The sequence below is a fragment of the Lagopus muta genome, chromosome 2, assembly GCF_023343835.1.
Source record: "Lagopus muta isolate bLagMut1 chromosome 2, bLagMut1 primary, whole genome shotgun sequence".
Classification (NCBI taxonomy): Eukaryota; Metazoa; Chordata; class Aves; order Galliformes; family Phasianidae; genus Lagopus; species Lagopus muta.
Window position 1 is genome coordinate 62,114,156 of NC_064434.1, and position 131,883 is coordinate 62,246,038.

Below are 131,883 nucleotides of genomic sequence, written 5' to 3' on the forward strand. Positions count from 1 at the left end.
ACCGCAGCATGTGACAGAGCATGAACACAGCATCAACCAAATTCTTTCCACTTCAAAAACCACCATTCTGCCAATAAGCATTTAGAAAGACAGTGTAAAGGGTCCTCTGGGAAAGCAAGTTACAATATTTATCTCAATCAAGTCCTTTTATACAAAATTTTGCTTTGGCATTCATCTGAAGGTCCACATGCCGATATCCAGGGAGAAAGTGAGTAAATCAAGTTTGAGAGGTAGTATTTGTATGCAAGCATTACAAATCATTCAAAGCCACTTAGTTACATTTGCTTCCTGCATACAAGCATGCATCCGTTCCCATGACTACTTTTCCCTTTTGTGCTTCTCCTTTCTTTTCCATAGTTTGCAGTGTCCGTTCATAGTATCTTGGCGCTGGTTAGCTATGAACAATTTGGCATCCACCGCCCAGCACCTGGCAGACTGCTCTTCAGCAGTGACAGAAGTTTGCAGTACTGTAACCCTAGAGATAACTGGTGAAATATTGCTACATTTACTCAGATGTAACTCAGAAATACAACCTGAAAGCACAACAGCATTTAAATATTCCCTTTCTTGTTCTCCTTTCCCTTAATCAGCATGAAGAAAGAGGCTTGGGTGAAGAACACTTAATCTAACCCCAAGAACTAACTATGCTCTTTACTCTCCATCAAAGCAGGGTGAAGTTGTTCTCAGTCCAAACGATCACTTGCTACCATTTGTAATGTGACTTTGCTGCTGTTATATTTGACTCCCAAACAAGTCTATTTTGGCAAAGAAACTGCAGATCTTCCAGACCTCAGATTTTAAGAAAAGTTAGTGTCATCCAGGTATTCATAAATAATTCATAATGCAGCTTCATCTTTAGCACCATATTAAAGTCAGCCTATTAATTTGCAAATCTGTATTTGCATTATTCATTTTGTTCTAATTGCAGAAATTCTCAAATAAAGCTGAGAAATGCTGCAGCTCTAGGAGTTGTTAGAAGTTAGCAACAAGAATTTTTACCTAGAACCAAGGCTCAGTTTCCTGTCTGATACCTTTGAGCTCTTGGCTAAATGCAGCTTGACACCTTAGCCCAATTTTTTGTAGAAACACAGCTGGTGCAATCATGTTTTGTGTATATGTCCTAGGGAGTTCATAAACCCACAGGCCAAACTAAACTAAAATCTGGCAAAAGAGCGAAATACCCCTAAGCAGACTCAGTAAATTTCAGCTACTTCAAGTTGCTTGAAAATAAATAGCCACACAGAAAAGAGGCATCTTATGTGCCTTAGCCAAATATACATCTCATTAGAAATCAGGGACGCCATATGGAAGGGAACTAAAAAAATGCCCTACTTAGAAGAAAACCTCAGTCAGCTATCTTCTCAATTTCAGAGACTACTGCACAGATAATAGAAGAACATGTTAGCAAGCATCAACTTTGAAATATATTTGCATACTGGCCAAATATTTTGCTTTGTGCTACCATACATCCACATTTTCTGGAATAAGGCAAGATAAAATACATAAAGCTAAAGCTCATGAGAGATGTTTACCCTACAGAAACCCCTAGGGCCTTTGGACCCCTAGGTCCAAAACTCTCAGAGAGGAAACAGAGAGGGAGAAACTGGTCTCTGCCTCTTGGTAATCAATGACCAAACATGGGGAAACAGCACAAAGCTGCACCAGAGGATGTTCAGACTAGACATTAGGAAAAATGTATTTACTGCAAGCATAGTGAAACACTGGAACATGCTTCCTACAGCAATGGTTGATACCCCAATCCTGTCAGCGTACAAGAAGTTTCTGACCTCAAAAATACGCTTTAACTTTTGGTAATCTCTCAATGGTCAGGCAGTTGGACTCTATCACCTCTGTAGGGTCCTTCCAACTGAACTGTTGTAAATCATGCACATGCACCTCTTTGCCATATTTTGTATCACCAGCACCTGAAATGAACATAACCACATATCTACTTAAACAAGAAGAAGAAATAGTGAACTTCTCCTTTTCCACCTGGTGCTCCTCTCAGTGTTTGTCTGGCACAACAGGCACTTGTGGAGGTACCCAGGATAAGGTCCCCCACCTCACCACCAAAAGAGCTTCAGGGCTCTACAGCTTTCCTGACACGGAAGACATAGGCCAGTCTGCAGTTCTTACTTCTGCCTAAGTTTCAATTTGAGGCCTTTATGAAAGCCAGAGCAAGGAACACCCAGCCACCAAAAAGAAATTTCTGACCTAATCAATGTCTGACCATTGAGCCAAGACAGCCAAAAAAGTAACAGAATCCTTCATGAGAAGCTCCACCATGATATCCTTCAGATGGAAATACCTTCTGGGAGACAGTTGTATTGGAGGGGTCTCTTTGTTTGTAGCAGAGCCCTGCCCTCTGATTCTATCTCAAAGTATTTCTGTTTCACAGAGACCCGTCAGGCAGTTCATGTCATTGCTCCAACAACCTGACCTGCTAAAGCTGGATGTTTCAGGTAAACGCTGCTGAAGAGAAAGTCAGGAGGGTCACTGACTCCTCATAGATGATCAGCAAGAGTGACCTATCTTAAACTTAGATAACATAATTTATTTTGATGGTAAACAAACAAACAATAAATAAATAAATAAAAGTGCAGTTTGCAACAAAAACAGTGCTTCTAGCGCAAAATGTTTTGTGAGAACACATCTCTCTCACAGCACTACCTTAAACCATGTGGAGATTTTCTGGGACCTGCAACAACAACAACAACAACAAAAAGAAAAGAAAAAAAAGACCCCAAGAAGCTGCGCTACAAAAACTCCTCATGCAATGTCCTGGGAAGTCTTGGGGAATGCAAGGCATCACACTCAGGTGGGTGCACATACAACATGTGACCATTACTTATTTAGCAGCATCTCAGAAGAGATGATTTGGGCAGCCATTCAGAGTTACCAGAAAAAAAAAAAAAAAAAAAAAGTATAAATGTACACACACCAGCTACAAAAACTTGTTGAGGCACAATTTATATCTGACAAAACAAAGAAAAGAAAAAAAGGGGGGGAGGGGGGGGGGGGTCAGCAGTTTTGGGTGACACAAAGTTACACCTCAGCCCAGCATCTTTGTCCCCACTGACATCAACTGGAAGATTGCTGTGAACCTGAACAGGGTTTTGTTTTGGGCTGTTTTCCAGGTTTCCTTGTCACATACTGGGGTCAAACTCAAACTAGCCCTAGCCTGTGACATGAAGCATGTTAAGACCAAAACAGACATGGTTTATACAGATTTTGCATAACATGCTAGTAGTTAACATTCTGGCTTTTCTTTCAATTGTTTCTATACAGAATAAATATCATGTAAGAAAAATCTATAATAGTGCTGAAAATATACATCTGTATGGATTGTTGACATCTAATAAGTGATGCATTACTAGGGAACCTTACCCTCTACATCTCAGACTTGAAGAAATATTTAGGCTGAGAGAACTCTGGAAGGTAAGGGAGCAGCTAATGATACAGTGATTCCACAGCTGCAAGAGCACAGGGCAGATAATTCACTTTTTATTTCCTTCTGGCAGGCTGGAGCAAAGAAATTACAAAGAAATAACACTAAGTGTTCATAATCCCAGGCTAAACTCTGGCTCTCTGCAGTGTGGTCTCTTCCAGTTAAATCTCTCTCTGTTTTCCCTCCCAAAAGAATACCAAGTTCACACTTCGAGAAAGCATTTGGAAGAAGATAAATGCAGTTCCAGCAGTACGATTTGGAGGGCTAGCCATCACATTTTTTTTTAGAAAACGACTGTTAAAATTGATTGCCTCCCTCACTCTGCACAGCTCCTACAGAAGGGCATTAAACTTGAAGAGACATATCTGAGGATGTTGTTAAAGCAGAGCCGAAAACCCAGGTTTGGGACTTGAACTACTAGGCAGTACCAAGGCCACAACTGTTGGCATTTTCAAATAAAATTCTCCAGGATCTGCTTCAAATTCAAGGCATATCATAGACTGTCCTGCTTCTCTCTCCTCACCAGCATCAATAGGAATATCAAGATCCAGGAACAGCCAGCTTAAGGAACATTGCCCCCGAAAATGGCTCATTTTGAGGGCATCCAGGACATAGCTTGTACACATACACGAGAATAACTGGGTCACCACTAGTCCTTCCACATTTTTTCTTCTGCAGATGCTCTGCAGCATGAGGTAAAACCCCGCAACAAGACCAGCAGGAGAGCAGTATTAGAAAACCCATCAATAGATCAAGTGCCCAGGGACACAGAGGTCTGAAACACATTGTGTGAGCCCTTTCTTACTCAGTAATTCCCCATTCATCTTATCTACAGTTCAGTGAAGCAACGTATTCAATCAGAATTAATTCTTACTACATATAAATGAAAGACAGTACATTTAGAAAATCCTAGTGGAAATTTGTATCAATAACAGAGGCAAGAAACAGGAAGCATCTCTGCATTAGATGCAATAAATAAATAAAATTAGATTATTTTAGATGATTTGCTTTAAAAAAAAAAAAAAAAAATTATCATAGTCCAGATTTGGGCAAAGCCAGGGTCATAAAGGAATTTGTGACTCAGAATATGCTGAATTACTACCCACACTGGGAAAACACCCACTGAGAGCATCACTTGTCCTGCCACAAAGAGGGACAGAGGGAGTATTTCTTCAAGATACTAGTGCTTTGGGATGACTTTCTTCAGAAATGAAAATTCCCCATGCTGAACTGCAGATGCAAACTTTCTCCAAAAGAGAGGGAAAAGAGAACCGTGTATAACACAAGGCTGATTTGAGTTAGCTATTGCAAAAGTTTTCATTTTTATTAGCAGAAAACAAGATGCAGAGTCTGGATTATGTTCAGTTTGCATAAATAGAGCAAGCATAAAGCCCAAAGCCTCAGTTTCTCTGCACTTTCTCAAATACTGGGATGTCCTAGGTTGGACCGTTGCAGAAGATGACACTACATTGTGCTTCAGTGGCCACGGCCACAGCATTAACACCACAACCTCAACTGCCAAGACCTTCCAGAAATATAGTTAGGTTGAGTACAGGGTTTTCCAGTTAGAAACCATCCCTTCTGGCCCCCTGTCCTTTTCAGCTCTCCATATTTTTATCCATTCGGCCCACATCAACTACCCATGCCTTTGCTCCACGTATTCTTAATAAACCACTGATCATTCTCTCCTTGTAGATGCAGCCTCTGTCGTCTTTGGTGGGAGTAGGAGGCAGATCCTGTAAGTCAGTGGTTACAACAAAGCTTGAGTGCGTTCCTGTACAGAGGAAAAACCAAATCCACACTTTGTACATCGTAGAAGACTATCATCACCCCAGGGGTTCCACAATGAGAGGGCTACAGCTTTACCTTTCACAACTGTTCTACATCTCAGAAAGCAACCAGGCGCTCCCCATGCCAAAGGCAGAACAAGGCTGCCTTCCCCCATTCTAATGAGCTTGGGCTGTGGGGTGGTCTGATTCCCACTGATACTTCATTATTCTTCGTTCTCTGTGCAGCCTGGCCTACAAGGCCTTGCACTCAGCAAGTGCTGAGCTAGCTAATGGCATTTCACTTTTCTTTCTTGGTTGTCTCAGTTAGCCTGTGGAGGAGAACGCACTTGTGTTGGCATAGCCATCCCTATCTGACACAACAGACAGAAGAAGACAGGATAAAGGTGAGAGGCTCCAGGAGATATAAAAACACTCCTAACACCTAAATGCCAACTCAGTAAAGGTCAGCAGGAAGAAAACTAATGAAGAACTGAAACAGATAAAGCTGACTTATTTTCCAGTTGACTGGAAAAGAACCATGTTCCAAATCATATTTTTCAATACAAATACTTTATTAGAAAAAAATGAAGAGGAAAAAAAAACCATTTTTCATACAAATTTCACTTACTCTTCTTTGGTGCACGTGTGATTTCTGGGAGGGAGACAAGGATTTTTCAGTTGCATAAGTAGCGTTTATTGAATATAGACCAGAAGCCCAAGAACCGAGAAATCCTCAGGACAAGTGGAATTCTAAGAGCTGCCTTCTCCACTCCCTCCACACACACTAAGCCTTTCTCGTGTTCAGAAAAATCAGTGCCAGGATCCTGAACAATGGTGACAGTGACAACAGAGAGTTGCACTGTGCTTTGTGGCAGCACATCATGGCCCGTGTCACCAAAGGTGGATGTTGGCCATACAGCAAAAATATTCCATTACATTTTGTTGCCATGTGACAGACGGCAGTAGAGGGGCAGCCTTACAACAATGCATCTGACATGGAAGTGAGAATGAAAGAAGAGTGTGGAACTGTATTTCTCCATGTGGAAAAAATAGCACCCACTGACATTAATGGATGCTTGCTGAACATTTGGAGATCAAACAGTGGGTGTGAGCACAGTGAGGTGTTTCAGCAGTGGTGACAGTGGGTCACCTCCAGTGGTACAGATATTTGTGAGCACAGCATGCAGACTCTCATTCTTTGCTGGAAAAATTGCACAGCAAATGGCTGTGACTATGTAGAAGAACAGCTTTTTTGCATCTGAGGATTTGTTCTATGAAATAGCATTACTGGGCTTCTTGTAACTACTGCTGTTTCCATGGACATAAATTGAAGGCATTACTTTCAGAGAAAACCACATATAAACATTTTATATATGTATTTATAGATACAATATTAAAAAAAAAAAACACAACAACAACAAAAAACCAACCAGAACCTAGGAAGAAAATCTTATGTGCTGATCAAAACCAGCAATTTCACTCTTAAAAGATGCTATAATATTGAGTTGGAAGGAACATTTAAAGGCCATCTAGTCCAACTCCCCTGCAAATAACAGGGACACCTACAACTAGATCAGACTGCTCAAAGCCTTATCCAGTCCAACCTTGAATGTCTCCAGGGATAGGGCACCCAACATTTCTCTGGGCAACATGTTCCAGTTCCTCACCACCCTTACTGTAAAAAATTTCATCCTTAAATCCAGTTTAAATATCCCCTCTTTTAGCTTGAAACCATACTCCATCATCCTGCTAAGGAGTTCTCTCTTCCTTCTTAATAGCCCTCTTTAGATACTGAAGGGTCGTAATCAGGTCTCCCTGGAGCCTTCTCTTCTCGAGGCTGGACAGCCCCATCTCTCTCAGCCTGTCCCCATAGAAGAGGCGTTCCATCCTATGAATAATTTTTGTGGCCCTCTTTTGGATGCGCTCCAACAAGTCTATGCCTCTCTTGTATTGAGGACTCCCCATCTGGACACAGTGCTCCAGGTGAGGCCTCATCAGTGCAGAGCAGAGGGGCAGGATCATCACCCTCATTCTGCTGGCCATGCTTATTTTGATGCAGCCCAGAATAGAATTGGCTTTCTGGTCTGCAAAGGCACATTGTTGGCTTGTATCCAGCTTACCATTCATCACTCCCCCAAATTCTTTTCAGCACGGCTGTGCTCCATCCTTACATCCCGCAGCTCATACTGATAGTGGAGGTTGCCAGGACCCAGTGCAAGATCTTGCACTTGGATTTGTTGAACCACATGAACCTGGGCTCAAGCCTATCTAGGTCTCCCTGGAGGGTATCTTGTCCCTCAGGTTTGTTGACCCCACCACACAAGTTTGGAGTCACCCATAAATTTGCTGAAGGTGGACTCAATCCCATTGTCAATGTCACCGATGAAAATAGTGAAGAGCAATGGTGCCAGTACCGACCCAAAGGGACTCCATTTATCACTAATTTCAATTTGTACATTGATCCATTGATCACCACCTTCTTTGTACAATCTTGCAATCAATTCCATTAAACAGTCCACCCACCAAATCCATGTATTTTCAGTTTGGAGAGAAGGATGTTATGGGGGAACATGTCCAAGGCCTCACTGAAGTCTAGATAGATAACATGGGTGGCAATTGTCCACTGATGCTGATATGCCATCATGAAAAGCAACAAGCGGGGTTGGACTCGATGATCTCTGGAGGTCCCTTCCAACCCCTACAATTCTGTGAAGTTTGGTCAGGCAGGACCCATTCTTGGTGGATCATGCTGGTTACTCCATGTCACCTCCCTAAATCTCTATCACCTGCAACATCTACTGAAAAAATTTAATTCATTTCAGAGCCTGAACTGCTGCCTGTTGCCATACAGTGAGTTTCCTTGTGTAATACTATACACTGAAGGGATGTAGCAAGAATCTGTTTTTGCCTAGCTTCTGAACAAAAAAAAAAAAGCCATTAAAGTCTGAATATGTTTGAAAAGGTGAAAGATATTTAATAGTGCACTGCTTTCTGTTTAAGATTTGTTTATGATGGGAGGAATTTTCTTAAAACAATGTTTGAAGAGACTCAGTTGGCTAGATCTCTTTGAAACTTAGAAAGATTTGCTACTGTATCCTGAAAATGCCAGTCATGGCTAACAAAATACTTACAAAATGAATATATCTCATTTGAAACTGAGATAAAATATGATTTTACATACAAACTCCTCTACTATATGCTACACAGTATATGAAAACAAAAACAGCACAGTTTTTTACAGTGGCAGTCAGCCTCTGATGTGCTGAAAGCAAGAGCAACACTCAACATACTTGCTAATTACAAGCTGTTCACACAACAGTCCCCACATGCATCCATTCTTCAGAAACCTAGATGTTCAATGCATAACATGCAAACAACATTTGAAGTGACTTCATATTGTGTTGGCAGAAAGCACCAAATTTTCTCCTATTAGCAGTCCCCATGGTAACCAATCTAAGCAGGGGAAGGAGAAACCCAAACTGGGAGTGCAAAAGGAATCCAGTGTTTTCACATAAAAGAGCAGAAAGAGTGAGGATAAGACAAAGACAAATAACTTTCAGTCTATGAGCAATCTGGGATCTCCTGCACTCCGTGCCTTACAGAGTCCCTATATCGTACCCCATGCCAGAGCACCCTATACTGTTCCACGTTTGCCACACTTGAGCATTGCTTCAACTAAAGTTGTGAAATGCAATAGATGGCTTTATGCAAGGAGAATTTGAAAACTGATGACAAGTGCCTTAGAACGTAGATCCTTGCGTAACATGCTCTCATTGCTGATTGTACTGAGAAAGAGTGTTGCTGCTCGTGGCTTTCCAGTACAGCCTGGTTACTCCTGCCAGAAACAAATTTGCCTCAGGTCCTTAAAAGTGTCAAGGAAAGGGATAGTGCAGAAGACAACAGAGGATGACCAGAATGCAGCTGAAATACAGGAGACAGTGAATCCCCAGGCAAACCACATGTCCGTGAAGCAGCCTCATGCTCAGTTTGAATGGGCACATTTTTCATTAACCCACAGAGATCAAAACCTATCTTTTGGAAGTTTTCCTTCCTTCTCTCATTCACAAAAAGACAACAGAAGCAGAGCAGCCACACAAGCTGGGTGATGGGGCACCTTGGAGCATCCTGCCAGAGCACTGCAGTGCAGATTGCACTGAGCTTAGAGGCTCCTGTCAGTGCTCATTCCAGGCGTCAGAGCAAAACACTCACACAGAAACCTATAGAAAAGGCACCAGAGCCATGCTTTGCCACAGGTATTCTCCTGCCTTTCTCCACTGATTTCAAGAACTGGAGAAAGATAGAAAGGCCTGTCACACAGACATCACAATCCAGAAGAAAAAACTTTTCTTTTTCTAAAAAGAAGCCCACTAGCATAATTAAGTCACCAGCCCATTGTTCTAATGATGCTGTTCTCTATTACATGTATGCTGCAGAGTTCAGCCTGAAGCCAGACAGACAGTCATACAGAATTTGGAATAACTCACTGTGAGGGAAAGCGTAGCCTCAATTATTTAGCAGTCATCAACTTAATATATAACTCACATGGCTTCAGGGTAGATATTTTAGTATAAAAAAAACTGCTCTTGTTATGATGAAAGATGCATTGAGCTAGCCAAAACTTGGTTGGGAAGTGCAGTGCCACATTTAGTGTAGAAGTAATCAAGATACAGGAACTTGAACAGGAGATGCTAAAGGCCACTAACAAGATGATGCAAGCTTTGCAGATCTAGTTGAGCCACAAAGGACAACGTCTCCATCAGGAGGAGTAGTGCCTGGATTTGCAGTGGATCACCCGGAAGGGAGCATCACAAAGCATCAGCCCAGTAGTTTTATGAATGCAACCTGCAGTTCCCTGACTTCTTGCTTTTTCCAAGGCATGCTGTAAATCACTGCCATCTAGTTCAGTGCACATGCTGAATGAAAAGGTCCATTTCTTTCTTCCAGCACTGCTTCAAAAGCATTAGTCTTGAAGGCTGGAGGAAGACAATGCATTCATAAATAGAAGTATTGTAATGGCTGCTAATCAAAGCAAAAGCACAGAATGAGAGCACTTGCTTGCCTGAAACCATTGAATGAGCATCTTGTTATGATGCATGAGCAATGTGGGGTATTTCCCCTCTTAAAAAAGGGGGGGGAGGGCGGAGAGAGACAGAGAGACAGAGACAGAGAGAGAAACAGGAGGCTTCAGTACTGAAGAGTCCACAGAATGGTTTCCCAAGTTGACTTAAATCCTATTAAATAATGAATCTTAGAGGGGAAAATGCCTTGACGAGTCTCTTGCATAGCAAATTTCAGATATCATCTATAAAAGAAGAGGCACTCATCAAGCAGTAAGGCTGGGTAGAGAGAAATACATTAAAAGTTACGCTCAAATGTGGGGAAAGACCTTGCCTATTTTCAAAATGCAAGGAAGTAAATTCCCTTTTGCGAAGAGCTAAATGACACAGAAATAATTCTTGTTTGCCTAAGAAGTTTTGATGCCAGCTGTGCTGTAAGGATTTGAGGCTCACATCAGATTCTTCTACACTATCCCAGGATATAATGATTTAATCTCCACCGCCTCTGATTGCAACCCTTCCCAGAGCCCAAATGGCCAGAAGAGAAGTGTGAAGTGCTCAGACATCCTTCTCCCTCCAGAGTGGGTCATGGCAACCTGGCTTCTGTGCTCCCAGTCTTGCTAGCACCATCCCTGTCCCAAGCCCCCATGAGCACAGTCCCAGTGTTCTGGCTTTCTCTGTGACCAGTTTTCTGCATACCCCAGGGCGCAAAGCCCTCCCCCTTGAGTAGCTGGTCTGTTGGTTTGCCTTTGGGTGAGGAAAAAACTGATCTGCATTTATTAGGGAAACCAAACATCACTGCCCATCAAGCTTTATTCATACTTCTCTCTGCTACAGTAGAACATAAATATGGAAGCACTGATTCTTCCTTTATCACTGAAATCATTGACCAAATGAAGAAGGAGGGCATCGACATTAACACTCTCTCCAAGACAACAGCATCCTCTGAGCCAGTTCACACTCCCTGATGAATATTACCACTGCAGCATGAAGACTAAGCAGATGCAGCCACACATTTGCACCAGAGCCCTTTCTCCATTCTGAGCCACTCTGCTAGATCTTCTCCCCTGTCTTCTTTGTAACTGCTCAACAAATAGACTGAATATAGAATAAAGCCCCCTTCTAGCCCACATACACTTTTCAAAAGTCATACTCTCTTCTTACAGCAGTGGAGTCAAAATGTTGCTCATTGCAACCTTAAAGAAAGGATTCTTCTGGTGATCATGCAACTTTCTTGTGAATTCCCATTCAGGACAGAGACTAGTTTTTATATAACCTTCAGACCATGAATTGCTACTGGTTGCACCGCCCAGCTGTCTTCTCATCCTTCCCTGGATCTGGTGTCTCTGTGCTGGAGATTGCAGCGATCATGAGTAGATTTAACCATTGCAGCACTTGTTCACCCTTGCAAACAAGCTATGCCAAACCTCATAGGGAGTTCTGGCTTGCTTAAAGAGGTGAGAAATCCCAGTGAAAGGGCAAACCGCTCGGGACTATCAGCAATTTTCCTGCTCTAGTGAGTTTTAGCCAAGTTGTTCCATCTTCATTGGCACTGGAGTCAGTCAGCCCTGGAGCTGCTGAACTAACCAGGTATAGCAATGTCTCAGTTTTTCTTGCCCAAGCTCTGCACTGTCTGCAGAAACCATCCAGGCACATGGCTGCAGTGCAGATATGCTTTGCCACCTGTTTTAGGAAACATACCTGTGTTCTCCACTTTCATGCATCAGCCCTATTCATTTGTCACCATTTAAGCAATAAGACAAAGTCTAAGAAGTGATGCATCCTTCTACAGCTTTTTGAGAGCCTGTTTGAAACTTTAACACAACTTACTGAGTCTTATGGTTGGAAATTTTTTCATAAGTCCCAGCAGAATCAAACAGCTGAACAGGTTTGCACAACTATTTCTGGAAAAAAATCTAGCTGATGGTAGTGAGAAAAAGCTACAGACACTCCACCACAATCTCATAACAGGAAGACTTGTGAGAAGCTCAGCACTTGCCTGCAGAAGATGAAAATATTGACTGGCTGCTCTGTCAGATCCTCAAAAGAAGGGCAGGGAGAGCAGGTAGGCATATGCCACTCAGCAAAGGAAAAATATTTCCTTGAGAATAATTGATATATACCAGAGACCAGACAGCAGCCATTATCCATTTAACTTTCCTTCTGTTCAAACATAACTACGGCAAACATATAAGAGACAATTCCAGACATGAGTAATTTCATATTGTCACCGTTTATTCAGATAGGGTCATTCCACTGCTCAACCTGGGCTGTACTGAGTGCAGCAGCATGCCTGCAGGAACAAAACATGACAACACAAGTACAGGAACTGAGACACACCTCATCAATAAGCTTACTAGCTTTAGAGACGAGGATTTAAGAGTAAATAGTAGGAGCAAGGAACCAATTGCATAGCATCTAGAGTCCCAAGAACACCAAGTGCTATTAAGAAAACTAATTGAAAATTATTCCTGTTCCTCAACTATTTGCTGAACTATTCATCAAGGTAGTTGTGCTCCCCAGTGATTACTTCGCCAAATATCAGATTGCCTTCACAGACTAGGAATACAAGTATTAAATAGAAAAAAAATAATTAAGACATTGCAATTAGGTGAAACAGATGAGCTGAGAAACATCAGTGCCACTATTTAAAGAAAGTATCACGTCAAAGAGAATACAAAATGGAGCACAAAAACAAGGAGAAACAGTTCAGAAAACATTTTAAATTTAAGTATACTGAATTAGAACAACTCATGACAGGAAGAATGTGTAACCTCAAGGTTACCTGAGCAGGATCCCACAGCAGGATGGACCTGTACCTCCATCTCTTCAAGGACAGATTTATCCAACCCATCTCAAACACTTCCAATGACAAAGCTGCAGCAACACTGCCATTCTAAAATCTACCCTAGGCAGATCTTCCTAATACCTTGATTGAGCCATCCCTACTGCACTATCAGTACAAGAAAACATACTACCATCTGCCCCCGCCTCTATAATTATGGAAATATTTTGTTCTCTTCTCCCTTACAGTCCTTCCACACATTCAAACTCATACTTTAAGCGCTTCAGAGAGACTGACCTCTTTCTGCTGAGCATGTAGGTGATAGTTTCTAGCCCTCCAATCATTCTGTTTCTTCACATTTACCCTCCCAGGTGCACCTCATTTTTATTTAAGCTTTCTGCCTTAAAGGAAGTGCAAACAAACAAACAATTGACATCACCTGATGGGTGCTCAATAAGTTTTTCTCCTTCACTACAACACTTTAATTTTGACAAATTTTCCCTAGCTTACTTATAACAGTATGTCAGATAATGTCAAATGTCAACTCCCGCTGATTCTTTCCTACGTGTAATATGTTACCATTTTGTAAAAAGAATTTAGATTGACTTAATACAGTTTGTTCTTGACAAATTCATAATGGATGTTACAAACTTTCTTGTTTCCTCAGGGCTGTCCACAAAAATCTGTTTAACTATTTGTTTCAGACATTTGCAGAGAACAGAAGCTAAGTGACTGATTAGAAATAATTCTCCAGTTCCCCCCTCTCCCTCCTTTTTTTTAAAATTATAAATTAAAAAACACACCTGTCATTTTCTACCCCCTGGACCCTGCCTGACTCTTCTGTCACCAGAACTGTTTTGTCTCCCAGAGGACAGTGAGCTGTATCATTCTGTGATCACCATTACATAAATTGCCCTCCAAAACGAAATCCTCAGCTCTCCATACTAGCTAGAAATAAATGTTAAGGACTTACCCTCCAAGTTGCTTTCACTAGCTTTGTATCAAAACTATCCACCAGCACAATAAAACCTGGATGAACCATCTGTGACCTGTCATCTTTTGTTTTCAACAAATGCTTGGTAATTAAACTCTCATTAACACCACATCCTGCTCTGAATGATTCCGTGAGTTCAGTTTTGCTGGGACATCTCTGCCGATCTTCTAGCAGCAGGCAAATTACATTTGGTGATTTGTCAGCCTGAGGGAATGAGCTGTACAGTTTCAGGGAAGAAATCTCCTACTATCATTAGAAAACACAGAAAGGGAGAGAGCAAAAATAAACATTTACCTGTATTATGAAGTAGATGCTAAAAGAAGACACACTGCAGCATCATATTACCAACACACAGGTTCTTTGTTGCGCTCTGACTCAATTTAGTTCTACTAGCAAAGGCCATGCAAAGGGAAAGAATAGGTTCACAGAATACCCTGACTTAGAAAGAACCCACAAGGTTAAAGTCTAACTCCTTCAATCAATAAGAATTTAGACTTTGTGTATGAAAGCACAGGAAATGCATTATTGGATCAGAACTGTGGTGAAACCTAGGTAAGCACAATGAATATGTCAGTTGGATTCCCCAGTTCATGTCGTTTGATAAATATATAAAATTTGAAGAGAAGAGCAAGGCAGGATGTCGTTGCAGAGATGAAGACTTTCCAAGATAATTGTGTTTATCATCTTCGCTTTCAGTGATTTTGCTCTTTCTTACAATGCCTGGTCAGGTGTAGAAATCAAACTCATTGCTCTGTACATTCCTGGATCCTTTATTGCCCTATTTTATAGGTAGGAATTACATTAGTAATTCTACTGTTCTTGGCCACATCCAGCAGTGGGTTGGATAGGCAGAATTTCACCATGGAGTTACTTCTGTAGCCCAAGCTGCATGCTTTCTAGTCCCAGGGACTTATTAATGTACCTGACTGGTCTAGCCCAATCTGGCTCCTCAATCCTTCCTGCTGAAGGAATCCTGAAAAAAGCATTGGGCATAGGAATCTCCTCAGCAGAAGAGAAGACCAATGCAAATAAATTGAGCTCATGGAGCCCAGTGGAGCTCACAGAAATACTGAGAGAACTTTTCATCTTTAGTTAGCAAGTGATCTTACCAATTCCATGTCCAGCTTCCTGCCTCTGACACATCTGAACTCTTTATTAGCACCTCAGGCATCTTTTCCAAGGCTACCTTTGAGTCATTTGTATGGGGGAGTTTTTTGTCTTCCTACTTGCCTGTTTACATTTGACCTGCCATATAGGCAGGTCACGAGGGCCCCTCATTTGGACAATTTTTCCATTTTTTAATACCGAATCTCTTCTTGTGATAGCCCTGACTTTTCTTCTATAAAGGCATTTTACTGGACTTACATTTTGTTTTCTTAAAAAGTTACCTAAGTTTATAATACATCATTTTTTTTTTAGAAGCCTCTGGTTTTCTCACTTTCTAGTCTACTGCTTTCAAGGTTGTTTTATTCTGTTACTGCCTTTTTTTACAAGATATTTCATTTATACTGAGTTGCCTTTCTTGAAATTCAATATTCACGTTCTGTTAATTTGTCTTGCTCTCACTAAAATTTGGATAGGTAGAGACAGATGTTACAGAGCCTACGGATGCCTCTTGAAGCAGGCACCACGCATACTTGGAACCGGTGACAGGTCAGTGTCTTCTCTTACAGCTTGCTCTAGGAAACAACCACATAACATGTCAAAATTTGTTACCTCTGCACCTTGCCCTAGCACTGCGTCAGTCCAGTCTATAGAGGGAGGTTACAACTACACACTTTACTGCTGTCTTAAAACTGCAGTTCCTTTCATTTCATGGAACATTCCATGGAACATTTCCTGGTCATGTCATGATTATTGGTCTTCAACCTGAGAAGGAGATCATCGGTATGATCCTATTACAAAACCTCATTATTTGGTATTCCATAGCAATCTTTTTTCCTTGGAGCGTTTTTGTGCTGTTACATTCATGTTACCCTCCAAATACAGTGGCACTTCCCAGCCACTATAGCCTGTTTTATCATGCCTGCAAGATTGGTAACCTGGCAACACTATATCCCACTCCTTAACCTCCTCCCACCATGCCTTGTGATGGCTGCTCCATTAGGGCAGCCATTTGAGCCCTACCATTCTTTTGCCCCCTTCCTTTTTAGGCAAAAGGAACTGCTGTAAAACCACATGCACGCTTTGCCTGAACTTTGTTGCTCAGCACTGCTGGTCAAGGGAGACCACAACAAATCTAATTTTCCTTGTTTATTACAATTTAACTCACCCTTTTTTTCCTCCCCAGTCTTTTCAGAGGTATACAGCTTGGCCTCAAGCCATTGCACAGCCTTACAGGCTGCACAGCTCCATCTTGTTCCAGGAACTTCCTCATTTCCCAACATGCTTTAATACTGTCCCTCTGCTCCTTTGCTTCCTCCGTGCACTGGGGTTCTTTGCTTGCTTCCTAAGCCCTGTTTATGGCCCTGATAATATTTTAGACAGCACAGGATCCCAGTCTGCTGCCTCATAGAACATTGCTTTATTGGCATCAGCAGTGACTACAACCGCTAGCTTCTTGTGGCGCACTTAACAGACCTCTCATGTGGTCCACTGCCTCTATGCATGACAGGCAGGTTACAATGCACTTCACACATCCACCTGTCCACTTGCCTGTTCCAGGGAGCTATCACTCACAGCACAGCTTGTACAATTTTGCCGGGGACTCACCACTCTCCTTCTGCCCTTCTTTTCAATGTTCAGCTTAAGTTTCTCTTGGTTTTGAAACATTCTGGCACTCAAATGGCATTAGATGGCTGTTGTTTAGGCAACAGAATTGAGATCCTTAGAAATGTGAGGTTTGGCACAGAACAGTAGAGAAAGGATCCCAAGCTAGAAACACAGAGATGCTTTTGGCACAGCTAGCTACAAAATACAATAGATGCTACTTCCGCTGCGTAAAATAAGGATGAATAAAAGAGAGTTAAAAATCCTTTTTTGAGAGCAGAGTGATTTTTCTTGATCAATTTGATACAAAGGCAGCTGCTAAAAAATATTTTACGGTAGCAAGAAAAATGGAAATGGCAACAAAAAAGCAGCCAAAGGCTCTGTGCCTGGTGCATTCTTCCAGGCTGCCACTAGTACACAACTCCTAGCAGGAATCAACTTTTGTTAGCCATACCAAAAAAAGGTAAAAAAAACATAATAAAAAAAAATTAAAAAAAGTAAAAAAAGAATCCTAGAATGCTGGTTTTGAAATCAGAATTTTGATTATTCCTTTCCAGCAGGTTTTATAACCCTGTCACATTATTGTTACACACTACACACTTTGTTATAAGCCCCATTTAGCTATTAGTCTCTTTTGAATTTGTACATTGATTTAGTCATGAATGATAGGATCTCAGACAGAACATCTGTTGTGGTTTAATCCAGCAGCAGCTGAGCATCACACAGTCAATCACTTACTCCCAATCCTTCCCAACCCCCCTGGGATGGGGGAAGAGAATCAGAAAAAAAAATACAAACTAACAAAGCAGAACTTGTGGATTGAGATAAAAAATATTTACTAAGACAGGAAAGGAAGATGAAAGGAGAATAATAACAATAAAGATATAATACATATACACACAAAACAAGTGGTGCACAAAACAATTGCTGACCGATGCTCAGCCAATCCCCAAGCAGCAGCTGCTTGCCTGACAAACTCCCCACCTTTTTCTTGTTTTGTTTTTACATTTTTTCACATGAGGTCACATGATATGTAATATTCCTTTGGCGAGTTTAGGTCAGTTGTCCTGGTTCTGTCCCATCCTAGCTCTTTGTGACCCCTCAGTTCTCTTTACTGGCAGTTGAAGAAGTTGACACGTCTTTGGATCTGTGCAGTGCTGCTCAGCAGCAACTAAAACGTTGCTGCATTATTGACATTGCTTTTCTCCCATATCCAAAACATAGCATCATATCAGGAACCATAAGGAGGAAAAGAAAAAAAAAGTCACTGCTGAAACCAGGACAATATTATAGATAATTATTTCCAACCTTATAACTATAAAGGCAAATAAAAATGCCATTAAAGCTTTTATTTCCAGTATACAGTCACAAAGGTCTTCATGAGGTAGCGTCTGTGCTTTTGAAGGCATTTAACATCTACACAAAAATATCAAAAGGAGACAATCTCTCTGAAGAACACATAATCAAACTGCTTTGCTTCTTCATACAGCTGCAGGTTCTGCACGTTCTTTCCAAATACAATACAGATTTGAAAATGCATCAGTTTTCTATACAAAAATGCTCTTCCACATGGCCAAGGACATAGCATAGTGCCACAGCGCATTGTACCGTACACTCACATACTGTGTCATTCATTCTCCATTAAACCTTTGTATTTTTGTGTTTTGTATTGGTTCTGTTTTTGCAGTCTGGCTCCAAGGCCAGTGAGAGCTGTGGAAAGGTCTTCCTGGGATTTCTCACAGAATTTCACAGACCATGCACTTTACATTTATGGCACTTTGTTAATTTATGCCTTTTGTGGGTGTGCCTGTACAAAGAAGCATGTACTTAGAATTTGTGAAATAGCTCCATTTTGGAATATGCAGAGCTACACATTGCAAAATATAGGACAGCCAAAAGGAAAAGATGTTCTTTAAATGATGTAATCTGACAGGGCACAGGGCAATCCATACTTAATGCAGATTAATAAAAGTGGACTTAGTATGAACTTAATAAGTACTTCCGATTTGGGCATGACAGTGATCACAGGTTCTCTGGGGACAAAATATAAATTGCACAGCCAACTCTGGAAAGTTTGTGGAGCTAAGAGGCATTACACACTGGACATAATACTGACTCAGATTATAGTCTCAGCTTTCCAGAAGGCATTTTATAATTAATACAGCAATGTGCAAGGGGACTAAGTCCTCTTTTGAACTGTTTTGCAGTGTCAGTCTTTAACTTCTGTGAAATTCTTCCTAATCAACAATTAAATAGGAACCTGGCTGAGGTTGAGGCCTGTATTATATAAGAAAAAAGTACCAGAGAAGAATTTCAACAGACAACCAAAGCCTCAGTAGGAGGCTACAGCACAAATTTGCCAATTCTAACAACACGTATTCAGGCACCAAACAGAATTAAGCTCTAAATAAAGAAGTCAAGGAAATACCATTTTTGCCCCAAGGCAGCACCCAGAGAAGTGGTTCAATATTTTTTTCCATCAGTCTTTCATTTCACAAACATTTTTCTTTACCAAAGATGAAGAAATCTTAGGCATTGCAGTGATACAAAAAAAGGTGCCACTGGATCAGCAGTGCCCATCTTTCTGCATCTGTGCTGAACTCAAACCACAGAGTAGATCTCTTGTTCATTGTCCTCAGTGCTGACAGAAGTTAACCCTCACGTCTTGGGAAAACTACACAGTGAGTTGTTAGCATTCTGCCCACACAAGTCCTTCCTGCCACTGTGCTGGGGCATTGTGCTCCTGGCACTGCATCCCACAAACCACTCTATAATGCTGCAGCACTGCGTTGGGTGCCAGCCACATATCTCCCAAAACTATTTGATTTCATTGGTAGATGTAACAAGTATTTAATGTAAAACTTCAGAACAAAAATGTATATCTTACCTTTCAGAAGTAAAGATGCATGGGATAGCAGTAATGAAATGCAAAGTTGGTGGGCTGAAACTCAGAGGGCTGAGTCTGTATCTTACTTTCTGTTAGACAAACAAACAAAAAAAACCCTATTTTAACACATAGGAACAATTCCTTATTTCTAAATGCTGAATAGCCTTGTTTCCCATCCAAAACCTAAATAAATCCAAATTTCAACCTGATGAGAATTTTTTTTTTTTTTAAATCAAAAACAGGAAGGAAAAAAAGAGTCACAAGTTTATTCTCAAAGTGATGTGAAATGTGGTAACCAGAAGCTGCACAATGTGAGATTAGAAAACCATACAAAAATGGTGAAAGTGTGTATATCAAACTTGATTTTTCACAGCTCTACCAAGCATAAAAGTGCTACTTCAGTGAAAGATATTATTAGAATTTGTAATGCTCTTGCCATGGAAATAGCTATCATGTCACCCACCAGGATTATGGCTGAGTGGACAAATAAGAAAAGCAGATGATACATGAAAGCAGTAGAGATGGGAGCATTTTTCAGAATTAGACAGCAATGACAAGGGAAATGAAAATGACATGTAAGGTCTAATTGGAATTCCTTTAGTCATTTGCAAAGGATATTAAAAAACCTTTTTTCAAAAGCACTCTTATCAACATTTTCTTCAGGAATTAGAGTACAGCATAATTTGGTCAGAACATAAGCATATTAATTTTGCATTCCGGGAGCAGGTGGCAGCAAGCTTGCAGATACTGACGCCAGCCCATGAGCCGTTGGCCCAGTCACAGCTTATCAAAGCCAGGAGCAGAGGGCAAAGGTCTGGACACACAAGATCCACAGCTATAACCCTGTAGCATATACTTGCCAGCATGCTAGTGTTTACAATTAGAAGACCAGAGCACCAAGCTTCTGGAGCTGGCTCATGTTCACTCTCACAGAAATGGTTTCCAGATTTATAGTCCCTGTAGTTCTGACACTATCAGGCAGAGAAAGTCAGATCCAGTATTTTCAATTTCCCCCTGCTCTTATGGAGCATTGAACTGTAAATGTCAAGTGCTTCTTCAGGTGCAACAAGAAAGGACCAGCAAGTGCACTCAGCATGCAGATCGGGTACAGCAAGAAAGTGCTCACCAGCAGAGGCTCCACAGTGGGGAGACAAGCATCATCACAAGGATACATGGACTTCATTGTGATTCTTCATCCTGCTTAACAAACTGCGCAGAAAGCAGCCAAAAGATGTATTTAAGGTAGAATCTTGTGTCTGCTTTTGTTGAATACCCACTCAATCCTCCTCATACGTATGCTATCCCTCACAAGACAAACCACCTTTTGGAAGTAGTCACCGCCACAACAGCAATGGAGCAATGGGTGTTCATAATAGGTGATTCAAAGGGGGCAAAATCTGGCCTTTCCAATCTAGTAAGAAGTGTGACATACCATTCATGTTCTTAGCATATTCTAATGGAGACAGGAAGTGTCAGAAGTTACTTCTGCTGGGGAAGACAGTTTCAAAGCAGAGGAGAAAAGCTGTTCAAGTCAATCCATCTGGATGCAATCAGAATCATCACTTCACCCAATGGATGAGCAATAATCAAAACTCTCATGGACAGGATAGACTGTTAATTTTCCCTGACTCTTCACAGAGTACTTGAAATCAGTCTTACCCAAATCATTTCTCAGAGGGGACAGGCCCAAATACTTAGACCACAGCATTTATTCTTCATTGATTCCTGCATCACAGACAGGCAGTACAACTGCCCTTTTCTTTCTCCCACTGCTTTGCATGAGTTGCCAAAATCACAGCCACTGTGTAATATGAGTAAACATGAGGAAAAAAAAAAAAATCTAACCTTGCAGCATTCATGATTTCTTCACAACAAAGACTAAGACAGTGATCATTGCATTGGGATTTGCCAGGGCTAAGCCTGGAAAGAAAAATTGCACAAGGCAGTTGATGAATGACAAATAGGCCCTGTGAAACCCGACTTAACTTTAAAGTTCACTCTGCTTTCAGCAGGCAGTTGAATTAACTGACCTCCAAATACTCCTTCCAGTACAACTACTTTTAAGTCAGTTGTTCTGATACATCCTTATTACACTCAACCATTTCTAGTTGTCCCACACGAGCAGTATGCCCAGCAAAATCTTAGTGAAGTCTCTTATTGTCTTCTAAGAACACCCTGATCTATATTCTCAGTTCTTGCTGGACTGTTCTTACTACAACCATCAGGAATACTGAGAGTCTTTGGAAAAAAAATGAACTAAAGTAGGGGCTGCAGAGTTCCCCTTTACAGTGCTTACTGAAGGGCTCATGTTATTCTTTTGCACAGAGAAAAATTTATCTCTTTGGCAGAAGAACATACTGTTCTCCGTACTAGAGAAAAACTGACAGGACATACCAGAGAAAAAAAACCCTTCTTTACTAGCCCTCCCCATCCTTACTGCCAAACAAGGAAATGACACAAGGGCTATGAGCATTCATCATCCAGAGTACAAGCAAAAGCCTGGGAAAACAGATCCTAGTGAAGGCCAGAGGGGAAAGTGCTGTTTAACCAAGAGCAGTATTTGCAGTAAAAGCACCATATTTGCTGCCTACATAACACAGGAACAAGGGTTATTGATTCATCATTAAATGAGTTTTGGGAAGATACATGTTTTTAAGAAAATTAGGAACATTTAGACCTAAATATAACATTTCAAAATAGCAATTTAAAACATAATTTAAAATGTTTAGTATAATTTTTCAACCATTTTATCATTTTGATTGAGACAGCCATATACTCCACAGAGACAAGAAGTTCTAATAGGCCTACAGTCCTGCCCCTTGAATTGGGATCAGACACTGCTACCTGGCCCAGGAACTCCTCTCCAAGCAGTCACTGTAACCAAGTACCTAAGGAAAAGCAGAAATAAGACTAGCTTCTACAATTCTTCTCCCTAAGACAGTCCCACCTGTTCAATAGTACCAGCTGGGGTTTGTCCTGAATCAGAGTGCTACAAGGGGGGCTTTTTGGTACTTTTTGTTTGTTTGGGGTTTTTTTTTTTTTTTTTTTTTTTAAACACACAAATGAGGAAGTCTCTCTCCATTGAGCTTCATTCTCTATTGAGCTTTCAGCACCCACAACATCCTGTGATAGACTTCAAGTCAGCTACCTGCAGCGCAGGGAGCCTCACATTTCCTTTGGTCTGAAACTGGATTGATTACCATCATCTGATGTCTCAGTTTTTGTATTAGTTGAGTTCTGATCCTCTCTACTTTCCTCACGATTTTGTAAGCTTTTGTCTTATCCACCTTTATACCCCTATTTTCTTCTCTGTTATCACCTTCTCACCCGTACAGAAGGCTTACCACACCTTGGATCATCCTTGCTATCCATTTTCTGAATCTTCTCGAGATCTACCACAACCTGTTAGAGGCAAAAGGATCAGAACTGCACAGAAAATTCAAGATGATAAATGTACACAAGAGCATTCAGTTCACTTCCTTCTCCAACACATTAATAACTCCTTGTTTTGGATATGCTTTTTTGACCGTCACAGTACCAGACAGTACCCATGTTTTCAGGAACTCATTACAACTCTAAATTAAGCTCCTGAAATATAGTGTCCAGCCCTCTCAGATCCCTCTTCTAATCTCTGGGTTATTATTTTATATGTGGATTTGGAGTTGTTTAGTTTCTCATAAGCATCACTTAACATCAACCACACTGCATTTCATTTGTCTCTTTTTTTGTCACTTATTTGCTCTCAGTCTTGTGAGGTCCTTCCTTCACATATCCTCCTTACTAATTTGAAGGCTATCACCACGTTTTGTCAGCTCAAAACTGACCACCTATTTCAGGTCAGGTATAGTTCTGCTGAACTGCACAGATCCCCAGGAACTCCCCTGGTGATCTTGCTGTACTGTGAGAACTCCACAATTTCTCCTACAGTGGTTCCTGACTTTAAACCATATAAGGATTTTCTTCCTCTGGGGTAGACACAGATGACATTCTGGGAGGTACCAAGTCTGTATCCCCTACCCTGTGCTAGGCTCCAAGTCTGGAGCTTGTTCTGCTGGGCTCAGCATCTCTCACACTGTATTCAGAGCCATATCTCTGAATTTCAGTGAGTGCGTCACCAACATTGCTGCCCCACAAAGAAAACACACAAAGATACAGTGTGTGCCTGCACCCATTCCTTACATACCAGCTGCCTGCTAAATTTAAAGATGGGCTACAAATATACCAGTACAGTGTTAGCAAGATGCTCTCCTGGTGCCAAGGGCAAAGGAGAGACTGTTCTGAAAGGAGCAGCAGCACAGCCCCTTCCTGCTCAGATTTGCTTGCCCCACACTGAGCACAGCATGAAACAGGGGAGAAAATACTGGGGAAAAATACAAGTAAATCTCTTCTGGCAGTTGGTCTCATTTACTGTATGGTCTTTGTGACGCACCCATGTCCACATCTTTTTCCCCCCCCAAAGAACTCTTCGTTTACTGAATGGAGGAACTGGGTTTCACTTAGCAGTTACTCACTATTTTGCTTTTCTTTATTGAGCACAATTTAATCTGTGCTCTGAAGGAAGAATTAGTCATTTCCTCCAATGTTTTCAAGGCTGTCACTCCTATCAGGTCTCTGGGCACATCAGAAACATTCAGATGTCAAAGGGGAAAAACGCGTGCAAACTCTGCCGGGGTTCAGATGTGCAGCTGACTGCTACCACTCCAAAAAGAAGCACAATCAAGAGCTGAACCTGGTTTGTTTCTTTCATCACCTGCAGCACCAGGGAAGATGGGACATTTTGCCCGAGGCTTTCACATGTGCCTTCTGACTGGGGGGAAACATAAGAAGAACCTTAGGTTTTCATTGTATTCTATGGAGTAAAGGTTGCTTTGATAGATAGCACTTTGGATAGATGAGCTCTGCTCATGATCCTGCACTTACACTCCTTCACCTCTCAAAGAGAAAATACAGAAGCACTAAAGCTTCTCAAATCAGAAAGTCACTTCAAAAAGCAATTTCAAAAAGTAACTGGACCTTTTTTCAGCACAGTCTCAGTAATACTTCCCACTGCAGGACTGCAGATCCAAAGAGCTGCCAGCAGGAAAGGAGCTGCTCTCCTAGCACAGCAGGGTCCCCAGCAAAGCCAGCTCAGGACACCCACAGCTTTGCCTGACTCAGTCTCAAAAATTTCCAGTGCTCTTCTAGCACTTATCCTGTGCTGCATCCCTCTCTGCTTCCTCGGGTCCCACCAAGCATCCCATGGTGCAGTCTGGGAGCACTACCCCTTGACACATGGGCCAGCACTAACAAGAAGGATCCAGATCCATCACCTTTATGACTCTTCTAGTATTTGCGCACCTCAGCCTGTTCTGTGTTATCTGTGGCTAGATGGCCTCCCTCAATTCTGAGTTGATCTATATTTACCCTGAATTTCTTTCAGAAGCCGGCATACTTGCAGGATTCCTTCTTGCCGCCCTTAAAGTTTGCCTCAGGTCTTTGCTCCAGCTGGGCTTTCATCCTCCAGATTTTGTCCTTTAGCATGCAGGCAATACCTTTAGGTCCTTCTTCTATCACATGTCCCTGCTTCCATCTTCTGCAAGCTCCTAATCTTGTCCCAGTCTTCTTGAAGTGCTGTTTGTCAGAGTCAGCCTGAGGCAGACAGCTGATATGGAAAATTACAGCCCATCATAGTTTCTCAGCTATAAGTAACTGAAACCAGCATCTTACAATGAGCAGGGTCGGGAAATTCTAATCATTGGTAACTCTACCCTTCCCACCTATGATTATTTATTGTCACATATTGCAGCCATGCACTGTGCTCTGGCCAGACCTATGCAATCCTTTTAAGCAACCTTAACATGCATTTGTGTTACCCATGTGAATATAGCATTGATGTATCCTAGTAAATACCCAAACTTTCTCTGTATAATGTATTACCTTCATTCTTCCTAATACGCAGCCTTAGCAATTTTTACTTTATTTCCATGGTTTTAATCTTCTTCTTCCCCTAGTTAGAACTTATTTTATGCTTTCCAGCTCCTGCTGAGTTCTTTTATTTGGACTTTTATTACATCTAATATTACTTGTCTGTATTCTGTTCCACTTTTCTTCACCTGACCTTAAGCTGTTCCCTGTCTCCCAAGCTCATCCTTCTCCTTCTCTCCCTCATATACATGCTGCTTCCTTGCCTCTCCTTTTCACAGGTAGTCAGTTCTCATCCTCATTCCTCCTCTCAGAGGTCCCTCTTCTGGCTGGGCCCATCTCTTGCTGACACATCTTGTTTCAGCAATGGGGATGTTTTCAGCTTTCTTTGCCACGGAGAGAGTAGGTTTCCTGTCTGCTCTCTTTGGCAACATCCACTCACACAGAAGGAACACTGTCACTCTGTCAGAGAGCTGGCTCCAATCTGCAAGGACATCCCACAGTGAGATTTGCCCACAGTGAATGCATATCTAGAAAGGAAGGAGGGGGGAAGTGCCCAGCTCCATGGTGGCTGGCAGAGATGGCAGCCCCCAGCCCACACCACTGTTGAACCAGCAGCACCAGGCAGGAGCCGGCCTGGAGCCCTGCACAGTCCCAGAGCAGCCAGATGGGCTCCTGTCATGGTGTGGATCACTGATTTGTTTTTAACTGTTTAAAAATTAAGTGCATCCTCACCCTTTTAGTTACTCATGTTTGTTTGCTTTGCTCTGCTAGTTAAGTACTAAATATTTTAAATGGGCTTGCAAGGTACTGCTTAACAGCAAGTGTGGTCACTGCTGTGCATTAATAATTTAAAAGCCCTGGAATAAAAATAAAACCTACAGCAATGTATTGTTTAACCTTGCTATCCTGCCTCTGCACAGGCACATGGAGGTGATAGGAGCTGACTCCTGAGGCAGTACATGAGGACAGCCCTCCTTCTCTCTCCCCCCTCCTGCTTCTCCAGACATCTATCAGACAAGCACCTGCAATACAGACAGCGGGCTGCCTTGCTCCCCCAACATTTTCACTCTGCACAGAGGGTGGCCTGCTCCTCACCGCAATGGGAGGCAGGTGGTCATACCAACTCTGCAGCAGCCATGACTTATCAAGGGCCAGGCCATTCTTTCTCATTTAGAGGAATTCTCACCAACGTTTCAGTTTTTACTGCAAGTAATGGCTACGTTTGCCTCTTCAGCAACTCTCCTTGCAGATGCATACTCACATTTGCTAGTGTGCATCACAAGGCCCTCACTCAGGACATAGCAGTAGGAGAGAGCAAATGCCTGTGGGGGATGAGAGCAGGCTTGTAAAGGGGAGCCGAGTGCCTGACATCACATCACCTACCAGCCCACCCAGTGGGGCTGGCACATGGAAGCAGATGAGGAAGGTACCAAGCCATCAAGCCATTTTGTGCACCCACAGCTGAGGGAGGGTGTCCCATGCCTTTGCAAGTACAATGTGGAATATCTGAGTCAGACAACAAAAGCTTTGCCAAAATAAGTTTCCCATCCATAGGATTATTTGTTGTTATTATTTTAAGTACAAAAGCATGCTTGTACTTAGATACAAGGAAAGAAGCGGGAGGGGAAAGAAGCAAGCAAAATACAAAAAAACGTTACAGAATCCTAAATGGAAACCCAGCATTGCCTCAGGTAACCTGGCCTGGAGAGGCACTGCTGGGTAACAATGATACAAACAATGCAGGCAGAATTTTAAAAATAGTAGCATGGGCAATTATTAGCACACACATTTGCTATTCCCCTCCAGCTCTGTAACCCGAGAGAGCTCTGTTTCTGCCAAGCAAAATGTAAGGCATGTACTGTAGGTAGCATTAGCCTTGTAAGTACAGCCCTTCCCATACTGTTAAAAATAACTTCTCCTTCCTCTGCACACCAGACCTCAGGGCTGTTTTTTTTTCTCCATGTTAAAACATTGGCACTGTTTTGAGGCTGAGAATGTTATGTGGCCCATTTGCCATACATAAGACATTCACAACATAAGACAGCCAGGTGCCACCATGGTGCTCTCCTGCCTCAACCCATTGATTCTGGCAGCACCCTCAGCACGAAGTCAGCCCTGTGTATAGCTAGGAGGGACTTGAGGCACAGAAGGTGCTCTGCAAAGCCACACCTGGACCTATGAGCTCAGCAGCAAGCTGAAAGCTTGGTGTGTGGAGCTGGTGTGATCCCTCTGCCAGCTGTGATTTCCTTCCTTCAGCCACTCCACTTGTAGGAAGGCTTCAGCTGGCCTGTCTCCCAAGCTGGACCAAGCCTTGGCAACATCTGACTGGACATGCGCCAAAGCACCCTAATGTATCCAGCTTTAAAACAGAGCAATAAACAAGACTAAAACTAGAATAAGCACACAAGAAATCCTGCACATACTACTTCCTTCCCAGAGCAGATGCAGCATTTGCACTGTGCCTTTCAGGCTGCCCACTGGGCTGGAAACCTCACAGAAGAGCACGCGCTCAGGCATCTCCTTCCTCCTGGCTGGGTCAGGACACCCTGCAGTGCTCTGTACCTCCCAGCAAAGCTTAGAAACCCCTCACAGCACTCACACCTCACTTCTTTTTTACACACGCATTACCACCCACTCACACAGAAAGGTCAACATCTACCAAGCCCTGGTGGCAGCTCTGCTGCAAAGCCTGCTATAAAAATCAGATGTGCCTTCAGAAAGCAGTAGTTTATGTAACCATGAAACTTGTTTTTTTAATTATTATTATTTATTTACCTTTCACGGCACTCGGCAGTCACAGCTACTGCCAAAACAGATTCCCACTGTTAATTCATGATATTATTATCAACGGGCAGCAAGTGAGTTTGGGAGCCTTACCCTCACTGTGCTCTGGATGCAAAACATTGTGAAGATAGAGTTACAGTATTTCTTTTAAAAATTAAATTAAATTGTCCATGCAGGAACACCAAGCAATCAAAGCCCTTCAAATGAGTAGTTATCACTGACCTTAATGACAGTGCAGCAGAACAAGCAGTACATGTATGAGGACATCCTTAGTTAGGCTGCACTGTTTAGACTGCAGCAGCTTGCATTTGCTCATATAGCTTTTCCCTGTGCTACTTCTAATTCTCTGGACAGATGAAGATTATTTTCCCATTATTAATCATCAAATACCTTATTCTCATCTAAGCCTTTGAACTCTACCCAAACAACAGTGGTCCCTCAGCAGGGTTCCATTTACTTCACCTGCCGTAGCTATTCCTAACTAGCGATCTCATGCTATATAGTTCACATTGATTTTCATTTTTCAAAGGTATTTTAAGAAAATTATCAGGCTATTTATGACATACATCAGTGAACAACTAAGAGGTAATGGAGGAGAGGAAGAGAGCAGCAGAGACACTAGCAAGGCACCTCAGCAGCCATCAGGTGCACACCTTAAGCAGTGAGAGCACCAACCCTCAGGATCAGGAGGAGTCAGCATACCGTCCATGCTGGGATGCATGAGGCTAAGGTGGATCCTGCTGCCAGAAGGCTGGCCCAGCCCAGTGGGAGGTGTTGGAAAGCCACTGAGCCAGCAGCAGGATCCCTCCAGCTCTGCTTTCTCTCTGCCAGGTGCTGCCAGCTTCCTGCAGTCTCCTTCTGGATATGTTTGACATGGCAGCTGCTGAAAGGACCAAAACTACTACTCTAGGAAAACAGAAAAAGGGATGAAGAATGCTGATACACTGTTAGATACTTCCAGAATTGTGTGCAGGAAACTGCTGTCCTGACAAGCCTTGCTGCCTGAGCTGTGAAGTGTGCTGGGGGTTGAGCTCAAGGCTCCTCTTTTCCTCTCCAGAGAGAATCACCACAATCTGTTTAGACAACATGGCCTAATATTGGATGCAGGAGAGTGTGAGGGGTAATGCTCACAGTTCCCTCCAGGCAACAGCTTGTGCAGCACACAAAACCTTCATTCCTTCCACCATGATGACCTCCTCAGCAGGAGGTGCAGTGCTGGGCCTCATCTTGCCATGGCTGCTGGTCAAGCACCAATGGCACAGCCCTCCAAGAAGCAGAACCTTGTCTGGGTTTGGGACCCTGGGACCTGCTGGCGCTACATGCAGTGCATGAGGCTCCATATTTTTCATCTGGGCCCTTGGAGCCCTTTCAATGCTCTTTGAGAGGGAATTCTAATCAGCAGGAAAACAACGCATTGCTCATTTCAAACCTGCTCTTGGGGCAGTCACACACATGTTCTATAAGATAATCCATAATCAAAGCTCTGAACAGAAAGCAAACCCTGGTTGCCTATTTCATCCTTCTGCAGCACACAGAACCAGTCAAACTATGAACAACTGTGATTATTTTTCCTTGTCTAAATGTGGCATTCCTTAAAGCAGAGAGAGAAGGATTTTGCATGACTAAAGGGAAAAGTATGCATGTATGGAAAAACACACAGCTAACTGAACCATGCACCCACCTGCCACTTGCAGAAAAAGGTTACCATGATGTGTTGTCATCTTAGTTTACTCCCTCGGCCTACAGATGTGTGGATCCATCTCCCAAATGCTTTCCTGTGGCTCTGAAATCTCCTGCCAAGATTCTGACTGTCAGCTACCACTGATTTATGAGAGTTGTTTGCTTGCAATGACTCTTAACAACAGACAGGCCAGCATTTGACAGCTTTTTCCTGTCCCCAAAAGGCAAAATTTGGAAGTATAGTTGGTTGGGGCGTTAGCTAGGCTCCACTGCAACACACTTTCGATCTAAACGCATTGTTCAAACTAGGTTGCTTCAATAATTTGTATCTTAAAAAAAAAACATAAAAAAAACAAGTTGCTTGTTTCCAGCATCCACCCAAGAATCATTTTGTCCAAAGTCCCAATGGAGTCCAGCAATGCACAGAAGTGAAATATGAATGCCATCAATCACTAATCAAACTTAAAGAACAGATACTATCTAGTGAATTAAACCAGTAGCTTGCATTTAGCATGGTACAGAGTAAACTACATCAACTCTAAACTCACCCAATGCCAGCATATTCCCATATTATCTAGCATGCCTACCTCATGAGTTTTCATGCTCATGCAGACTTGGAGTCATACCAGTGCAGGGGAAACTTCCACGGGCTATGTGGAGTGCACAAAGAAAGGCACCTTTAACTACAGATGTGCTTTCTTGATTGCTCCCAACCTGAATGTTATTATCACAAGCACAACATCCTTACTAGGATTCCTGTTCCTGAAATTGCTGGAGACAGGGAAGCCTTGGTCCTCATTTAAAAGGAAGCTTCAGGCCCTCATCTGCAGACCAAAAGATTTACAAGCAGCCCCTGAGGAAGCATCTCAAGAAACAATGACAAATCAACATACATTGCAAAAGACTCAGTACCTCAGAGTGTCTGACTCACTTAACTCATGATTTTTTGAGCATTTGAGATGGGTAAGGTTCAAACAGGGAATAAACTTTCCAAGAAGTGGAAGTTGAGCATATTCCTGTGTTGTACCTGCTATGTGATCTGGGCTCCCAGTCCCAATGCCTAATTGACAGCTGCTCTTCAATCTCTAATTAGCAAGAGTCAGTGGTCAGATAGAAAGGTTCTGGCCTCTTAACATTATTTTTTTCTAAAAGCCAGCCTCATTCACGAGCCTAATCTTAGATTCTGAACCAACTCACTGCTTTTTCAGATGTTTCCTGACTAAATGAACCCATACTCCTATGGAAGATTTTGGTTTTGTAGAAAAGATCTGAAACTCATAGCTGTGGCTGGGCATGATAGCCTAGCTTTCTTAAACAAAGAAAACAATGGAATAGCATAGGATTGACTGGCTTATTTGACCTCTCTTAAGTCCTTCTCTAGTTAACTTTACTGTTGCTGCAGAGGTGATAGAATTTTGAAACACTTTAATTACTGCTGCAAAAGGCACGAGAACAACAGAAAGCATTCTGAGGGAAAAAAATTTAGATCAGAACCAACTGTAGCCAAGAAATAAAAGCTATAAGAAATAAAGTATTAAAAGAAGGAAGCATCTAACAAGATCAAGCTGAAAAAGTCATACTAATTTCAGAAAGCACTCAGATTTTCAGATTAGAGAGGTAACCAGAGGGAAAATGATAGACAATTATCACTTCACTCAACCCTAGCAGTAAAACTCTTGCTTATATTTCATGAGCTGACATATTTTTAAACACTTTGTCCTTGTAACAAGGATAGAAAATTTAGCTTTGGAGTGATTAAGTGGTGAGCTCAGTGTGCAGCTACACAGACAAAAAAATAATCAATACAATATGCTAAGTGGTAGCACTTGACTAAGGCACATGGGAGAACAAAAAAGAGAGCAGGCATTTGAGGTAGACCATGAAAATCGCAAGGATATTATACAACATGCACTACTGAGGTACACTGTTGATATGGAAACAAAAACACATTTGATAAAGAGGAGACTCTTAACAATAAGTTATAGTGTGCATAGCCTTTTTCCAACATATGACCATTTGGTGCTTGATTTAAGTCTAGCCCAGTACCAGAAAAAATTCTCCAAAGTAATACATTAAAGCCTTTCTGATAACTGAGAAAGCTGTATTAAAAGGACAGCTGGAGTGTAGGAGGCAAAAACTGTACAAGTCTAGACAAAAGAACATTAAACTTCTTCATTTCCTCTCAAAATCCAGAATCTGGATCAAAATCGGGTCAGTTCATAATAGCATAAGTACAGCTAAATCTGTGTTCAAGAGACATGGTTTTTCGATTCACATATCAAAACACCCGAGTTGGCAACAAACTCTTGACCCTCACAGATGAAGGACCTATTTCTTTTTTCCTAATATCAAGGCTGAAAAGCTGTAATATTTCTTACTGGTTGGGACAGCAGAGACTGCACGCACCACAACCACTGCAGGGTGGAAGAGGGTGATACAGCCTTCCAGTGCTCTGCCTGACACACGGCCTTATTAGCAGGCCAAGCATTGCATTCAGAGTTGAGCAGATTAGCTAGGATTTGATTACAGAAGTGTACTTCTATCTGCATTACACCCCAAGCATTTGCACTCAACACTCTGCTGAGCCTGCTGCCTGGACCCAGCACAAGTTCAATGGAGTATGGTGGGAGGACATTTATCTTCTTTCAAAGTGTTAAGCTCAGGAGGAATGAACAGCTTTTCTCCAAAGGGTACAAAGACAGTCTACACTTGGCAAGTTTGTGCTCCTGCCACTGGTTATTTCTTGTCTTTTGTGTTTCTTGATTTTTGGTTTCTATGTTCTGCTTCACCCTCAGGCTTCCAAAGAGGACCATTTCTGTGGCCTCATGCAGCTGGTACTAGAGCATCTCCCAGATATTGGGGGAAGAAAACTCTACAAGCCTCAGTAATCTTCTTTTTCCCCAGAATGTACAAGAAATCACTCAAACAGCTCCAAGACCATTGTTCTCTCCTTACTCTATGTGGCTGAGTTACATTTACACACTGAAGACTTAATTGGGAAAGTGACATAAAGAAATAAGGGAGAAAGTGAATATGTTTCATTAGCATGCAACTATAATTCAGAAGACGCTTACATTTACAGCAGCCTTTCAAGGCTTTCAGATTGATCGGCACAGGCAGCACAGCCTCCATGGCAAAAATAGCATCAGATCACACATTTCCCACTTTCACTGAATAGTAAAAGGCACTTAGGAGAAATAAGCTACTAAACTTAAAGGAATAGGGAATATTGATGCAGGTTATAAAGAAATGCATCATGACAGTACTGGAGGTAATGTGTGCTAACACTGATCTAGTAACTATTGTTTCGGTAGGCTTGGATTTAAGGCTAGAGAAACAAGAGAAGACATGCAGTACATTGAAGATCATTAGTTGCAAGAACAAGGCAAGAAACTGCTTGAGGGCTCACTCTAGTACAGGCTAGGTCCAACTCCACTTCTCGTTTAGTATTGCAGTCAAACCAGAAGACATGGGATCCTTTGCATTTCCATTGTTAAGGCAATACATCATCACACTCCACTCACAGAAGGTTTTTCCAGGTACTACCAAATAAAATCTGTTACCTGCACTTCCAAAGTTACTTTCAGTCTTAAATACATATTTTAAAAGCTTAGTTTCTTTCATTTTAAAGAGGAATTTTCAGTTTCTGTTGGAAGACAGAAAAGCCTGTAAGAAGCATAAGTTAATACCTGAGCAAATTTTATCACTATACCAAAAAGATTAAGCAGAAAAAAAAAAAATCCCACCAACAGTATGTAAGGTTATAACTAGCAACATCAAAACTTCATAAACACTCTGTATTTATACTGATGGCAGAGTTCACCAGTGACAAAAACAGATTCTGCAAATCTAGGTGCTTTCTAAGCACATTTTCTTTGCTTCAATTTGTCTCTACCCTTTGATTGCAGCATTAATTACACACCTGCACCTGTTACCATCAAGAAAAAGGAAAGAGAAGTAACACAATTCTGAAAAATATTTGAAGGAAACGTCTAGAGTTTTAAGGTCTTTGACCGTTGTTACAATCACGGTAGAAGGGCAATACAGGAGCATAACAACAATAAGACTAGCACAGATTGAACAGTGTTACAAAGGAAAAGGGAAAAACACTCACCCTTCTCCAAAGAAATAGGCTTGCAGGAAAGACTCCACAAAGGAGGGATCTCCAACTAGAGACCTTTCCCCAGTGGCAGTCAGCCCTTAAATGAGGTCTAAGAAAGGTGCAGTCAGGCTCCACCCCTTCAGGTCACACAGCTGAATTGCCTTCATCTGTGCTCCCAGGGCTGACCGAGTCCTTTTCCCAGGTGCTCAATCAGTGGTTCAAGCCCTGACTCAACAGTTACTATACAACCATCTCAATTGAACTGAAGAAGAACTTATTTATAAAAGCATCCAATTTCAACTTGAGGATACCAACAAATGATGATACCATTTATCCATACAGTATCAGGCTCAGTGCTTTTCACTCTCACTACCAAATCAGTCCATTTCCATCTACTCACAAATTTCCCTTTCTTAATCTTCCAAGCCTTCCTCTTCATTATGCTTTTCTCCAATAAATGATTATATATTCCTCATTTTCTCTCCAAATTGAAATACAAATGCTGCTCTAAAATTAATGCTTCCTATTTTATTATGTCAGCCCATGACGTCAGAGGTGGATGTTGGTGGTATGGCAGTAGAGGTTGAACCTTTCCACCAGTATTGCATTACATGTTGCTGCCATGCAACAGACAGCAGCAGAGAGACAGTCTGACAGAATGGTGTCTGACATGGAAGCACATATAAACAAAAAATGTGCTGCTGAATTCTTCAATGAGTGAAAAATTGCACCTAGTGATATTAATTGATGTTTACTGAATGTTTATAGAAACCAAACAGAGGAGGGTGGTGCATTTCAGCAGTGCAGACAGTGACTGTGGATCATCACCATTGGGGCAGATATTTACGAACGTGGTATTCAGACTCTTGTTGGTAAAAATGCATAGCTACTGGCAGTGACTGCATTGAAAAACAGTGTAGCTGAGAATTTGCTCTATTGTTGTCTATTGTGCTCTTTGTACCTGTTATAGTTTCTATGGAAATAAAAAGGATTCATTACTTTTGGAGTGATGCAAGACTCTTGTCAGTCTTCTTACTAGCGGAACATGTAACGGGACAAATTTCTTACTGATTTTTTGAGACTTCCAAGTACTTCAACTACTTTCTGGCTCCTCAAAATCTCAACATCCTTTATAAATCACAGAATCATTGCATGCACTTATTCAGTACCTGTTTAGCATCTGTGGAAGATGCTGGTGATGGCAAATCCTGTGCAGAATCAATTAATCCTTGTGTTATAGCACTTCACCAAGAGTTCAAGTACAACTCTTTGTTCAGAACTAGGCCTGTATCCTCTTTCAGTTTCCATGCAACAGGTGCACTGTTCATATGGCCCTCATGCTTTTTTCCCCTGGAGCATATTTACATTAAGGCTTATATATGTTAAGGCCTTAATACAGCAAATTCACTTCAGAGTTGCCAAGTAATTCAATTTCCACACATATTGCCGGAGAAAAGCGCTAAAGACTCTTCAAATGCTCACAGTGTCCAAGAGATCAAAGCACACAAGAAGAACATATTTTGAAGAAAATATTTTGCTCCCACCTTTCTTGGTTATATTCTCCAAGAATAGAGAAAGTTAAGATCCTCACTATCCTCTGTGTTCCCCCAGATGATCCCTGCACAAACTTTAGGAGTAAAACCCACCACAGGAATAATTGCAGTAAAGGGTAAAAATCAAGGTTGGAAGTAGAAGGCTCATCTTATTTCTTATGTCCTAAAGGAATACACCATCCTGTCACGCCACAAGGCATGCTGATTACAAGCACTTTCTCCTTCTAAGTCAACTAGAAGACATCATCACACTGTCAGCTCCTGCTGAAAAACATGCAAAGGCTAATTACGCCACAAGGCATACCCTAGGAACACACGCTCTCACAGGCAACTTTGTATACTGGACAGGCATTTCAATGCCAAAGCAAAAAAACTCAGCTTTGCTACATATTTATTTCAGGGCACATCAGTTCCTTTCATTATACCATTTAAAACCCCACAGAAGCACTCACTGCAGACTTGGCCCACATAAGGAAAGTGGCCCAGCCACAGCAGTGAAGAGTTTCAGCTAAGATTTAACTTCACATTGTTTCAGCAACAGTGTGCTATTGATATGCCCCTTGAATATTTCCCAAAGCCAAGAACACCCACACAGTATAAAGACATAAATCTCAAAGAAATCTTCGTGAATGGCTTGGTTCTTCCCCACAGCCACTAAAGCCAAGAGCATCTCTGCTCAGTAAAAAGCAATGAAAAGGAAACCCTGTAAGTCTCTAGTAAAATCATGCCAGCTGCAAACTATAGTTACTTAGTTTTTGGTCACTGACACTTGTAAGATAGCAACACGTAGAGCTGGAGGAGAGGAAGCCTCTCACAAAAGTAAATGTCCCACCCACATATGGCAGAAGACAGTGTAGGCTATCCCAGCGTTTGTTGTTTCCAAGTCTACCACTGATCTCCCCCAACTGCTTTCAAAAAAGTAGGCTGCTATTTTCCACAACTGCAATGCAAGAAAAAGACAACAAAAAATGTAAACAGGCAACACATACGGGCATTTTTAGCTGAGTAAGGTGAGGAAAAATTATTTACAGAGTGTCATTTTGCTACAGGATAAAAGAGATAACAGGCATAGTTGCCATTACACAACAAGATATATTACACTAGAAGAAAAAAATGTACATATTTGAAATTGTAAGTGGAATCATACACTGCATCTCTGAATGTAGAAATGACCCTAATCTTTCTGTTCTGACTGGGGGTTGTTTCTAAATATCACCTGCAATATGTAGACAGCTGTAACTGCCTCAGATCCTCAACAAGGAGCACAGACCAAGGAGAGAATCTCCTTGTGATGAGAGGTCATCTACCATGGGCCTCTTTCTGAAGACTTCCCATTGATAACACTGACAGCAACTGCGAGAAACAGCAACATAAAAACAGCAGCAATCACAAACCGCCCCTGCTGAAATTCCCAGAGCTCATTTCACATGTCATAAAAAATAAATAAATAAATAAATAAATAAAAATTACAAGTCTCCATTAGAAACCAGTGTAGAATCGCAGCTTCACCAAGGTACAAGATTTAAACTTGACTTGCTGCAAGGCAAAACAACCAAGTCTTTTCTCAGGGCTGCTAAAATTCCTTAAGGCAAATTAAGAGAGGTATGGAAGAGAAGAAAGGTGGACAGCCCTGCTGCCAGACTTTCAATAGAGAACTGAGTGTCACCCACTGGTAAGCCCTCCTCACCTAACCTCTAGGGGAAGGCAAAAAAGGAAGCAGCAGTACTTATCTGAAAACATTTCCAAGATTTCTCTTCGTTTTAATTCTTCAGGGCACAGGGAAAGCATGCCTCAGCTGTAGACTTTCAAAAGTGAGGCTATCCACCAGGTCACAGAAATTTGGCTGGGTGATACTGAGCTGAGTCTTTTGTTGTACATTAAAAGCCAGTTGGGATCTACGCAGCTGGATTCCCACGTACTTACCACCTGCCAGGCTTCTCGTTCTGGTAAGAAAGTCCATTTACCAACCTATTCAGCAACAGTAAAGTGTACGTGTAACAAGTCACAAGTTGTTCCATTTATTTGAGTAAATATCTGGTAAATAAAATCATCGGTAAACATTACAAAATTAAATACATTAAAAAAGCTTGCCAGTATACATAAAATTCACAAACATGTACTTCTTTTGAAAAATAAAATATGTTCAGAGCACCCTTGATATAAAATGCCTGACTAGTGTCACCTACCAGCATATGGTAGCTTATTGAACATTTCAGATAGGACATTTTCCAGGAGGGAGCAGGGATCTCTCTTCTGTTCTCGCTTTTACAAGAGATCCACATTATAAAGTCTCCCCAGGTTCTCAGAGCAGAGCCACAAACAAAGACTATAATAACCTTTGTCTACTTGAACAGGAGAGGAATCTTGATTAAGACCACATCACTAAATGCAAGACAGTGCTTTAAAGTCATTTTGGCAGCATTGCCTTTTCCTCCATTGTGAAGCAGCTTTTAAGTGGTGATGGACATTTCTCTAGATATGACTGCAGGCCCTTTTTCAGCATAGGTTTGCACAGTTCCAAGACACCGTGAGGTGGAGAGGAAATGATCTGGCAAAGCATCAAAGTTAAAATAACATTAAATCTACAAATTAAGCCCTTAGAATTCCCAATTCTCATATGCTGCAGTCTAAATAAGGAGATATGATGAAATTTTTCACTGGGCTGCTTTAAGGGTACTTAGAAAAATGGCAGCACTCATTTTAGTAATCTAAATCGGTATGTTGTGGTAGCATATTTGCAATAACCACCATTTAAATAATTTACTGTAACAAACTTTTCCTTCCATCCATGTGAAACAGTATTCACAACCCACTTTATAATTTATATACAGACAAGCACAAGAAATTTGACATCCATGAGTTAAATGTACAACCAACTTAAAAAACATTATCCAACTAGTCACAAGGAGAAGTCTCCTAGCTCTGTAAATGTACAAGATCTTCTGGTTTACCACGTAGGCTTTGCTGCCTTTCATCACTAACTCTTGGATTCTTCACTTGCTTCTGTAATCCTCAAGCGAAAGTTGAGCAGCATCCAAAATGTTGATATTCTTGATTTAAAAAAAAATAAAAATAAAAATTGACACTTAAAAAAGAACCCTTAAAACACACAAAAGAAATTCCTTGAGTCAAAACTGAATGAAATCAAAAAAGTTGTGGAGAAAGACAGGTATTTTAATAAAGGTCTTGTATTCAAAGTCCCATTTCCCTTGCCATGTCTTTTACAGAGTGCTACTACTTCGAGTTATTTATATACTCTTCTTTTGAGGGGGACTGAGTTTTCTCATTCCTCTTATCCGAGTTAGCAGCTCTTTGATAAATTCCTAGGAAAAAAAGATTAGAAAATATGAGTAATCTTTATGATCCCGTAATACCACGATTTTGAGTTTTAAAAAAATTCAAAGCAAACTGTACATTTTGCTTTAAGCTTTTACTGCTAAGCTGAAATTTCTTTAGCCTGATATCCGGGAATCTTATATGCATACTCTTGTCACATAGTGAAGGTGTGAATTAGTGATTTTTTCTCTGTGTGAGCATGCTGCTTTAGTTGCTAGTCATCTCCCAGCCTTTTATTAGCCTTCTACCAACTGTTGAATGAGATAAAATCTACGATGGGATACCATGCAAACAGCCAAAGGAGAATGTCACAGTTTCAGCCTGCACAGAAATCAAACAAAAGAGGTGTTTCACCATTCTCCAGCCTGGCACAAGCATTTTGGCTGGCTGCTCATTCAGCTGGAAAAGAAAGCTAGTCTGGCTGAAAAATCAACTGTTTTCCTGTTGCCCTGTTAACTTCCAAACTGGTTCACCCTCTGACCAGACTCACCACTCGGCTCCGCACCAACTAGTGCCAGTCTGAGGCAATGCAGGGGCAAGGGGCTAGAGGTAGCACCACTGGCTTATTCTGAGTGAAAGACTGGGGTAACACTGGGCAAAACGCTGGGCAAAACTTGTGATGGAGCTCAGTGATCAACATTATTGTGAAACAAAAGACATTAATGGGCCAGATCTTTGTTTACACTGATAACTTCCTCAGCTTCAGTGGATTTCCTTTTTAAAAAAAAAAAAAATTGTGAAAGAGCAGAAGCTTAAAGAATTATACCATTATACACCAAAAGAATTTCAGATAATAACTGCAGGCCTGCTAAAAGCTATATCACCCCTTACTGTCACACTGGGAGAACAATGTTTATCTATGGTACTATGTATACACTCACAAAAGGGTTCTTATCTAGAAATCATTTAGCTATGAACATGGAATGTAATTATGGATTTAGTCAGTTGGGTTGATGTGAAAGGTCAAAAAAGCATGACTTCCTAGCCAAGTGCTTGAGGCTAAACATGCCAGTGAGCAAGGTCACCACCTAAATGACAACACAGTACCTTTCCAAAAAGAGTCACACTGAAACACACATTATACAGGTGCTGAAGTGTGCATACAGAAAGTCTCCGTAAATGGGTATTTGAGAGGGGCAAGTGCTTTTTTTCTGGCACACTTACTGCACTGCATATACTGTCTTATCATTACTTAAATACCCACACCAGCTGTGGTTTCAAGTATCAACAGCAAAGGCAAAGCAACAGCTATCTCAGTGTGGGTTATAAAAGCTCACAAGGAACATTATGTATCATAGTGTGGTACTCACAAACCAGCTAGATCAATACCAGTACATGAATACACTTGTGCATATCAACAGCATACATCCCCTATGAATAGGCATATAGCTTGAAGGGATGATTGGAAAAGTGCATTGTTAAGATCCCAAATTCTCCCTCTCTATCGCTTAAAAGCTGTATTTTTTCAATATGTGCACAGGTCACTGCAACAGTATCCACTCAGATTTGTTAGAATACAACGCTTAACCATTGAGAAGTCAAAAAAGGAGGAAGACAGTTTTTCCTTGAAAATCCACAGCATTTATTGCACTGTGCATTGATCCTGTGTTACTCTTTCATCATCCTGAAGGCCTGTAAACAACACAAAGCTAACACAGCATGATGCTGTTTGAAAGAAGAAGTTCTTCACTCAGAGGGCAGTGAGGCACTGGCAAAGGCTGCCCAGAGAAGCCGTGGATGCCCCATCCCTGGATGAGTTCAAGGCCAGGTTGGATGGGATGGCATCTGCAGAGCTGACAGAGAAATCTACAGGCTGAACTCAGCTGTTTGGGAACTACCTCTTTCATTCCTTTGTCCACTTTCTCCCTAGCTCAGAAAAATTGTTTCTCAGTACATTACAGCGAAACTCTTGTTATTGTTGTAGCACCCCAAGCTCTTCTTTTGCAAAGGAACATATTTGATTAAAGTTTTCCATCTTATAGGCACCTAGAAACTCCTCAGTACCACCAACAGAGCATGAAAATAAACCAGGCTGAGTGGGAGTAACCTAATCAGATGGGAGGTAAATGAGGCCTTATTCTCTGGAAGGGGAAGGAAGCCATGTTCACTTGAAGAAGAACATATAATGATTACAAAAGCTTACCCCTCTGGAATTATTCTTCTTGAATAAAGGGACTAAGCACAGAATAGTGAAACCCAACAAGAACATTTTGTACACAGCAAGCATTTCACACAGTGCTGCAGTGCAGTAGTGCAGTCCCACAGGTGTCAAGCCAGAGTACCAGTTCAGTATGTTTCTGGTTTGCTCTAAGTATCATTTTGCATTGATACTTGCACTGAGCCTGCAGTTTTTGTACGTTTGTGTTCTGGTGTTTGTGCCTTTTTGCAGCACTACATCAGGGTAAGGCAGCACTGTAGAGCAGATGCACATTTTCCCTCTTGGAGGCATAAAAGGCAGCTTTGCAGCATTTTAATAAGCCTTCACTTTACAGCTAACTGACTCAGCTTTATGACACACAGTAATACCCATTTATTTTCTTTAAACATCACTCAAAAATTGCAGTTTTATTCCTTGTGGACATTTGAGTTGAAGCTTAATGGAAGGCTTAATATCCACATCTATCTCAACCTCATACACAAAAAATCATTTTACATGGAGCATTTTTGTGAAATCCCTTCTAAGAGTTGGGCTGACGTTTAGCATCGAGCATTTAAAAGCTAACCATATAGCAAGATAAGGAAAAAGTAGTTCTGCAACACACGTTGAATTATCTACTTATTAATACTTCTTTAATTCTCATAGTTGAAAAACACTTAAAAATAACTCAGTTAGAGATTCAAGAACTTACAAATTATTCCTTTGAGGACTACAGCCAGAAGCACGGAGGGCATATCTGTACTTTTAATAGAACAAAAAATCCAGTACTAACAGTTTGGTCCTTCATTAACAGGGGAAAAAAAAGAAAAAGAGAAAAAAAAAAAAAGGAAAAAAAAATAAAAAAAAAAAGAAAAAATGTATATAAATGTAGTTTAAGTTCTTTCTATGGATTTTCTTCAAGGAGATCACCTGTATATATAGCTCTGTCACAAGCATGAAGAGTCTTGTAATTTATAATACAAAATTGCTGTTTCCAGAAGACACATCTTTCTAATTCTGAAGTAAAATTCAAATGAGAGTTGGACAGAGATGAAATCTATAGTTCATTTGAACTCTTTAATTGTCAGCCCTAGGCAGTTGCCTTCTCCTTTCTCTAATGCTTTCCCTAGAATCAAAGGCATTTAGTTCAGCAAAAACATTCATCTAATGCAGAATAAAAAAAAGAAAAATAAAGAAACAAAGGTAAAATGATAATTCAGCAAATGGGAGGAAATCACCTCTCTGCTTTGGAGGTGCGAATCACTGTTTTAATGAGGTCATTTGACAGGCAATGAATTCTGGGCTTCCTGTTCAAGTCATCCAATTAATTCTAGACACTAATTAGACTTTTTCTCTCCAGTTTTCTCTCCCACAAACAGAACACATGTAATAGGACTAGGTCTTAAGCCAAAATGAAGGGTGTCTCATGCTTCTGCTTCACCAGAGCATGAAATGAATCCTCAGTCAGCTTTGCTCCACAGCTTTACTTCCCTGCAGCCAAGTCAAAAATCAAGATTTCCTCAATTGTTTGCCTGAGGCTATCTCCCAGAGAAAGAGCCTGATCAGTTGAATCAAAAAGTAAATCCAGCCTGGAGAGTGCTCTATGTAACTCTGTGAGGAAGAAATTCAAATATGCCATCTGAATGGGGGAGAAAAAAGAAGAAGAGAGAACCCTATTTCCAAACCCCTTCCTTTCCCCACAGGCTCAAACCTTAAGGTGACTGCACATGAAGAAGGGAAATGATGAGTCCCAGATGTTTCAGGAAAATGGGGCCAGAAGCTGTCTTCTGATAGCAAGAATCGGTGCAGCACCTCTGCAGCCTCTCTGCACAATCTGAAGGGACCAGTGAGGCCACAGCACTATCAATGCCCAGAGAAGGACAGTACACAACAGTTCAGCTTCTTGGTGAGCCCTGTAGAAGGCACTGACTAAATACCACAACACTTAGCTGCGGATAAGATATACACTCTGGTTGTTCTCCAGTTCAGCAGCATGTAAATGAGCACAATTTATTCTTGTCATTTGCTCCTTCATCCTTCAATACTGTGATATTTGTAAGGTGTGTTCATGAGTACTTGCAGAAATGACAGCATGCAAGTTTAATTCTCTCCAACACTGTAGTACAATGTAGGGCAGACCTCAGCAGGCATATAAACCATTTAAGCTCACTGAATTCAAAGTGGTCAAACTAGATGACCTGTAAGGCCCCTTTCAACACAAACCATTCTATGATTCTAAACGGATCAACCAGAAATCATATTTTTTTGAAATACCTCTGTCTGCATTGTTTTAAATATGCATGTTTCTTAACATTTTTCCTTTACAAAATGATTTGCTACTCAGTAACATGGACATGTAATATAGTTATAGTGACTTAATTTATCACCCATTACCTGAACTACCATGACTGAGCTTCTAAGCTGTCTGAGGTACAAGGCAGTATACAGCACTGAGGTTTTAGGACACATCTTCAGTTACTATTGCTTAGAATGGGTATCTTCTGTATTGCTGCCTTGTGATTACATTAAAAACAATCAGAAACCAGTAACACAAGCACAAAGTAATTCGTAACACAGGAGGACCAAAAAACAAATGATCTTTCAAAAGTTGACAAATACCATTTCAAAAGAGTTGAGCTTTCAGTTCATGTCTGTATACTAAATGCATACATTATGTAAAGACATACCTGAATTAGTTCTAGAAAACACACTGCTTGGACCACTCTTGAAGCTGCCATTGGCTCCAACTAAACTTGAGGAAATGCACAATTAAGCAAATGCCCTTCTCTACCTTCTCAAACTTGTTAAAAGCTGCTGAAATAGTCCAGACATTTAAGTAACCCTGAATAGTCAATGGCTTAAATCACTGCCTATATTATCCAGAAAGTATGCATGGTAAACATTGAAAACTGTTACTAATTCGAAGTTCTCAACAAAATAACTTTATCATGCTATTTCATTTACTTTTTCTCTCATTTTGCACTGAGTGAAGATTTATACTAAGAAGATGGCTGGTAGATTTAAATCTGCCTTCCTGAGTAGAAGAGATCTTTAAACCATTAGCCCTAAGTTTTACATGTTCCTTTGAAAAAAACAACACAGAACTTACTTAACTAGGTTCTCTTCAAAGATTACTTTTTTTGCAGACATTATGTAGTTCGACCACGCCTTTCAGAGTCAGTATACACACAGATTGCTCACTCATTCAATTTCTCTTTCATAAAAGTTCACAAGTCTCCTCATTTCGCCTTACATCACTTTGGCAGCTCCACCTACATAAGCTTTAATTCACATCTGTGACAAATACTTCAGACGATCTCCAGAGCAGAGACTAAACAGGTGATCTTGCAATTTAGCCAGCCTCCTTTAAAGTATACTTCATTTATTTCACGTCCACAACACTCTTCCTATTCTAAATGAGCCTACTGTCAAACATCAAAACCTTATCGTCAAAGCTACGGGTCACATTTCTTTGTTACATTATTCACTGCTAACATGAAACTCAAAGTTCACTGTGACCTATGTTAAGACCCTCTATTGCACAGAACTGAGACAGCCGCTTGAGAAAGATGTGGGTGGGATCCTTCCCAGGCGATGCATGGTACAGAGAAGTGCTATCTGCCCTGGCCACATGGACAGTGGCAGTGGATGCTGTTGCTCGCAGCTCCTTTTCAGCCACAATTCACATACAACATTTTACAACATTGATTTTGCACAAAGCATATCCTATAGCAGTGCTGAAAAAAGAAATGCTGTTCTCTCATAACAAGCCTTGGCTTACATAGCTTAAACTACATGATTTGTACCATCTTGGAACTAGATATGATAGTACCAGAAGTAAGAAAGAGAAATGGAGAAAGCAATGTTTAATTTTGCATGATGGGAAGACCATTGTCATATGTCAAAGCACTGTCCCTCTGGAGATCCTTAAACCTATTCCTTAGGACAGGCTTCTCAGAAGAAAAGTCAAGCACTTCTCTTCAACTGGTGTAACTTAGCTACGTGGAGCAAGGAGATTTCAGCACAAATAAAAAATGTGAGTATAAAGATGAGTCACATGCTGCAGTGACTAACACAAACAAAAATGTATACCTCAGAATGCAATAGTCACTAAATGCATCTCTTCACTGCGATTGTTTTTTGTGTGGTTTTGGTTGCTTTTTATTGGTTTGTTTTGCTTTTTAATGATTATTACATTTGAAGAAACAGCCAAGCTGAAAAATTATGCCCAGATATTATTTTTACCATTTGGCACATTTTATATAGCTGATTTCTAATAGTGAATGACACATCAGTCACAATGCATATCAATCTTGATGAGCACATCAATTTTTTGATTTAAGGATCACTAATATGAAATTAACAGCACCCCAAAAATCATAATAACTGCATGCGCTTTTCAAATTAATGTGTTTGCCTTGCTTGGGTGAATTAAACCACTACTTACAAGAAAGCTCACACATCAAGCATATTCTCATACAAATTAACACAACAGCAATAACTGCTACCTCCAGAAAGATTTTAAAATTTTAGTCCACATTCATAGTCTAGCTGTAGTTCTTTGCTATGGTTTAACTCCAGTGTGCAGATAAGTCTCCCACACATACTTGCTTCAGAAGGTTTCAGAGCAGTTCCTCCTAAGTTAGTGTCAGATACTACCTTTAGCCAATTTATTGGTAGATTTAGAGGGTAGATTTACATTGGATATAAAGAAAAACCTTTTACAGTGAGGGTGTTGAGGCACTGAAGCAGGTTGCCCAGAGAGGTGGTGGATGGCCCATCCATGGCGACATTCAAGGCCTGGCTGGATGGGGCTCTGGGTAACATGATGAATCTGTAGGTGTCCCTGTTCACTGCAGGGGAGTTGGACTAGATGGCCTTCCAAATCTAAGGATTTTATGATTCTATTACAGAGGCTGAGAATGGAGATTCAAAATTCCTGCCCCTTTTCAAGTGACCTGGATAATTCCATTTCCTCTGATGAAAAATCAATCCAGAATATATGCATAAACTCCTCAGCCATCCTTTAACCTTTAGTTTCATAAAACTAAGCAAAATTTGTGTGAAGTATGATTCATTACTTTGTTTATTACAGGTGGGATAAAAGCTTCAAGTTATTGAGCTGTATTTTTTCTTGTGTTCTGAATAGTGAAGACATCATACGACATAATTTTTTACCCAGAAAGAGATTACACCTTTTTCAAACTGTACAACTATTGGTGCAAAAGTGTCTGGTGCACTCAATGGGCTGTATTTGAGTGGTCAAGAGAAATTCTATCAGCTCATATTTTTTCTCCACAAGCTTCCTAGAAATCCTTTCAAAAATGAAATACCTCAGTATCTGGAAATGCGAAAGGATTGCAGATTTTCTAGAAAATGCATGGATTCTCATAAAGCAAATTTAATCCTACTTGCAGGCTTTTCTTCGTTCACCAGTGACAGGTTAAAAATTACAGATTTAAAATGCCCTAAGTTAGCAGTCATGTGGTGTTACTGAGCTCATAATGCTACAGAGAAGAAAAGCTGCTGTTGTGAAAACAGTCCTGAGAAACAACTCCCATTTTTGCAACTATCCTCACAGCAGATTGGATTATCTCAAGAGACTGACAAGGAAGATGGGTATTTTGCCAGGTAAAGGAGCTGCCTCCATTCCACCAACGGAGGACTAGAGAGCCAAGTCAAAAACTGCAGTATTAATATTCCATGTTCATCCCAGAGAGCTGAGGGCAGTTTAACAGTAATATACATGTTCATTATGTTTTTTCATGTGAAGTGCCACCTCAACTTAATTTACCTTCTCTGCACAAATTACTGTGGTTTTATAAACAAGCTTTCCAGTGGAAAACTCACTGGCATCTGTCATGTATCCTTATGAGAGCTCTCAAATTTGTCCTTGCACTAAGTGTCAAACTTCAGAGCTGGAACAGCACAGAACAAGTCATACACATTTCACCAGGTGAGTCTTTCTGGGTCAGCTCCCTCTACTGTCAAAAAGTTATTTATTACCAGCAACTTCTGGACAACTTTTCCAATGTGCGACAGGAATAAATAAAATTGAAAAGTTTCCAAAGAAAGCATCCAGAGGACTGGAAAATGTATCTGTAATTGTAACAGTAGTTCTTCCTGACAGTATGACTGTCTGTAAGACCCAGTAGTTTAAGTGGCTACAATTACAGATACTACAGGACTGCTTATCATGGTGAAAAGGAGCCATATACAGCCTTGTTTCCAAGTTGAAACCAAAACCAAGTTGAAAATTGAATACTTTATTCAATAGTTCAGTTTGTCCCACCATCAAAGTCTATTCACAGAAGGAACTAGCCAAGATGCGTATCTGCATTACAGTTCCAGATTTACTACCAACATTAAAATTACATAACTTCACCTTGAAGAGCACACAGTCCATCTCTCAAGTTGAAATTCATGGAAATATAGTAGGATTGAGGTTTTTTTGAACATGTGTTGAAAATTGTGCCTAGTTCTCTTGTACCATGACAGTATATAAACATCAGTAAATTCAACCATGACATTACGTAAGACAACGATGGTACACTTCTGCTGGTATGATCACAGTTCAGTCACAGTTCATTCCTACTATAGTCAAATGACAGGCTTCAGCATTTTCAGCAAATAAAGTCCCAAGCCCATCAACTTGCCATTAACATTCCTATGTTAACTTTAAAATAAGTGAAATAAATAGAGTTTCTTTAACTTGAGCATAGCCACATTGTCACAGATGAATAGTATTTAAGAAAAGTCTTTTTACCTCTGTTGGTTTGTAGCAATCTACAAGAGTTTCCTAGAAGCAAAACATGAAAACACCAATTTCAATAAAGAGAAACAATGAACATAAATAAGTATACAGTAGGAAATCTCACAAGGGAGTGGGGAAAAATAAATGGAGCAAGAACCAGGACACACTCGATGAAGATGCTACCAAACACTGAGTGTTGCAACAAGTCAGCTTTACTCCTTTGGTGGGCCAAAATATTTTGGAGCTGGAGAAAAATGATGGCTGCTTTTTCCAAGCTGGAAATAACAAAATCCCTCCCTCAAAGACGAGCAAAGAGAGGAGAATCTAAGAATTCACTCTTCCAGTGACACACATGCGAAAGCAGCTTTACGTGAGAGCACCACACTATTTGCAAAGCAAAAATACAGACATTAGCAAGATCAGGCACTCCAGGGCAGGGCAGCTGCAAGCAGCTAGTTTAAGCAGAAACGGCAAAGCTATTTATGAACGCTGAGTAAACAGCTTGGAGAGATGTGTTTCCGTGGCTGGGCAGCGGGCACTAAAGAAAGGCATGCTGACAGCCACTGCTACCAAAGAGGTGCACCTAAGCAACAAGTTAGTGATCTAGAAACGGGCTGAAGTGCAAACCACTGCTTAGGGACAAGTTTATTTTCTTTAGCACGTCTGAAAAATTTACAAATGGAAAACCTTATACAGTTTTCACATCTTAATTCTTGTTCCTGATCATTATGCCATTCTGTTGCACTTTTAGAAAGGTTGTTCCATGAGAATTTGATGGGTTCAAATTTCTAGCTGGTATAATTAGGGAAACAAATCTTCCAGTATCCTAAGGACAAGGGAGAATTTCTAGTCTCTATATGCACACATGCACATTCCTGCTGCTGCAGTGAATCAGAGGAACTATCTGGTCATCAAAAGTGACCAGATAGCCACACAGTTTCTATATTCTTTACTTTACATATTTATTAAAAAAAAAAAAAAAAAGGGAGAAAAAAAATAGGGCTTTCTCATCTGTCTTAAAATATCTCCCTATATTTCTGGATTCTTTGAACTTCAGCTTTCTCCTGCTATCACCTACCTTCCAGAAATTTCTTATCCTAAGAGATTTTGATTACCTTTATACAGACCAGCAGATTATGCTAAACTTTGAAGTAGGAACCTCTTTGTTCTAATTCTATGCTTACAGTAGATTTGATCAGATACAAATCCAGATGCATTAATTTAACCACATTTGGATTTAAAATTAGAAAATAATATTACCTGTAATTTGAGAGCTCTCTCTTCTTCATTGGCTGCATCAAGAAGGTCATCAATGTCAATTTCTACATCTGGCATCTCTTCTTCCTGAAAAGGCAAAATTCCCACTTAGTTCATAGAGTTTAACTAACTAAAATCAGATCAAAGATCGCACACAGAACCCAATCTGCCTAGAGACAGACAAGAATAAAATCAGTAATGGATGGTAGCTTTATTCCTCACTGATGAGCCAGTGTAGGCTCAAGTCCCAGCCACGTAAATGTAATCCTTCCCTCGTATCTGGCAGTTGTGTTACTGACCTGTGCCCAGCAGCACAAGTCATGCTATTGTCACAATACTGGCCAAGAGGATAAAAAGGGAAAAAGAGGTCAGGGAACGGAAAGCAGATAAAAGTTGTGGCAAGCTACCAACTGCTTTGAAAACATCCTTGACTGGACTGTTCATTTTTTCCACTGTGGAAGATCCCTCCTGCTCAAAGTTGGCCTAGAAGGATAAAGTGCACACCCCACCAGAAGAGCTCATATTTCTAGAGTCTGCACTGAAGCAAAAAGTCTAAGGCATGGAGTATCTTACAGATCTTTTAAGCCTTTATCTACACACTTCTCCTTTTGCACCACCAATATATCAGAAATGCTCCTCAAGTCTGAGTTCCTATCTCCACTTTTTGAAGGACTTCTGAGCTCTGGAAAGCCAATGAGAATTCACTGGCTACAGATACCACTGCTCATTATCTTTGCACTTATGCAAAAAGCAAACATTCCCTTAGCCATTTTTTACATTTTTCAATGACAAGAGGCACTTCAAGCTGGTAAAGTTATGATCAAAGTAACATAGCTTCAGCACCTTACTGCACATACAAAACACTTCGCTCTCAGCCTCTTGTTCATGCCAAGTCCCACCTCATCAACAACTCAGTGCTGCAAAAACACAGCTTTGATCAAGCCAGCACACCAGCACTGCCAGCCTGTCCTCTCCCACCCCTCCAAGATATTGGCTCAGCAGCACTGCATCATCTCAGCATCTCCTGGAAGAAGACAGGGACCTGGGAGCATCCAAACGGTTGGGTAGATTTGAGTAATGAGGAAGCAACAAGACAGCACCTATTTTCTTCAACTCCACAGACACCTTTACAATTCTTTAAAGGAACATTTTCACAAAGATGCGGTAGTTCCACTGATTTTCAAAATAATTTCACTAGTTGTGAAATAACAGACCCAGTAGCAATCAACACAGATAACACCAGAATTACACTTCTGCTGAACAAGATTCCAAACGTTATCAAGGAGGACACCAAATAAGCTCAAGCTAATCTAATTAAAGTTAAATATCATCACCAAAGTGCCAAATAACCATATCAGAACTTTCAGCTAAAATGCCAGCTGCTCAAAGTTCATTAGGGTGGGATGAGAAGGGATAGAAATGGATTATATAAGTTCCCTATTCCCCAGTTGGAAGGAAAGCATACAGGAACGTGACTGGGTAGATATTCAGGCTGCTAGATCTGATGAATAAGAACATATGAAGTGTGTCCTTTGTCTAATTATCAAGTTCACTCCTTTCCAGCATGCATTTTAGTCAGAAAGGAAGCGTGGGCATTTGTGGAGATGACTAGTTACTGTAAAATAACTCTAGCAATGAGGGAGTTTCTAACCTAATGCTATAAACTTGTTAGTGATTTAAATGATTGGGGGTGTGGGGGGAGAGAAGAAGAAAGAAAGAAAGAAACAACCTGAATCTTCCATGGACTTCAAAGATATTCAATAAAAGTATTCAGAAGTAGAAGGTGTAAAGACTAATCCACAACAATGCTCCACTTCAGCAGCTTACTACCAGCTCTACACCAATTCACATATCACAATAAGAACCAGAAATTCAACAAATAGAAAGTAAGCCTTCTGAACATTTTATCTAAGCAGCTTATTATAAATACTGTTAAGATAGGGTATCTGGAGTTACCATTAATACTCTAAACACCAATCAAAATATACACCCATGGAGCTGCATAAATGCCAATTGTGCATCTGTCACTACTCAGATGTGCTGTTTGACACATTGAATATTTTATCAGATAATGCATTTTGTACTCTTGCCTGTTGCATTCTTCCAAATGAAATGATGTAGAAAGACAACAATGAAAGGAAGTCCCTAAAAAGTGTATAAAGCTTAACTGTGATCACACTCCACTGAAAATGAGAGCTCCTCAAAGACCAGTTTTATTTTGATTGGTATAAATCACATGGGAGAAATCCTTGTTTCTATCTCTCTTCACTCATACCTCTTTCAAATCAGCCTTCTACATCTTCAAGGTTTGAACTGCTCTGCAGGAGGCAAAGTGCAGGAATAGTTCACACCTTCCTATAGATGTCCTATAGATAATGCCAAGGAGTCTCATTGATCTCACCTTTGGAATACTTGTAGCAGAAAAGATTGAATTCAGTCTGAGCCTCTTCTCTCTAGGCAAGTATTTTACAGCACCATCTTTAGTGACGTCACCAGACGTTATCTCCCCATGGAAATGACAGCCATCCACTGCTGAGTTAGCCCTCACCCTCAACTTTTGTTGCTATGTCAGTTGGGTATCAGTAATTCACAAAAACTTGTGTGTAAGAGCTAACACAGCTCTTCTACATAGAGGAAAAATGCTTTAGGAATACTTCAGAAATGTGAAGATATAACTATGCATGACATACTGGAATTGAATTAAATGACACTGTTTTAGATTACACACGCCTTCACCACTTTACAGTAGATTTGAACTTTGATACCAAGTACAAATGCAGGAGAGAACTCTTGCTTCTATTTTTGGCAGAATTAACAAATGGGCACCATGAAAACATTTTTTCTCTCCTGAAACACTGTGTGTGCATGATCTCAGCTTTATGTCAAGCATGAAAAAAACATACATAGCTCAGAAGCCGAGTACACCACAACAGCTGTAATGACAGAGGAAAGTAAGAAACAGTTGTGCTTTCTGTTTGCTTGATTTCACTGGTGAGATAAGTGTGACTGATCCTACTACATTTAAGCAGTTAAATCTAGATAGGTTGGGCCAGCCTAAAAAGGGTCTGCACACCTGAAGGGTTAGATATTAAAGTTCGTTAGCACCATGAGGCTGTGTAAGGAAACTCATGCATTCCCATCATCTGCTCCAGTGAGAGAGAAACAAGGTATTGTAAACAGCAAATGATGGAAAAATGAAACCAGAAGAATAATGCTGGTAGGGGGCAGCCCCCAAAAAAGCTAAAAGAAAAGAGGTGGGGGGACAGGGAGTGCAAACATTCACCATTTGAAACAGCTGGGGTAGAGACAGGATGGATGGGTGCTCTTTTTAAGCACCTTCTCCAGACCATTAACAATGTTGGCAGGACACAAACCGACTCCATTTGAATATTCAGAAGTCCAAAAATATAACCAAAGTTAAATTCTGCGCTATTTAATGCAACTTAATTTCAACCTTGTATTGAAAGAGAGGCTCGTGGTCACTTAAATTGCGTGAATTCTTTGCAGGCTACTGGGCAAAAGACCTTGGGGCACAGACATGCATTAATTAGTAAATAGCTGTGGCAGTTTAAGACATATAACCTCTCCAACTGTTTGCCATTCAGCCTCTGGCAGGGTTTCTTACTGCTCCAAACAGAGGATGGAACAAGAACAGGTGAACACCCTAAAGTGAGGCCAGCAAAAATGTCTCACAGCTTACCAAATCACCTTCTGCAGCAGTTTAAACTGTAAAGCTGTATTTTGCAGACACAGCTGAACAATTGCACTCCAGCCTACCCACCCTAAGAGCAGCACATTTGTTACAGCAAGAGCAGGTCTAAAAGCATTACCAGCACCAAACATTTAGCTAAGTCTTTCAAATGTAAGGGGCAATAGTAGCTATATAGTTAAACTTTTTACTGTAAACTCAACTCTAAAATTAGGCCACTATTCCACATCCTCATGGTCCATTCACTCCATGTTATCCTATCATTTGCATTGTTGGAAAATAATGGAACAGATTTGTTTGCTTTTTTACTTCGGTGTTTAAACTTGGGAGAGAAAGGAGAAAGTCAGTACAGCAAGAAAAGTTCATCCAGAGAGCTGGAGCCATCAATTGTACAGTGAATTTGGAATAAGCTTTCTAGAAAAGATGGTAGGAGGAAGATGAGGGAAACGCAGGCAGAGACCACATGTTTGAAAGTTTCAGAGCATATATAGCAGGGATTTTTTTCAGAGACCTGGAAGATAGAGTGTTTTAAATAGTCAAAACCAAAGATAAAAACATGGTGAATTATTTTTCAGGTATCCATCTATTATGTGGAAAGTGATTTCTATTATTATTTTTTTTTAGGACATCTAATACAGTTAGCCCTAAGCTAGTTCATCTGCAGATATGGATGGCATTGCACCAGTGCAAGGTGAGAGTTCACACAATAGGATAATAAATAAAAATGCTATAAATTACCAGGACTAGCAGTTATTGGTTGCAGGTGAAACAATGCTATCCCATAGTCATGTGCGTGGAATGCAAAGGAAAACCCCAAGTGTTTCAAAGTATTCAGTTGTCCTCAGGGACTTGTGAATTCGACAAAAATAGATATCCAAAAAATGCAAATCTATAGTCAAAGAAAGCTATTTTGGACTTAGAGCTAATCCTATTTAAATGGAGAATAATAATTAAAATAAAATAAAAAACAACAACATAAATGAAATGGTTTGCAACACAAAAAGGCTGCTAATGTTCACTGACTGGTGTCAAGAACAGAAGATTAGGAAGGGATGTTAATGACCACAAGAGGAGGGTTAGAAATATCAGGACACAGAATAGAAAGAAGAACCATAACTGTCACACAGTCAAATTACTAAGGGATCATATGTTTTTTCAAATACCTAAAATATTGACTATGATGTTCTAATGTCAGGGAAAAAAGTCTCTCTTATTCCTGTTGGTCCAGGTGAAAAGGTGAATGCAACAGTTGCCCATCTGATCACCATTGAACTCAGTGCTCCCAACATGACGCAATCCTGATCATGCAGTTATACGCTATTTCCTCCATCATCAGGCACTTATCTTGTTAGCAACCGGTCAGTTGAATGTGAACTCCCCAACAGCAACATAGAATTCAAAGCCCCATATCCCTGAGCATATATCATCCAGTCTTGGCTCCAAATAAGAGTTAGAAATGCTTGATTTTCACCAAGCTGCTCTAATCAAAACAGCTGCCTCTTCCACAAACACAAGGTCTACCTTTATTCATCACCCCTGTGCACTAATTAAACATACTGAGAAGAGTAATGCCAGAAGTGCGCCCAGATGGCCAAGAAGGCCATTGGAATCCTGGCTTGTATCAGAAATGGCGTGGTGAGCAGGACTAGGGAAGTAATCCCGCCCCTGTATTCGGCGTTGGTGAGGCCTCGCCTCAAATACTGTGTTCAGTTTTGGGCACCTCAGTACAGAAAGGACATTGAAGTGCTGCAGCAGGTCCAAAGCAGTGCAACAAGGCTTGTGAAGGGCTTGGAGAATATGCCCTACAAGGAGAGACCGCAAGAACTGTTTAGTCTGGGGGAAAGGAGGCTGAGGGGAGACCTTATTGCTCTCTTCCAGTACCTGAAAGGTGCTTACAGCGAGAGAGGAGTTGGTCTCTTCTCACTGCTGACAGGATGAAGAGAAATAGCCTCAAGTTGCACCAGGGCAAGTTTAGGTTGAATATCAGGAAAAACTTCTTAACAGAGAGGGTTGTTAAGCACAGGAATAGGGTCCCCAGGGAGGTAGTTGAGTCACCATCCTTGGATATGTTTAAAAACTGTTTGGATGTGGTGCTCAGGGACACGATTTAGCAGAGGGTTGTTAGGGTAGTATGATTAGGTCAAGGTTGGACTCGATGATCTTTAAGGTCTTTTCCAACCTGAGTGTTTCTATGATTCTATGATTAATGGCAAAGTTACCAGACTTGCCTGCTCATTTACAGGTAAGGATCCTACAGTTTCTGAATAATCATAATTTATCTATGGCACTGTTCCTATCTTTTATCCAGTATCTTGTGATGAGCCTGTCTTCAAGCATGACCTTGTGGATCAAGTGAATGACCTAGAAGAAGAACACTGAGTGCCCACTTCACAATAATACATCTTAAGCAGGTTGGACAGTATCTCACAGGAAATTCAAACGTATCTTTATCTCCATAATATGATATCAATGGCTGGATGCAAGCTAGGGACACAATAGTTTATCTGTGTGGCCTGGATCTGACCTACCCTTGCCGCTAAAGCAAGCGGGAAGGGGCTATGCCCACAGCCTTGCAGACCCACCACTAGAGGGAAGTAACACTTTACAAACACAGAAGGGCCCAGGAAGTTGCTGGTAGAGCATGGAAAAGTCTTCTGAGACCTACAGTCAGTTCTCAGGTTCGAGAACAGCAGTCTGCTTTTGCCCTCATTACCTATTTTCCTCTGCTTCTGTTCTTAAATATTTATATCTCATTTTTTATTCCCAGTTAGGTTCCTCCTCTCCTTTTTTGTCTTGGGGTACTTCCTGTGCACCTTCTTACTCCAGCTGAGGGTCGTAGAAAGGACCACTGGATTCAGAGAAAAGAGCAACTCCCTGCTCGCAGGCACTGAGACCAGGGCTTTCTGCCAACAAAAACTGCCAGGAGCCCAGCCCAGCTCCCTACATGGAAAGCTTGTCACATAAGACAATCTTTGCGGCTTACTGCCAAAATTCAACAAGTTAAGGCACAGGATAAACATCTGTGAAAAAGAAGGGGAGATACTTGATTAAACTGAGAACACTTTTAGAAATCGGTTGCAGGCATCTCTGACACAAAGCAAGTCTAATCTTTTGCAAATTTCCAAGACATAGTAGAGCTTCAACTGAGCCGTTGAAAGTCCTCCCACACTGTGGAAAAACACTTTTTTTTTTCCTCCTCCTTATTTCAATCTTAACATGATCCAGCATGGGCCAGCCATACCCTGGCGTGCAGCAGGCCCAGCACTACCATCAAGCGAGGGGAAAAGCTGTCCCACTCTTGCTCCTTGCTGTGCAGCCTCACCTCCAGCACTGGGTGCGTGTTTGGGTGCCATCATGTAAAGACATAAAACCATTAGGGAGCGCCCAAAAGAGGGCTACAAAGATGGAGAAGGGTTTAGAGGTCCCTGGGTTTGTTCAGCCCAAAGCAGAGGAGCTGAGGGGAGCCCTGATAGCAGCTGCAGCTCCTCATGGGGAGCGGAGGGGCAGCACTGAGCTCTGCTCTCTGTGACCACGACAGGGCCCGAGGGAATGGCATGGAGCTGTGTCAAGGGATGGGCAGCTGGGGGTTAGAGAAAGGTTCTGCACCAGAGGGCGGTGGGCACAGCCCCAAACTGCACGAGTTCAAGGAACTTTTGGACACTGCTGTCAGACATAGGGTTTTGATTTTGAGTGCTGCTGTGGGGAGCCAGTGGTTGGACTCAATGATCCTTGTGGATCTCTTCAAACTCAGTATATTCTATGATTCTGTTAACACCTTAAATAACAACTATTACCAAAAAATCTTTCCAAGATATTCCAGCTTAGGCAGGCATATATCATGAACCTCTTTAGCTCAGATTAGTTCAATTTGGACAAGTCTGACATTTTAGAAGTGTGTTTTTCCAGTTGTTACATCAAGGTAATGCCAAAAACAACATTCATAAGATTCTGCAAGGAAGTGGAATACACACATTGCTGTGAAGGAGAGAGGGAGCTTACCTAGAAACCATTAGTGCCTAGCAATAAAGAGGATGTAACAGAAAGCTGCAGGGCAAGAATATGAGAAGGGTTCTAGATGGGAAGGATGGACAGACAGGCACAATGGCATTGTCTACACAGGCAGGCACAGCTTGATCTGAGCATACTCTGCCTTATGTGCACAAACTGCATGGTCTGCAAACTACAGCTGCATAAGAAGAGCTTTAGGACCATGAGAATAAATTGTGTTGGCAGAGTGTTTACTTTCAGGTATCATAGTATATTAATATGGAAATCAGACTTCTAGATCAAAGTTCACTCACATCCAGCTGGCTCAGAGACAAAAGTCCTAGCTGAAGCCTGTCTGCATCTGCCAACTAATGCTACGTTGTTTAGTAGATAAGCCGGTAAATAGCCTGAAGCTTATTTTAGGAAGAGCACACCTTAACCCAAGGAACTCCCAGGTCACTTGGAGATTCACATCCAAAATCAAGGAAGAATAAGCACTCTCAGACTCTCACATCTAAAGTACACCATAACAGCATCACAGTTCCTTGTCAGTATGCAACTTAGATGCACATTGCTCCCAATCAGAGACACATGAGGAAAAGCATGGGATTACATATTAAAAAGGATACCACAATGCTCCTTGATTGGATGAGTGTGTCTGTCCTATCTCTTAGCCAGCCTTCACTGATAGAGAGTGGTTAGTAATTCTCCCTTCTCCTTCTTCTTCTCCCACATGAGCAAATGTACCCACATAGTACATCCCTGTCAAAATACAGAGACAGATTTTCAGAAATAACCTTATCTAAATTAGGTCAGTAAAGTCTGGAAGGACAATACTTAGTGGGTAGTTGATATAAGAGTGACAAGATCCCTTTGCATTTTCCAACATGCTAGGTCCATACTTTTTTTTTTTTATAAGGCATACCTTCAATATACCGACATGTCCATACACATTGTTTTAAGCAACTGACCAATAAGTGATTCATGAAAATGTGAGTCCTGTGAGCTGAAGTTTCAAAGAACAGAACTCACTCTTGACCACTCAGCAAGAAAGAAAACAATTAAGACTAAAGCTCCTTCTGTAGCTTTAGAGCAACAATTCATTCATTACTCCCAATTACAAAGCTTTCACGGCACTGTCATCTGCAAATTAATCGAGGAGATGCATAGGGTTGCAAAAATATTGACAGTCACAGTAACCTGTTGGACTAGTGCACTCCTCTACATGAACAAACTAGAGGACAAATGTTAATGGAACTAGAATGAAGATAAGAACAGGGATGAGAAGAGGCTTTTATTCACATTTCATGTCAGCAATTTGAAAGTGTTCTGGTGATATATGCAGTTCTCTCTTATATGCCTGGTCTCACTTCACAAAAACACAAAAACCTGACAGAGGTGAAGGATCCTGTAAGAATTACTTCTTAATGGCCAAGACTCTTACTGGTTTTGAATATTATATTCAGGATTACTGATTCTTTTCCAAAGAATATGAAATGGTTTAAAGTTAGCTGAGAGCTGAAGAGGGGTACAGACATGGAGCTGAAGAAATACATCGAAGACTAAGTAGCTTGGACTCCTCCATATCCACCACCAATTACTGTTATGCAGGTATACATAAACAAGTATATTGGTTTGAGCAGTATGTCCCTCAAAGGCAAGAAAAACTTAAGATGGGATTTAACCAGCCTTGTCAATGACAAATTTAGAGATGTACTTGAGAAGAAAAATTGCTGACTTTGGAAAGTGTTTTCAGGCTGTCACAACTAGATGATGGTCAAGACTGCCAGCCTTGGGGACATTATGTTTACCACTGGGGGGGAAACAGTCTTTCTGCATCTAGAATTTCTGGATGTAAAAGGATGCAGTCATGCAACAGACTGAGTTGCATTATCTGACAGCAGAATGCATCAAGTATTTTTCTGCAAGCTGCTTGGAAAGGATAAACTATGAAGGACATTGGTTTTAGGGTTCAGTTTTCAGAGCTGGGAGGTAAATAAAGATATAATCCTGGGGGATACATCCTATACATTAGTGTTACTTATTAATAGCCAAGAATAGCTCGAACTTCTTTACTTATAAATAGTTATAAAGAAAAAACAAGGTGCAAATCACATTTACTCAAGCAGTAGGGAGATCTTAATGCTCACATATATGCAAAGAATTAGGTACAGCTGTAGCTTCAGAATTTAAATATAAATGAAAGTTACACTAACAAGGCAATGGCTATACAGAATTTAGAAAACATTTAAAATTTTAGTTGTGAACCTCATTAAAGCAGTTAACAGCAGCTGATATTTTCATTAAGCAGGGGAGGAACAGCCACTCAAGCTAAGTTCTTCTGTCTCATTATCCAAACTGGCTCTATCTCTTCCCTCAGCCACTGTCAACCACAATTGTTCGTTTTGAGCTACTACTGCCACAGATTGTCCTCTCCACCCAGGTCTCAAGTGACTGCAGAGCTGACAAACTAGACAGATGCTATTCTAATTGACAGTTCTAGTCAAAGAGCCAACCCCTCAAAAGCAGTACCCACAGCCTACATTTTTATTATAAAACAGTGCACACGTAGACCAAGATAGCAACCCCCCCAATTCTGGTGTTTCAATGACACAAAAAGAAGCAACTCAGTTGTCCTCTTACTTCAGTTGCCATGCCCCTGTCAGCATGCAGGGATCAAGGTTACAGGCAGTGATAATAGTAGCAACAGTCAGTGCAACGATGATAAAAGCTCCCTTTATGGACAAGCCTTTGTGAAAGAGGATGTGGAGCAATCCACATCTAGAGCAAGGCCTCTCACCCCCATACATCTTACCTGAGTATCTTCACCCTCCCCCAGAAAACAAGCCAGCTTGCACTGACACCACTCTCAGAAGCAGCCGCTGCCTTCGTAGATGCCTTCCCAGCTTTTCCCTGGATTTTTTTTTTCTTTTTTTTTTTTTTTCCCCTCCCCTAATTAAAAGGTTACAGAGCAGAAAGACGATGGGAATGCATCACAGTTTCCCCTGGAGAAAGTCCTTATCTAGGCTACAAGCTGCCTCAAAGCTACATTTAAGTTAGCTACAACAAAATACAGCACACATAATATTTTACCCTATATAGTAGGTGGGAAGAGGTAAGATTGCTGCCAGTCCCCCAGCCTGTGTCAAAAGTCAGCTGGCAGAGGGAAAGGGAAGGTTAAGTTGAAGCAGGTCAGATAAGTGCTAGTACTGCCAAACCATTCACTGAAGTTACTCAGGGAGAAGGAAGCAGGGCCAATTTCAAAGGAGAGTTAAAAATATAGAAGCTGTGCAACTAAAGGTTTTCGGAAGCGGAGCGATGCAATGTATGCACTGCTTTCTGTGTGACTGCACTCCAATACACCACCAGCAGATGCTGTGTGTCAAATCGAATGCCCCCAGTGCTGCACAGTTATACCACCACAAGATCTGGAATAAACCATGGTACCTCTTACAGCATATAACAGAAAGTAGTTGAAAAATTGTTGACATATTTATTTGAAGGCAGCAATTTAATAGTAGTGGTAGATAATAAGATAAAACAACAATGTTCTTCAAGTCATCTTAACGTAGGTTTACCTATACCCAAAAGTGACAGCAATGGGATTTTCAAATGGAGGTCAGGGTGTGTGAGGTAGGGACTCTTTTTAATCATAAAAGGCTAACCAGCCATTAAAATCCACTGTGTGCTTTTGGATCAGTGGGACAGCTACTGTCAGATACAGTGTTGACACCATAGAATCATTTGATTTAGAAGAGGCCCTTAAAGATCACCTAGTTCAACTCACACTTTCTCACATGAGAGAATATTGTGGAGATCTCACTCCAACACTCTTAAACCTTGCCTGAAGAAGGAATCTTGGTCCACTCTTTTCACAGATCTCTATTCTGATTACTAGCAGGGCCACAGATCTGCTTTTTAAAGGAATAACATATTAAGAGAGGTAAACCTCTGTTTTACCTCAGTTGAGGCTGGTCTTGTCCAGCAGACACATTGCCTGCTGTTCGTCACCAGCACACCTGTTGAGTTTCTTTGGCTGGAAAGAAGACTCACTGTTCTCCTTCAGAAGGCCGTGCCTTTTTACCCACATGCCCTCACAGCCAGCATGGGCCGGCAGCCACATTTCACTGCTGCATTCTCCCATTTGCAGCAGGGTGGTAGCCCTGTGTGTGCAGATGCAGCCTGCAGCTCCATAAACAGCACTGGAAGCTTGTGCAGGCACCTCAGCCAACGCAGATAAATAACAGAATTTTTCACTTCTCCTTCTTCCCATTGTTCAAAAGATATCCCCTCCTCTCAGTCCTTTTTTTTTTTTAAACTATATGAGAGCTAAGGAAGCAATCTGCAGAGAATCAACAGAAGTAACTTTTCCTCTAATGAGCTGCAAAAGGGGCTTTTGTAAAAGGAAAAAAAATACATACAGACTACATAGCTTTTTTTCAACAAATGAATTTCTTGGTATCCCATGTTTTACGAACAAGCTCTCAAAAGAGTCTATTATGTAGGTGACTGAAAACACTTACTCTGGGCCGTGGACTGGCTATTTTTAGTTTGGCATTTATCTGTTCCTTGAACGGGTGACTGAAACACTAGTCAGGGGTCACACACTTGCAGTGTTGACTCTGGTCTGCCCATACACAGTAGTTCTTGTATGAGCAGCTGTTTAGGAAGCACTTGCTCAGATCTCCTGCCACAAACATCCAACAGAGAGAAACCAAAATAGGTTCTGATTTGGAACAGAACAGCTTATAGGAATCTGAAGCTGGCCAAAGTTTGGCAGACCTTGCTTGGCTCATCCTGGAAATGGAAGCTGAGACTCAGATACAGACAGTTATTTAATCTTATTTCATCATAACTTCTGAAAAAAACATGACAGCCCTTTAAAATCAGATATTTTAACTATGTCTGTGGAGCAGCTGCCCAGTACAACAGAAACACAGCAACTTTTCTTGAATAGGCAGAATTGTGCTTTCCTCTGCTGGCTGGGAATTCTTTGCCTAGTCTACAAGGAAAAGCCAATAGAGATAATGGTAACAAGTGGCATCCCCCAGGGGTCTGTCTTGGGACCGGTGCTCTTTAACATCTTCATCAGTGACGGAATCGAGTGCACCCTCAGCAGGTTTGGTGACGACACCAAGCTGAGTGGTGCAGTTGACACAGTGGAAGGAAGGAATGCCATTCAGAGGGACCTCAACAGGCTTGAAAGGTGAGCCTGGGTGAACCTGATGAGGTTCAACACAGCAAAGTGCAGAGTTTTGCACTTGGGCCGGAGGAATCCCAGGCATCCATACAGACTGGAAGGAGCGGTCCTTGAGAGCAGCCCTGCAGAGAAAGACCTGGGGGTCCTGATGGATGAAAAGCTTAACATGAGCCGGCAGTGTGCTCTTGCATCTTGGAAAGCAAATGGTGTCCTGGGCTCCATCAGAAGAGGGGTGGCCAGCAGGGACAGGGAGGTGATTGTCCCTCTTTGCTCTTGTGAGGCCCCATCTGGAGTACTGTGTCCAGGTCTGGAGCCCCCAGTACAAGAAAGACAGAGCTGGTGGAGAGGGTCCAGAGGAGAGCCATGAAGATGATCAGGGCACTGGAGCACCTCCCCTATGAAGACAGGCTGAGGGAGCTGGGCTTGTTCAGCCAGAAGAAAAGAAGGCTGCGGGGTGACCTCATTGCAGCCTTTTAACACCTAAAGGGAGCCTACAAACAGGAGAGGAGTCAACTTTTTGAAAGGGTAGATAACAGCAGGACAAGGAGAAATGGTTGAAGTTAAAGAAACGTTCCTAGAAAAGTGAGCTTTTGCTCATCGCTAAGCAATCATACTCTGAACAGTCAGTCTTAGAATGGGTTATGCTTTTGTCTGCACGATTCTGCCATCTTGAAAATGCAAACTGAGCAAGTATCATCTGTAAGTGTCAGCAGATGATCTGCAACAACTGTTTTAGGAGCAGATACGAGCCTCACTGTCTTCCAAGGTAGCCTGCAGCATCATGACCTCCTGTTTCAGCTCTCACAATCCTTAACAATGCACTTTTTCAGCTCAATTTTCATTTTCCTGCAGTCTGCTCTTTTCTACTGGATCCTACTGCAAGATGTATCTTTTTTAAGCCAATAACATAAGATGTTAAAATATTTTCCTCCATTTTTCACAGAAACACTAACATGTAAAGTCAGAACTTGTCAACAACCTCTAATTTTCTGAAATGGTGGAAACGGTCAGAGACTAAATAAAAATGTGTGTTTCTGCTCCCAGTGGCATTCCAGGAGAATTAGATGTTATGGATGATAGGGATATCTTTTTCCTTTCTTTCTTTCTTCCTTTCTTTCTCTGAGGAATGAAGGCTTTGTGGTTCTATAACCATAGCCTGAAGAGTCATTTAAGGCATACTGAAAGAGAAAAGTAAAACATAGGGCAGGATACTTGTTGCTTTGGCTTGATATCAAAGTAAAAAAAAAAAAAAAAAGTGTCTAATTTACTCACAGCTTTACTTCTTAAATGCTAAAGAGCCCATCTTCTTCCAGGACAGGCCTGCAGCAAACATGTGGCACATTTTTTCATGCTGGAAAATGAAGACTTGTGGCAGGGTGCATAATTGCTACAGGGTTAGAGAACCCAAAACAAAATGCTGGCAAAGCACTGAGGTGGTGTCCCTCTGCTACTCAGATATGCAAACAAGCAACATTTTCCAGCACAACTGTAAAAATTCCAGATGCTCATGCAACAGCTGCTAGCCCATGCAAACCACAGTGGTTGAAACATGATGCAAGACAAATAGAGCAAGTCCAAGGCCAATGAGGGCCTTTGAACAAATGTATAAACTGACAGTACCAAAGAAAATACAGTTGGGTTGAGCTGAAGGGAAAGATGCCCGACAGGGTGCTGAAGGACAAACACAGACAAACATCTTTTTCTGTTAGTCGTACAACCCTCTTAGACATGCTAAAGAAAACAGTCACTTAGACTGTTTCCTGTGATAGCAGAACAGCTCTAGGCAAGGACTATTTTTAAACAGTTCCATCAACCCCAGCCCTTCCTTACTGGGATGGTTCCTTGGCAGAAGTGCTACAATCCTCACATTTTTGAGTTAACAAAAGAATAACAGTCTACTCTTAAATGTGTTAATTAACACAGCACGTTAAAAAAAAATAGCTGGGGAGGAGAGGAAGGTTTAAAGAGAAGTGGAATTTTCACAAGTAGCCCTTAAATGCTCTACAGAGCAACCATCAATGACAGGGATTATCAAAGCTTCACTGCTTCCCAGAACAGAGGAAACTGGCACACACACTCGAGATCGCTCTACTCTAAGAGCTCCCTGTACTGGCAGGACAGCACACACCAGGGCTACCTGGAGTAGGAAGCATTCCGGTGTAAATCAAAGACTTCTGCAACTCCTGCAGCCCAGTACACAACCTGGGGGGTGCTTCTGGTTGGAATGGAGATCCCTGAGGCCAAAACAAGGGGGTGGTAGCAGGGGCTTTGTCTATGGCTGACTAAGCACAGCTTTTCAGATAGAATCCCAACCAGCACAGCAGCCTTTCAGCTTTCTCCTACAGCTATTTACCTACTATGCAAAGCATTTCCAACAGCTTATGTGTATTAAAAATATAGGCAGACAGTAGCTTCATTCAGTTTTATGTTATTCAGAACTGCAGTACTGTTTCAGGTTGTGCCATCCAACATCACACTATATACAGTATACACACGTATACACACTAGCCCTTCTGAAGCCTATAAATAGGCTACAAATATTTGCCTACATACACAGATGAATGAACAGTTACCTGTTGTTACAGAATGGAAAGAATCTGCACACAGATTTCTGCACTGGAAATATGGGTAGCAAGGCCTCTAAGAAGCACAGCGTGCCATAGCACAGCAAAGCACACTAACACACCATCTGCTCATTATAACAAGCTAGACAGGCTTCAGCTTCTTGCTGTAGAGATGCACCCACACCACGTCCCTTGATCATGCAGACAACTGTTGGATATTGCCAAAATCTTGCCACAACTATTTTGGAGAAGATGTTATATGTCTCCAGATTCAAGAGCTGCTTTCCCAGGCAGCCGTGCCTTGGAGCAGAACTAGTTACACTAACATACAGCCCAGAGTCAGGTTCCTCCAGTTAGAGATGTGCAGACATAACCAAAGTGATTTGCTTAAAGCTCCAGACTTCTGCTTTCACCTCAGAAAAAGCACACTGAATTTCCTGCAAACGTGAACACTAAAGAACATGAAATCTGTTCTCAGGAGAGATACTAGCTCGTGAAAAAGCAGCAAGGACAACATTTCTCCCCAGTCCTGCAGGCAAGATGACAAGTCTTTCAGTCCCCCTCTCGTCCCCTTGCTATGTTTCTCCCTTCAAACACAGAAATTATGGAACAGCTGTTGTTGTCAGCTTTGTGAGAGGCAAAGTGCAGCAGTCAGAAGGAGCAGCAGGGAACAAAACTCCAATATACTCCAGGTCCCATCTGTTGGGACTGGGTAACAGTAGACAGCGGGCAAGGAGGAAGCGGGGACTCCAGTGTGCAGTCCAACACCTCCTTTCTTCCCACCTGCCTTATGCTCTTTGGCTTTGTACTCAGTGATTACAGTAAAGGGAAGAATAAAGCTTTTCACGTCAAACATACAATATCAATCAATTTAGTGTCCTGATAGTGTTCACAAGCAAGTCGTTTAATTAATACACTCTGCAGGCAGTATTTTGGCTTAGTTGTATTCTGCCATGTGGCAAACTAGACAAAGCAGATGGTCAGTAAGCTCTGTTAAACTGTCAGGGCCAGCTATTATAAGGAGACACAAAACAGCTCTCTGATAGTTCCAAAATTTTTAAGCTAATTCTCAGCAATCTTAGTTTAGCTACTCATCCTAGAAATGCTGGCATCAAAGGAATAAAGATTAAACTAATAACTTTTCCCAGGATTAGATCTCCCCAGACTCCATCCTAAAAGATGCTCAAACGCATTAAAAGCACAAAAATGCAAGAATGGCCAGAACCATCTGCAGTACACTGAGAAACCACTGATGTGTGAAAATCAGCTGTTTTGCATCTTAAAAAAAAAAAAATAAAATAAGCATGGCACTTAAGTTTGGAGAGCTAGGATTAAAATCAAACATTAGTTCCTCTGCCTTAGAATTTCAAGCAGGGAGACCAACATTTACAAGGATGAACGGGTTAACCATACAAATTTTAAATACCTTGTGTTCTTCACCAAAAAAAGTTGTTGTCACACTTGAACCCTGAAACAAACCCTGACACTTCACCTCTCGTGTACATCCAGATAGTACTTTGATGCTCCCAGCAGATGCTCTTAAGAAATAACCAAGTGGAATGAAAGCCTGGTTCAGCAACAGCAGCAGCTTTGTCAGGTGGGAGTAGAAGGGATCTGGCAGAGCGCACCGCTACACCTCACTTTGCTCAGCTAAAGCCCATCTGTTCCTGCTACAGTCCTCTCTCTGCCTGCTAGCCGAAATCCATTCATGTAGAGGCCTTATTCTGAGGCTGCTTCAGAGGCAAGCATTCACACTTTGATAGAAATGCACCTTCCCCTCCCCAGCACTTCCCATGACAGCAGACTTTCCTTCAAGGCCTTCAGGTGCTACAACAGCTCAGCTCCCGCTTTTCACCCAAGGCAACAAAGCATGCTGCAGTTTCAGAGCAGTGTTGTTACGACAGCCCTAATCCCAGCTGCAACAAACTCAATCAGCAAAACACAGCACATCTGCAGCCCTGGGGCTTCACGGAGCTGCCCTGATACAAAGCATCAAATCAAGGAGAATAGCACTTCTATAGTGCCCAAGCAAGATGTAGTGCAGATGATCTGAATAAATGGGAAGTTCTGCTTTTTCAAATAAAAGCCAAACTTCTCTACCAGGAGTCTCATAGCAACTAGCTTTTTCAGTCTCCAGTACAAAAGATCAACACTTCAAAAAGATCCAACCAAATAATTACTGTTTGCTTAGCATAGATGAAAGTAGAGGGCTTTTAAATTATATTTTATGCAAACTTTACCACTTAGAAGCTCATGCATCTACATCAACAGACTTAGGTCCCACCTACACAGGTTATGACACTATCACAGTACCATCACATTTTGCTCCCAGGGCCATAAAGAAACCAGGTAATGTGCACTGCGCCTTGGCCAGGTAATGGCTGAGCACAAGATATGCCTTCTGCTTTAGTACTACATCTAGTTTAACTAAGTAGAAGTCAGTATACATTTTATCTTCCTGCATTATAACATTAATATTTACAGTAACTTAAAGCCTCCCTTTTCAGGCAAGCTAGAAACATTATTCTCAAGTCCTGACAGGGGGACCAGTGAGCAGGTGACCCTGTCTCTGAGCTCATGAAAAGCAAATTATTGAAGCATCCTTCTGGAATGCAGCCTTTGTTTTCACAAGAAAAATATTATTGGTTAAACCTTTACACACAGAACCTTTTCAAGGTACAAAACATACCTCATCTTTAGCATGCTACTTTGAGGCAATCCACCTCAGTACTTCTGCATGAATCCTATACCAGCTCACCTGGGTACATTTTAGTGACTATCACCACCACATTTTTCAGAAAGGACCATTTCTCACTTGTGTTTATAACTGAGCTCCTGTCACAGCAGGGTTCTAATATTAGTTGCTCCATCTGGCAAATGCTTCTGCAACGGCCACCAAATTCATTTTAATCATTTTAAGTTTGCAATTCCTGGCATCATCCAGGAGCTGCTGGCTAGAGAAATTAAAGAGTCAAGAGGCAAATCAACTTTGTTTTTCTAAATTATGTTCATTTGAATAATATGGGCTCAACGTTTCAATGTTTTGAACTCAGACAATACAACCTATTTACAGCAAAAAGCCAGAACAGCTTGAGCGGCATCAGGTAAGACTGTAACAGTATTTCATCAACAGAATTCAACCTCCTAGACAACACTGGCTAGTGTCTAGCCTCTGGCAGACTTTCAAGGAATCATTCAAGCAATCTACCTAAATTCAAATCTCAAACACTCACTCCTGTGCATTTCCTTTCACTGCCTTCCATCTGTAAGCAGTTGGAGGATAGTTTTTCCTTCCTTCATCTTCCCTACATCAAAACAAACAGGCTAATCATGGGACAGGCAGAACACACACACATTAAGCCACTTAGCATGTAAACCATCATACCTATCTCAAAGCAGAACGAGATCTTCATCTGATCAAAAAGATTCACATTGTGCAGCATTTTAAAGAAAAGCTTAAAAATGAGTTTTGTTTGTTTGTTTTTCTACCAACACCCAGGACTCATAAGCTTAGATTTCTCTCATATGTCAGTGGGAGCATCAAGCAATTACAGCATAGATGACTGTCTCAGGGCAGATGAATCTTACTCCCGTGTCTCTCATATACAAACACAGAAGACCAGCATCCTCCTGTAATAGCAGAAGGTGAAGGTCACTGTCACTAATTATGACCCCAACAGCAGCACACAGCACTACGCTAGTGCAGTAGAACTGGAACCAGGGCCCTTCAGATCTTCATAAAGTTAACCATTGTACGTTGATAAAGGTTGAGTCAGGCCGTAATACTATGGACAGACTGTCTCAAAGACTGTCTCATACTGTCATTGCTTGTACTGCTTAGCCAAAAGAGACATGCTACAAATCACAATGAATATCACTTCGTTTTTCCATCTGTTATGCTATATTTTAAGACTAAACTTTTTTACTAACAGCTCAAAAGAAACAAAAGCTCTAAAGATGGGCACTAGCAGCTGGCTACTTTGACCACCCAACAAACATTTTTTGTTAAAAACAAACACAAAAAAACAAAACATAAGAAAATAACAAACAGTGACAAAAAATGGTTTTATACATCCAGACACCAAGAAAAGAAAGTAGCAGTACCTGAGCATTCTTTCTGCTCTGCTTCTTAGAACAGAACTGTTTCTGCATTAGCACACCTTAGTAAAAAAGAGTTGACTGTCACCTGTATCACATCTCTTCCATGCAATTTCATCTCTGAAAGCAAAGATGTGATTGGAAGCACTGGAGAAGATTTCAAGCAAGTAGCCATTACAATTCAAAATAAAATTTTCAAGAAGAGCAATGTTCTAAATGACACTGTACTGAACGTATACATTTTAAATTCAGAAACTCTGTATACCAGGGAAGTACGCATAAGAAACATAACATCATTATCCCATAGGGCACAGATAAGGAACTATCTCCAACAAATTCAAAATAAAGTCTTTCAATAGAGCTCTTCCTCAGATGAGTTAGGCCTGCAAAACACATGCACACAAACCAAATACCTGCAGCACCTTACTGCCATTCAGGGACAAAATGATTATAGAAAGAGACCACATAGCCATAACTAATCACACACTTTCTGTGAACAGAAACCCCTTTAAGTCAGATCTTACTGTCAAGGCACAGAAGTCATGCCATCAAAAAGCACCCAGAAGCACTCTTGTGCACCTTAACATTTGAAGTACACAGTGCAGTCCTGTGTGAGTATGTGTTCAACAGAGAACAGCCAGTTTAAAGGAACAGTGAATTCACAGCATAATACTGTGTCAAACAATGTAAAACAGTCAAGCTATTTTTAAGTAGCTACTCTTCCTACAAATGTCCAGTGTCCGAGATTTGAAGTCCTTGTAAAGACCAGCCTGGGTGCAAACACATTCAAGAGGAAGATTCCTAAAATCTTTGCTCCTTGAGATTTTCACAAGATCGCTTCCATTCCCACCTACAGATTTTTCTCAAATGGGAGATATTCCAGGGACACCAGAGAGGAAAATCAAGTATTCAAACATGAAACTGCACAAACAAGCACACAGAACCAGGTGGAAAGAAGGGAGTGAGATCAAAGCTAGGCACTCCCTTTACTTCTGTGAGAAAAAAAGATAAGAAAGGAAGCTCTTCGTTGCTCCTCTCTTGTATTTCTGATGTTTCCAGCTTAAAAGATTTCAGTAGCCAAGAGTTTTCAGCACTAGGTAAATCCAGTGCATTCTAGAGCAGCTGACTTTTGTAAGTACTTCTTCTAGATGAAACAAGAGTGTGCATCAAGCTCTCAGGGCATCACATAAGACCACGTGGGCTTGCAGGGCACTTTGGGCCAGCTCAGTTTATTCTTTTGGTTTTTACACTGTGGCACACAAGAGAAATTACTCCCTTTGCCAATGAAATGGAACATGAGCAAGGTCTCAATGTAGCAGATTTATATCTGGTCTGTCAGAAACCACCATAGGAGCTACTAAAAGTTGGGCTATGTACTACACTTGTGAATGGATTCCTCTTGTCTGTCCTTGTAAAGAGTAGAAATACTGACACATGTGAGATGCAACAGAGCAAAGGAAACATAGTCTTCCTGTAAGTCATCTCTTGATTCCTAGGTGCCCAAAAATAAGCCCTTCCATTGTGAGAGGTACAGCTGCTTACCTACATGGTTTCTCTGCCATCTTCCTTTCAGTAAAGATACTCACAGTCTCTAAGTTTTCTGCAGATAGCCAGCTGAACTGCAGAGTTATCATCACAGCCAATTTCAAACCAATGTTCCATAAGTCAGCATGGCACATAGACATGTGTACACACGCGGGTTTTCTGCCAAGCTCTTGTAGCCTGCCATTTTAGCATAATAATGGAAACAAATACACTCAGTGTCCCTAAAATAAAATCACCACCTTCTAGTAACAATCCAAATCAGTACTGGACTGAGAAACAGCTTTCAGTATTTGTATTTAAATGGGTTCAGCAACTTGTTTTTAGCTTGAAAAGAATACTGATGCCCATAAAAATAATCTCCTGCTCAGCTTTTAAGCATAATGCACCACCAACTCAGGAGACTTTCCACATGGAACTGCATCTTCAAAAAGCTGGTAATGGACAGCCAGTGTTCAGGTAGCCCAAATATCTCTTTCTTACCCAAATAAAAAGACAGAGCTTCAGAGAACTTCCATGAAGCACAATTATACACAGTCTCTCTTTGTCTAATCTACGTTGTCAGATTTCTTTAAAATTCATGTGGTTCCTTTTTCTGTGTTCTAAAATACATTAACATGCTATATTAGCCACAAGCTGCAAGCAATGCACATTTCCCTAATATTTTCTCTTATCAATGAACAAGGGGGAAAAAAAGAAAAACACAAAAAAAACAAGGAAAGAGTCAGAATAATTAAAGTGACAGGTGGATTTTGAAAACTGCTTCAGGCTACAGCTAATAATAGAATACCCTATTTCAAATTAAAATTTTGGATGCAGAGTCTGGCATGCTTGAATGCTAAAGAAACACTAATGATTCTTCATGAGCTGGTCAGGGAGAATGGAAATGCCAGAATATGGGAGCAGCATGAGCAGCTTCTCATACAGCAATTGGCCTGAATCCAATTCCCTGCAAAGACCTTTTCCTCCAACATAGGGGAGCTGCACTCCATGCTGTCAACATGCATATGCAGCAACCAAGGACAAGCTTTGCTATAGCAAGCCCATCCTCAGTGCTGCTCAGAAGAGGCACTGGCTGGCACAGGGTGATTGATACCAGCCAGCACAAGGGTAATTATCGGCACCATCTCATCAGCCCTCTAAGTCATTCCAATAGCCAGCAAATTTCAGGCTGTTTCCAAAATGAGCACATAAGTGGTTAAATTTCTCATCTTCCTCAGTAAGAGTAGCAACCTCACCCCCTCTCATACGTTTCTTTACTGAACTCCAATGTCACAGCAACAGCTTATGAGTGTCTGACTCACTACTGACAGGGCTTTGACAGCTTAGGTGGTTTTTTTATCTGCTGGCCCACAGACAGCATAAAGAAATGGAGGGCTATTTTCTAATAATAAAGAAAGATGTTTATATGCTTCTTAAGCATAGCTACAGTGGATATTCTTTGAGGACTTTACTTTCTCATTATAGCTGAAAGCCACCAAACAGCTAGCATCAGTCCTCCTCAAATTCTTCCAAACGCACAGAAGATGGAACAACTCCCTCAAATCCATCTTTATAACTTGCAGAAGGACACTGCACCCATATTCTTCCCATAGGCGGATAGCTTAGACAAAGCATGAAAGGTACACTTCTACACACACAGTGCCCAGCATGGGAATTAGGACCCTAATAAATCCTACATTCATAACATGTTGTTACTTCTACAGAGTAAAATCTGCTGAATATAGAAAGAGTGCAGCAGTCATCGCCTAGGCACTGCAGTATAGCAGAACACAGCATCCAGGAAGCACTGTATGAAAAAGGAAGGAATTTGACTTTCTATGGAAAAGAAAGTTAAACCACTGCCACTGGCTAAAATTAAGCGTATCCAATGCTCTTTTGCTCAAAACCCCCACTACCTACAGCTGTAAGTAGGTCAGCTATGCCAGGAGAGCTCCCACGTACTCCACCTTAAAACTGCTGAAGATCCTCCCTATGATGCTTTTGGCAACTTACTGCTGAATAAGGACAAGTCAAGACATAAAATCTTTGTAAAACAAAAATATTCAAAACTGAAATACATGAACTTGCAACACTATTTTCCAATCCAAATCTAAAGGGATGAAACAATTATGTGTTTAATTAGAAAAATTGGGACATTGGTTTCACTCTGTTTCTGCGCAGGCCAAAACTCATTTCCTGCTGTGGTTTCAAAAGCAGCTCTGTATAACAACATATGCAAAGACATTTAGGAAAGCAGGATAATTTCTACACCACTCCATGTTGCGGTTCTTGACAAATGAATCAGCAAACAAAAATTACATGCATAGGAAAAGGAGGAACCAATTTTTAAAGATAGTCCAGGTTACACACTCAAACAGTGAATATTCATATAATAAATCCTTAAGTACTTCAGATATGGCAAATGGAGAAATAATAGCTCATTGGGCTTGGAAAAGAGAAGGCTCCAGGGGAGACCTCATTGTGGTCTTCCAGTATTTGAAGGGAGCATACAAACAGGAGGGACAACAGCTGCTTATGAGGATAGACAGCGACAGGACAAGGGGAAATGGTTTTAAACTGAGAGAGGGGACTTTAGGTTAGATATTAGGAAGACGTTTTTCCACACAGAGAGTGGTGACACACTGGAACAGGTTACCCCAGGAGGTTGTGGATTCTCCATCCCTGGAGGCATTCAAACCCAGGCTGGATGTGGTTCTGGGCAGCCTGGTCTAGGGGCTGGCAACTCTGCACATAACAGGGGCATTGAAATGGTGATTGCAGTCCTTTTCAACACAGACCATTCTGTGATTCTATGACTGAGTTTCCAGTCAACAAGGAAAATTCAATCTATACAGAAGAACCAGTCATGGTAAATTAAAGGTGCAGTTTACAATTACTCATCCCTTGGTAAGCACAGTATGACAGCCTGTATTACATATGGGTTCAACCTGGAAATCTGGCTCAGGTGACAGAGTTGTTTTGAACACTAGGCCAAAGTTTTACAACAAAGCAATTCCACAGCAGCCAAGGCAATGGCTTTTTTTTTTCCCCCCCTCATTAAAAAAAGGTATTCTGCCCTTCTTATATTGCTTATTATGCCAGCTTTGGCTCACAGATTGCTCCATCCTACTACACAAGAAATCCATCACGCACCTTGCTGCTCCACTCCCAGACTCCCTGGAACTACAGGCAAAAGCCCAAGTGCTGCTTACTTGTGGGCTGGTGCTCTTCCATCTTTTGATAATTATAGCCCTTTGATTGAAGCCCTAAAGCAACTTCAGTCATTTGATGCTTTCCCACAATATCTTCCTCCCTTCCCCCTCAAAACACGCCCCAAGGACAGACAAGTTTCCACAGTTCTCTGGTACATAAAGAGCCGCTCAGTTAACTGCCGCAGAAAAAGCTATCAGAATAAAACACTGGCAGTCCTAGCAACAGGCATATGTGAGTGAAGTGCCTAGGAACACACAGTAATTCACACTGCCTACAGGTACTCTGGTACTAGAGATCCTGCGTAGTCCATCCACCTGCTCTGCTTTCAGGTATGTTTTACAGACAGGGCTACCATGTATACAGAAAAAATATCCAGCTGAACACCAAACTCATCTCGGCACTGCAAGACTATCATTCAACTTGCAGAAGCTTACTATTAACAAGTAAGTTTGTTCCGGAAGAGTAAAGAGCTCCACATTTTGAAAGTGGAATTACAGGTACAGAATAGAAGTGCTCTTCCAATTAAACCAATGAATGAGGGTAACACCCTCTCAGTCAGATCTCACCAAGAAGTATTTATGTGACAACAGGCAAGTCATAATGTGACTGTTTCCATCTCTAATGTGGATGAACTGCTGAGTTAGCCCTTAGTTCTGATGCTTTGTTCATTATCCTTTGAGCATTTGAGACTGCACTTCAGAATCAAAGCAATGTACATATTTACCTGGGAAACAGGAAAAATAAAATACTACCAGTAAGCATTGCACTAAAGCTAACCTGTTTTAAAATCTATCTTCAGGTTACTTGACTGTCCTCAACCATTCAGCCTCGAAGTTACATTAACAGGCTTCTTCCTGTTTAATTGCAAATATTTTTTCTTGAGGTGTGTGTTTAATACTTGTAGTTAAATGGATCATTAGGACTGGAAATGCTCATCTCTTAGGAAATGAATAGGTTAGGGTAAGTTTCTGTTTTCAAACCTGCCATTAGCCAGCTGATATTTTTCCTTTAAGACACAATTAACACAGCAGCAGCCGAGACTGGCTTACACTGCTAGAACAACAGTACGTACTATCCAATTATTCTTCTCTCATCTACCTGAATCTTTGCAGGTCTCTTCATACACTGGATGTTAGGAAGATGCATGTCAAAAACAAGTCTTCACAAAAAGTAAATGAGTGGTGTGACGCACATGCTCCCATTGGGGTAAAAGAGACACTGACTGGTGAAACAGCTGGATCTGTATGGATACCTTCAAAACTCTCAGTCCCTGGCATGCAGACTAACTTCCACAGTAAGTCTCATCTAGAAATAGAGCTCCCTCCCATAAGTCCAAACTTCTGACACTTGAGCCAATAGCTGTAAGAAACACTCAGAAATGAAGTCTTCCACACCAATAGTCAGACTTTGTTAATGCACAGATGGCTTCCCTCCTTTTGCTTTGTCTGTGCACTTTTTCTTTGGGGGCAAGAAATTCCCCAAAAAACTTCTAATGCAACTTTCTTGACATCGATTTTGCAACTGACCGCTTGCAAAGCAGAAAAGCAGAAACCTAGATGACTGCTAAAAGAAAGAATCATGCAAATTTCTGGTGAAAGAAAAACAAGCCATAGTTGGAATACAGTCAGACACACTCCAGCTTCATTGCTTTTATGCCTAACACTGCAGGTGTGAAAATCAGAAGGGAAAAAAAAAAAAAAAAAACCTGCTTTTTTCAAGGCACAGAAAGCCAGTCTGCTTTCAGATTTCAGAAGTACATCTCTGTTCAGCACTGTGGAAATAATTGCAAGTATAGTTCAGGTTCTGCCTTCTTATAAAGGTAAAAAAAAAAAAAAAAAAAAAGTAGAAAGGATGAGGAAATGGTGAGAGTCTGGGATAAAAGCATATGGTGTAACATGGCAGTGAACAGGTCACTTTGAGACTAATGTTAAAGGATGACTACATTCTAACACTGTTTGTACCATAGTTAAAGTACTAAGCTGGGCTCAGCAAGTGGAAAATTGTTCTATTAAAAAATTTGCTTCATAACATTCCTCTCAGAGGCACAGAGTGCAGAAAATCAGCTCATAAGTGTCCATTACTTTGTTTTTACTACAATCTGCAACTCAGACATTTGGACCTGGTATTTGCTGTTCCATGAAACGCCAGCAGCAGTTTATCTTACTGAACACCTGTCAGCCCAGACCATTTCACCAATCAGTGGTAAGATTAGAGCAAGTCGGCAACTGCACAAGCATCCCTGAAGACACCTGCCCAGACTCTGCAGAAGAAGTTACCAAAAAACATTGGACAAATTCCCTAGAAGCAATTGGACACATCATGCCTTCCAAGAAAGATGTAGAGACACCCTCATTTAATCACAGAAATGCCAGCAGCTGAGTGATCGTGTTATCTCTCCCTCTAATATGTTCCCACTGTTACTGTAGATTCTCCAATACTGGTGTTGCTTTAAACTTTATTCAAACAAGTTCTCCTAACATACAAAATTCTGTACCCGAAGCAACCTCTAGAGCAAGAGAAGCAAACTTAAAACACAGCCACTGTCAACCTCATTGTTCCTATAATCCCTGACTTCAGATGTTCCCTCTTCCTCTACACCTACAATGTGAGCATTCCTTTGAGTCTTTGAAGCCAAACAAAGAAGACAAAGATAGAAGAAAAGTTGGGTCAGGGACCTAGGGGCACTAGGAGAAAGCACAGTTCTGAAAAAGTACTTTTTTTTTTTTTCCTTTTAAAATCAAATTAACACTTTTTACTGACCATAATCCTACTGCCAGAAGCAAGCCAGCACAGTTTAAGCAAGCAGACATTTACCCACATATCTGGGCAAGAAGTACTCAGTAGGGAAAGAAACAGTGTGGAAAAATGGGAAAACAACAGGCAGTCTGCCTTTGACTTCTATATTAATTCAACCACCTCTACCTTACCTTTACTTCTCCAGGCCCACCCAGCTTCCCATTTTCTCTGATGAGCCAACCGTTTGTTCAAGGGGAGTAGATATCCTTCCACTGCTTACTACAGAGATGTATAGAAGCAAGCTCTCAAGGAGTATTTTCTCCCTCCTATTGGAAGACTTGCTTGGCAAACACTGCAGTGGAAAAATAGGTGGAAGGAGAGTGGCAAAATCTCAGTCTTCTCCCAGCCCTATCAACAACTGTAGCATTTTCACTTTCTAGGACAAGGGTTCCCTAATGGTTCCCAAACTCTCCATTCTCTTAAGCACTTAAATTTCAGAGCAGTTCTCAAGGCAGATAGGCCCTTGTGGTATGCTTTCTAAGTGGGTAAATTACCCCACAGCCACAAGCAGTAAAAGCAGGGATGCAGCCAGCAGGTGGAGGTGTGGGCAAGACACAACAAGGAGCAGCAGGTTAGCTGGGATTCACATCATTGCTACTAAATTATGAAAAACAAGCACCATAAGAAATACAAGACCAAGTGCTTAAAGATTCTGAATTTTGAGAATTCCACAACTCATGGTGCCCATAATTCTGGCATAAAAGTCAATCCTCTGTTACAATGACTGTAGCTTTCTATCATCTTTATCAAATGCCAAATAAAATCAATTGGTGAGAGGATGTGATTTAAGAAAAACATTTTAGGATGCCAAAATATCACTTTGCTCACACAAAAATAACTGCCTGTAACAACACATACCAATTATTTTACTCAGGTATAAGTTTAAAATATTAAAATAAAGAAAAATCTATTCATTACAGTTGTGCTAAAACCAAGACAACTACACAGAGAAAACAAAGAAACTGCAGCTGCACTGTGATTAGTAAGAGAAGGAACTGACACCCAGTCATAGAAATGCTGAGGCTCCATTTAGCCTTCTTGAGAATTAACACAGGTATTTTACTGTTTTCATAAGGGAATTGTCAAAACCTCACCTTTTTTTAAAAAAACAAAAAGAAAGAAAAAAAGAAATTCATAACATGATGGTTAAGAAATTTTTGTCTCATTTGTGCATCTCTTAAAGAAGACTGAAGGATCCACTAACGTGCAAAATTACTAAACGAAGAAGAGGCATCGATCACAAACTACACTAAGCAGTGTAAGAGGGAAACATTCAGCACTTTTTAAACCATACCCGTGACATGGATCTGAACTCAGCAAAATATTCATTAAAAGTCAAGAGTTGTCTCCAGAGCAAATGCCTTGTGTTCTTGATTTAAAAATAGGACATGCTAAGTCTAGGCATCGTTGTCACTTCTGTTAAATAAAACACTCCAAAGCAGATAGGGAGGACACGTCATGTTTTTTATCCTCATGCACTTTCACACAAGGCAGAAATAGTTTGGAATTAGCAAATACACACTGTACTCCAAATCACTGTTACACAGTCATCCTGGAGCAGTGCAGTAAGTTAAGCCATCAAGAGCTTACTAAATGTTGGCACTTTGAGGATTATGCCAGTGGAATGATTTTCCACAGAGATATCACAGGACATCCCTATCATTGCCTTATCCACAATAGCATGCCAGTATTCACCTCAGAATAATGGAAGCTGACTTCTTCCCTGTGGTTTGTGCATAATTCTGCACATGGGAAGAATGCAATAGAGAGAAGTCAGCTAAGCCCATGTTCTGTTGTTGCACCACACAGAGGGTAATGATGAATCAGAAGCTGGAGAGAGGACTTCTCATCTAGGAAAAATAGTGCTTATAAGAGCAAGCAGTGCTACTTGGAAGCAAAGTGTGAATGTCCCTTGAGCTCCACAGCTGGACAACACAGAAGGAACATGCAGAGCATTTTCTAGTTTTCTATATACCTAATTCTTGCACCTTCACACAAATAAGGCTTTACTTAAAAACCACACACAGTGTTTGGAACTGCTCTTCTAGCCTACGTAAAGATCTGCCTCCTTTTCATAGGGGAATGAAGCTCATATAGAAGTAGCTAAAGTTCCTAAACATCAACCCAGAGAAACTTCAGAGAAACCCTGAAATTCACCAGCAGCTTTCTCCAGAGCAATGATGTTATGCTCTCCTAGCAGAATGCCTGACAACCTCAAATTTGACAGACTGACTGCTTTTCAGAGAAGAGGTGATAAAGACCCAAGGAACACTTCAAGAAAACATTTCAACCAAACATGATCAACACCAGGCCTTTTATGCTCTGAGGATTTATGCTAAGGCAGCGCAATTAAGAAGGTTTGCCTCTTGGGACACTTCAAGGATTAATTACTCCATCAGAACTCTTAAGAGAGCACAAGGAAGGAGCACGTGAGATAAAATGCCTCTAAATTGTCCTCCCCAAGACAATCAGCTTCAGCAGTCCTGTCCAATTCACATTAGCCTCCAGTCCTCTATCCTAAGAAGTTACGTACGAACTGCCTTCTACCACAAAAGTCACACTTGCGAGAGTACATCAAGTATTTGACACAACCCTTCAGTCCCCTTCCAAGCCATTCTATGATTCTATAATGTTTGTCTAACCAATCAATTAAACCATTATTGGTTGGAATAACAGACAGTTTTCCAGCACAAACATTTCTTCGGTCAAAAGTATTAGGTCATTTCAGATTTGACAAGGGAGACAAGAAACCTGTCTTCTCTAGGGGAAAACTGTTTTATCCAGTGGAATCAAAACAAGCAACTTGCGCACACACAGGAGCAACTTCTTGTTGCAGAAATTTGATTGGTAAGAGATCAGGAGAGATTCCCATAGTCTGCAGAAAGTCGTTCCTTCAAGGGGTGGTGTAGCAGTGTACCCTGCATTGTGATGACTGCTATGCCTCCTCCCAGATACCAGTTTTGAGCAGCACGCAAGCTGGGGACTTGCAGTTGATGCATTTTGGCTCTAGTCCACCAATGTCAAGAGATGTAAGCAGGAGTTTCAACATGCTCCAAAGCCGGCACTCCTCTTCCCCAGGGGCCAGAGAAAACAGTTAACTCCCTGGGCAAGTCCCCAGACTGTTAACGATAGAGCATTGCCTAAGGTTTATTTAAAATGAGTTTTCTAAACTGCCTCAGATCAAGGGAGTAGAGAAATCTGCTGTCACCATTCGACCATTCCATCGAGGACAACAAACCCCAGGAAAAGGGAGCAAAGACGGTGGGGCCATAGCGTCATTCCATTGTTCCTTCCAACTGTAAGCTCCCTAAAATGCATTCTGGCACATATCCCTGCCTTCTGCTTTCTACATTCAAGGTGAGAGCTAAAATTGAAGTCATTACATAAATGCTTTAAATGGAAATCTGACAGGAACTTAAAAGAAACAAACAGGAAGATGTGTTCAGAGATCAAATTAAAAGAGAGGCAAAGGAGAAAGATTGTTAAGGTGTTTTTCCTTTATGGAGGTAGTCCTAGACGTCTCCACAGCAGGCAACCCAAAATAAGGCAACCCTCAGATTACAAAGTGTAGGATGGACCTTGATTCCTCATTTAAGTATATTTGTTGATCAAGACCCTATAGAAAATCTTTCCTATACAAGTTTACTCTTGATAAATGAATAGCAGTTGAATACCTACAAGCAAGTCAACTCCTAGTCCATTCAGCTCTAGATTCAAACTAGGACCGCAGCAACAGTTTCAGTAAGAGTTGAGATGTTCCTGGCAGCCAGTGAGCAACTTCCCACCAGCTCTTCCCCACACTAGTTTCTGCAGTCAAATAAGATTCAGTTTTCAATATCAAGAGGAAGAATTCCACCACAATCCAAACTCAGTAAGTTCTGTTAATTTTCTTGTAAAGAAGACGAAGCAGTTTTGCCTCAGTGCACCTGAAGCTGGAATAGTTTCACAAAAAGTCTAAATAAGCTCAATCACCTACCAGCAGCACAGTAAAACCAAGAATCCTAAAGAATTTATTCTATTTATTCCTTTCTGACATAAAGTGCAATACATGCTTCAGGTATTAGCCTTCAAAATAGAAAGCAATCAACTGCAAAAGTTCAAGGCATCCTTTGTGTTTGAAGTACATGGGCTGCTCTGAAAGCAATGCCTCCCACTTTACCATGTTAGCCCACAGTGTAAGAGGTGGATGTTGGTGGTATGGCAATAGAGACTAAATCTTTCCACCAATATTATATTACATTTTGTTGCCACATGGCAGATGGCAGCAGAGGGACAGTTAAATTAATTCTATAAAATATTAGTCAGTACATTTTCCCTGAAGTCTGCAGACTTCTGTTGTAAGCTAACAAGTGACCTACAGCAGAGCCCTACTGCCTTGATACTCATCTCTCTCTACTGTGACCATCACTTGACCCTGATAATAATCAGTGTAGGGACAGATGATAAAATGCATTTACAATCCATTTAAACTCCATCCCAGAGTGAGAGTTCAGGCAAGACCACCCCAAGTAAGCACAGGTCTTTTATCTGTGTCTTTTTTGTAATTCAGAAAAAAAGAGAGAGCCTAGTTCCTTACAGGTGTAAAAGGTATATTTAATCCCATAAAATAATTCAAAAGAAATGTATAACACAGATGCCCTGTTAAAAAAAAAAAAAAAAAAAAAAAAACAAACTATATGAAATGTAAAGAGCTTATTTGCAAATGAGAAAGCAGGCTCTGTGAACTAGGAGATCCTTCCCAATTCTATCTTCCAGAAAGTAATCCTATTAAGACAGTGTGATACAAGGATTTTCATTAGGCATTCACTGTGCCATCACATGCATTTGTGATGTCCAATACACAGGAACGAAGCGTGCGATCTCCTTGTTAGTATCGCACTCAGAACTGTTCTCCATCCAAAAGATGTGTCACTCAGTACACAAACCAAGCATTAGATCCTTGCCATTATGCCTCTTTAAACTAAAGCTCTCTTTGTGCCAGATTTGCTCCACATGCAGAACCATATTACACTGAATTAATTAAGCTATCAACAGTATAATAAAGATCTATAGTACACATTTTTTTCTAGGTTCAGATCTACTAGATCTGTACTACTGATTAATATCACTCGCATTAAAAAGATACAAGATGCCTTCCAGGCCTGTGATCTGTGTGATGCCTCAAAATAGTTTAAGAAATGGCGTTGAACTGGTTTCCTAGAATAGATACCATGCTCCTCAGGGGGAAAAGAGGTAACAGTTCTGCTGCTCAAATGTGAGCCTCAGAATTAAATACTTATCACTTCAAAGACCATTTGATTTGTTTCAGTGCACACCTCTGCCAAAACAGTTCCTCATTCCAAGATTTTTAACATGCTAAATTTGTTCTACCTTTGAAATGCAGTCATACTGCCACTGTATGGACTGCATCCAATTAAGATTTTTGTCCTCCCCTTCTCCAAAGTTATTAACTCTGGGAGATCTTGACTTGGATAATTCCACATGTCACAATGCTTTATGACAGGCAGCCAAAAGCTGCAGTGACACAGATGGATGGCCATGTGTAACCTACTCAATTGCTGCTGTCTAAGAGAAGTTTCTGGAGTTAGATGAAGGGAAAGAAAATAAAAAGAGAAGGGAAAAAAAGAGAACTAGGACCTACACTACAGGCAAGACACAAGGCTGCTAGAAGAATGGGTTGATACTGCTGCTGCTTTATCACCTGTGGTGACAAGAGACAAGGTGACCATAACTCAGACTGAAGTAGGCTAGAGATGGGACAGCATGTTTTGTCACAAGCATTTTCTGCACTCTTAAGAGAACTGCTTCAGTTTACGTGCAGAAGCAAGCACTACAAAACTGGTTGGATCTGGGCCAAGTACTGTGCCTTTTCAAGTGAATGGACATATCCTAATCAATCAAGAGTTCAGCCAGATTCTGCAAGGTATGGACCACTACAGAATTAGTCAAGTCATACGAGAACCCCAACTACCATAATACTCGTGAAATTAAGTTCTATTTCAAGTAGAACATCTTTTAATATAGTTTTGACACCTACTTAGAAGCATTCACTATGCCTTTTAACAGAAGGCAGATGCACCATGAAATACATATTTTCCTCATTTAAACAGGGCTATTTTTGTTTCAGGCATCTGGTTCTGTAGCACAGTTCAGATCAGCTAACGCGAAGCCCTGAGAATAACAGGAGACACCATTTTGCCATGCCATACATTTTGCCCCTGAGTACAGGGATACAACTGTATCCCATGTCCTGCAACAAAGCTCAATGTAGCCAGCTCCCAGGTATCCGGAGATAAAGCATCCATGCTGTAGATTACTGTGCTATCAAGTCCAAAAGGAACACAGGTTGAGCTTGTGTGACAAACCTGAGCAGGAGAAAAGGGTAGGCCAACAATTCCCCTCTCCGCTTCCACTCTTTGTTCAGTGCATGAGCTGTAGAAGTTCACAACTGTTTTTGTTGTGCTTGTTTTAATCCACAGTTTTCCTATCTTCTCTTCACTCACTCATCATTCTGGATAATCAAGCACTGACTACATGAAGTGATTTGCCTAAAGGCAGAAGAGTCCTTGTAGCAACAACGGTTGGAAAATACTGTTTATAAGAAGCACAATTATGAAAGGTGATGTAAGCAATCAATTATTTCTCTGCTTTGTCATAAAGCAATCACACCCACACCTCCAGCAAAGAGACTGGTTCAATCTTGAATGAAGAGGGAAAGGACAAGTCTTGATATGGAATAGCTAATGGAAAATGAAGATTTGTGTTGTAAAGCTTCTAAATCAGCAGTCACAAATGTTGCTGCTACTTCAAAAATGAACCACGACATTCAAACTACACAAAGCTCAAGTGGTTTGAAAAATAATTTTCCTGGACTCCTTGAAATCTAGTGTCAATTTTGCATTTTAAAGGGATGAAAGTAGCTGAACTGTGGTACATTTCCTACTAAATTAGGGTCTTCAGAACCTAAGATTAGAGTTTAAGGAGCACTTTTAGAGACAAAGGGCTCCAGCCTCACTGCCAGCAGGTGGCTGGCACCTTAGCAGGTACTTAATTCCACCCTCTCTGAAAGCAGAAGCATGAATTTCACAAGAATTGTTTTACAGCTTCAAGCATGTTATAAGCCACTTTGGGCTTCCTATTTTCCACTCTTGGGACTCTTCAAATATCTCTACATAGCTGCTACACGACTTCTGCTATGCCAGCGTTGCTGTGTTCTTTGCAGGTCTCTGATTATAGCAACCTTTGCCCTGCTCTGGCTGCTGAGCAGGGTCTCTGCCCACAAGAGTCTCCATGCTGTGGACCTGACACCAGTAATAATAATCCAAAAGAAATAACTCTGAATTTAAGCAATGTGATGAACATCTAAACACTTTCCTCCAATGCATCTAAATTGTCATACTCATTTTCCTAAAGGAAGGAATCCTTCATTACACTTGTTATTGGCAGGCTTATTTTCAATGGACAAGTCTCCCTCCTCCTCTTTTCTAATTTTCATTTTATTTCCACTTGCGATCTCTTTGGAAATGAGTTCACACACAGTTACCATTTGTAAAGCCTTTGTCCAAGTCAGAGGAAGTCTATTCAAAGAGCCCGTCAGCAAGTTTGTGGTTGGGGTGTTTCATTTGGTGGATTTCCTTACAAACACCTCTGTAAGAAACAAGTCATAAATCCCAAACATTACCTCACAGTAGCCTGAGGAATAAGTAGTCCCCAGTCACACAATCACATCCACAGAACTAAGAAGCAACCACAGTTGCATGCTGAGCACACTGTTTTGGAAATACTGGTGTGCCCTTACAAAGGAAAAAAAGAAAGTATTTGTCCCTTATACACAGCATTCTTCCCAAAACAGAGCAAACTACACCACCAGCAACTCTAGCAACTGCCTCAGCTGCACAGGACTGCACAGAGTCTGATTGCTAGGAATGGGCTGAAGAAGGCAGTTCATGCCATGCAGAAAGTTGATAGCCCATCTGTATACAGTCCCAAACATCTGGGAGAGAAACAGCTGCAGCAGAGCTCATCAGGTCACAAAAGGTCTGTATGGATGTAGCTACACAGGAACTGATACCCCAGACAGCATCTCATTGTTCTGCATAAGCAGCACTGCTCTTGGAAGACCATCAATACTCAGTCTGCAAATTGATTCAGTATTAAAAAAAATATTTTGGGAATTGTCAAGGCAGCTAATTTATTCAAAGGCACTGTTAAGTATCTAGAGTCCATCTTGCAAAAACCCATCCTTTCCAGAAAGCCTGACAAGGCAGAGCACACACCTTTCCTGCAACTCTTTACACTGACACTTCACCATCAGCTTTACCACTGCAGCCAAAAGTGTGTGCGGTAGGAAGGGAAAGGGAGCGTCGGGGAGTTCTCACTTTTATGATCTACCTCTGCAGCCTAAATAAGGGCCTTCCTCTTGTTTTCTCCCATCTAGCACCAAACAGCTTTAAGTCAAACATGTACAGACTGGCAGACTCTGACACTACACCAGAGACAAGCTGTTCTGTGAGCGTATCCCAGCAGCTCCACAAAGATGTCTAAATAGAGTGCTCTCCCAGAGAAAGTCCAAGGGAAGGGACATCAGTCCATGCAGGAACAGCTTAAACAGTTCCCTTTCCTCCCATTCCCACCAATACCTTTTATTTTTATTTTTAAACTAAGGGCCACAATGATTGGCCCTGCCAACACGAAACCGCTCACCCAGTTGAGGGCTTTAAGCCATTCCTGTCCTTGTAGCGTCCACATATGAGGGAATAGAAAAAAATCCTATGCAACAACAATCTCCAATCTGGCACAGCTCTGTGCTCTGAAATAAAGTCTTTGAGGGGCTTTAGCAGGCAGCCTTCCCAGCTGTCATTTCTTCTAGAATTTTTAAGCAGAGAATTCCATATGTGTAAGCTGCTCTGGAATGGAAAGGGTGCAAGTTAGAACATAATTCCCTGTTACTTCCACACTGAGATCATAGCCTATGCTAAGCACTGGTAGCCATACATGATTATAGACTACTCTAGTAAAACAATTGATTATCCAATATACTCAGCAACAGCTTATGTTAGAAGGAACTTCTAGCACACAAAACTTACGGGCTTGTTTGATTTGTACATCCACATCTTTGCATTAAAAAAAATACTTAGCAACAAACCCATAGGTCAGCAAAAATCTTTCTTCATTGTTTATTAATGTTGCATAAAAACTGTATGTCCTCTGTGCTCTTATTCCATCAGCATTCTGTCATCTATAGCAAATGCTGTACTCATGAGTAGACAGTACCACTGGGCATAGTGATGTACTTGAAAATCTAAATGGTTTCCGGGGACAAGTCTATTTGCTTTTATAATATTTAAAGTCGTACAAGTTTGGTAGGTACACACAAGGTAGATCCATCTGGAAATCTAGGCTCTCATCTGTTACGTGCTGCCATACAAGTTACAAATTATTGCAGAACAAATGGCGATGATGAAAGTTGTTCTGTGCAGCATTATTTAGCAATTCTTAACCAATAATGAGTTTAGCCCAAAACGTGAAGCATCTGGAGAAACTATTTTTAGAAACAAGATGCCTAGTAAAGAGTGACACTGAAGTCAGTTCAAGCCCTGTGGTTGAAGAACTGCATTTTCAATGCACTAATTTGAGATTGCATCCTCATCACATAAACCAAAATGAATGGGCTACAGATTTTTTTTTTTAATTTTTATTTTTATTTTTTTAGATGACAGCAGCTCTAAGAGCAAACAGCCAGCCCAATGTCCACCTGAAGCATTTGTCCTTAGTATGCTAGGCTGGCAGGGTCTGATGCCAATTGAGTCCTGCTGAGGAGACTCTGGTCCCACTGAAGTTTACTGCCATGGTAACCTTTCACCATTCAGAATGGTCTCTGTCCATAGAAACTGCTTTGTGTAGAAGCAGCCTTATCTATGGCTGGTATTTGGATCATGCATCTGTGGCCACCATCAAAAGTCACCTTGAACACTTCCTTCTAAACAGCATTCCACGAGCATCATTACCTAATTTGGCATCTAATTTTAGAAATCAGACCTGTTAAAACCAAGATTCACTTGAAAGAGTGCACAAACAAACCTATTTCCTTAATCCCCAACCTCATCTGCTAAACTTTGTCACCAAGCCAAGACATGCTCACAAACTGATGCAACTTGCAAGAGAGAGAGAGTGACTTGAGAGATTATGAATACTTGTCCAGCTCTGAGTAAAGGGAATCTTTCTGTAAGCGTCCATTTACCAATAAATCTTGGCATAATTCAGCAGAAAATATTATTTAAAGACCAAACAGTGGATAGGCACTACATTTACTCAGTTCCACAGACACCCAGGACTCTGGCAGAGTCGCAGTGTGGTGCCCTGCAAGTACCCTCTGCTTTCTTATTCCTGTTCTTCCTAGCAATGGAGCTCATTGCTCCTTAAAAGCACAGCTTCAGATCAGAATAAAGGCAAAATACCAACACCCCTTGGCTCTTTCAGGATTAGTAATTTTATGGCTACTTCTGACACGCTTGAAGATTTGAGGTTATTTCAGAACTGAAGTGCCATCACAGCAAGGAAGTTGTGGTAGATACTTCACAGAAGGTGCAATTCCCACAATGCCTCCCAGTTTGCAGACGAAGTTATCAACTCCGCATAGGCGATGAAGTTTCAGCATGAGAGCTAGATCCATAAGCCTAGAAGTAAATCGGGCAGATTCCAGCAATGCATCTTCCATTAAGTTGCTATCGCCTTTATTCACTATATTCATCATGCACCTTCAGCTTGATTTTGACAGCATATTAACTGCTTGACCTTTTCATACCGCCATCAGTGCTGACACCAGTCAGAGCTCCAGTGTGACAGCAAAGAGCAGAACACCTACACATTTTGCCCTCAGTCTTCAAAGCTATAAACATTGTCACCTGTTGTGTCAAACCATTTTTCCCCCCATATAAAAGACATACTAGAAAAGGAACTGTTTAAAAAAAAAAAAAAAAAAAAAAAAAAAAAAAAAAAACACTCCTTTTAAGCAATCATATATTATTTCCACCTTACTGGGGAGCCCTCCTGTTTCAGTTGGAAATAATACCAACAGCGAGGAAAAGACTCAAACGTATATTCTCCAGGCTTTTGTACACAACAAACCAGTTATTTTAATGCTGTAAAGAGCAGCAATAGCTCTTTAGCTATTTGACTTTAGCTTAGTCCAACATGACACCCTTCTTTAAGAACTGCCTGCACATGTTAAAAGCACATTGCCCAAACAGGCTGCGTGTTTTGAGCAACATGAGTCAAACCAGAGGCAGGAGATGCAGCAAGCCAGCTATTGGACCACATCCCCACACACTGTCACTAATTCACCAGTTGCAAACAGATGTAAGTACTTCTGACCTCAAAGAATTCTTCACAGCCTACAGGTTGCATGGCTGCAAAGGCAATTCACACCAAGATGACAGCTGCTTGTTTTTAAACCAGCTTCCATTTATGTCTTCCCTTGGTTCACGGATGCAAATAGTTAAGAAGGCTTCACTTGTCACATGCACATTTTTGATGAAGGCAAATGCTTCTGACAAATTTGCTGATAAACTAGTTTCAAGATGGAAGGGAGCTTCTTTGTATGACATACGTGCTGGTTACCAAGGCCCAGTCACTTGGGCCCTTACCTCCTCACCTCAAGGCAGCCAGGCTCTCCTCTGCTTCACCTCAAGCACAGAGGTGAGATGCTGGCTCTGGGGATGTGAGCTACAAAGCACACATTAAGCTCCAACAAATCTCCCTTCGGAAGACATTAATGAAGGTGAATTAGATCCTACAGATGAGAAAGGCACGAGTGAGTCTCAGCTCAGACTGAATGTTCTAAGCCTTTATAATATTAAGTATTGAGGAGAGAGGGCGGGGGAGAAATAGGATGCCCTGGGGAGTAGAGCTACATTTCCAATGAAGCTTTGACAAAGCTCCTTTACTTACAACTGTTATTATGCCTCTGAATAATCTTGAAAGCCCTCCCGTGCATACACCCTCTACAGAAGAAAATTCAAAGACGGCGTTGACGTTCACGACTTAAATACACTAAGTACGGCCATATCGGCGCTCGCAGTTCTCCCTCTCACGACCTTCCTTCCTTCCGTCTGCTCACCGAAGCCCACCGGCAGCGCCCACCGCATCTGCGGGCGGGGACAGGGCAGGACACGGAGCGCCGCCGGTCGCCCCCTCACGACCCTTTCCTCCCCTCCTTCCCCCACTGCCGCAGCTGCCCCCGGGTCGCCCCTCTGCGGGACGGGATTCCGTGCCGAGGACGCCGCCCGGAGCCGGCGGTGGCAGGTCCCGGTGCCCGCGGCGGGCAGGGGCTCTGCGGCAGCCGCGAGAGGCAGCCCGCGCCGCGTCCCCGCACCTGGCAGCCGTAGAGCTGCCCCAGCTGCTCCACGATCCACTCCTCCAGCACCAGCCTCTTCCGCAGCTCCTTCCGATCGTATTTCACCGTCACTTTGCCCTGCTGGTGGCGTCGCTGCTGGACCTGCACCGCCGCCGCCGACACCGCGTCCTCCCGCCCCGAGCCTCCGCCGCCGCGGGGGCTCTGGAAGAAGACGCGGCCCCCGCCGCCTCCACCGCCCGCTGCCGCCGCCTCGCTGCCCCCGGTCGCCACCGACATGCTCCGCTCCGAGCCGATAGGCGCCCGCCGCTACCGCAGATCCGCCGGTGCGTCTGGCTGGCTCCCCCGCACCTGCCGTTTAAAGGCTGGCATGGCACGGAGGCTCGGCCGGCCCCGCCGCGGGGAGGGATGTGCCGGCGCGGGGCGGGGCAGGAGCTCCGCGAAGGGGCGGCACGGGCGGGGTGGGAACGGCACGGCACGGCACGGCACGGCACGGCCCGGCCCGCCCCTCCCGGCTGCCGGGCTGCCCGCTGCTGGCCCCGGAGCGGGAGCTATGGGCTTTCGGGCGTTTTGTTCAGAGAAAATGCTCGCGCTGCCCTGCCGTATGCACTGCGGTTGTCGGTGTCGCCTATCTGCACGCGATCGTTTTCTGCTCTTCGAGGCTAGGGGGCTGGGGGGAATTGGGGTTGGGGAGGGGGGTCAGTGATTCCAGGACAGTGGATCCAAATAGAAAGCAAATATTGCGAGCTCTCAGCAGTTCCTATAAGGATTAGCCATCGGAAGATGGCTGTCGTTCTAAAAGCCACCATTTAGCATCAGTGTGACGGCACCATTTAGCAGCAGTGTTTTATTTAGCGTGGCAAGGCACCTCTCAGGAGGCACCAAGTGGAGCCACGATGGCCCAGCACATGCTGAAAGACACCTGTGAGCATATTTTGCAAGTTTGCAAGTAAGCAGCTGACCTAAGGCAGGCTCTGCTTAGGGGCCCCAAGCTGGACCCGACAGCAAACAGCTGCATCAAGGGACAGGAGTTAGCTTCCCACGTGTTCAGACATGAGATTGAAATCATCCAGTGTCCCATAACCCTATATGGCTGTGGGGGAGCGTGTCCAGCACTCTCAGAGCACGTTCTGGTGAGAGTGTGAAGGCAGCACAGGGCAGAAAGTCAGCTGTAACACCTAGGCATGTCATAGAATCATAGAATCACAGAATCACAGAATGCCCTGGGCTGGAAGGAACCTTAAAGCTCATGCACTTCCATCCCCCCTGTCATAGGCAGGGCTGCCACCTACCAGATCAGGCTGCCCAGGGCCCCAACCAATCTAACCCTGAACATCTCTAGGGATGGGGCACACACACACAGCTTCTCTGGGCAACCTGTGCTAGAGCGTCACCACCCTCTGAGTAAAGAATTTCCACCTAGCAGCTTACTTAAATCTTCCCTCTTTTAGTTTAAAGCCATTCCCCCCTGTCCCATCACTATCAGACCATGTAAAAAGTCAGTTCTTCTCCTGTTTGCAAGCTTCCCTCAAGAACAAGAAGGCCACAGTGAGGTCTTCCCAGAGCCTTTTCTTCTCCAAGGCAAGTAAGGTCAGCTCCCTCAGCCTTTTTTCATAGGTAGAGGATCTCCAGCCCTCTGATCACCTTAGTGGCCCTCCTCTGAACCTGCAACATGACTTTCTTGTTCTGGAGGACCTGGGCCTGAGTGCAGTACTCCAGGTGCAACCTTCAGTACTGCATCCAGCCCTGGGGCCCTCAGCCTGCCCTAGGCAAATGCATTTGCTGCATGGCAGGCTGTATGGTAGCGGCAGCCTTTCAGCCTCTGCTGCTCTCTTTATTTGACACCACCACTGAGCCAGCCAGCATGAGGCATCCCAGCCTCATCATGGAACTTACATGGAACCCAGCTTGTGCTGCTAAAGAGATCATAATCTAATATGGGTGGGAGATAAAATCTCATTATTGGTCTTAAATGCTGTGATAGCTTTTTAGAATTATCATCTAAAATAAAGCCTGTTCTTCAAAACAAAGCACACGAAGTTAAGCTCCTTGTGTGTATTTAGAGACCACATGATTTTCAGAGATGGGCAACCACAGCTGGGCATTAGAGGAGGCCCTGCTGGGAGCTTGGGCAGCAGGCAGAGCTGAGTGAGCCCCATCCCACAGCTCTGACCCGGTGCCAGTAGTTCTGGCCACTGGCTCAGCCGCGACACAAGCAATCTCAGACAGCAGCTGCAGCTGCACAGGACTGCCCAGCTTATAAATCTGGACTTGGGTAAATACAGTAAGAAAGCACCATTTTCTACAGTTTGTTCTTAGAGAAACCAAAAAGATGCAGAAGAGCTTTTGAAAGGGGGCAGTGGGTGCCTTTTTGTTTGGAGTAGCCTGTAATTTGGGGCTTTGGCTCTGCGTGTCATCTTGGAAGCCTGATCCTGAGGTTCTCCACCACAAAACTTGACACTTTTCCATTTAGAGCAGAAACACTTCCCTCCTTATAGACTGATGTTTTTCCAGTTGCTGGAATCTACTACAGTTCAAAGGTCTGAGAAAAAATTGATTAACATGAAAGAAGGTAAAATGAGACACTTTAAAGACAACAAGGATCATACTTGCTTTTCTGTGAGGTATAAAGCAAGAGGAGCCAACGTGTTGCCATAATCTTTTCTGGAGCCAAAAGCACTGCAGGTGTTCCACACTGGACCTGTAGCTTGAGGCATTAGACCCAGATAGGAAATACTGAGATTTATGTTACCTGGTATAACCAGTATGGAGCATACAGTCAGTAGTGTTGCTAATACCAGGCATACAGATGGGTGGCATGCTCTTATTGACTCTCAGTGTGAGATTCCAGAAAGCCTTAGTGGAATCACTCTTTCAATGCTATAATTAATAAGATATTATAATCACTGCAGATGTGTGAAAGCCGGCACCCATTCTTCAAACAGCGCTTCTACAGTGCACTTAAAGTAGAAAATGAGTTGCTGGGGATGGGAAAGCAAGTCCTTAGGGTTTATCATTTAGAAATTACAGTTCTAGCATAATGCATAGTGCTTTGTAAATGTGGGTGGATGAGAAATGGGTAGAACTGCCAGCATTGTCACAAGGCAGCTTTATGTACCACTGGTTTTTCATTCAGTTTGTAAAGAAAGTGCATTCCTCAGGAACCCAGGGCAAAAAGCACTGCCAAGAATGTTTCCTGAAACAATCTTGCTTCATTTAAAAGAAAGATGTGGTTGTTTAAAAGTCAAAGTTGAGCAAAAACGTTTAGATCTGCTAACATCCTGGGAATGAGCAATGCAACCCTGAGTGGGCACAATCTCTGTTTTACTTCTGAGTGTCTGGAGGCATTGTGAGAACACTTCTTGGAGTGAGAAGCTATGGAAGTCTCCTACCAAGTACTTCTCAGTACCCTGATGGAACTGTACATGGATGGACCCATAAGAAAGATACGTGTTAATTTGGCAGAAGAAGGAATCCTTCCCAACCCTTTAGCCTCTGTGTCAGACCTACTCTGAGAAATGAATTCAGGGCATAAGAGATCAGGATTTACCTTCCAGCAGCTAGATCAGCATCCTGGTACTGCACTCCATTTGAAGCCAGTAGCTGATCAGTAAAACTGAAGGGAAGCTAAAACACGGTGCCACTGAAATATTGTGCTTTCTCCATGTGATCATGTGCAGGTCCCTCACACAAGCATTATGTTGGGTGAAATGAAGAGTCAGAGGCTTGTGGTCAGTAGCAAGCAGACCACATGAATTAGGAAACATCGGGGCAGAGGAACACTTGCATCACCTGCACTTCCATGTTTTCCTCCTGGAGAGTGGATGTGCGAATCTCTGTGAACATAAGCAAGATGAAGTTGCATCTGCTTCCTATGCACTCGATACATGGTCCTTCCTTGTGTGTAGTCAAAGAAAATATTCAGGATTAGTCAGACTAATTCTTCAGGAGGCTCATGCAGGGCTCTGTTAGCTGGCTGTTCACTACAATAACTCAGATGGAGAGCAGGTGTATTACCTTCCCAAACAATTGACACTTCTGTCAGTGCTGGACAGCAAATGTATCTGTTGACCTGTTTCTGTGGTTAATATGTTCTTCCCTAGGCAAACTTTTTAGGAAACAGTGACTTTTTATTATCTTCAGTGACAGTCAGTCTAAATCCAATTTTTTTCTATGCTGTCAAATACTACTCTGGACAAAACCAAGATTCCGTCTTTCTTGTGCCACTCTCCACAAGTTATCCTTATAATGAAATTTCATTCTTTTAATAGCTGTTATTTTTCTGAATCATTTGCCTCTTACAGGATTCATGTGTATGCAGCTTTGGTGGTTTCTGCTTTACACGATGTGGTTAGGAAGAAATTAGAATTGAGCGTGAGACTCTAAGGCTGACCATTTGTTGGAGATTTTTAGCAACACAAAACTCTTTCAGATGCAAAACACACATCAGTTGGTGATCTTATTTCCTTCTTGATACGCACATTAGCTTTTCTACATTCTTAGAATACTGGAATTTTTTCATGCTTGTACTCTTTGGCTTGCTAAAAAAATATTTGAGTTAGGAGTTGCTGGGGAATCTCCTGAGTATGTAATGTTTGACTCCATTATTTTTGTAATGCCAGACTGTCATTGTCTATGGACTACCCTGCCATGTAAGAACTCTGCATTCCATTCTTGTCGGTGAGCTCTGACACTTTGCTCCAGGCACGCTAGCACTGTCCCATGGCTTCTTTTTTTCATAATTATTGTAAATTTCCATCAGACAGATAGTCAGCCCTGTCCACACTGGCTTCCTCTGAGAAGTACGAAGGCACTGGACAAAATTATTTAATGCTATTCCCAAGCAAGAAAAATGTTTCATCAATGATGAGCAGTGATACCCTGTCCATCTCAAAGGAGTTTTCACCCCTCAAATCTGGTACAGGGTCACACACACACATTGCCTTTCCCAGATCCTCCCCATCAATAAGCAGAAGTGGTTTGGGAATGCTGCATTGCTCACAAACAATTGCAGAACTGGGCTTTGATGTTAGCACAGCGGTAGCCCATGTGTGTCAGTCAGCTTATAACTGCCATTTCTGTGTCTCCCACTTGAATTTAGCTTGGGGCTATGTGCTGTTAATGGGCTCTGTGTCTCTAAGTGGTTTTTTTACTTTCCGTGTCCTAATTAATGTCCCTCCCTCTGATTGGCAACTTCCTTGTCTCCCCCGACACACTATGATGCTGTTTTCATTTTCAGCCACCGTTCATGAGGCTGTGATGTTGAATACTCCAAAGATACTGTGTTTAACTGTGTTAAACTATCCCTCCCAGCACTGTGGACCTTTTCATTCTTGCAGCCATATTTTCACTCCTCACTAAAAATAAATAAATAAATAAAACCACCTGCATTCTTAGTTTATTTTACCTTTACTAAAAACTCCTCATTCTGTTTCTTACAAATGCCATCACGAAGGGCTGCATTTTCTTCTTCAACCTTCCTTTTAAAGTCAAGCTCATTGGCTCATTGCTCAGCCCCCAGATGTAATACCTGTGGGCCAAAGCAGTAATTCTAATACTGTTGACAAACTAATGACATAAACATTTTTTTATACTGAAGCGTTTGTTCTCGTTCCCCTTGGTTATGATATGTTTATAGCCCACAATCTGATAACAAAATTCAAGAAGACCATTGCATTTCAAGGGGAGACTCTTGGGTACTCAAGAGTTACTACACGCAGGTATGAAGGTAAATGCTACATAAGGATGGAGAAGGAGACACCTATCTGTACCTATACGCACATTATTTCCTAGAAAGTAGGTGGGAACAGTAACAACCTCTTTCCACTTGAGAGGTGAGAGCTGAGCAGGGTGTGTGAGCAGAGCCTCCTTTCTTTCCAACACCAGCAGTGCCCATCTCAGCAGGTTGCATGGGCCCACACCCCATCTGGCTCCTGCTGCCCAAGCTGGTTTTGCAGTGGCTGTGAGGAGAGAGGATACCCTCTAGGGCAAGAGCTCTCCAGTTAGCCAAGGTCTGGCTGCCTGCCTTTGGTTCTCAAGAAGCAGCCAGAAATTGGGAGCACTCCTGAATACCAAGCACAACAACTCTGAGCATCTGTGTGTGTGCTGTTAGGTCACGTTTGGGTATGCAGGCTGTACTGTCATGGTCAGTAAAAAGAAGTATTTCATGCTGAGGATGGGTGGCAACTAAATGAGAAGTAGGTAACCTGTTTACTTTCACTTGCCCTCAATAACATCTGCAATTCCTGGTACAAATAATCTATGATTGATCCTCTGAACGCTACCACCCAAGCTGTCACTTTCATTTAGAAAGATGTGGACAGCTTTCCTCTTTCGTGGAAAGGATTAACAGGGTGATAGGGAATCAATAAAGGAAAGGATTTGAAAAACAAACAAACAACAAAAAGAAAACAACAGTAAAACAAACCACGAAGTAGTACTGAACAACTAACATCCCATAGCATCTAGTAATATTGATTATTGTTTTGCCCTCAAGTCCCACTCTGCCTGCATGGAAGTATTAACCCTTTGGTAAAACACAAAGAGGGAAAATGAGTGACACAGATCAAGTGTTTCTATCAGTCCATGAAAAGAAACAAACAAAAATAATGAAAGAAAGTATGGGTTAGAGAGTGAAACACAATGTCTAGGTTAATGATATTCTGGATCAGAAGTCTCCCAGAATGGCACGTCATCTGTACTCCCATCTGTTCTGCTCACACTGGAGAAAAATTGAAGAATGACAATAGGTCATTCCACATAGGTTGGCCAGCCTGGAGGAGAGTGATGTAATGTGCTTTATGGTTTCAAGGATTAATAACGGATGGTGGCACCAGTTCTTGGATCTGCAAGTTGACCAGAAAACAATCACCTAGAAATGCAGGTGCCAACAGTCCTGCTTTGCCTATTGTCACCCCAAAGCATTCCGTAGAAGAATGCATCAGAGCAAGCCACTAGTCTGTCCAAAAAACAGAATGGACATGCAGCTGAAACCAGGCAATGTTTTTGATCATTGTACAAGAATTATATGACGAACTTCCAAAGTCCTTGATTACTTCATTTGGGAAAGCAGGCACAATACTTATGTGCAGTCTCTCTGGCTAAAAAGAGACATCAGCAGAAAGCAAAATGAAGAGCTGAAGCTCTACTGCTCAGCTACAGTAGATTTTTTGATTTTATTTATTTTTATATGTTTTATTTTATTTGTTTATTTATACAAGAAACATTCTTTTCTAATCAAAGACAGCTTTCTAACTTTGAGGGTCTTTAAAGTCGCCACTCAAAATCCAGTAAGTGAAGAACATAGAGGATACAGGCATTAAAGAGAGATCAGCAGAATGTAGGTTAGCAACAAAGCTAATTAATCGTTCTGCATGTAGCATACAGTAGGACATAACTCAATAGAAGAAATGCAAACATTCTGCATTTGGCTGTTGTGATCAATATATGTTCAGAAAGGCAAGTTTGACAGCAGTTCTACCAACAAGGGCCAAGGGGATCTGGATCACAGACTGCACGAGTCAGAACCATGCTGCGGTGAAAAAAGCTGCATCACAGAAGGGTGTATAAAGAAAAATGACTGTTAGATGAGACGTGAAGTAACTTTACTCTGCTAGATTCTGTCAGTAAGATACCTGTTAAGTGCTGGACTTCAGAAGAGATTGAACCAATTTGGCAGAAATTGGGGAAACACAGCTGGAATGATAAGATACCTAAAAGATATGTCCTTTAATAACCTACAGGTAAAGACTAATGAAACTAAAAATATTTAGTAAAAAAAAATGCAAGTGTCAATAAAGATGAAGGAAACATGCTCTCAATCTCATGGGGTGAGCACAGGGAATAATGAGTTTAAATTGAAGCAAAGAAGATTTTGATTTAACTTGATCAACAGTTTTCCAACAGTGGTGATAGAAAAACAACAACACTGCCTAAAGAGAGTGCAGAACATCTTCAGAGGTTTTTCCGAAAGAAAAAGGCAAGTATTGTTTATTTATTTCACAATGGGGAGGATTTATCCAGCCTGAAAGCAAGGAAATAAACCAGGAACCATTCAAGATACTCCTATCATCACAAGCTCTGCAGAGCCAGGGGCAGGCTCAAGCTCTCGTACCCAGATACCCCTTAAGGTGCCATAGGTGATCTCAGCAGGACTGGGTCCTGTTCTGGGCACTGTCCTGGGGATTGAAACTCCAAAGATCTGTCTCAGCAGTCACTATGGACAAGGCCTTTGCATCCAGGGGGAAAAGTATTCACCTACACTAGCATCAGGGCCAAAGCCCTGTTGCTTGTATATGTGGAGATTAAAAGTGCCCTCTGGTCCTAATTTCTGTGGGCATTTCTTTACCAAGCTATTTTTAAACAAGAAGAATCCAAAAGCCCTCTCAAAATATGTACAATTTAAATGAATAAGCTTTTTTGTATACCACAGCCATCCAGCCCTGGGGCATTCACGCAGTTTTGTGGCCCTTAGCAGCCATGAATAAATAACACGTGAAAAGAAATATTCCATGCATATACTCATAAATTCAAAATAGCTATAATACTTCATTGCAATGTCACCAAGAAGAAAGTCCCATTATTCTAAATACTTCTACAAATCAGTAGCAAGAGGCACTCCCTGTCCCAAACACTGTGCAGCATGGTCTGAGACAAGAGCAGAGGATAAGATGACATGATTATGTAAGCCATCTAATTCCAAAAAGTGTTTTTATTTTTGTTTTTTTTTAAAGAGCAAAAATGAGATTGTCTGTAGCTATTTTCAGTATAAGACACAATTATTTATCATTTCCTCCTTCACTGAGGCTTAAGTCAGTTTTCAGGAGGTTCAGCTCAGTAAGGTTTATGCAATGGTACAACTGCTTCAAAATTCGGTCTTGTTCAAATAAATTTATCAGTTAATCTGTAACATGCTTGTCTAAGTTGTTTCCATTTATGAAGCTTCAAAGGGTTGGAGAGTAAGAAGATGAGTTAGGAGCTTTTACCTACAGATACTGACCTATATTTTGATTTCTCACTGTAATGGGAGAGTGAAACATGGTCTGGTCCAACAAATACAACTTATTCTTTTTCAAGCTGTAGAAAAGTCCGAAGTGCATCTGGTCTACTGGCCTTGCACATCTCTAAGTACCACTGAGACTTTGAGTATCAGCCCTTCACAAAACTCTTCCCTTAGGAGAAATTCAAAGAAACGTTACAAATTTGGTCCATATGTTTCCTTTGGTAAAGACAATATCATGTATATCAGGGTTATTTTATTTTCCTTTTGAACCACCATAAAAAAAAAAAAAAAGCACCATAGGCATGGATATAAGCTAGTAATCTCTTAGTGCACTGACCTGTTTGCTGTTCACAAGAGGGTTAATGAATATATTAGCTTTAGATATGGTACCATTAGTAATCTATGTGCAAGTTTTATTACATAGCCTAACCCCATTTGTCCCATAGAGCACAAATGCACATCTGTCACACACTACTACATAAAAAGGTGAGTTATGGGGTAAAAATAATCATGAATTCTTTTATATATTAGTCCTACACAATGTAAAAGTTGCGATATTGAGGTGTAAGATTTCACAGTTAAAAAAGGGCAGCTACTAACTTCAAATATGTTATCCAATCTAACATTAGTTTAGACATTCTGTTTGGGTTTTAGGACACTTCTAATGATTCCTATCATATAATCCTAATCCTCTCTGTACCAAACCGCAAAAACCTCACTAAACTCAAAAAGAACCCCTGGCATTGGAAGAAATCAGATCTAGATGTACATCAATTTCTGTAAGTACATTAGTAACTCATCTTTAAGAAACAGATAATGAAAAGTCCCTACTATACTGTAAAGAGAAGACTGTAATCAGCCATGGATCTTCTTGAGAATGGGAGAAGGAGCTTAATGAATCAAAGAAATGCTACATAGAAATTGAATGTGGCAGGATACAGCTACTAAATTACATGCTTTTTGATGATGAGGCTGGATCTAAAGCAGCTCTTCTAAGAAGTATTTTCAACACCATAATATGGTGTTGAAAAGAAAAAAAAAACCAACACAAAACAGAGTGCCAACAAAAAAGATTGGCTCTATGTTTGGTGCTATGTGAAACAGCCCTTAAAAATCAGGCATACTATCTATCCCTGTTTTTTTACTCTATAGATGCACTCTGCACTTGAATTTTTCCTAGCAACAGTACATTTATACTCATCTGACTTAATTATTCCCAAAAAGAAACAAAATACACTTCCATAGCACAAGGAAATGAGGCAATTATAGGTAAAGTTAAAAAAGCCACTTTGACTGCCTTCTCCTTTCAGAGCTGCATCCCAAGCCCATCGTTAAGACAGCACATTTTTGACAAAGCATGGTAGGATCCTCAGAAAAGCAATCAAAAAAGAAACTCATACTTTTGCAGAAAGTGGCAGATGCAAGTCTGATTTGGTGAGCCTTTATGGCATAACCTGCTGCTGAGCAGAGATTGGACCTGGTGACCTCCAAACGTCCCTTCCTACCTTAGCCATTTTGCAATATGGTAGTGCCACACCACTGCCTTGGCTGAGTTTGAGCAAGAGCACAAAGCAGTATAGTGAAATTACTGCAGCACTTGGTTTGGATTTGTATATGCTGCTTCTCACAGGATGACTTTGCCTCCCATGTGACACACCAGCAAGCAAGAGCACATCCCTGCATCCTGCTGGAGAAGGCAGCAAAGTGAGTTATCTCATAACTCATTTGAGTTATGTCTTCAGGAACATCTTCTTAAAAAATAAATAAATAAAATAAAAATAGTAAAAGAAAAATAATACCACCAAAGCCAGAGAATCCTGGAGGGACAAGGAGAAACTAATACTGAATTTATTCTAAACTGATGATATGCAATATTGCAATGAAAATATTAGAGTGGATGATATTAATACCATAACAGATAGAATATTAACTATTTGGCAGTAACTCTTTACCATTAAGTAACTCAGCAATAACCAGAAATTTGTTTAATAGTGTTCTATTCAGCTGACCTCCATCTTCCTACATGTAATGCTATAATGTGATGAAAAGTACATCAATAATAATAGAATAACAAAGCCCTAGGCTGCAGCAAGTGAGGATATGTCCAAATGCAGCACCTGCAGATACAGAAACAACAGACAGGTAGGTAAATCAATCAATCAATCAATCAATCAATCAACCTACCCCTAGAAAACCTCAGGTAGACAAGAATCTCCAGCAAGATAACTCTGTTGCCACTGCCAGCCCTTAAATGAGGTCTTGGATGGACCCTGGCTCCACCTCTTCTGGTCATTCAGGTACACTGCATGCACCTGAGGTCCCCTGGATTGGCCCTGCCTTTCCACCAGGTGTTCAATCACTGCTTCAGGTCTGCGACTTGGCATTTCTGCTACAGTTTTGAGATGTGTGAATCCTCAAAGTTTGTAGATGTGACAGAACACTAGTTTCTTTTTATATGAAAGCATATTTAGTATTTTATTCAAAATTAATAGAAAACATTAAATAGGACCCTCGCACAGTACAGCTAAGTTGCTTATTTCTATTTTTTCTTTAAGTGCTGCCATTAAATTTTGTATCTCATTCTGGGGTCTACCAGTAAAGTCAGCTGAAGTGCTATCTCCATTAGTGGTGGTATTAGCTGTGACAAATCTTTCCCTTGAAGCCTGTGCCTGCTCTGATGGCTGCTTCAACACCAACTCACGACTGAGAGATTAAGACTTTGTTTTGACAGGTTATAATCCTCTGCCTGCAGTGGGAATGCCTGCTGCCTACCGAGCAAAGCAGTGCTCTGATATCTCCCAACCACCAGTCTGTGCCCAAGGAGGCATGATGGCCCCATCTGATGTAATTCAGCTTTTTTGATTAGAAAACACACATATCTAATTGAGACAAGGGAATTACTGTATTGGATTAATAATGCACTTGGAAAATCTGTGCTGGCACTTATTCAATAAGTGTTTGGTCACATACATAACTGGACTCTGTTCATCACACAGGATAAAGGTTGGAAACTGCATCCCGCAAAGTGGTTTGAGCTTTACTTGGTTGCTGAACAGGCAGCATTTTTCACATTCTTTCCAGACTGTCCTTATGTTTCACAACTATCTTCCCTCTTTTTCTGAAGCTGGCTTTGTATTATGACACAAATGCTAAGAGCAGCACCTCTTTTACCAAGCTTTACAGTGCTTTGGAATGCACCACAGTATGTTGCATTCGTAAAAAGAAAAAGAAAAAAAAAAGCAACCTTGAATAAAATATAGCAATAGTTACACAAAATGTGCCTCTTTTGTATTTTCTGAGCTTAGTTTCTTACCATCTGCTTTGCATGCTGCACTCATGCTTTTGGGGCAGCTTCCAGGATTTTGGCATTTCTATTGCGGATGCCACGTTTCTTCCCTGATATAATGCCAAGGTTTTCTTTAATTTGAAAAACAGCATACACAGGTTATACACTGGCTGACAAAGCTGACATGATAAAAATGAAAAATACTGATTTCCATAGGAACCTGCCTAAAACGTATGCTAGCTTACATCATATCAAGATGGCAATTGTTAATTCCCAGTTCACCCTTAACTGTCACTACTTGTCACACTGAGGTGATGTACCCATCCAATTTAAAAAAATGAAGTTCAGCTGTAGTCTGGTGCCACACTGTGGGTCTCCCCTTTCTTAAAGCCCCATTCCAACCATGAGGTCGGTGGTAAAATTAAATGCAAATATTTGAGCAGCATGAAGCCTTAGGATCAGAAGGCAAATGAGAAAAACATTTTTCATTTCGATGTGATGCATCTTAAGGGAGAATGGGTCTAGATGGATGGATCTGAACACCTGACAGTACGTAAAGTCCACTTTCATAATTGGTTGAAGCCAAACTAAGTCCACGCTGTTCTAACAGTACAACCACCCCAAACCTCACAGCCTTTGGCTGCATATTCTCACTGCTACTATTGTGAATATGCAGCACTCCTACAGCTGCATAGTTATCCAGACCAGGGATAACTATAACACCATAACACATCTGTTCTTTGTGTAAGGAAGGAACAGAGAGAAGGATGTGACCACAGTACAACCAACCTGGCTGCACGAATAACCAGCATGTAGCAAAGTAGAAATGTTTGGACAGGGGGAAGGAGAAGGTGGGATAGTCCATTGTGGAAGCAGCCATTGCTTAAGTCAAATTAAACTGATGGCTAACTTGTGTACATAGCTAAAGAAATGTGGGCACCCCTCGTGCCTTCAGAGCATAATGCTGGATCTCACAAAAAGGCAGGTATAGATCAGACTGTGATGTATCATTAGCCAGCACAAAATCAATTCCAGCACTCACAGATGAGATTCACTATGAAATTCATAAGAACAATGAGGCACTTAGATAGATTGCCCCAAGTGGAGCATCTCACTTGGTGACTACTTAAAGAATGAGACAAACATAGAGCAAGTGCCACCCTGCAGCCTTCCCTTACTCCCATTTCTGTGATTCCACAGGAGAAAATTGCCAAGGTAGCCTAAAACAGTTTCAAAGCCCAAATGCATCCAAACATATCAACATGCATCTCAACCAAAGAAAGCCTCAAAACCATGTATTTGTTCATCAGATAGCTACAGCTTTGTCTCACTGTTTCACTGGAGACATCCCATGTATTTGGCTTCACCAGCAATGATCACCATGTAATGAAAACATCTACTCAGTTCAAGAACCAGGAAAATTCTTTAAATCATTTTGCTTCATGCTCCCAAACATTCAGAAAGAACCAAAATCTATAACTCAGATTCCAGTTCAGGGACAGTTTTGTAAGGTAGATACAAATTAGCAGCTTTTTTTCCTGCTGGAAAGCTCAGCACAACTTCTCCATTTGTGGCAGCATGGTCTCTTGGTGAAGCCTTCAGTCATTCACATCACAATGTCTAACAGCTAGCAGAAACAGATATTCAAATTTTCATAATATTTCTTCATCTCTCCAGATCAAATTTAGGAGCAAATTTAGATGTTACAGCCAGCTAGGTCCTTCTCTCTGTGCCAGAGGGATGTAGCAGATCTTTATAAATGGGTGTTTTGAGATTCCTTTCTCCACTTACTTGTTTTGGAGCTGTTGCATATATGCAGGTATTTTCTTACATTTAGAGGGCATGAGAAATCAATCAGAGCAAGAGAGACCAAAATCTTGGTGGTTCATCAGTATTTCAGACCCTATCAACAACGCATTCAATTTTGTTCCAAAACAAAATTGAAATTGTGTCCCTTTTGTGGATTTGGAGAGGAGCCAGCCCTGCCCAGGGACTTACCTTCTCTGCAAAAGTTTAATTTTCTGAAATGAAGCTCCTTTTCCATATTTTCTGTGTGACTGTTTCCTTTGCGACACAATTCTGACAGTCCAGTGTGCACTGGGTTGACTAATAGAATCAGCATTGTGAATCTGAAAAGCATTTCCAAAACGTGTACGTGCCTGCTCAGCTCACAGTGTTCCTCTTGGAGGGAGAGTTACTGTGCTCAGACAAACATGTTGTGCACTAGATAGTCAGGTACCCTGCTGATTACATGTAGCTCTGTAAAGGAACACCATGCCTTTTTGTGTAGTTTTGACTTGTTTTTATGGACTTTTTTTGGCAGCTTTCCCTTTCTACTGTTTTTTTCCTTTCCCAAACTGTAATGTTATTTTCAAGAGTCTTAGAAAATTAGAAATGGATGTTTTGATTTTTCTCTTCCTGTTCAATAGTTATGCACTTCCCTCTCTATTTTTGCTTTCCTCCCATTCCACTGCAATTCATGTTTAGCATCACAAAAAATGAATCTTGCGATTACTGAAAGCAATGTTCAGAACTATAGATTCCTGAGATCAAAACAGGGAATAACCCACAAAGAAATGGAAGTCTGATTTTCACGTTCTGTCAGACAAGGCAACAAGTTGAGCCAACCATATACTTAGGGGATAGCTCAGATGGTAACCACAACCTTCAGGAAGTGGTTGCGTGGACTCAGACTGCCCAGCAAAGACCAGAGAAGGATAAGCCTGGAGGTAATGATGAGCCAAAGGGAGGACACAACACGTATTTCCCCATTGGGGCTGTTTTACTGAGGTGGTGGGTTCTGCTCCTCACTTTCTCTGTTCTTGGTGTGATTTCTTTTGCCTGCAGCTGCACTGACAGCCTGGCCTCTGGTACCTGGGAAGCTGAGGGAATCTCAGGCAGGCTGCCAGAATAGGAGGCAGGCTTGGAAAGGCAGATTAGAGCTTTGTTTTTGACACGGAAGGAAGGAAGGAAGGAAGGAAGGAAGGAAGGAAGGAAGGAAGGAAGGAAGGAAGGAAGGAAGGAAGGAAGGAAGGAAGGAAGGAAGGAAGGAAGGAAGGAAGGAAGGAAGGAAGGAAGGAAGGAAGGAAGGAAGGAAGGAAGGAAGGAAGGAAGGAAGGAAGGAAGGAAGGAAGGAAGGAAGGAAGGAAGGAAGCGCTGTTTTCGTTACTCTGAAGCAAATAATGGGCATGTGATAAATTTGCATGAGAGTATGGGCTTGGCAGTTTTACTGCAAGAAAAACGAAGTGAGGTAAAGCGCTCTGCCTCTGCCTCTTCTCTCTCACCATCCTTTCATGCTAAGTTCATTTATTTTATCCTAAAGCTGCAGGATGTTAGCCACACATTGCTTCTTGGTTTTGTTTTTTTAACTTCAGGAGACTTCACTCGTGGGAAGTAATGCAAGGTATAAAAGACACCATTTTTTGTTCAAAAAAAAAAGATAAGTTGCATGGATATGGACTGGATATTTTCATTTTAAACTCTTCCATTCTAAATTGTCCTTGTTTCCTGTGACCCCAAGGGCCAAAAAGCACTCTTTGGAGTAAGCAGTATACAAGTGCTGTGTAAATTGGGATTTGGGAAGAGCTAGCATGTAGCTCAGTATATTACAGGACAAGAGTGGCAGGAAGATGCTGCGGGACAGCTGGGACTCCTGTTGGTCACAGCTTCTCAAAGGCCAGCTGGGGAGTGGATTGGGCTTATCCCTCTCTCATTTGCTATAGCTCTGGGGAGAACATTGGTGGATCAAAGCAATTAAAGGAGTCTCACTAGGGAACGTGGAATGAGGGTTTGAGGGTTAACTCCACACCCTAAAATTCCCCAATAACAACATTAAGTATCATATGCAGATAAAATCAGTTGTGCTGCATCATTCTTTCCATCTGCCCAGGAAAAGAGCAGGGAAGCTGTCAGGGCTAGCATCCACACAATCTGAAAGCTGTTTCTCCTTTCTGCATCCCTAGGCTCATCATGGCACACCTTCCCAATGGACTAGAACTGGCTTGATTTGATCTTAACAAAAGAAGATTAAGCACAAAAACACTGAAGGTATTGTAGAGAACATCTCTCTGAATCACATTTAGCTTCCAGTCATGCCGGGAGATTATCTCCAGTTAAATCCACCCTCAGTTGAAAGGAAACATGGAACTAATTCAGCTTGGTGTATTTCAGATATCTGCAGAGCAGTAGCTACAATCAACCACTCTTTTTAAATACCCTCATTCCCATGATATCGTAGGAAGCTAAATTGGATGACAACCCTCAAAAACTCATCTTCCATGTGCTGTTTCAAAAAGTACATACTTTTTTTCAGAGATCTCTCATCTGCCACAGTTTTATGTTGTCTAAACATTACTGCCTTGGGCTCAGCTGCCCGTTCCATTGTTCTCCTGATTTGTTCAAGTAGATCACATAGAGATGGAAAACTGTCATATGATTATTGCATAATAGTTATATAGAGAGAAGGTCAACTCACAGTAGTTACAATTAAATTACAATTAAACTAAATTCACATAGTTGTGATGAAATTGAGATTAAAATAAATTTGCATTCAGATGTCCAATCAAATCAAATCGTAAGTGTAATATCATTTTAATCTCATGGAATTCATTGAATTCCTGCCCATTTTCATCAGCTGAGGCACTGACTACAACAGGACTCTTCTGAGCAATTTCTCCTCTCTATACATAACAAATGAGCTTTCCAAAGTGCCTTGCAAGTTTCTGTCTATTCATTTAAGTAGAGGTCCTCTTCAGTGTTTTGTGTATCTTGAGCAGGAAGTAGGGATCCCACAGCAATTCCTGCTGAATCAGGGCTCAGTGCATACACTACCAATCATTTTTCTCACAAGAGTTCTTAAAATAGCAGCTTCAGCCCAGCTTTACTCGCTGGGGAATCTGTCAGCAAATTTCACATTTCTGATATTACAAAGACCAATTTTAGAATCAGAAATATATACATATATAAACCCTAGCGGTGATAAAGCTCAGGGCATCTTAAAAGAATCCAGGTGGAGATGGGGCAGCACTGCAAATGCGAAGGCTTTCACAATGAAGTGCCAGAGTTTCAGTATGAATTCACTCTAACATATTCATATTATCTTGAGTTGGCTTTTCACAAACACTTGGGCAAATTAAATCTTGAATGACAACAGTGTTTACACTTCATTTCTTACAAAGCTGCATGTGCAAGCATTCACAGTAAATGGGTTTTTCATTAGCATTAGCAATCTTGCTAGAAACACTTGCACACTCCTGAGTTTAGGAGAGCAGGTAGATGTCTGCTGAGATCTGTCCTTATTCTGGGCAGTATAGAAATGTGTGCTTACCTCCCAAAGACTTCCTGCAGGTGCAGTTCTAAATTCATCTATTGCCATGCAGACCCAAGAAGTGAAGCTGCAAAGAGACTGAGGGAGGTGGAGGCTGGGAAATGTATGATTTACCAAGCACTGAGCTTGAACAGCTGACACCTTGCTGTTGTTCAAAAACTTTTTTAAAAATCACAAATTTTCTAATAATACAACTTGAGAGAAATCACAACTTGTAAATGTCCTATAATTAAGGAACGTCAATTAGTCATTTCTGTCAAACACCACTTTAAAATCAGACAAGTCTAGCACTTGTGTTTGTTTATTTCTTTTCATGTGATTGAGTTCTTTCAAAGCAGAATACAGGAACACTGGTTAATAACAGTAGATAAAGGAGTTCTTACATGTCCTTAAAGAGAAAAGTAGAGAAAATTCCTCAAGATCCATGAGCTCTATTTAATAGAACAAAGCTAACTCCTAATGCTAACTAGGAGTAACTCCTAATGCTTCAGCTAGTTATTCAATCAACATAGAAACATGGAATGGCTTGGGTTGGAAGGCACCTTAAAGCCCATCCAGTTCCAACCTCCTGCAAAAAGCATGGCTGCTACCCACCAGATCAGACTGCCCACGGCCTGTCCTGTCTGGCCTTAAAATCAAAGAATCATAAAACCACCAAGGTTGGAAAAGATTTCCAAGATCATTCAGTCCAACTGCCAGTACTTCCCCACTAAACCACGTCTCTTAGAACATCTAAATCTAATCTAAATCTTGTACATCTTCAGGGACAGTGACTCCACCACCTCCCTGGGCAGCCGATTTCAGTGCCTGACTACTCTTTCAGAGAAGAAATTTTTCCTAATATTCAACCTGAATATCTCTAGGGATGGGACATCCACAGCTTTTCTGGAATTCAAATTATCAAAGGGAAAAGTCTGATTTAAATGCATGTACTCAACTCTTGGAATATTTCTATGGGCTCCATAGTCCTATTTCAATCATGTTATGGAAAGGTGTCTTAGAGTCCCTGCCTGTGCAGCACATCCCTGAGCTTGTCATAATGGTGCTGCTGGACAGGTATCATCCAGTCACTTTTGTGAGAGCAGAAGGAAAGCAGCCAGTGTCTGAGGAAAGTGACTGATTTCAGCTAGGAACTGAAGTAAAAATAGAATCATGTTCTAATTACTTGCATTTCTGTGAACTGGCAAGGCTGAGCCATGCCACTCAGATATGCCATTATGAAATATGATTCATGGTTCTTCATGGATATGTCCCTCTGGGTCCAAACAGCATAGACTGTTTCACATTTGGTTGACTTTGAGCAAACCTATAAAATCTATTTCTCATAGTCAGTGTAAGCAATACAGAGAATGAAGAATGTATTAGAATCTTTATTGTCCCCTTCTTTTTTCAGGCTATCAGGGCATTTATAGGCATGTGTTTGACGTAATTTTGTGTTCCTATCTCAAAGACAGGCATCAGAACATAGATTTAAATGTCTTAAATTTGGAGTACTGCTAATAAACAAGTATGAATTATTTTTAAAACGCAATAGTAATTGAGAACCTAAACACTGCATGACGTTAGAAAACAAACAGCCTGTCCTTGGCCATAAAAAATAACTTCTCTTACCCATATGCTTGTTGAAAGAAAACAGAATTTACAGTCCCTAGATACTGCTTTGAAAAATTGATGTCAGTAGAGGTGGAAGTCTGAAGATAGGAAGGATTTAGAAGAAGAGAAAAAACAACAAAAACCTAAGGTTTCTAGCTGGAATCAGAATATTCTGCTGGTAATCAAAAGAGCTGCTAGCTGGTGCTGCTGACTCGTGCTGTTCCTGCTGCATCTGCCACCATAATATTGCTATTTTGCCTCAAGCATTGCTGTGGAGCTCACTTTAGCTAATGATCATGCAACTAACAGTCTGTCAGCCTTAATATCTCTGGGAAACAAAATGGAATTTGTCCCTACATTATTAGCCATGCTTTCTAAACACACCTCCTTTGGCCATATGTATTGAACATTACATTTGATGGCTGCTGAACTACATGTCTACTGGATCTGTGCAATAAAGGCAAACATTATTGCCCAGCAGATAGAAGTCTGCACAGACTTCTTTGGCATAACCTTAAAATACAAAACCATTTAGATCATTGCTCAGATTTAGGAGTATATGGGAGAAATTGGGAGCAGCAAGTTAGCAGTCTGGCTGTCAGAAAATATCCCAATTTATTGTAAGACTCCCTTTTTGCCTGAGGTCATCTGCCTACGTGTATGGTAGTCATAATGAGATGTAACACAAGGACAATGAAAACTTGCATTCTGAAAAGGTGAAAAGGTCTAATTGCTCTAAAATGTCTCACAATGAGCTGGGGGTGAATCAGACAGGATTCCAGATCTGCAATCTGTTTAAATACAGAGAGGGATTACTCTCTTCAGCAGTAGCCACCTAAACCATCACTGTGCTCTAAGCACAGATGAGTAGCAGTATGTTGGGTAAAAAGCTGGCTGCCTGCTGGTGTCCAGAGTATGTCAAGAAGGCTCAGATAGGCATCCAAGTCCACCCTGATCTAGGGCATGTGCTGCTGTGCTACTGTGCTGACCCATTTCTTGTGGTAGTGAGCTGATCTGCAAACCGTCAGGAAAGCATGAGTGATGGCAATGGGGGAAAGCAAGCAGTCAGTTCCTTTCAGCCTTGCAACTACTGCTGCGGCAAAGTGGATCCCTGTAGACTATATTTTTTTTGTCTCATAAGTAGGTTTGCTTTAAAGAAATCCAGTAAAGCAAAATGACTATGTCTTGCTTTTAACAGATTTTCCTTCTTTGAGTGCAGTCATTGCTTTCATTCTCTGGTCAGTTTTTCGTTCCTCAAGTTTCAGTTCCTTGACTGAGAGGAGAAATATCTGTAATGTACTGGTTCTTTCCAAGTATCCAGTGACAGAAACAGGAATTTGCCCTCCTGACTTGGACTCAGGAAAGCTTGAGTACTGTCTGGACCTCATAGCACACATCCAAGTGAAGTGCAAAAGCCATTTGATCCCACAGTGGTCTCCATTTCTTCTAAATCAAGGAGCCAAGTAGTGTATAGTTGTTGGAAGGCAATGTAAGGTTTGTTCTCCACACTTAATCTCTGCTATTCTTCAGCAATCAAGGTCGTGTTCATGAGTCTGTAGGTACTCCTGCTTTGAAGAAGTGACTAAAAACACAACCAATGCACTGATATCTGGCTTAGTTTTGTTTAGAGTAAGAGTAAAGGATTTAATTATTTATGCTGTTGGTTAGTTTAGAAAGGTAGTATGCAGGAAGGTTTCAATATCTAAAAAAAGTTATTGCAGAATAACCCAAATGAATTAATTTCTAGGTGACTGGGGATGGGGGGCAGGGAGCTGCAGCAGGAGAGATTTAAGATGGCCCTTAGGAAAACCTTTCTAATGGTCAGTGGCAGTTAAACACTGCAGTATCCGCTGGAGGGGAAGTGGGGTTTCCAAATGAAGTAATAAGGGATAAGCCCACTGGTTGCTCTTGACATAGAATGATTACAGGTTCAAATGTGTCTCTCCAGAACATCCAGCTCTTGCCACTCAAAAGACAAGTGGCTGTAGATGGCAACTTTCTAAACAGAAGCAGGAGAATACCTTCAGTGTGGCAAATTGTTGCTGTTGCAGTCTGCTTTGTAGCAACACTACTGCTTTGTTGGCTTTCCCTGCCATTTACTGATTGCAGATATATCCCGCGCAACAAGTCCGTGGACCCTTCACACCTTCTTCTATGTGATTAAATCAGTCCATATTCAGGTGGTAAGTGACTTGTTCAGCTGATTAGCATACACTGCCAATTAGGGTGGGGTTTTGAATTCTGGAAACCATACGTTCACACTACTACATTTGAGACACCACAACAGAAGTTTGAGGAAAGTAAAGCAAAAATGAAAAGCAAGATTTTGCTTTGTAAATCGTACACAAATTCATTAGAGCTTTCAGAAACTCCTTTGGGTTTTTGGAGGAGTTATCTCTAGCTAGACATTTGTTTTCAAGTGTTTCATAAGAAGTGAAGTTAGAAAAATATTTAATGTAATGAAGGACAGAGCGTCACGGTGAACTTACCCAAGAACTCTCCTATGGGTATTCCCATCTGTGTTAACTTCATAGGAAACTGGAGTGTTATACACTATGGCCTTTTATTCACTGAAAAGGTCCTTTAATTTAAGTCACATATTAGGTCACAGGTGTTGCCTGGAGATAAAAACATTCAGTTTCTCTACGTGATAAATCTCAGAACAGCAAAGGCACGTGCCCCAAGCCCATTCCAACCTGGGGCAATGTTTTAATCGATGAGTGAAGGTCCAGGGGAAAGCTTTATCATGTACACACTTTATGAAGCATGGGAGATACTCATTTTAAATAGCAAATGACAAACTAAATACGAAGTTAAATATGAGATTTCATAAATAACTACATTTGCAATCTTTTTTTTTTAAACGCAGTATAAATAATATTACTAAATTATGTTCATTTTTGTTAACTGCGCAGATTTCAGGGAACAATTCAATACCAGCACGGGTGCTGAGGAGCCCCCACACCCACCTTCATTCTAATGAGAATTGCTGGGTTTGTTTCCATCAATTTATGGGATTATGAATGTCTGCATTTACTGCATTCTTTTCTCCAGAAAATTAGCTGGAAGTGACAGACAAACACATTTTGACACTAAATGAAATCTGCTTACGCTTAGCAAGACATCTCCACTGTATAGGAAACAGTAATTATTTGCACATTAGGAATGACTAATATGGAGAAATCCATTTGCGTTTTATGTGGTGTGTATTGTTTAGGAAAAAGAGGAAGTTTGGCTCTGCCCAATATTTTCATCTTTGTGGTAACTGTACCATAGATATTTTCTTCTTAGAATAAAAACAAATCGGGCCTCTACTGGAACAGGGCACTTAGAGCATGAAAGAACATTAGAATCTTGTCCTCTATTTCAAATAAATATATATATATGTGTAATATATTTTTTAAAATGTTATTCAAATATTATTCAAATATTATATATATATATATACAAGATCTTATATATATATCTATATAAGATAAAGAATCTCTAGCTGAAATTTCAAATTTAAAGCAAAAATCACTTAAGAGGTCATGTAGGTGGATGCATGTAGCAATACTGAAAGAGTTAAATCTTCTGCTCAGAAGTAAGTAGGTGTATTCCTTCTGACACCCTCTAGCCATCACACTGGTCCCTGCTATGCTCTGACTTATAATCAGTAAAATTTATGGAGCAATCAATACTGCCATTTTTATGCCAAAATAACATCTTGTGTCCAAATGAGACCTCTCAAAGCATCTGTATTAGCATGGCAGTAATCAAATTGCTGCTCTATATCACACGTAGAGAACACAGCAGAATAAAAGAGGGATGGTAACACACGATTGTAATCCTCCACCCAGGGAACAGCCATGGTAACAAGCCTATACACATGGTTCAATTTTCAGCTTCTGGGGACCCAGTTAGTTCAGTGTACAAAGATGTTCAGCATCTCTGCTTGTCAGTCAAGCCACCATCTGCTCTCATTCACTGTAACCCCCTCCAGGCTGCCTATTCACTACCGCATATCTTCAAACAAATCCCTACCTCAAAGTGTTTGAGACAACTTCTGATCCTTTCCCCCCCAACCCCCCCATTTTCAGCACACCCCAGCCCCATGTCATGAAGACTAAGTTCTGCCCTACTACATGACCACACAGTATTTTGAAGGTAGATGTAAGTTTGCTTCAAGGTGGTAGGAAGTGAGCCAGTTTGAAAGCAGAAGGCACATGACTGCATTATCAGCACAACGCTAAGCTTGATGCAATAAGCCTGACGGAGAAGTAGAATACATTAACTGAGCTTCAGTCAGTGCAGAACACTGGTAAAGCAAGCTTACATCTGTCTGCAATCTGTCAGGCAGCTTCACGTTGTGCCTGAATTGCACAATTCCCCCTTGAGTCTTACTAGCCCACACACAGACGAAGCAGGGGCAGAAAGCAATTCTGTTTGCCTTCTGTGGACAAATTTGCTGATACTGGGCTTCTGTCAGAGAAAGAACACCTGCATGGACAGAGTTCAGCTTTGTCCTGCTGTTCCACTGTATCTATCAGAGGTACCAGGTATATATTTGCCAGAAGCACTTTATGTACCACATCTACGTTCATTCAGTTTACCAGCAAGAGGTTATTTTCTGCACTGCTACCTGCTTTCACACATCAAAAACCAGCTTCCCTGATACTTTTATCACAAATATATATATATATATGTCTACTCTCTTTCCAATTTTGGTCTATCCAAAAGCAGTAGAGTGCTGATAGTATAAGATTTTCAAAGGAGCATCTTTCTTTTGGTATGATTTGTGTTCTGGTATCATTTAGGATAAAACCCAGTTACTCATTTTGAAGTACGTAAAAGTTACTAGAAAATAAAGAGGCCTTGTGACCATACACTCCTGGGAGTTTTTACATGCAAACTTCCCCAGATCCCATTTTCAGTGCTACATCTAATGAACATAAGTGCAGCACATTACATACATACTTACTCTGTCTGAGGCCAGCTGCTAGGTGCATTGGCCTTTTTTTTAATGAAACTCTGAAGACCTGTCAGGTTCAGCTGGAACACAATTGTTTTTCTTCAGAACATCTGCTTTCATGCTATGTTTTGGTTTTAGGAGAAAATCAATGCTGACAACAAACTGCTGTTTCTAATTGTTGCTGAGTAGTTCTGTAAGAGCCAAGGATATTTCAGCCCCTCAATTTCTGTTGCCCAGCCGGGGAGGCACAAGGAGCTGAGAGAGGACAGAATCAGGACAGCTGACCTATACTGGCCAAGGGAATATTCCATATCATATAACATCATAAAGAAGGAAAGTTTGAAAAACAGGGCAAAATCTGGGGGTTTTCTTCCACTGCTCAGGAAGTAACTGTGCTTCAGTCACAGTGGAGGTTAGCAATTGCTTGTGCATCACTCGTTCTTATATACATACATATATTATATATAATTGTCATAACTATTACCCTTTTTTTCTCTCTCTTCCTTTTTTCTACCTTAGTAAGTAGTCTTTATCTCAACCTAGAAGTTCTACATTGTTTTTTTCCTATTCTCACCCCCTCCCATTGGGAACAGGGGAGGAAGCAAGCAAACAACTGCATAGTGCTTAGCTATCTGCCAGGTTAAACCACAACACTTCTGAGAACAAAATCACCAGACACACTAATCACAGCAACATCTCCTCAGAAAGTGCATTAGGATCAAGCTCATAATAGGAATAGGCAGGATACATCAACAGCAGATACAGCCCCACTTATAGTTTGTGGGGATCAGGCACTGACACATCCGTGAGCACTCCCTGTACATTTCATAGATCCAAAGGTCCACCACTTGGCTAACATGTCTGTAAAAACATAATGGGAGCAGATATTAGGACAAGCAATCCTGCCAGCAGGGACATGCCATCCTGCTGACAGAGCCTGCATCTAGGCTTTACATAGGACACAGGGTCAGACTGGGGGAAGAGCCTGGACCTAGCTGCCAGTACTTTGCACCAACAAAAAGCAACCAAAATCTGCAGGTGCAGTAAGACTTGGACACTCCTTTTCTCCTCCTAGAAGAGGGAAATGGGTGGCTGACCAAGTTTCCTGTTGGAAATCAGCTGCTTTTGTGTACTTCACTCACTTGCAAAATACATTATTTGCAGGAGGGTAGATGGAGAGTTAGTCATCATTTGAACACTGATGTGCAGAAAGCTTTTGTTATGACAGGTACTGTGTGGCTTTAGTGAGCTACCAAGCTTTATGCACTACTTGGAAACAAATGAGCAAATGAAACAGAAGGCAGTTCATGCAGTAGCCCTTTGGCCAGTCTGAACAGGACAAGAAGTAAGAAGCATGTCCTACACTGCAGCCATTATCCTATTTGGAGTCTCTGGCAGAAAGCCCCAGGGGAGACTTGAGGTCAACACCTAGAGTTTGGGAGTCAAGGACACAGAGGATCTGGGGCCCACTGTACTCCAACTGAAAAAGAGATGTTGGCAGCATATTCAAACTGCTTTGGAAGTGGTTGGTCCTGAAACACAGCTCCTATTGGCACCCCAACTGCCTGTGCTGAGCTGGATATTCAAGGGGAGGGTCCTCTCCACACATCAGACTTGAATGCAGAATCACAGACATCCAGGAATCTTAGACATGATTATGGACTGGTCTGAAGGCAAAAATTTCAGAATATTGGCAGAAGAGGGGATGACACATGCTAAAGAGCCTCCACTATATAATAAATTGCCAGAAAATGAGAAAAAAGTATGCTCTGTTTGCTGGTGGGTCCTGTTGCACTGTGGGAAAGCATCAGAGATGGAATATTGCTTTGTATGGAGTCCTAGGATTGACAGGATCCAGTCTGGATTATTCCTGCTTTGGGCAAAGGACCTGGGTGCACACGGTGGGTGACGTGGAAGGATGAGGCTGTCCATTGTGTACCTCAGGAGGATTTGATGCTGGGTGAGAACAGGCAATAATTTGAACTGTATGATGTTAAATTGCTATGTAATACTCCATGTCATCATTATCGCAGTTGTTATATGTCAACTCCCTGAAACAGCTGCCTACTGCTCATGTTACAACACTGAAGATAAAGCAGCCTTGATCCCTTTTTACATATAGTTCAGCTTTCAAAAGGGCAATAGAGATTATTAACTCTAAGAGACATACAAATTCAGTGAAATGAAAAATATGAGAAAATTTGAACAGACTTCCAAGAAAAAGTACCTGTAGCAAAATCTAGCATAAAGGTCCCCCCTACTTCTTCCCTAGCAACAGCAGTGGCAGTCAGTACAGGCTAGTACAAGCAGTACTGGCAAATCCTAGGCCCACCTCCAGGCTAAAGCAGAGGTTGACAAGAACAGCATGCCCATGGTGCAGCAGTACTCTGTTCTCTTCTGTGACTCCTGACCTCATTTCTCCCTGCAGCACAGGATTCATCACCTGTCTCACAGGTGCATACATCTGCCTTGACTGAATTTCCACTGTGTCAATCTGCTTCTGAAATTTTTTCAAACAGCAAGGAACATTACTGATGCCCAAGCAGAAACAGACAAAGCAGACAAAATGTGCTTAGGGCCATTTTGAAATGGGGAGCTCTTTCACAATGAGTTTTACTCAAAAAGTCTACCCCAAGAAACTTCTCTGCCTGCTGGCTTACACAAATTTCTCTTGAAATGTAGTCCTGTAAGTGTACTTCAGTACCTCCTATAAAGCTCCCTAGGCTGGAGCACCGTGCCCAAAGCACAGTCTCCAATGCTTTATCTGCACAACATACTGATACCAGGAATGGCTGCAAAACCTCTTTGATCTCCCACTTGAGAAATGTGATACAGGCAGAGAATCAGCATTACCATAATCACAATAACCCGACACTGCAAAATCAATCTCTCATCCCTGACTGGACTATGCTGCATAACTCACTGGACCAAGACTTAACCCTGCTTCAGCAAACTCCTGTGTGCTGCATCCTTTGGCAGTACTTAAAAGCAGGCTGTAAAAGCACAGTTTTCCACTGAGGGTGAAGCGCCTTTCTGGCACAGTAGCTTCTGTTCTACTGTGTAGGTTACCTCCATCCAAATTGAGATCATTCATAAGATGACATAGTTAGCAACTGTACCAATTGAAATTAGGAAGAGGCATCTTGCCGGCTCCTACGGAGAGATTGCTGGAAAATATGAGGCTGAACAGAGGTCTTAAATGCCCATGGCACAGGATTAAGGCCCAAAAGGTCTGGCTGCTAGAAGGCAGCAGAAGTATTTCCCGGATAGCATTACTCCAGTTGGAGCTGAAAAACACAGAAGAGGCAGAGGAATGATCATTAGTTTCCCTCTAAAGCAGAGCCAGAAAGCTGAAGATTAGAGGATGAAAGATGCTGACACACGCAGAGGGCAGAGAACAAGTGGTGTAGGAAGACTTGGAGTGCTCTTGAAGGAGAAATGCAGTGCATACTTGAAGAGCCTGCCACACCACACATACTGCACAGGGAAGATGGATGGCCCTCTCTGCTGGACTTTAGGTGTTCAGTGTGTTGTCCTAGGCACATTCTTTATGTGCAATAAACACCAATCCCCCTCCACCTCTGTCTCAGGATTGCCATAGCTCTAGCCACCCTTAGTAAGCTTTCGTCCTGGGGAAAACAACTGGAGTTCACAGCTGCACTCCACCTCAGTGCACCAAGCCCTTGAGTGTCATTCACACCCTGGCTGCTCTGCTGCTGGAGGGGAAGGTATTTTCAGGGCACAGGAGTGGGCAGAGGCCAGGCTGCAATGTGAGCAACACCTCCTGCAGTGAGTCAGGGTTGTGGGGAGCTGCCTCCCAGCCCTGCTGCAGCCATGGGAGTCATGGGGATTCCCTACCCTCTTTTCACATGGATTTCCAAGCTTTCTCTGACTAAAGCCCCTGACACCAGAGCCCCTTTTCCTAGTCTGAGTTACTTCTCTGACTCTCAAAGTTGAACCCAAGGAGCCATTTCAATGCTCACCTCTGCTATTAGTTTGACCACCCCTACATTAAATCTCTGCTTCTCTGGCACTCAGTGCAGAGTTGCCTTGTGCTTTGTGTCACTCTGTTGTTGTCTCATTGGCCTTCCTTCCCAGGGTGGCTGACCCTGCTTTCCTCACAGGTCCACAAAGAAGCCAGTAGTGCACACAGCTGTCTCTCAGCTTCACTTTGCAGTGACCTCCTCTCTGGGGACCATGGTCTTTCTCACACTTAACATCAACTGAGATCAATGAATCCACTCCCCAATTACACTTCTCTACTGTCAAGTAGCTCTGGCATATCCTGTTGACTCTCAAATTAAATGTAGAATAAACATAAGTCTTAGCAAATAATTACACTCTACTGTAGGTGTCTTTGTGCATCTTCAATTTGAGTACAGCCATCCTTGGGGTGTGCTCATGCAACACCTGTTTGTCTCAGGCATTCTCTCGTTCACTGGGAGAGATAGCATATTTTGAATTGCAGCAAAAGAGAGTTAGTGACCACAACTATCTCAGAGCCATCAAGCTGCATTTTCAGTGGGCTGAAGCTCAACTGAAGCTAAAGAAGTTAAGCTGTGATGAAATAAAAATAAGATACTGTCATGGAGTAATAAATGATTTTTTAAAATGATTAAAAGACAGGACACAAAGCACAGAAGTCCCATTGCTCAGTGGAGGAAGATCACAAGGGAATTCCCGCAGGAAGACTTACTGATGCATCTTGCTGTAAGTGACCTGGAAAATCAGACAAGAAGGAGTAACAGTTTGCTGACAATAAGAAGTTATTCAAAGTATTTTGAAGTACTGCTAAGAGCTGCAGGAGGATATCATAATACACAATGACTTGCAAAAAAAAAAAAAAAAAAAAAAAAAAGGCAGCTATATTCAGTATTGATAAATGTAAAGTAATGCACGGGAAAGAAAATGCCCAACTAAGCATATGCAGTGATAGCCTCCAAAATAGATGCTTCCTCTGTGGAAAGCAATCTTGAGGTTATCATAGATAGATCTGTGAAAATGTCAGCACAGTGTTCAGCAGCATTTAACAAAACAAATGAAATATTAGGAAAAAAAACGAAGACCAAACCAGAAAGTATCACATCATCATAAAGTGACTTGATCTGAAAAATGTGTGCTATTCTGTCCCTGTTCTCCCAGCTCAAAACTGAGAGAGAAGAAAAAAAAGGAAAGAAATATGCTCAGAAGTCTGGAATGGTTTCCATGTGAGAACTGAATAACCAGAGCAGGAGCCCTTTTCTTTGAGAACAGAATACAGCAAAGAGACATGATCAAATCTGAACTGTCTTAGATGACTAGATGGATGCAAACAGTGAATAACTACTCACCATCTTCTAATACAAGAATATAAAAAGAAATCTATAGTGAGATGTTCAGAGAACACAAAAGGAGATAATTCTTCAGTCAGCTGCAATTCAGCACTGTAACTCATTGCCCTCAAGAAAAAGTCTCTGTAGGCTTGGAAGGTTCATGGAACTTGGACCCATTTGAGGATTTCTGGATAGAAAATCCCAGTTTCCCTAAGATGCAGATCTCAGGACTGTGGGAGATGTCCCTGTTCCCTTCCTGCATCCCATTTCCCTTTAAGCATCTGCTGATAAGCTGTGGTGGGACTCACTACAACAGTTCCCATGTTTTTAGGTTGTCTCCTCTAGCGATCAGTCAGTGACAAAGCTCATGCTTTCTTCTCAGAAGTGAAAAGGCAAACTTAGCTCTGATGTTTATTTTATGCTGAAATGAAGTACAGTTTGGTCAAAATCAGAAGGGAGGTGTAAGCGGTGTGACTTGGATTAATTTGGCATTCAGTGGGTGTGCGAATGATGACATACCCACCAATGGAACAGATGGTCTGGGCAGCAGAAAAAAATAACTAGATAGCTACAAAAGAAAGCTCCCCCCAGGCAAGTTCTGATCTTCATTTCACCAGGATGAACCTGTAGCAAAAAAAAAAAAAAATTGAAGGGACCAAGCTGTTTACCTGTTCTACCCAAGGTCTATCTTAGCTCTTTGCTTATTTTGACCTCTTCCTGGAATGTACTTGCTGGAAATTCATCTCCTTCCTCCAGGCTGAATTTGGATACTTATTAACTCTGCGTTGTTGAATCTTTTACATGGTGTCTATGGAGTAGCATGTAGTCTGATCTCTGGAAGGTGCAGTCAGTCTTACATACACCTCTTCTCAATTCCCAAGGCCAATGGGCAACAACTCCATTGCTCAGCACAGTGGTGCATGCAGAAACACCCTGAAATCCCTTTCACTTAGGTTCTAAGAGTCTTGGAAATCTACAACCCTAGACTGCAATAGAAATATAAAACTAACAGCTGCATCCACCGTCTCTCTTCTTCTTCTCTGGCCCTGTCCACCTACTCCAGAACTGCTGTGGCCACGTTGGTGTCAGGGACACGTCCTTCCTGCAGGACAGTGACACAGCACACAAGTAACTGCTAGTATTGCCCAAAAAGTGTATCACATGGGCCCCAAAGCAAAAGGCTTTTTACGTGTCCTAAAATGATATCAAGATAAATAATGACGTGCTAAGCAAAAATATTTAGGTTTTAAACATAATACTGTAATGGAGGGCTTGGTGACAGAGCTTTATTCTAATGTTTTCCACACTGCAGAATTCAGTTTTCTATGGTTTTGTGAAATCTGTTAAATATAGTTTCTGTTATCATAAGCATGAATGTTTGTCAATACCAACTTTAAATAATGAGAGGGTGATTTGATTGCAGGAAAAAAAAAAAAGGAATGACTCATCTGACTGCACATAGAACACTGAATTCTTGCAAATGTATTTTGTATATCTGAGGACTTAAACAAGTCTAAAATATGAGGATGCAATATTGTTTCCAAGTAGAAACAGCATCCAGATCTCTGTGTGGGTGGCTCGGCAGTGGGCGGGTATAATAAAAGCTTCTGTGATGTATTGTACATATCCCTCTGTTGTTTTCAAATATGGTTCTGAATTATTAATACCTAAAAATGGAATTGTCCAGCTCTGCTCCTATGCATCATTGTTTACATCAATAATACTAAATATAGCAGGAAATATTGAATATTTAATTCTGCAGCATAAATAAAGACAGCTCCCAACCATTTTGGAAAGACCTTGTTTCAGAGATGGCAGCAGTCTTGAAGTCCTTATTTTATTTTATTTTTTTAATTGCTGCTGAGGTCTGCTGATTTATGACTCAGTCATTTGATACGCTGTGATGAACTCCTCACTTTCACAAAGCAGAGGGAGAAAAACGGAGGGGTCTCTGACTTCATCCTTTGCATCCAGGACATCGCTTACGAAGCAGATGTGAGCAAACATATCTGCACCAGGCATTTAACATTGGCTTAGCTCTTTCTCTTTGAGACCCACTAGCAGGAGATGCTAACTCTTCTGCAGTTTCCTTGTAAACACCAATTCCAAGCATACAAGCCCCCACATGTAGGTGCTCTCCTCTTAGAGGGCAGGAGAGAGCTCTTTCCCTCAGCACCTACTTCCTCTTGTGTCACCTCAAAGCCAGTCACAAAGCACATGGGGGAGTTGCACAACAGGACCTGCCCAGCTCCTGGTGACAGATACAACTGGAGGTGCACTGACAAAGTGTTGATCTACTTCAGTCAGTAGTTTTTTTTCCTCTGTTTTGACACTGGCACATGTCCATGCCTCTCCATCACTACCTTTGATCCACACCCAAGTGTTTTGCAGTTATGAAAATTCTGTGGCTGAGGCATCATTGTGATATTTCCTTACCCCAGGTCTCCAGGAAGTCTGTGGCCTCTTCAGAAATACATTTGGGATTCTTAAGACTAGATAACTCAAGAGCAGCTTACAAATAGGGTGCATCTTGCTATGGGCCAGCACATGAGTGCACAGCTGCATGCAGTGGGGCTGTGCCAGGGGCAAGAACATTTGTTAAAATCAGACACTCCCTGTAAAGATGTTAAGCACTTATCACAAGCTCTGCTCCTCCCTGCCTCACAGCAGTACTGCCAGCCCCTAACAGCAGGCTTTCTGCCTCTTTTCTGGGCACACTGGAGGATTCATGCCCATAACATCCTTGTGCCTCACATCCACAGCACACCTCAAGGAAGCCCCTTTTCCTGCCGATGCAGATATGGCTGCACAGCCACTGCCTCTCCCCACAAGCATTCCCCAAACCATCAGGATTCCTTGCCACCTGCACATAGCCAAAAAAAATCCTCTGCACACTCTGGATCTGATCTTCTATACAGACTCTTGCCTGGTGCAGCAGTGACACCTAAGCTGTCCCACAAAGGCACAGCCACATATATAAATACAACACAAGGATTCCGCTGAACACCAGGTAGTATTACTCTACTGTGAGAGTGACGGAGCACTGGACATGCTGCCCGGAGAGGCTGTGGGGTCTCCTCCTTGGAAATCTCCAAACCCTGCCTGGACACGGCCCTGGGCACCCTGCTCTGGGTGTCCCTGCTTGAGCAGGGGTTGGCCCAGATGGATCCTGAGGTCCCTGCCAAACTCAGCCAGTCTGTGGTTCTGTGATACAACAGGAAGCTGAAGCCACCTCAAGACCCTAGTGCACCACTGCCCAGCATGGAATGCTAAAGCATAGTCCTAACTTTGGATAGAGATTCATCCAGCTGTGCCAAAAGGCTTTAGATCTCATCTGCCCTCTTATGCTACCTGTTCTGTATGAGTGCTTTAGCCTTTTTTTTTTTTGTTTACCAGCATACAGGACTGGATAGGTAGAGCCAGAGAAAACAACATATTTAATTGTTTGTTTGTTTGTTTTACAAAATGATGGCTTTGTCATCCTAGGGGTTATCTGTGAGCTCTGGGTGCAACCTCCCTTGCCTGAAACATACCAGAAATGGAGGAGTGCTTATTTTGATAACACATTCACATGGAGTTCATGAGTGCAGGTTGGGGTTTCAAAGACATCATTTTAGGAAAAGGATTCTACAGAAGGTTAAATAACTGGAGACAAAGGCACACTGTGTGCTTTTTATGCTGCAGATAAAGTTCCTATCTCAGTTCCTATCAAGACTGAGTATCTAGGCAATGGTGAAACTTCACCAGGCTATCAGAGCTTTCTGCATATCATTTCTCTCTAGAACTTCAGAGATACACAAATGCTCCCTTTTAATTTTCATACATTTGTCCAAAACATGGTAGAGATAATAGCTTACCTAAAAATATATTTCTAAAGCATATTTCTTCAGCATAAAAGAGAAAAGCCTATTGATCATTACTCCAACATCCTCCTTATACAATCCTCCAATGTAACACAAATTAGGAAGCCTGTATTTTCACATTTCCATATGTAGATAACGACAAGCAATTTCAATATCATAGTGCACATAATCTGGGTCAGAGCTTCAGCTTCATCTCTGGTGAAGACCAAGTTTCACGTATACACATTTGTATCACATAGCCATATGCAAACAATATGTAACTCTCAAAGAGAGTGGATGGGAAGCAGTACCCAAGTCAGGAGTTGTGAAAAGGTCTCTCAGCATAAGTGTAAAGCTGGAGACTGACAGAAAAAAAAGGAGGGGGAGGGAAATGAATAAGGCGCATTAATAACACTGCAAAGCTGGGGCCTATGACACATCATGGAAGGTGCTCTCTAGGATCTGTGCAGTACTTTCTAAAGGAAGACAGGGAGCAGGATGTGCTTGTTAGCCTGGTAGCAAGGCAGGTTCCTGCAGTAGAGTGTGAAGCAACAGTAAACAAAGCTGCTTCAAATTGTTCTTTCAGAGACCACTAGGAATGAACAGTCATAAAGGTAATACAGAGCACAGTAAAGAAAATTTACAGCAGCATATTAGAAATACAGACCACTCAGCTATTGTTTAAAATGAAGGGCTCTAAGATCCTGGAAATGTTACACCAGGTGCTATCTGACTGCTTATAAAATAGGTAAGTTGTCCAATCCACGGAGAGGTTGGATGCTTTCCACTCATTTCTAATACACAGTTCTGGCTTCATACAGAATAATTTGAATGTCTGAGAGCAGATAGGGAACAACTCTTACCATATTGCATCTATCAGGTAGTCTATATCTCACAGGCAAACAAGCTTTATTTTTTTTTAGGATCTTTGTTCAAGCAGTGTTGAAGTCAGAAGTCAGACTAACAGTGGAGCTAGCTGACATCTTTGTGACTACTTCAAGCACCCAGCTGATGATGGTTACCAAGGGCCCACTAACACTAACTTTTAACAATTATTTTGTAGTGCTTTAATAGCACTGAGAAGGGAAGCCATTATTTCTTATGCATCACATGAGCACTGTAGTTAACAGTCCCATTTCTGAGACAAGGTGACAGTTTCCACTGCAAGGATAAAGCCCGTTGATAAGCGTCATTTTCAGAGCCTAAGGCTAAAGGACAAACTCCTGCAGCCACCAAGAACTACCTCATCGTTCTCCACCTCTCAAAAACATGTTCCTCTTGAGCTTTTTCTTCTCTAAAAAAAGAATATGTATACTTACATATATTTTATGTAAATACAAAACAAACAAGACCCAATTAAAGAAAAAACTAAACCCTATTAAAACAAAGCATTACTCCAAACACAGCGTTTCCCAAGAGAGTGATGAGGATGAGCTGTTAGTGGCAGGCAGCAGGTCCATCACTTCCTATACTTGGCTTGCACTCAGATATTACTGCATAGGAAGTGCAATGAAAAGCTACGCTGAGCATGATGGAGCACTCTCTGTGTGCCAGAACCACCGGCTGTGGAAGAGGACACCCTTGTATAAAGGATGAGGCTGGCAAAACTTTCAGTGAGACTTCCAGACTGCCTGGAAGTGTGACGTGACCTATGCACTGCAGTAACAATTATGTTTGTGCGTTTTAATTGAAATTAAACCCAGATGACATTTACCTAGGAGAAAGGTACAGACTTGAAAGTAGGGGTAGTCTGTTTGGAAGAGGTGGTGTGAATATGCAGGGAATGGTGGAAGAAAGGGGACACAGTGGCACTGTACTGTTTGGGAGAGGTGACATGATATTGCCTGGGGCATTAAAGAAGAGAAGATGCAGAAAGGTTGTGTCGCAAGAGAGGGTGTACAGCTAGGGAGGGGGAAAGGGCATAAGGACTGTGCAATATGCAGATTTGGGGCATGAGGACTGCAAATTTATTTCAAGTGCAAATGAAAAGCCACATTGGTAAGAGCAGGGTCAGACTCTTTGGATTAACTAGGCTCCACTGTATGGACCCTACTGGGTGGGGCAATCTGTTGCAAGTATTTGGTGGCTTAATTACAGAAGAGAATTATATTGGCAATATGCTGGCTGTTGCTAAATTGAACTGAGCAATGCACAGATTAACAAATAATTAAAATTAGCATAAAGGAACGTAAATTCGTTGTAACCAAGTAACAAATTATGCAAACCATGGCAGGATCCCAAACTCGATTAAGAATAGGTGTGTAACAAAGTGGTAACTTGACCAAATGCAATGCCAGCCTATGAATAGTCGTGTTATTTTCACTGAACAGCCTACAGATGCCTAAGCAATATTTAAGCTTATAATACACTTGCCATTCCTTCTGTGTCAGGCCATGAGAGGCACAAAAGAGTAAATACCAAGAGCCTCACAGGAGACTGTGAAGGACCCAGATATCATGGAATCAAATACCAGATTTTAGAAAGTATTACCTTGAGATGATATTCCTCTTCAAGACATTATGAATAGCAAATAATATCGTCAAATTATCCTCAGACTTGGAATTTCAGCTACAGCTCAAGAAGAGTGAATGAGCAAAGCAGAAATGCCCTATTAATATCACAGCTAATAAAACAACAGCAAGCTTCTTCACTCTTTGTCGTTTTATGGTGTAATTGGGGCACATGCATGCTGTAACTAACATGTGAAACAGCTAATGGCATGGTTCTCAAAAAAATATTAAATTAGATTATCAAAAACCTGAGGAATGAGAGGATAGACTGTTTTGTAACATTAAACAAAGCACGAGCATTGCTGAGAGCTGCCCAAAGGCACCAGAAAACCCTATAGCTGGTAGCATTATCTCTTGAATCCACCTCTCAGCTATCAATACCGTACGCTAGCCAAACTTCTCATAGCATCTGGCAGGAAGTTTACACAAAACCTGAGAAAATTCCTCTGATTCCAGCCTGGACAGACATAACATTATGACTTGTGAGGCTGACCTGACTAAGAAATACGTTTAGACACTTGTCCCAAGCACAGCCAAATCTTCTTGAAGAAGATACTCAGTTTCTATTGAGAGAATAGAGATGAAAAAACATATCTATTCAAGTACTTACTCATGTGTAGGGAAGCTGAATACCTGTAGACTGCATATCAATAAAGAGCAAGAGGCTCTCTGGCTCTCTCAGACAGACCCAGCAAGACATTTTCTAAAGATCTAATTACATCAGAAAAATAAATGAACTTTTATCAAAATGAGCTATGAAATGACCAGCCACACACATCTTACTCAGATTATTGCACTGATACAGTCTTGGGATTAGTCTTTTGGTTGGAGTTGTATAAAAACACGGGCTGAATTCTCCAGAGTTGCCAAGCATGTACTACACTCAATCCTGATCATTCAGGAAAAGCCTTTTAAAATGGCTTCATGATGCAAATAAAACGCACATTCACAGTGTGAATTGCCTTTCTTTTTATCACAGTTTCCAAATTTCACACATAAATAACCTTTATGCACTATTAACAAGAAGAAAACCTCCTGAATGAAACGTATATTATACAATGCACTGATATAAACAGCACTGATTCACGATGCATATACTGGCAGAAGCAGTCTGGTTAAGTAGGAATATAGAGCCTTAATCCAGTATATACAGAAAGTCAGCACTGCTCAAGTGTAAGCATTTCCTTTTTCTCTAAATAAATATGAAGGGACAAACCAGTTTGGTCAAAATATGAACTTGATGGAATTTTCACCTCTTTTGAGGACCAAATTCCAGTTTCTTCTGAGGATCTGAAATAGTTTTCTACACTGCTAGTTTGCAGATAAGAAGCACAAAAACATGAGGAAAATGGTCATTGTCATAATATGTCCAGGCCACATTTGAATCAAGAAAGCAGTAATTACCACTTCAGAGGAAATCTTCATATTCTGAAAATTCATAATGGACAATTAGTACAGATATGTATTCAAGCTCTAGATGCTTACTAAATAACAAAAAACACAGAGCATTGGGAAATGTTGAAAACTCACATTCTCTCAAACTGTGTCTGTACTGTATTTATGATCTTTTTTTTCTGCTGATGTAAGCAGTACATCTTCATTGCGCAGCAGCCCTTTGGTATCTGTACTGGAATCTAATCAAAACACAAATATTCTCCAATACAGTATTTATAGGTGAACGAGACATGACTGGTTTTGGCTGGTTTTTTGTATGTTGACAAGCTCTATAGTATTTTCTTAGCCAGGTTTGTCACCTGTGAGGGAATTTTAGCTCATGGGGAAGAGCATTGAGAAGAAAGTTTGAAGATTAACTGCATTCAAGATGTTTTGTCTCATGCTTCATTATAAACCATGTGATTTGCAATCCAATTTAAAGAAAATCCCACTCTCATTCACCAAGTTAATTTAACAACCCTCCTGCTTTGAAGTCTAAGAAGACAGAAGTTAAATGCCTGGGAAAAAAAAAACTCATATAAGAGCTCCAATTAAGAGGCCAGTTACAACACACCTAAAAATCCAATTTTCTACCATTACCAAAGTAGGAACATCATTCAGGCATTACACTGACTTCACCTGGAGAGATTTGTGTGTGTAACCTGCAATGCAATAGCGACAGCAGTTCTGACATAACAGTGGACTGAAATACAAGGAAATTGCTAAAATTGCAAAGAGAGCTTAAAAAAAAAAAAATTCAAATGCAAATAAAGTAATTGAGGACAAACACATTCAACCCAACATGCAAAAGAGGAGTTTGATTGTAACTAGCGAAAAACAGGCAAGAATATTTTTAATTACATTGTTCAATTATTAAATGCAATGACCTCAGAGTGTGTTATTAGCATTAATTACTTTTACTACTGCAGCTCTCCTTATGTAGATACCTACTAATATTTCCAATTTGTAAACAAGAGATGCAGATCATTAATCCAGCCCACAGCCTCCTGAAGCCAGCAGAAGTCTTTCCTCAGAGCTGTAAGGGCAAGCTGTGTGATCTGCCCTGCAACAGCCAGAGAGGATCTCCTGCTTTTGTTCAAACAGCTTCAGACTAAGAAAAACATGTTGTCCTTCCAGATCTCATGAGCTCACTTTTTATGTCAGTAACAGGAAAATACATCAGGCCATATTTCTTCAACAAAATAATGGCCAGGAAACCAAGCATGATAAGGCCAAAAGCTACCACTTTCTTATTAAAAAAAAAACAACAACAGGAGAAGACCTAAGGACAGCTTTTGGCTATACTTGAACTGCAAAATGTTCAAAATTAAAGCAATTATTTACCTGAAATTGACAGTCCTTCCATCTAATTAGATGGACCCTATTGTTGTACTCCCTTAAGACAGTAGGAGAACATGAAAGCAGAAATTCAGGCTGCTGAGCAGAACTGTTCACATTTTCACTAAGCCAGATAACTTATGAAATCCTAGCTGATGTATTTCCAGCACTAAAAGACCTTTCCAAGAAACTGCTGTAGGAAAATCACTTGGAGAGCAATCAGCTGTAACACAATGGGTTAAAATGATAAATTTGGTTGCTATATTCATCCCCCTGTTGTTTAATATCCACAGGGGAAAAAAAGCAGCAACAAACAAAATTGTCTGGGAAAAAAACCTCAAGTACATTTGATTTTAAAATGGCTTTTGCATTTTGTGATGGAGGTTAGAAAGAAGCCTTACTGGAGTAAAGAATACCATATTCCACAGCAGATCAAGATGCCCTGCCAGTACTTCTACTGCAGCTAGAAGGTCAAATACTAGCATAATCGTATTTCTATTTTTCAGTAGTATAAGTAAAGATGTGAAGGTCTACTTCATTGACTCACTTTTCATGATCTTATAACCTAACTGATTTTTATCAACATACAATACAGCACAAGAATACATGGCTGAAATAGCAATCAGTAGTCTTTTTTCAACTACATATTTTCCTTCTGAGAAATGATCCTTTGTAGTTTTGCGCAAATATCAAAGCTTCATGTATTTGAAAAAAATCCAGGCTGCCAGTTTTGGACTTTCAGACAGTATATGAAATAGTTTTATGAGCTTTCAATGCACAGTGGGAAATTGTTTATTGACTGTTGGACACATTATACAAATATTTGCTTAACTAACAGCTTGGAGCACAAGTTGTTCTCCAGCACAAATAAAGGCAGAGGCTGTGTTTTCAAAGGTTAAAATATGCTAACTGCAAAAATGCATTTCATTGACCTGTCTTCTTTCTTTCAACCACTCCCATGCTGATAGTGCTGTTTACAAACAAAATGAATTTTTCTACTCTTAGATTAAGCGGGGCTCTGGATATTAAATTAGGCTTTTACAGCCTGTTAATAAGTTTTAACTCATCTCTGCAGAACTAGCTGAAATTTTGCTCTCATCTCTCCTTTCCAAGAGAAAATTTTTCATTGTATCTCTTTTTCAAATAGGGTCACAACTGTCCTTCACCTCCCAGATTGTAATTTTACAGACCTCCTTCCAAAGAAGCAGTTGACAGTACTGCTGCACTGACCAAAAGGTTACTGAAGGAGTGTTTGGTGGATTTCAAATTGAAAGGTATCCTGCATTTTTTCAGGATACAACCAAGAAATGTGGCAAGAGCAGTTTCCAGTCAACTGGAAGCTGGCATATTTTGTACCAGTTTTAAAGAAGGGCCAGGAGACCGTAATAGTTACAGAGCTGTCAGTCTCACTTTGGCTCTTGGCAAAATTACAGAGAAAATACCTCTGAGAAGTATTGAAAAACACCTGAAAGACAATGAAGTCATTGGTCACAGACAAGATGGGTTCATGAGGGGAAAGCTCTGTTTAACAAACTTAATTTCCTTCTATGACAAGCTTGCCCAAGGAAAATCTGTTAATGTGGGGGGTTTTTTTGTTTTTGTTTTTTTAATTTTAGCAGAGCTTTTGATACTGCTTCTCATGGTATCCTTCTAGATGACAAAACATCCAGGTTACAGATAGAAAAATACATACTGTGATTGGCTTGCAGGTCCAGCTCAAAGGGTTGTAGTTAGGGGGGTTACATCAAGCTGACAGCCAGTCACTAGCAGGGCTCTGCAGGGCTCCATTTTAGGACCAGTTCTCTTCAGTGTTTTCATAAATTACTCAGATAAAGGACTTGACAGTCTCCTGTGTCTGCAGAGGACACTAAATTGGGAGGAACAGTTGATTCCTTTAAGAGTGGAAGGCTTTGCAGAGAGATCTTGGCAAAATAAAAGGGCGGGCAATCACCAATTGCATGAAATTTAACGAGGGCAAGTGTCAGATTCTCACCCTGGAACAGAGCAGCCCTGTATCTCTGTTTAGGCTAGGGGACAAGAGGCTAGAGAGCAGCACAGTGGAAAGGGATCTGGGGGTTGTGGCTGAAGGCAAGTTGAACATGAGCAAGCAGTGAGCCCTGGAAGTGAGAAGGGCAAACTGTACCCTGGAGCATGTCAGGCCCAGTGCTGCCACAGGGCAAAGGAAGAGGTTATCCTTCTCTGTACTGTCACCTTCAGACACAGGGTTTGATTTTGAGTGGTGCTGTGCAGACTGAGATATTGGACTTGATCCTTGTGGGACAACTCAGGACTGTCACTGATTCTAGGGTGCTATTCTGTCAGCAATATTAGGATTTCTTTGCTGGGCTCCACTCCACCCCTCTTTTTTCCCTGATTACTTTCATGCTTCATTTTAATTAAGCCATCTGTTCACTCCAGTAGCATCCATACCTTAGCAGCAATAATAACAGCCATTACGTGACCTCTCCTCCCACAACAAATTTCAGCTTAAACCAGGTTAGAAAGAACAGTTAAGAAATTCCTTTACAGAAACGCAGATTCCTTCCTCTCTTCATTCCCCATCTTTCTTCAAAAGGTTGTTCAGAAAACAACTACACAGTCTCAAGCTCTCAAACTCGGTACCAGATCCTGAGTGGCTTTTTTATTTTGTGGCTTTTTTTTTTTTTTTTTTTTTTTTTTTGTTAGAGTACGTGTTACCACACCACGTGATGCCTGGCTAATGCTGTGCAGTCAATTATGCAGTATCTGGGCAGAGAAGTAAGCACAGCACATAAGAATGTAATGTTAAACAAATCACCTGATGCCTTTCTTAGCCCAATCCTTACCACTTCTGCTAGTGGGAAAGGGTTTCTAAGATAATTCAAGCCTTCTTTCTTTCTCTGCCTCCTTCCCTGTTTTAGGGAAATACTCACCTTTTTTTTGGGTACAATTATAGTCAGGCATACAGAAAGGAGAGGTTTTTGTTAGTACTATCCCAATCTGTCAACAAGAGAGCTCTACTTCTTGTGCACTGATATTTAACATACCAGTAAAAGGACAAAAAAAATTATACCAACCCACAAGGCCAGGATTGTGGTATTTTTCTGTTTCTGAAGAAGGAAAGGAAAACTACTTACCATACCCAGACTAAAACCATCTTAATTGGAACTGGACTTATCTCTTTAACTTGCATCACTGTGGGATACACATATAATCACAAAAATGCTCCATACTATGTCGATTACACTATTTTTTTTTTTCTTCATTTAGATCCCTCCTGTTGTTTTCATAACACCAGTTCTGCAGCATCAAAGAATGTAGCTTAGAAGGAATGGGAAGTATTTAAAAAAAATAAATGACAAAGCACAAAAGATAGATTATATACCTGTAATTCCTCTGCTCCCACCGCTAACATCTGCCACCCTACCCTCTGTAAATTCCGCTGAATGCCTCAGCTCTCACTCTCACAGACAGAAATGTGAATCTCCTTGCTGCAAAGAAAAGGTTATCACTCCAATTCATTCATGGGCAAATGGTTCAAACTCAGCTGTCAATCAGCAGTCCACTCAAGCATCCAAGCAGATTTGTATCTATCACAGGTGTTTACCTGACAGATTCTCACAAGCGAGCTGGAGCGGAGAAAATATGCTTAATGGCAGCATCATGCTGATGACATATTTTCTGCAGATAACATTTGCATTATGTGTTTACTGTTTACAGAGTATCAGGAAGACATCAGATGGAAAAGATTGCATTTCGGGTTTTAAGCACATATTCCATCAAAAATGAATATGCTGGTCTGTAGGAAAGCACTTCAGATAGAAAAGCCTGTAACCAGTTTTCCTTTTCCTTCTGGTCCCTTTCTACCTTCTCTATTTTGTTCCATCTTACTCCATTTCCCTTTCATCCCCCAGCTTTTCTTTCTCCCTGTTCTCTCACTTTGGAAAAGATACACGTGAAGAAAGAAAAACAGATAAACTCATATCCTATTCTATACTTCCAGTGATTTATGGATTTGAACATAAATAGAGATTAAAAGAAATCAACATATGGTTGCAAGCATGAATATTCATGAATCCTGAAATCCTGTATTCTTGACAGGTATTGTTCAGATATAAAGAATGTGTTGCCTAATCACTTTTTATTGGAAAAGAAAGCTAGCATTTCCTCTAATTATCTCATGTTCTAGTTGTGTGCATGTCTCGCACAGTAAACAGAAACATGCATGTATTCTTTGAAAAGAAGAGCTAAAGCTGACAAATATCCTCATAAGTATCTAATGCTCTCCACTTGAAAAAAAAATTAAGCCATTCTAAAATTTCACTTCTGTGGTAGGCAGGAATAAAATACTTAAGTATTACTAAATGTGCGACATAATAATTTAGATTTGCAACCCACAGCCTAGTGCAAATCTAAGTCACTAATAACAGTGAATCAGTAAAGAAATGGCATTTAATATAAGTATTTATTTACTCTTAGGCAGATATTAACACCCAGAAGCTATCTACTTCATTTAAGTAATAAGCTGCTGCCACCTTCTGAAAAAAACTCAGAATAACTACAAATATCATATTACAAAGCAGAAGATGAGCTGCACATACAGATCCAGAAATATTAAGTAACAAAATAAGTCCTGCTCTAGAACACTGGTGGTTTACTCCTCCTGGCTTCCTACATGGACCATTCACTCATAATCCTGCTCAGCAGCAGCT

At 41.3% G+C, this 131,883-nt stretch overlaps 1 protein-coding gene and 1 long non-coding RNA gene across 4 annotated transcripts; both read right to left on the reverse strand.

Moving 5' to 3' along the window:
- Nucleotides 1-17,232: 17,232 nt before the first annotated feature.
- LOC125689240 (uncharacterized) lies at nucleotides 17,233-34,352 on the reverse strand. Of its 3 annotated transcripts, XR_007375129.1 has the most exons (5): nucleotides 34,132-34,352; nucleotides 22,999-23,051; nucleotides 20,776-20,858; nucleotides 19,650-19,738; nucleotides 17,233-17,961 (listed from the first exon to the last, which is right to left on the reverse strand). It is a non-coding gene; the product is annotated as an uncharacterized LOC125689240 (long non-coding RNA). The 3 variants fall into 3 exon arrangements; XR_007375128.1 differs by lacking the exons at nucleotides 20,776-20,858; nucleotides 22,999-23,051 and having other exon boundaries at nucleotides 34,132-34,329; XR_007375130.1 differs by lacking the exons at nucleotides 17,233-17,961; nucleotides 20,776-20,858; nucleotides 22,999-23,051 and adding an exon at nucleotides 18,009-18,569 and having other exon boundaries at nucleotides 34,132-34,332.
- A 3,309-nt stretch (nucleotides 34,353-37,661) lies between these two features.
- PPP1R14C (protein phosphatase 1 regulatory inhibitor subunit 14C) lies at nucleotides 37,662-89,012 on the reverse strand. Its single transcript, XM_048936196.1, has 4 exons — nucleotides 88,621-89,012; nucleotides 49,160-49,243; nucleotides 47,912-47,944; nucleotides 37,662-38,995 (listed from the first exon to the last, which is right to left on the reverse strand). Exons 1-4 carry the CDS (start codon nucleotides 88,876-88,878, stop codon nucleotides 38,921-38,923), a joined length of 450 nt encoding a protein of 149 aa, XP_048792153.1. The 5' UTR covers nucleotides 88,879-89,012; the 3' UTR covers nucleotides 37,662-38,920.
- Between the last annotated feature and the right edge of the window lie 42,871 nt (nucleotides 89,013-131,883).

Coding starts and splice junctions, on each gene's coding strand:
- PPP1R14C (XM_048936196.1), bottom strand. CDS start 88,878: ATGTCGGTGGCGACCGGGGGCAGCGAGGCGGCGGCAGCGGGCGGTGGA. Junction 47,945..49,159: donor AGAGAGCTCTCAAATTACAG/GTAATATTATTT, acceptor TTTTGCTTCTAG/GAAACTCTTGTAGATTGCTA. Junction 38,996..47,911: donor ATTGCTACAAACCAACAGAG/GTAAAAAGACTT, acceptor TTTTTTTCCTAG/GAATTTATCAAAGAGCTGCT.